Source organism: Corylus avellana, chromosome 6 (genome assembly GCF_965113065.1).
Source record: "Corylus avellana chromosome 6, dhCorAvel1.hap1.2, whole genome shotgun sequence".
In the NCBI taxonomy this organism is placed as follows: Eukaryota; Viridiplantae; Streptophyta; class Magnoliopsida; order Fagales; family Betulaceae; genus Corylus; species Corylus avellana.
In genome coordinates this window covers 29,049,476-29,168,699 of record NC_142495.1, presented here as the reverse complement: position 1 = coordinate 29,168,699, position 119,224 = coordinate 29,049,476, and the positions used below count along the sequence as shown (strand labels likewise).

At 36.1% G+C, this 119,224-nt stretch overlaps 16 protein-coding genes, 1 non-coding gene and 1 pseudogene across 21 annotated transcripts; 9 read left to right on the top strand and 9 right to left on the bottom strand.

Annotated features, from left to right (window-relative positions):
* Nucleotides 1–4,544: 4,544 nt before the first annotated feature.
* Nucleotides 4,545–9,916, bottom strand: EGY2 (ethylene-dependent gravitropism-deficient and yellow-green-like 2). The gene is made up of 12 exons (XM_059602045.2): nt 9,624–9,916; nt 9,460–9,532; nt 8,784–8,927; nt 8,117–8,167; nt 7,906–8,016; nt 7,452–7,526; nt 7,256–7,361; nt 7,024–7,117; nt 6,350–6,503; nt 5,526–5,733; nt 5,119–5,279; nt 4,545–4,926 (listed from the first exon to the last, which is right to left on the bottom strand). Exons 1-12 carry the CDS (start codon nt 9,776–9,778, stop codon nt 4,678–4,680), a joined length of 1,581 nt encoding a protein of 526 aa, XP_059458028.1. The 5' UTR covers nt 9,779–9,916; the 3' UTR covers nt 4,545–4,677.
* A 1,780-nt stretch (nt 9,917–11,696) lies between these two features.
* On the bottom strand, nt 11,697–15,949 carry LOC132188486 (uncharacterized). Its single transcript, XM_059602956.2, has 5 exons — nt 15,719–15,949; nt 15,293–15,388; nt 15,119–15,199; nt 12,686–12,884; nt 11,697–12,220 (listed from the first exon to the last, which is right to left on the bottom strand). Exons 1-5 carry the CDS (start codon nt 15,743–15,745, stop codon nt 11,853–11,855), a joined length of 771 nt encoding a protein of 256 aa, XP_059458939.2. The 5' UTR covers nt 15,746–15,949; the 3' UTR covers nt 11,697–11,852.
* A 3,484-nt stretch (nt 15,950–19,433) lies between these two features.
* LOC132186984 (uncharacterized) lies at nt 19,434–20,597 on the top strand. The gene is made up of 3 exons (XM_059601117.2): nt 19,434–19,525; nt 19,601–19,750; nt 19,883–20,597. Exons 1-3 carry the CDS (start codon nt 19,450–19,452, stop codon nt 20,518–20,520), a joined length of 864 nt encoding a protein of 287 aa, XP_059457100.2. The 5' UTR covers nt 19,434–19,449; the 3' UTR covers nt 20,521–20,597.
* Nucleotides 20,598–22,992: 2,395 nt separating this feature from the next.
* LOC132186983 (auxin transporter-like protein 1) lies at nt 22,993–28,366 on the bottom strand. 2 transcript variants are annotated; one of them, XM_059601115.2, is made up of 9 exons: nt 27,650–28,366; nt 27,378–27,565; nt 27,067–27,252; nt 26,844–26,956; nt 26,512–26,695; nt 26,062–26,159; nt 25,062–25,269; nt 24,599–24,856; nt 22,993–23,349 (listed from the first exon to the last, which is right to left on the bottom strand). In XM_059601115.2, the coding sequence occupies exons 2-9, from the start codon at nt 27,543–27,545 to the stop codon at nt 23,137–23,139; spliced, it is 1,428 nt and encodes a 475-aa protein (XP_059457098.1). In that variant the 5' UTR covers nt 27,546–27,565; nt 27,650–28,366; the 3' UTR covers nt 22,993–23,136. The 2 variants fall into 2 exon arrangements, with proteins under 2 accessions (XP_059457098.1, XP_059457099.1); XM_059601116.2 differs by having other exon boundaries at nt 27,717–28,366.
* A 9,267-nt stretch (nt 28,367–37,633) lies between these two features.
* SYP31 (syntaxin of plants 31) lies at nt 37,634–41,373 on the bottom strand. The gene is made up of 6 exons (XM_059602579.2): nt 41,068–41,373; nt 40,725–40,975; nt 40,114–40,259; nt 39,049–39,087; nt 38,238–38,435; nt 37,634–38,106 (listed from the first exon to the last, which is right to left on the bottom strand). The coding sequence occupies exons 1-6, from the start codon at nt 41,285–41,287 to the stop codon at nt 37,947–37,949; spliced, it is 1,014 nt and encodes a 337-aa protein (XP_059458562.1). The 5' UTR covers nt 41,288–41,373; the 3' UTR covers nt 37,634–37,946.
* A 1,959-nt stretch (nt 41,374–43,332) lies between these two features.
* Nucleotides 43,333–46,314, top strand: LOC132187349 (Ribosomal protein L10 family protein). Its single transcript, XM_059601639.2, has 5 exons — nt 43,333–43,800; nt 43,884–43,952; nt 45,298–45,396; nt 45,473–45,865; nt 46,009–46,314. Exons 1-5 carry the CDS (start codon nt 43,546–43,548, stop codon nt 46,156–46,158), a joined length of 966 nt encoding a protein of 321 aa, XP_059457622.2. The 5' UTR covers nt 43,333–43,545; the 3' UTR covers nt 46,159–46,314.
* Nucleotides 46,315–53,077: 6,763 nt separating this feature from the next.
* Nucleotides 53,078–54,943, top strand: HSPRO2 (Hs1pro-1_N and Hs1pro-1_C domain-containing protein). Its single transcript, XM_059600762.2, has one exon. The coding sequence runs from the start codon at nt 53,250–53,252 to the stop codon at nt 54,648–54,650; it is 1,401 nt and encodes a 466-aa protein (XP_059456745.2). The 5' UTR covers nt 53,078–53,249; the 3' UTR covers nt 54,651–54,943.
* A 2,702-nt stretch (nt 54,944–57,645) lies between these two features.
* Nucleotides 57,646–61,001, top strand: LOC132188298 (uncharacterized). Of its 2 annotated transcripts, XM_059602720.2 has the most exons (4): nt 57,646–57,722; nt 58,329–59,069; nt 59,161–59,723; nt 60,211–61,001. In XM_059602720.2, exons 2-4 carry the CDS (start codon nt 58,353–58,355, stop codon nt 60,455–60,457), a joined length of 1,527 nt encoding a protein of 508 aa, XP_059458703.2. In that variant the 5' UTR covers nt 57,646–57,722; nt 58,329–58,352; the 3' UTR covers nt 60,458–61,001. The 2 variants fall into 2 exon arrangements, with proteins under 2 accessions (XP_059458703.2, XP_088373939.1); XM_088517813.1 differs by lacking the exon at nt 57,646–57,722 and having other exon boundaries at nt 58,314–59,069.
* Nucleotides 61,002–61,695: 694 nt separating this feature from the next.
* Nucleotides 61,696–66,422, bottom strand: EPC1 (Nucleotide-diphospho-sugar transferases superfamily protein). The gene is made up of 5 exons (XM_059602165.2): nt 65,796–66,422; nt 64,623–65,019; nt 63,859–64,022; nt 63,654–63,724; nt 61,696–62,111 (listed from the first exon to the last, which is right to left on the bottom strand). The coding sequence occupies exons 1-5, from the start codon at nt 65,990–65,992 to the stop codon at nt 61,951–61,953; spliced, it is 990 nt and encodes a 329-aa protein (XP_059458148.2). The 5' UTR covers nt 65,993–66,422; the 3' UTR covers nt 61,696–61,950.
* Nucleotides 66,423–74,985: 8,563 nt separating this feature from the next.
* LOC132187572 (aquaporin PIP1-2) lies at nt 74,986–76,513 on the top strand. The gene is made up of 4 exons (XM_059601922.2): nt 74,986–75,421; nt 75,618–75,913; nt 76,009–76,149; nt 76,265–76,513. Exons 1-4 carry the CDS (start codon nt 75,085–75,087, stop codon nt 76,355–76,357), a joined length of 867 nt encoding a protein of 288 aa, XP_059457905.1. The 5' UTR covers nt 74,986–75,084; the 3' UTR covers nt 76,358–76,513.
* Nucleotides 75,498–75,570, bottom strand: TRNAK-CUU (transfer RNA lysine (anticodon CUU)). Its single transcript has one exon. It is a non-coding gene; the product is annotated as a tRNA-Lys (tRNA).
* Nucleotides 76,514–81,656: 5,143 nt separating the features above from the next.
* On the top strand, nt 81,657–85,214 carry EIF2 (eukaryotic translation initiation factor 2). Its single transcript, XM_059601923.2, has 6 exons — nt 81,657–81,994; nt 82,347–82,426; nt 83,037–83,266; nt 84,234–84,355; nt 84,573–84,686; nt 84,936–85,214. Exons 1-6 carry the CDS (start codon nt 81,773–81,775, stop codon nt 85,023–85,025), a joined length of 858 nt encoding a protein of 285 aa, XP_059457906.2. The 5' UTR covers nt 81,657–81,772; the 3' UTR covers nt 85,026–85,214.
* Nucleotides 85,215–90,106: 4,892 nt separating this feature from the next.
* Nucleotides 90,107–90,711, top strand: WOX7 (WUSCHEL related homeobox 7). Its single transcript, XM_059602525.2, has 2 exons — nt 90,107–90,428; nt 90,530–90,711. Exons 1-2 carry the CDS (start codon nt 90,107–90,109, stop codon nt 90,709–90,711), a joined length of 504 nt encoding a protein of 167 aa, XP_059458508.2.
* Nucleotides 90,712–92,761: 2,050 nt separating this feature from the next.
* Nucleotides 92,762–96,682, top strand: RPN8A (RP non-ATPase subunit 8A). Its single transcript, XM_059600879.2, has 10 exons — nt 92,762–93,063; nt 93,279–93,371; nt 93,497–93,578; nt 94,004–94,100; nt 94,275–94,350; nt 94,527–94,585; nt 94,712–94,834; nt 95,976–96,033; nt 96,132–96,217; nt 96,408–96,682. Exons 1-10 carry the CDS (start codon nt 92,877–92,879, stop codon nt 96,477–96,479), a joined length of 933 nt encoding a protein of 310 aa, XP_059456862.1. The 5' UTR covers nt 92,762–92,876; the 3' UTR covers nt 96,480–96,682.
* A 1,945-nt stretch (nt 96,683–98,627) lies between these two features.
* On the bottom strand, nt 98,628–100,087 carry LOC132188121 (putative acetyltransferase At3g50280; annotated as a pseudogene).
* Nucleotides 100,015–105,405, top strand: LOC132187426 (SWIM zinc finger family protein). Of its 3 annotated transcripts, none has more exons than XM_088517929.1 (6): nt 100,015–100,307; nt 101,291–101,576; nt 102,646–103,303; nt 103,390–103,589; nt 103,683–103,927; nt 104,053–105,405. In XM_088517929.1, the coding sequence occupies exons 2-6, from the start codon at nt 101,308–101,310 to the stop codon at nt 104,844–104,846; spliced, it is 2,166 nt and encodes a 721-aa protein (XP_088374055.1). In that variant the 5' UTR covers nt 100,015–100,307; nt 101,291–101,307; the 3' UTR covers nt 104,847–105,405. The 3 variants fall into 3 exon arrangements, with proteins under 3 accessions (XP_088374055.1, XP_059457715.1, XP_059457716.1); XM_059601732.2 differs by having other exon boundaries at nt 101,249–101,576; XM_059601733.2 differs by having other exon boundaries at nt 100,015–100,319; nt 101,249–101,576.
* Nucleotides 105,406–106,280: 875 nt separating this feature from the next.
* LOC132187630 (Fasciclin-like arabinogalactan family protein) lies at nt 106,281–107,714 on the bottom strand. Its single transcript, XM_088517844.1, has one exon. The coding sequence runs from the start codon at nt 107,033–107,035 to the stop codon at nt 106,460–106,462; it is 576 nt and encodes a 191-aa protein (XP_088373970.1). The 5' UTR covers nt 107,036–107,714; the 3' UTR covers nt 106,281–106,459.
* Nucleotides 107,715–108,631: 917 nt separating this feature from the next.
* On the bottom strand, nt 108,632–110,504 carry LOC132186665 (HXXXD-type acyl-transferase family protein). Its single transcript, XM_059600658.2, has one exon. It carries the CDS (start codon nt 110,288–110,290, stop codon nt 108,812–108,814), a length of 1,479 nt encoding a protein of 492 aa, XP_059456641.2. The 5' UTR covers nt 110,291–110,504; the 3' UTR covers nt 108,632–108,811.
* Between the last annotated feature and the right edge of the window lie 8,720 nt (nt 110,505–119,224).

Here is a 119,224-nt window from a genome sequence, read left to right as displayed (position 1 = left end):
TTACTTCACGCAATGGTCATAACCTTGAATCTAGACGATATATCATGATGGATTGATGGATTTAGAATTTAAGGTATATGAAATTATTTTTTATATTTTGGTAATGTGTGATATGACGAAAAATAATGGTAAAATTAAAAAATATTTTCGATTTAATTAAAAAAAATAATCATTTTTTAAAAACAGTGAATCATTTTATGAATTTAAGCTTTTTTTCCTTTTAAAGCGTTGGAGTTTGCAGGATTTCCACCGGACCACCGATGGAGGTTGTCGGGCCACCATCGAACTTCCGTCAAACCTCTATTATAGGTTGCAAAAGTCATCTATCGTTCTGTTTTCCTGTGCATCATTTTGTCTTCGCGAGTGCATCAGAGAAAAAATTGTAAGACTTTGAGAATAAGGCATATTTTAAGGGGAATTGAGTGTTACGGTCTACAAGTCTATAATTTGCTAATACTATAATTGCACGTTAGCTACTAAAAAAACTAAATACGTTCTACTAACATATACTATCACGTGTCAATAAGTTATAAAGGAGGTAGACGAAGCAATTTTCTCTTAGAATTGCGGTCCAATTCGAAGTGGATAGAGTTGTTAAGGCTTGATAATTTAGGGTCCAATAGGTGATAGATAAGTTTTTGACTTTTACAAAAAAAAATATCCTTAGGCTTAGATGCAAGAAAGACAAACATTTCAAACTTTGGGAGGGACCATTTCCCCCAACCAACAACGTAGTAAAACGCTAAAACAGAACAAAAAAAAAGTCGTTATTGTCGGTAACTTGCTAATTTCAACATACTAAAAAAAAACGCATTTTTCATGTTTCACATTTTTTTTGGACTCTAAACTAACGACTAGTTTCTTCTTCTTTTTTTTTTTCTGTGTAATGGAAGGGCATTTTCGATGAGTTTTTAAAGTTTTAAAAACTACTTGTATTTATTGATCAATAATATGAAAAGTGGGCAAATTGAAACTTCTTAAAAGCATCATGATATATAATGGATCGAAATCCCATGTAATTGGAGATTTTTATTTGTCTCCAATAATTAGACAAACAATTATGATAGGTTTTAAAGAGATCTATCAATTTGAGCAGATGCTCAAATTTGTGAGCCTTATTGAAAGCCTATCATAATTATAATCGATTAGGCTTTAATTTATTCGAGTAAGTGAGTCTTATCAAAAGTCTCTCATAATTATAGTTCGATATATTGCAATTCAAACAGAATATTACGGCCAATTTCAACCATTTCATAACACCCCATGTATTGGAAGTCAAAACAAGATTACTAAGTTATGGGTTGTAAACGACAAACCGGGGCGGTGTCCATGGGTTTTTGCAAAATCTATTCTAACCAATACTCATTTTTTGGCTGGTTTACCATAAAATAGTATTTTTTTTTTAAGTTTTAAATCTTTTCTCATCTCATTCTTTAAGTTTTGTCTATAGGATCCTTTTCTTTTTTGTAATTTACAATAGATTAAACAATGATTTTTATTTTTTTTAATTTTTTTAATTTTTTTTATTCATACAAAACAATTATTTGTCCGTAGCACGTTTTCCAAGGAAGTTGCGACCCCCCCCCCCCCCCCCGGCAACAATCAAATTACTTTTTAGCTCCTGACAAGCATCTTTATCTATCTATGTAAAGTTTACAAATATGTAAGTATTTAACACTGTCCAAACACATGGTGAAAATGACAAAAAATTGTTTGTCTAGGCAAGAATGTAAAGCTCAACTCTACCTTGAAGGATTATATATATTTAATAAATTAGGTTTTTCAGTTGAAAAAAATTGGAAAAGGAACTAATTAGTTAATATAATAGGGTAAAATGGTCCAAATAAAAAATAAAATTATCATTTTACTCTCATATATTAACTAATTGATTTCTCTCCAATTTTTTTTGAACCGGCTAGGATCCTGGTCGGTGCAATTTTTTATTTTTTTCTTTTGTGTAATGTCTACCGTCAATTGACATTGACATGTCTGTTGGATATTTTACACACAAAAAAGACAAAAAGAAAAATTGTCAGTTATTTGGCGGTTTTGGTCGCCTTGAAAAATTAATATATGAATTCATAGCATCTCCAGGGTACACATCAGTCTCTGGTGCATAGTACTTTGATGCATCCCAAACACATCTACCATCTTTAATTCATGGGATTCTGCCTTCTCTACACTTCCTCCCCACACAATTCATATCTCATCAGACATCATCAGCAGCAACATAACAAAAATAATAATAATAATAATAAGAAGAAGAGAAAGAGAAAGAGAAAGAGAAAGAGAAGACGGCATTTATGTTGCATTCCTATTTGGGCTTGGGTCCACCCTAACAAGGATAGGCCTGAATAAGATAGATTAGTGGACTTTTACCTTGTATCCGTTTTTAGGTTTCTCAACATCAAGGACCAAAATGGAGGGATACATACAAATCAAATCGCCGCAATGCTGCATGTACTTTTTACATGTTTTTTAATATTATTAATAAAAAAAACATGTGCATTATTGCACGAAATTTATTAAAAAAACATGTTTTTTAATATTATACTCATGGTCGAAATGGGTGGTGAAGCCATGAAGGGAAAGGATTAAAGGAATGAAAGCCAAGCCTACCCTAACAAGGATAGGCCTGAATAAGATAGATTAGTGGACTTTTACCTTGTATCCGTTTTTAGGTTTCTCAACATCAAGGACCAAAATGGAGGGATACATACAAATCAAATCGCCGCAATGCTGCATGTACTTTTTACATGTTTTTTAATATTATTAATAAAAAAAACATGTGCATTATTGCACGAAATTTATTAAAAAAACATGTTTTTTAATATTATACTCATGGTCGAAATGGGTGGTGAAGCCATGAAGGGAAAGGATTAAAGGAATGAAAGCCAAGCCTACCCTAACAAGGATAGGCCTGAATAAGATAGATTAGTGGACTTTTACCTTGTATCCGTTTTTAGGTTTCTCAACATCAAGGACCAAAATGGAGGGATACATACAAATCAAATCGCCGCAATGCCGCATGTACTTTTTACATGTTTTTTAATATTATTAATAAAAAAAACATGTGCATTATTGCACGAAATTTATTAAAAAAACATGTTTTTTAATATTATACTCATGGTCGAAATGGGTGGTGAAGCCGTGAAGGGAAAGGAATGAAAGCCATTACATCAAATTGATGTTAGAAAACCTCATCAAAGCCTCTACGTTTCTTTAAGTGTAATGTTATAAATTTTTATTTCGTAATTATTATATAATTCTCGTTAGAAAAGCTTGAGCAATTGATTGTCCTCCAAGCCTAGATAACCTGTTTCGATTGAGACGGTCCCCCAAACACTACCATTTCCACTTGCGTGGTAATCTCAAACAATTTTTAGACTTTAGTTTTTTAAACAATGACCGATTCAAGAGTTAGAACTATCACATCAATATTATGAATATAGTTTATAACATTAGTCCATTAACAAGTGAAATAATAGTAATGCTATCTATACTACACATTTATCCCACTTTTATTTCACAATGCAAACTTGGCAAATTCTAGTAGACATTGTTTTTTTTTAAAAAAAAATAAAAACTTATCTTAAAACCCTTGAACTACCACGCATTTTGAAAAGACCCTTCCAAATTTCAAAAACTCTCAATTTCACCAATTAAACTTTCAATTTGATACAATTTCCCCATTCGTCAAATTTTAAATATTAAATGTGATAAAATAACATTTTATACCCCAAACTTTTTTTATAAAATTCCAAATTTAAAATTTAAAATAAAAAAATTGAAGGATAATTTGGTCTTTTAAATAATTTCCGTTAGGGGTTAACATTTGAATTTGACAGGGGAGGAGGGGGGGTCAATTGAATCAAATTGAAAGTTCAAAAAGTTAAATTGAGAGTTTTTAAAATTTGAAAGGTTTTCTCAAAAAGCGTGATATTTCAGGGATCTAAAGTGGAGTTTCCACTTCTTTTTTTTACACCACATTTTTATCTCACTTTGTTGATGTAGCATAAGCATTTAACCCTTTGATATAATAATAATAATAATAATAATTGATCTAAGGACGGATGGGCAACATCACATCAGCCAAGTGTAATAAAAATGTGGAATATTGCATCTCTCTCTTAACGATGGTTAATCCAATGGCTATTAGAACTTGTCACATTAGAATAATAGGATAAAAGTAAGATAAATGTGTTGTATATAGCATTTATAGTGAAATAATCACTTCACCGTCCATCTTATCGCCCGTGTTCGGTCGAAAAAATGTATACAATAATCCAAAGTAATGTATGTTATACACCACACTTTTATCCTACCTTTGGTAATGAATTTTTGTTCAAGAATGAAATCTTAACATTCATCTCTCTCTCTCTCTCTCTCTCTCTCTATATATATATATATATATATATTAAACAAACATTAACAAACAACCTAATACATAATAAAACACAAGATACTTAAAACTATTTTTACCTTTTTGTTACATCAAAACACTTTTTGAAAAAAAAAAAAAAAAAAACACCCTCTAAAAAGCATTAAGAAAAACGGATACTTTTCCGAAATATTATTCGTGTGAAACAATACATTTGAGTAATTTTCTAAGACAGATCCTACCAAAATGGCTTTTCAATTCTATCAGATGGTTTAGAGCGTATGCGGAAAGTGTTTCTAGAAACTTGTAATTGCTTCATCTGTAAAGGGGAATGGGTATGGTAAGCATACTAGCAAACCTAAAGCCAAAACTAGTACTCCAAGGGCAACGTACTTTTCATCAGGATCAGTTATTTCCTCAGAAAGTGGAGCAATTGGCCCCCTTTGTAAGAAGAATATCAGAACTACCCAATAAAATGCCACATCACTAAATAGTGATGATAATCCAAGCAGCACGATAGAGGCACCTGTGACGCGAGCTGAAGCCTGTCGCATGAAAACATTTAATCAGTATGGCAATTATTTACCTCTATACCTGAATTTCCATAGCAGATTAGATGTTTCAAGGGTTTTTGACGGGCTTATCAGCCATCTGTAAGTTGACTTGCGGCAGTAGCACAACCAGGCTCAACGTTCGAGGTTCCGCTATAAAATTATATTTAACTTCAGATGGCATACCTTTCTTCCCCATATGGAAAAACAGATTCTCCCTCCATCAAGCTCTCCAGCAGGGATGCTGTTGATGGCATTAATAAGGAGTCCGGCCCATGCCCATAGTACAAGAGGATTAAGAGATATGGAAGTGCCTTCCTTGAGCACGTTGCCGAGAAGTAGCTTTGCTATAACAGAACCAGGAGTCACTAAGCATTGAATCTCTAAATTAATGCAACAAAAGCCAAGAATAACATGATCACTGAAAGATAGATTGCACATGGAAGTCTTGAAAAATGAATGTGATTGCTGGCATATTCACGAATAAACAAACAAAAATTGAGATACTATAGTCTATAACCCACAATTAACATGTGCATACATTCACATACAAAGTCTCTGCATGCAGCATATGTACAGAATGAAGTGCTTACCAATACCCCCGGCAAGAAATGACTCATGAAATACAGAAGCATCGACAACAACACCAATACCATCTGTAGGTGGTAGGAGGAACCCTAAAAGCAAAAGAACAAGACCAAATGAAAACCCGGCTAAAGGTCCTGCTGTTGCAACCTTCAGAAGATCTTCACGTTTAGGTACGATATTTATAATCCTTGTAATAGCACCAAAAGAGCCTATCTGCCACCAAAACAACTCATTAGATTTTCAATATGCATTTTACAAAAGCAGAAATCAATATAGTGCACACTATACATGTATTTTGGAGAAAGCGCGACCTAACAGCCAATGTACCTGGTGCTAATGAGACCAATTTTCTGTATAAAATAACTAATAATAATCAAAGCAGGTAGCAGAAAAATTTAAAATAACCAATACATTCACTCTGCATACACCTTAAGTTAAATCACATCATTTATCTATTGTCTAAACTTTCGCATTTCTTGCAACTTGTGACAAGATTTAATCATCAGAAGTAAACATCGGATGCTGCAGTCAAATTTTGCTAGGAATAGACAAATAGCAGTTCCAGAAAATCTAATTAGTTCATTTAAAGTCAATCTAGCAGCAGCTAGAAGTCATTGTCCAATAAAGTAGCTTCTGGATGCAGCTTGGAAGGACTGGCTTCTAGTAATATGCATGTCACAAGAAATAGGATAAAGGCACTGCATCGTACAGACTTGGAAGACTTCACTTAAGAGATGGAAACAAAGATCCACCAACTTAAATGGAGGGCCAAAAAACAAAAGATTCATCTTCAGAAAAAGAATTAGTACAGGATAAGCACATGTATCACCTGCCAACTAGGAACGAAGTATGGGACACCAAGCTTAATTCCAATGCTATTTGCAACGAAAATGTGGCTGAGTTCATGTACCCCCAGGATAAGTGCAGTTACTAATGCTCCAGGTAGGCCATCTTTTAACAAGTCGAGATTGTCAAAAGTTGATCTGAGACATTAATATTATAACCTTTGTTGTCAAAAAATTAATTTACAACTATTGTTGACATAAGTTCAAGTATACACAACAACAGATCCGAATCCACCATTAAAATTTTCAAAAGTAGATAATCAAATGAAACTTCTCCAATTAAAACAAAGAAAAAAAAAATGCTTATCAACAAGAACAATAATGGCAAAGAGGAGGAAATGTCCTTGCAAAAAATGATAAAATATAAGCAAAGAAGTATCGAAGTCATTGTCCTCTCACATGAAAACTATGCTCAGCCTAATCGCATAGCAGTCATATCGGAAACACCATTCCTGAATAAATTAATTTACTTCAAAAAAAAAAAAAAACTAATACTCTAAATTATGATGGGTGTGCAATAAAAAATAAAATAAAATAAAAAAACTACCTAAAATGGAAAAAGGAACAAGAATGAGACATTGATTTCAGGGTTAAAAACAAACCATACTTTATATTTACTTAAAATACGATATAAAACATAGAAATATGGACTGCATACAGTAAGTTGGACTGCAAAGCAGGCACATTCCGAAGTAGTAAGGTAAACACTGTGACCAATCCAAAGGCCCCAGCAGCAAACCACTCTGGGACAGCTGTAAAACATAATATCAAAGCAATTTTAGTACATATATCTTAAGCTTGATTGTTACTGGTTCAGTTCCATAGTGTCTAATGGAAAATCTTATGACAAAATAGAACAAGCAGTTTAAGTGGATGATCTGAATAACTACCAGTTGTCTCTGGTTGCAAGGTCTTTCGTGGAACTACAACTGCCACTGGTTTATCATCCTCAGGATTGACCAGAAGAAAAAGCTTATATAGATCCCCAAAATTATCCTAAATATAGATGGTGCGGAAATTGAGTTGAACAGAGAATCAATCAGAACCTTCATAAATGTAAAATGACACAAGAACAGGTAGACATACCTGCAATCTCTTTGCTATCTTTTCATAACTTTTAGCAGCCTGCCCTCGCAGGTTCCCTTTGAACAACACTCCACCCTATCAAAAGTAACACAGTATGATGGGGAGACTTATTTCAAGGTAATGGGTTAAGCTAGGGATAATAAGAAAAAGATATGTAGAATTACAGGAAATAGAAAGAGCATAACATGACTGCTTATCGTTATCATCTATTTTGTTACAATCAATATCAACCTTTGGTTCCTCCCCAATGTATTTTAAATAGGAAAATAACTCCAAAAAATAATTCCTAACCTCAAACAAAACATTGATATGAACTTCAATGAGCGAAGTTCCTAATCTGTACTGCAACTCCCTTCCATTCTTTCTTTTTGGTTTTTTTTTTTAGGCAGAACTTGCCAACTTGCCATTACGGGAAGGAAGGGGGGTGGAATTCAAAGCTATGTAATTAACTCACCTCATACGGATCCTGGCTTGTCACGAAAAAAGTATCAAAGCCAAACACTTGATTCCTAAAAATTTCAATTGTTTCCTTTGGAATCCTGATCAATTCATCCAGTTGCTGCGGCTGTTCATAAAATTTTTACCAAAAAAATGTCAAAAGGGAGAGACAAATAACAAAAGCCTTTTCTAATGCAGGAAACGTTACAGCACTTAATCATAATCACCTTCACACCTGGCAGAGGTGATCCACTTGCAACTTCTACACTATCAACATCCTGCTTCATACAAAATCTTAATACAATTAGGCTCAGAGTGCCACGCTCGCCTAAACAACTCTCTAAAAGTAAAGGAAAACTTACAACAATGAGAGCAAATCCTGAATGCACAAGCTTTTCTATTTGGAAATGAGAAATGCTACACAAACTCCCAAGTTTACACTCCTAAATACTTACTACCTAACGTGGCAATGAAATTTCACTACCATGTTAGGGAATAAGCATTTGAGTGTAAACTTGAGAGTTAGTGTAGCATTTCTCTTTGGAAATTAATGGGAAGATTACAGTGTTTGCTTAAAGAGTTACTTTTATGCCAGAGAACATAAGTCATCAACGCAGGCTAAGTACAAATTTGCATATAGGAGTCAACTTTTCGATGAATACACAGTGAACAGGTGCCATTCTTGCTAAAAACCTCTCTGCCCTTTCCCCTTCAAAGAAGCGTTATTCGAAACAGAAAATAAGCTTTTTTTTTTTCCACACCGGTCAATGGGAAAGGTTATGAATGTGACATCTAACTGCTTGTAGGATGCAACATATACCAATCGGGAAGCAAACATAGCAATTTGACTATTCCGTGAGTGAAGTAATTATACTATATATTAGAGAAACGTACCTGGACTCCACCTTGAGCCTGAGTTTCCTCATCACTGTTGTTTACTTGTTCGGGAACAAAAGGCCGAGAATCAGGCTGGGGGTCATTTTGCACAGAGGAAGAAGTGGAATGTGGCATTTCCCCATCATTATCCACTTCTTTTTCCTAAATCAGATAAAGCCCAAAATCAATTACCACTGTTGAAACTGTTGTGCAGAAGCGTCCAAATCTCACACATACAAACAATTCAAGCGGAACAAACGAGATATAGTGTTTAAAGGCAAATAAACAAAATGAACGAGATATTTTTATGGCTTGTGACTTTGCTTGTCTTCTTTTCTCACCAAATCATCCCACTTGCAAAATGCTCCACCTAACCGGATGATTTGAACAAAACAAAGCGTACAAATTGAGAGAGAACAAAACACATAATCAACATGATTTGGGGCCATATTTGATTTGTGAAATACAAGGCAATATTTAACAGAAACAACACTTTTGTTTTACTGAACCAAGAACAGAAAAATACGTAAATTACCATGTCCATTTTTTTTAGACAAACCCATAATCAAATCCTTATATAATGCATCAAATTTCTCAATTTAGAAGATTATATAAACCAGCCACAACCAAAAATAAGAACAATAAAAAAAAAATAATAATAATAATAATAATAATAATAAAAAAAAAGAGGTACCTTATCGTCATTGCTATCTGGTTCAGTCGGTGTCTCAGTCGCTCTACAAGCAATCTCTCGCTTCCCACAAAGTCTTAATTTAACAATATACAACCAAATTCAAAAAAACAACAAAATGTGAATTTGATAGCCTTTCTGACAAGTATATGATACAAAATAGTTACCTTGAAACCTGGTCCAACTTCAAGGAGCTCCAACGACACCGCTTTCTCCGAGACCCTGTCGAGGAAGCAAAGTACGGCTGAAAACGAAGATCGCAACAAGAGCTGCACTGCGATATGGGGACAAAATTCCCGCGAAAAGTTACCGAAACATTCATTTTCGGAGTGCAAGAAAGGCTTTAGTCCAATCGAAACCCTAACGCCATAGAAAGCTATAAATTATTAGGGTTTTTCGCAAAATTGAAGAAGATTCAGAGTCTCTGAGGCTTATCTTGTGAAAGTGAGAGAGCGAGAGAGGCAAATGAATTATCTGCAATTTTTGTTCGTTGGTTAAATACCCGCGAAAAGATATTTCATTTTTTCGCAAATCGGAAAGAGAAACTTCAATGACGAATTGGAAACGAACACGTGTACCCTGCGTGGATATGAGCGGGGCTCGGTGAGAAATTTTTTTTAGTCCACGTGGCTGTTTGATAGGTACAGCATAATTCAGAAACAACGGCCGTCTCTTTTGAACCTTTTTTTTTTTTTTTTCAAGCAAATACAAGGAAAACAGGGAGGGAGAAATGCATCAAAATAAGGACAATAAATATGAGTTGGGCAGCTAAACAATAATCTAAATACACAGTAAGATTTATTGGAGATGGACCAAATGAATTGCCTGACTCGTCAAATTATTGGCTCACCGACTAAAAAGGGGCTACCTTAAACAACAATTTGTAAGGATAGTTTAGAGGCGAATCTACTTATAATACCAATAATAAACCAACTTGAAAATCACAACACGGAAGAGAGCATTAGTAGTGGTTGGACCAGAATTACTGAAGCAGAGCACCACCATAGTGTTTAGCAAGGGAGGTATCTGGCGATAAAAAGTATTTACAAACAAAAGAATTTCCAATAAGATCTTGAAGTCTCTACAAACAAACAAAAAGATACAAATTATGGAGATCAAGCAAGGGGGAGCAAGGAAGCTAGATATTTACCATGTGTGCCAAAATAGAGGGGTGCCGCATGAGGTGCACATGCAACAGAGGGAGTAGGGCAATAAGTGAATTTAGGGTCGATGAAAGTAAGGAGAAGATACGTTCGAGGTAAAGGGAGAGTATGCACAATAGATTTGGCTTCCAAGTTGCATGAATATATATATATATATATATAGAGAGAGAGAGAGAGAGAGAGAGAGAGAGAGAGAAGGAAAGGAAAAAAGAAAGGAGGAAGGAGGAGAAAAGGGACTGAGCTCTTTCCTCCTCTCCGGTTGACACTCACTAGGACACTAGGAGATGTCATGCACTCACTTAGGAAAGTCACTAAAGAGAGAAAAATGTGAGAGCTCTTGAAGTTTTGTGTCCTATTTACTTTATTAAAGGGGAAAAATAAGTTCAAGGGTTTAAACTTTTAAGGTTCAAATGTAATGAAATCGATCATTAAATTTTATTATGTCATTTATAAATTTTAACAAAATATCACATCATACTCAAATATAGTATTACTACATTATATGAATTGTGTAATCAACTTCGCCACGTTAGTGGCATGTTATGGGAGATCACCGCTTATTAAAAATGCCACATCATAATCATTAAAAAAAGCTCAATCTACAATGTTAAAAAAAAAAAAAAAAAAAAAAAAAAAAAAAAGTGGCCGTGGTGGTTACACTTCTTATGAATGTTCCACATTCCAATTTAAATTACGTACTTATCGGCATAAATAATTTTTGAGACAATGCACAAACTCAACACGAAATTAAAGAATTGTTATTGTGAAGTTTAACCCACTTAATTATATCGGTTGGGTTTAAATTGACCTATATAAGTCTTATACCTATATCTTAACACGACCCAAACTCAACACGCAAATACGAATTGTCGGCCTAATGGAGGTATCATTTTCTTTGCAAGAGGAGAGTATTCTGAGAGTGATTCTAGAATAATTCTGCTGGTCTTGTGGGCTGCAGGACTGTTGTTAGTCTTACTTTATCCCCTTGGTGCTGATATCGGGGATTAAAACATCTACTTCATAGGTCCAATTTGGATCAAACTGAGTAGCAAAGCATACATTTTTCTTCACCTTGGAGAGCTACTAGAGGAAGCATCAAGAATTGAATTTATATGTACGTGGTACAGAATATACTCATAATGCATCAAGCATAAATTGTTAGTCATGATCCACAAGTATCTCCTAGTTTTGTGGTCATACATAAACACAATTTAAAGAGAAAACAACAGAGACTCAGCTATCTTCAGGCCTAACATCCCACCTTATCTTGCGCTTTCTTTGCACGTTCACCCGAATGAAAAACTTGGCTATTTCCTGGAACGGCGCTGGTGTTAGGCGCACAAGATCTTGCTCATTGTCGCTGCTGATCCATCCATAGCAAGGTCTACGCCTTTGGGTTGGGAGACTATCTGCCGGCTGTGGGGAGTGAATATCAGGAAGAGGGCAGATAAGAGTGTTCCCAAGAAGTTCACTACCGCCAGAATCTTTGTCATTGTTTCTATTTACATTATCCACATGCTCTTCTCCAGAATTCTGCTCCAAGTTACTGTCTTTCCGGCCCCTTTCTTCTATTTCAGCTAGTGGGGGTCGTTCCCTACCATCTGCATAACAAGAGCATACAATATATACAATGGCAATGAAAATGGAAATTATTGGGATGTTTGAATGCAAATCTTTTTTCATTCTATTGCCCAAAAGGGTGTTGAATTTAAAATACTTTATATGTTAAATCACAACTTATCCCAAAAGATTAAGTTGATAAAAGTGATGAATTTAATCATTTATAATTCTAACACTTCTTTTTACGTGTAGGTTTAAACTTTCCTTCACCAAGTAAGGTTCAACAAGTGAAATTTTATCTGAAATGGAGATGAATGATGGAAACAAGGTTCGAACTCAGAACCTTTGTTCTGCTATCATGTTAAATTACTACTTATCTTAAAAATTTAAGCTGGTAAGAATAAGTGAATTTAATCATTTAATTTATATATTGCTTGGTTGAATGGAAGGAAAGTCACACTAAGTTGTTAACAGATTTAACTGAGAATAGTTTGGAAGTTGATTACCAAGATCATTGGTCAGTGATAGAGTGTCCAGAACTTCACTAGTCTGTGACATAGAGTCCAAAGCCTCATTGGTTTGCATCGAGGTGCATGTAGCCAATGGATTTGAACAGGATTCAAGAATGACTTCCCTTGAGGTTGAGGGCCCAGCAGTTGGTATCTTCATATTATCTCCACATCTTGAATCATCTCGTAAAGAATCCTTGTAAAGAGAATATACATATTTATGCATGCACGAGTAGGCAATTCCATCATTTATATTCATAATGTTGAAATTCAATGTTTGGATTCACATCATGATTATATTTGTTGAATTAATTACTTTACGCCAAAGTTCAAGCCAAATTTTAATATCAAGAGTGGCAAAAAGCACAAAATCAGTAGCACAAGAGAAAAACAACTACCACAATAAATAGGATAATACGAGAATAACAGCACATGGGGAAGGACCATTACTTATGATCGCAAAGCACCTCAGCACTAATGTAACAGCAGAATATTTCAGTTCAAGAGCATAATTAACATCAGTTGGTAACATAGACTCTACAGTTCAGTACATGAGCATAATAAACTACATATTTGTTAGTGGACCCTAAAGTTCAGGACAAAAGAATACAAGACCAAGTTGCCATACACTTATGGTTGTAATTGAACAAAAGCCGCTCGTAAACAGCTCGGGCTCGGCTCGATATTGGTTCATTTATTAAACGAACAAAACTTAAACAAAAATTTAAACTTATTTATTAAACAAGCCAAACTCGAATAAACTCAACTCGAACTCGTATAAGCTCATAGAACTTCATTTTTTTTTTTAATAATATTATTTTTAACTTTGTAATGAGAACATTTTAAAAAATAAAAAGAAATCTTCTTAATATAATAGATATAACTTAAATTATTGTAATTGTGAGTTTTAATATAGATATATGTGTATTTATGTAACCCCAAGAGATTGGTTCAAGTAGTAAGGGCATTGGTCTTGGTGGCATTCTCATCAGGTTTAAAGTTCAAATCATCTTGGGTGCAAACAATTCCTTGGAGCCAGCCCGCCGATAAAGCCGGAGTATTAACCAATCCGTGTGGAAAAGGCACTTTACACGAATATGAGGTTTACCCTTGGAGTCAATTTTGTCCTTTGTGCATGGCTCAGCTACTCTATTGCCTTCCTTAGAAGATGATGGGTCCGGGGAGGAGGGAAAGATAAGGCTATCTGGTAGATCGTCGATTGAAGAGCCATGTCCGTAAATTTCTATTGGACTTCTATTGATTATTGATTCAACTAGAGGGACTCCTAACAACAAACTTGTATGAAGGGGCCTCCATTGAGAGGGGTGGGTACAAAAAGTGACCCTACCTTGGAAAGATTCTTCGTCATCAAAAAAGTAATTTGTTTGTACATGTGTGTGAGTAATTTGTTTGTATATGTGTGTGTGTGCGCGTGTGTAATGAATGTATATACATACTATTAGACAAATTAAATAACTACTAATTAGCATGGATCTAAGAAAAAAATTAAACAATGGTAGCTCACATTCGAAAAAAAACTAAACAAACCGAACTTGAATATTCAATACTCGGCTCGATTATAGCCCTACATATACTTAACCCGAAAATTCATTATAAATTAAAGGCTGCTAGTAACTCTTATAACTCAACAGTTAGAAAGCAATATAATACAGGTTCATGATAGCAATCCAAGGCCTCAAAGTCCCACCCTCAAACTGCGAAAAAAGTTTCAACTTAAAAATGTAGGAAATTAATAATAAAAAATGTTTTCACAAATAATCGATATCTTACATTTTTTGGCAAAACAGGGGAAGATCCAAACGATTCAATCATATACTTTTTAACTGTTTCATTTTTCTTGGCAATCAAACCAGGGGTAAGAGTTTCATAGCTGGAATGATGGAGAGACAGGAATGGACATGGATATTAAATGGAGCAATAGGCAATTTGCCTATGACCTCATTAAAATGAATTTCTTCATCATTACCTATGGGGCATTAGGACTTGGAAACTCGAGACCTGATTGGATTAGTATCGAGTTTTCTGTTCTGGAAACATGTTTTCGAAGATGAGAGCAGGAAACATATTTCCTGCTGTTCTTAGTACAAAACGTGTTTGCCAAATCTTAGCTTCTTTAAATTTTTTTGAAGTTTTATTCTCAGTTTAGCCACATACGTATCAGAGGCTAATTTAAGCAAAAGTCTTCAATAACCCAACCATTGAACTACTAAAATACAAAGTTCAGATTGCCGAGTCTTCAATAATACAGCCATTGAACTACTAAAACACAAAGTTCAGATTTGCCAACTTCTTTTCTTTTTCCTACTTTTATCAGAAACCAAAATCCATCCTGTATATCTACTTCCCAACAGAAAGCCAAGCATATAAGAAATCTCAGACAAACTCAGCACAGAACATTAGATAATTTACCTCCTCTTTCTGAAAGATGTGATCAAGTAGAACCTTGTAAGAATCATTCTCAATGAAGAACCATCCGTCTTTGCCATAAAGCTGAATCAACCCATCTTATAAATGTCAAACACAACCAAAACCCCAGAAATGCCCATGCTTTAACAAACGAAAAAAGACACAGAGACAATTTACCTCCTCTTTCAGGAGCTCTTTGACCATTTCCCGAACAAATTTATCAGAGTACCCCAACGGACGCATAGCATCAAGGGCTGCATCCATTCGTGAATCCTGCAAAATAGATCCAAAGAAAGAAAAACAAAATAAAAAGAAACAACGTAAGTGAGAAAGAATGGGGAAGTGTGAGAAAATAGCTAATCAACATCAACGCGTGACTTTCTGTAACGAAAAATGCCAATCAGAAAATAGTTCGAGAAGCGAAAGCTTGCTAAGAAAACGTGAAAGTGCGAGAAAACAATTTAGAGAAAAGCTTAGAACTTGGGATGAAAGAAGAAAATGCTGTGGGTAGCAGATAACCCATTTGAAAGAAAACAGAGAGAATAAAAAAAAAAAAAAAAGTTAGCAAAGCGTGAGTAGGAAAGCTCGGAAAAGAGTACGAACTTTCCTTGCTCTTCTTCGTGGAGCCATTGCTAGACAGTAGTCACTCTCTATCTCTCTCTGTGCCTTGAAAAAACGAAGCCTTTCCTACTATTTTGCAATTGCTAAACCCTAAACACCCATACACATGCACAATCTCTCTCTCTCTCTCTCCCTCTCTGCGACTCCGAAGCCCGAAACCAATTCTTCCTTTTTTTTGTCGTTTAAGAACCGCTCTCTCTCTCTCTCTCTCTGCCTCTATGATCAGCAGAAACACGGAAAATACATTCTCTTCGTCACGCAACCAGCTCGTCAATCCATATTCTATACGTGTCGGTGTTAGAGAGCAGGAAATTTCGAATTCGCAATACCCATCTAGCTTAGTTTAGAATTACCAACTCAATCATTTCTCATAGCTAATATTTATCGTGTCGCCATTATACTTGATACAGAGAAAGGCTAGAAGTTAATTAATTTTTCGTATTTAGTTTATATTCTCTCGTAAATTCAATAAATTAACAATTTGATTTGTGGATTCGGATTCTCTCCTGTCCATAATGGACCGAAGGATATCAAGTTCTTAGCTAAAATTTTTTTAAAGAAATCTTAGCGTCACAAATATGCTATGTACCCTCCCAATAAAAAAATTAAGAATATATATATATATATAAAAGAATGGGTGGCCGGCCACCCCCATTAAGCCTGGGTTGGCTTTGCCCTTGGGGGTGGTCCGGCCACCCCTGGCCGGCCATTTGGGGTAGCTCTCAAGCCACCTTAGCTAAAATGGGGTGGTTCAGCCCTCCTCTATGGCTAAGATGGGTGGCTAGCCACCTTTTTTTTTTTATTAATTTATTTTTTAATCTTAAATAATATTTTATTATTATTTTTTGTTGGTGGGACAGGTATCCCATTTGTGGCTCTAAGATTTTTTAGAACAAATCTTAGCCATGAACAAAATATTTTCTAGTCTATCTAGGACAAGAGAGAATCGTATTCATTGATTTGTGGGATTCACTATTGACTTATATATGGTCCACATAAGTCTACAAATCTTGTAAGGGAATATATAACAAATATGAAGAATTTATTGATCTTTAACATATTTCCTACTTGTAAATAAAAACAAAGCATTCCTGTCCTCACATAGCATAGCCGACTATGGGTGCGTTTGGGAGTGCATTTTAAAAAATAATAATCTGCGATTTTAAACCAAATCGCAATTTTAGGGTGTTTGGGATTGTGATTTTAAAAACGCAAATTTTAAAATCGCAAAAAAATATGCGATTTCCATAAGCTGATTAGATGGTGTTTATTTGAAAAAGTGTGAATTTAAAACAAAATCATGATTTCTATTAAAAATATATTTGGCGCAATAGTTACCTTTTTTTGAGCGGTAATTACAAAAATACCAAGAATACCCACCTAAAATATATTAAAACCCTTATTTTCTCTTTTTTTTTTCTTCATCCTCTCTATCTCGTTCATCCTTTCTCCGCCCTGTAGCAGTGTACGTTGCTGTTGTCCATCCTTCCACCCCTCTACCAGGTAATAATCTCACCTTAATATTTTATTTCTCTCCATATAACTCTTTTATTTTTGCAAAACTTTCCACTGTTTGGTGTTCGGTGTTATTTTATGTGGTTTGTATGATTATTGTGCCTTTTTATATATGCGTTTTATGTTCTTCGACCATTTCTACTGAGTAAAGTTGTGATTTTTTTTTTTTTTTTCAAAATTTTATTTAACCGTGCATGCATAGTGATCTGCAATCCATCATAGTATGCAGTGATAGATTACTGTACACTCACACTAATGTGATAGTGCGTGTACAGTAACCGTGTGAGGCTTTTTCTTAAAAAAAAAAAAAACTGTACAGTGACCCAGATGATGATTTTTCTCAAGTCATTGTGCACTGATAGTGATATGCCCAGTGACGATTTTTTATGGCTTTTTTTTTGTTAAAGGTACTGTACAGCAACAATTTGTGATGGATTTTTATTTTTATTTTTTAATGGGTATTGCAATGTAACAGTTTGTGATATTTTATATATATATATATATATATATATATATTAGTGGGTAATAAACATTGATAATTTGTGATTTTTTTATTTTAATTTTTTTATCGTGCAGTGCACAAAGACTAGAGTATTTTTCTGGATCACTGTGCACTGAGCACTAATCCATTACTGTGCATTGCACAGTAACAATTTAAAATAATGACTTTTTAATATTTTTTTAGTGTTGTTTTGTTTCAATGTTGGTATCAACTCCACATGTCCATATATGAAATATATTGAAGGATAAATTCAAACATTATTTATATATTAAAGAAACATGTCGTAACTTATAAGCTAAAAAATGACGAAAGTAAAGACTAAAATAAAGCTTTGATGGTTTATATATAGACAATGTTAGTTATTTTACTGTTATAAAGAAATGTCCTTATTGGTAATTTGGTCATGAAACTGCAATTATATGTTAATATTATCCTAACACTCAATTGATAAAAAAAAAAACGTTTTCGCATGTTTTACCAAACGCCTGTGCGATTTTAAAAAGTAGAGATTTTAAAAACGTAATTTTTAAAATCGCACTCCCAAGTCCCAAACAGGCCCTTAATAATGGCTATTGGACAAAAAAAATAAAATTAGATATTGATTTGTATAAAATTTGTATTTATCCATTATTAAATCATTAAAAAGTATATGAAAAACACGTGATTTTGATATGGTAAAAGACACATGGAATTCAATAAAAAAAAAAATTATGTCCATATTAAGCTGTTAGGCCGTTGCAAATGGCTCTAAAAGAAGAGGAAAAAAAAAAAAAAACTCTAAGTATTAGTAAATAAAATTGTAAATGTATTTTGTCTTTTTAGAGGAGTTTCGATACTTTTATAGTTTCTCTTTGCGACAATTTTGTATTTTGGCAGTTTGATTTTACATGTGTGAGAGATGTAGAGTCTATAATAATAGAATCAAACAAAAATTTAATTAGGAACTTTGCATCCCATATCACGAGAAGAATTTATTTTAAAGGAAAAGATTTTACTAAAATTTATTTAGTTAATTTTTAAATATAAAAAATAATATAATATATCACATTTTTATCTCATAATAGTAACGTTTAATCTTTTTATTATTCTTTTTTTAATATGTTCGGAACTAAAAATTAATTGGGATTGCTTGATTCATTTATGAGATAAAAAAGTGAATCGTCGCATTAGTTATTGCCACCAAGCAAATGTTGCAGTTGGAGTTTTTTATTTTAATGCTCACTTTCGGTCCTACAAAAGTTAAAAAAACAATGGCTTAAAAAGTAAATACGTATTACAAGAAAGCTTGGATTTGGTCCTTAATTTTTAAGTTCCTTTAATCAATATTTGTTTGAGAAATGCTATATTTTTCAAAAAAATTATCTTTCAATATTATTTTTTGAAAAAAAAAAAAAAAAAAAAATTCCTTAGAATAACAGATCACCTTACATAATTTAAAAAAGAAAATTTGAAAAGGATATCATTTCTCTTCTTTCGGTATTGATTTGAAACGACTTGGGAAACACAGGCACTGTTTTGTTACTTCGTTGGAAAGCTAAAGCCTTGGGAAGTTGAACCGTTCCGTACATTAATATGTGTCTTGCCACGTGTCAAACATTAACTGTGACGTACTGATTCTTTATTGTCGGACTTTACTTAAGGACGCAGACGAGCGTAGTCTACTTGGTCTTGGGACTCTTGGTAGCCAGTCTCAGGCATGGCAGACTCAAGCTCCTTCGTCTTCAGAGCATTCACAGCTTCTTCTTCTTCTTCTTCTTCTTCTTTTTCACATGGTAATCATCTCTCTCTCTCTCTCTCTCTCACACATTTGCAAGTGAAGTAATCGTAAGAACATTTACTATGATTAGGAACCGTTGATGTCAAAGCCAAAAGCTGTCGTCGTACAGTCAAAGTGAAAGGTCGTAGCGGTTGCTCTTGCGCGGCTAACACCAATATTTCCTCTGCAACGACCCCGTTTTCCAACCCCTTCCCGTCATCGATTCCTTCATATACTCCAGGTACTTTTTTTGGTAACGGAGAGACGAGGACCTGCCCTGCCCTGTCCTGTTTTCTTCCGGCTGATATATGAGTTTAATTTTATTACATTTTCCGTTGTTTTTTTTTTTTTTTTTTAAATCATTGCGCCGCAGAAAAAATGGTTGAATCGGAAAGCTCAGAGCGGGCAGAGAATTCAGGCAAAGATACTGAACCCAATCAGCAACCAACCCAGAAAGAGAACGAGAAGGTTTCGCTAATGGAAGAAAATTCTGAACCGGCTTCATGTCCAGATTTACCACTGATACCCATTTCGCGAATTCTGAAAGGCATCCCTCAGTGTCCTCATTTTCTTCAGCTTCGGAGCTACTCTGAAGTGGCGAAGAAGAATTTGATGGCTGGGTGGGATCGAGCATTCGAAGAAACAGTCGAAGAAATCCTTTCTCTGACGGCAAAGGATTTCTGGGCTGAAGCCAGCAATCTGTGGAAGAGTATGGAGGACCTTCAGGGTTTGGGGTACAATGTGTTTCGGCTGAGGAGAAGATTGGTGGAGTTAACGGAGGTGATGGAGGAGCAGAAGCTGTCGAAATTGAAGATTGGGCGATTGAGGAGCAAGGCCGAATTTCATAGAATGGAGAAGTGCAGGCTGGAGAGTGTGATTTTGGGCCTGCAGCAACGGACCCAGAGAGAGCAGGCTGCAATGGTGGAAATGCTGAAAGGGGTGGCAAGGATGGAAAATTGCTTGCCCAAATTTCATGGTGCGTTTGCTTTGTTAGCTATGGAACCCATGTAAATGGGTTTTCGAGAGTCTCTCTTTTTGCAAGAGGCTTGGGGGCTAGTACTTTTTTGGAGGCTAAATAATATATTGTAACTGGGCTTTTGAGGGTTTTGTCCTTCTGCAGAGACTTGGAGTTCTGGTTTGTTTGAATATTTAAACAGAGAAAAGCCCATGTCCTTAGGCATGTGCAGAGATCTGGTGGTTTTAATTGTTATGGACTATCAAAACAAAATTTTCTATTAATGTGCTATTTCTTATTCATTTGAGGAAGTTAAGTTAAAACATAGTTTTCACAACCCATTAAATCGTCCTAAACTAATTCTTGTCAAATCTCGTTACTTAATTTCGGTCGGAGATCCTTACAAATTTAGTAGACCCATGAAGATGGGGTTACAAGACCCATCTGCCTGAAGTGTATGTAATTCGAACAGTTAATTACAAAAAATTCTTATTCACTTAATTGGTGTTAGACGAAGATCTGCTTCAATTCCCTAAAATTCAAAAAGAGAAAAGGGTGTAAGGTTTGGCACAATAGACATGGGCTATGCACCCTTGGCTGCCTCACAACAATGGACCCAAAAAATAAAGAGTTAAAATTGCTGTTTTCGCACTTTAGCATGTGTAAAGAAATATGCTTTTGTAAGGGGAAAAAAAAAGAAAGAAAAAGAACAGAATGGGGACGTGTGACTTAACGAGGCAATGCCATCTTTAATTTGATAAAGCACGTTTCCTTAAAAACTTTAGGGTCTAAAGTTGTTGGTTTCTGTCATCATCTTGTAGGTGCAAAAGCATAGAGCTGAGATAAGATTGATATCTAACACAAGGACTTTTACTTTTTATCTAAGGGTAAGTTGTTCATTAATTAGTAGAGCATATTCAATTATTTAGTTTGCTTCTTTTTTTTTTTTTTGTTTATTTTCAAAATTTAAAATTTTAATGCAATGTTATTGACAATTGGATGATTGGGTCTTTCCTTAATTTTTAATTCAAGCAGCTCACAAAGAAGAGACTGTGATGCAGGTAGATAGATTTCGTAACCTCTGTCGCTATGAATTGTCTGAATTACAGCATAATTCAAACTCCATTTAGGAGATCCTAATCTCTCCTCAATTTAAGATTTTTAGTGCAATTTAGACAGTTTACAAACAAGAGGTTACAAGTCAAGTAGACTTTGCAATCTCTCTCTTTGTGGACGATCCGAATTACAGTCGAACTCCCAAATTTTAGGGGATTTTAATCCTCCATCCCAATTTAAAAAGCAAACTTATCATCTCTTACTTGTCTTTGGGTAATCCCTCGCCAATGCTTGTCATAATAATCCTCAAGTATGAAAAATTGAAGCACGAGTAGAAGCAATTCAGAGTGTGGTGGTAGAGATGAAAGCTACAAACACCTAACACATGTATAGGGCAGACCCATGGTGGTAGGTTTGGGGCTTCAATCTCGCCAAAATTATTGAAAATCCCTTTAAAAATTAAAACCATCATTCTTTTTTTGTGGACCCTCAAAAATTAATTATTGATTTTATTTTCCCCTTGCTATAAAAAGTCTTTTTATAATTTTGCTGGCATGTCAAAATTCCTTATTCGGCCATTGAACGCATGTAAACAACCTTTTCAGGCCGTCCACGTCAACGAGGGTTCAAAGTTAATCCATCGCAATTTGACTAGTCAACCCTAAAGACAACATAATTACGCAGAAAAACGACATATAACGTTGTGGTTTCATGTGAATGAGAAAAAATTAAACAAAAGCCAGTCAAAGGGGGGCTTAAAATTAGATTATTAATCATAACAATACAGTTTTTATATTCATGTGAAATCACATGCAAGGGGAGCAAGATGCTGGACAGAAGTCTGCTATTGTGCAGGCTAGGCCATGTGAAGCAGATACTAACTACCCTACAATGCCCTAATCCTAAGGGCCGGAGTTGGACTTTTATTGGTTTGAGGGACAAAAAAGAAAAAAAGAAAAAACACACTTCTTTAATTAGGAGGTAAAAAGTTAATTTTGAAAGAATTTGTATAAATGCTTTTAAAAATTTTTATGGGATCAATTCAACATAGTTCCGACCCCGCATAATAGTTCTCTTGTAATCAAAGTGATCTTTTGAAAATTGGATGCACAATCGTCATTAGAATCATACCGCGGCTTATAAAAATCAATATCGGAGTTTTTTTTATAAGATTTATTTAATTATGTTGTTTGGCTTTCCTTCGGTGAAAAAATCACTAAAAGTTTTCCGGTGTAAAAATTAACATAAAAGATTGCCTTTGGAGAAAAAAGAGTTTGTTGCAATCTTCAACTTCAATTTTTGTCAAAAAAATTCCAAATAAGGTAGCTCAATCGGCTGTAACTATGCTTAATGAAGCAGAGGTCACTAGTTCGAATCCCCTCCCCCCTCTTGTACGAACATGTCAAAAATTATAATAATAATACTAATAATAATGACTAATTCTAGCTTTGTTTGAATATATTTGTACTATATATATAAAAAATATATCAAAATATTATACTGCTTTGAAACTAAAGAAGGAAACATCACCTTTCACAGTACGGTAGACTAAACAAAAAGAGGGGGAAAATAGAGGGGGAATGCTGATGCTCCTTATGTATAATACAGGAGAGAAGTTAGTGATTTTTTGTGCCTACAGGGGCTTTGGGTGGGCACTGGTAGCACTTGGCAAAGAGGCCGAAGGTGTCAACTTGCTTGATGAAGTTGGTCATGCTAGCCCACCCTCCAAATCCAAATCCAACCACCAGCACCCACACCACTGTGAATGTGTTCACTACATACATGGCCGTCCAGCTGGGAAGGAAGGATGGAAGCTTCTCCGCCGCATTCTGCATACAACCACAGTTAACACGGCTAATTGTCAGTAACTAAAAATAGTGATTTCAAAACGCAATTAAACGTTTAGTAAAATCGCAGATCGGCCTTCAAACAAGACAGTTTTCATGACATCGTGAAGCAAAAAACGCTCTTTCATTGTTTTCGAAACCATAGTACTTCGGGGTTTTGCTTATACAAGGGAAGGAAAATGGGAATTGTTAATCATATTTGTGTTGGAATTAGTATAAATGAAGAAGAGTCATCTCAATGTGGTAGCTGGCCGAGTCCCTGGAAGCTGCAAGCAAGGACTAAGACTAAGACTGGTTAACTAAGTAGGGTCAGCTCAATGTGACAGTATCAAATAACTGAATGAAAAGGAGATGCCACCAACCTCATCTTTGTCTCATAAATTTCCAAAAGAATCAGTGGGGCTAAATTTGCTAATGGCATTGGAAGTGACTTCGAAGCCTAATCTTAAAGCTGGATCCATATCCCTTCTATTTTCTCATATGAGGCAATCATAGCTGTAACACTCTCAGATTTGTACACATATAAATATGGACCCGTCCTAGTGTTCCCAAGTCAAACACTCACTAGTCTCTACAGCTCACAACAGTGACTGTAAAAGAAAGAAAGCCATGGGGGAGTACTGTGTGCAGAAAGGGAAAATTCATCCCAAAGCAAAAAAGTTGTGTATTGAAGTTCTGCAGATTCTAACGTTGACAGAATGACAAAATGACAGGCTACCAGAAAATCTGTAGCCATGACATTTAATAGATTACAATTAGGTAGGCTGACAAACAGCTCAAAGGCCCAGCATGGAACCCACCAAATTCCTTGGAGGCCATGATTAGACCACTCCTTAATTAATCAGTTGCTAAGATCACCTAATCAGAAATTAGAACCAGCTTCACCCTGTGTAAATGGCCAACATACCCTCTTATTAACATAGGAAACATTTGGCCACAGTACAAGATTATATATATCAACTCTAACTCGTCCTATTTAAATAAAAGGACTAGATCCCTTAATCTTAACCCGCTAATTTCGTGTTAGGTTCATGTCAAATTCCCAGGTTGTGTCAATAATTGCTAGCCGTGTCAATAATTATTAGCCCTACATGTGTGTCCATCATATTTGTCATGGTCAAACTTATGGCTGAAAGAGAGGCAGATGGTAGTCCAGTAGGAACTTCATGGTGCACAAGACAATGCCAGTTGGAGAAATGAAGATAAGAGGTGGAGAGATTAAATCGTTTACCTGTCGGGCGGAGGCGGACCTGAAAGTGAGCATATGTGCTAAAGAGGGGATGATGTAGACTGTGAAGCTGACCAGAAGAGCCCCCACAGCCGAGTTAATGGGGCCAAAGAAAGGAAATATAATGGCCAAGAACCATATTGGCACCACTACAGGCAACCGCACCAGAGCCCTCAAGAATATGCTCTTTGTGTCATGCATTCCAATAACTTTCTCCCACACAAAATACAATGGAGTACAAGCGAATCCAAATGTTATGAACTGCCAATGATCATGTGAAACATATCAGCTAAAAGGTGTGAATTTTTTTCAAGGAAAATGTTGGTTCTTAAAACTTCTGATTAGTTTGTTTTTCTAGCAATAACAGCTCCCTGAAATTTCATTAGTACATTATGCTAAATTGGTAATACTAATTTAACAGCTCTCACAATAACATGTAACAACTTAGAAGAGAAAGTGTATGGACCTGGTGAATGAGCATTAAAACGACGGCGGCGTCACGCCATCCGTTCCGGGGAAGGAGCGCGAAGGCATTGGAATGCGTGAGGAGTTGGTCGCCAAAGGCCCAGTACATAGCAGTAGCAGATGGAAGAGTAAGGGTGAATACATAGAGGGTGGCAAGCAGATATATATACTTGAATTTCTGAGGCTTCCACATTGCATGCATGATTTCCCTGTAAACAACATGATCCTAGAAACTTTAGCTTCACCCATCTCACATCAATGATTAATAACCCATCATCATATATATATATATATCTTCTTAAACATTGGGGCAAACCAAAAAAAAAAAAAAACTCAAAAGGATACCACTTTTCACTTAAAAAAAGTCTATATAACTTCTGAGGCACAGAGGGGACAGAACATCAGTTAAAGTGGGTTTCAATTGAACCATATTCATTGAACGAAGCATACAAATTCCCAACTTAGAAATAATCAACCCATAATTCTTGTTATACCTCTTAAATAATCTTTATCATACAAATTCCCAACTTAGAAATAATCAACCCATAATTCTTGTTATACCTCTTAAATAATCTTTATTATACTGACAATGCATTTTTTAATGGAACCCTACTGGAACCATGTTAGATCAGTAGAAGACCAAGTGCATAAAGTTAGCAAATGGAAGGTGAGGGGATCGTAAACATCCTCCGACCACTCAAAAAAAAAATTAAAAAAAAAACACAGCATATTTTGGAAATCAATCAAAAGTCAAATTCTTTTATTTTCAATCATTTCTTTTTGGCATAATTATATAGGTTAACTTAGCCTCCAAATGTGTAATTAATCACATATAGGACTCTAGTTGATCTTATAAATAGTTTGTTTCATGGATTTGTCCTTTTCTTTAAATTCGAACAGAAGATCACCGTGCAATAAATTTTTATCCCCTTTTTCCCCCTGAATCTCAGTAAAGAAATCAGCATTGCAGATTATTTTGAAGAAAATTTAATGAAACTTACACGGTGACGGCATGCCCGCCGAAAGTGTACAGTATATTGGTGGCGCCTGTGAAATACAAAACCAATTTTTTTGGGCCAGAGTGTTTTACACCCTCAACCTGTAAACAGTAAAAAAATAAAATAAAATTATATACTAACCAAAAAGGAGAGCTTTCGATCAAATGAAGGGGAACGTAAGGGCGGATTTGGGTGCTTAAAGAAAAGTAACAAGATATATATATATATATATATATATATATATATATATATATATAGTTTCTTAACTGTATAGATTTAGTTTTAAGTTTCTTATAAAAAAGAAAGTGAAATTAAATATGGATCCTCGAAAAAATTGTAAGAATTTACATAATTAATTTTGAACAAAGTTTTCAATTGGAATTTTTTTTTTTTTAATTCAGTTTATTAAATTAATATAAGTTGTTCTAATTTTCCAAGCATTTTTTTATTTACCTGGCCATTAACAATGGCTCCAATGGTCAAGTACCAAGCAGTGTAGGTGGTCATTCCCAGCCCAAGGAAGGACCAAATTCTGTAGTTGTGGAAGGAAGGTATGAACACAGTGGTGGCACAGCAAGCTCCAAAGATATAAGTCCATGTCCTCTTGTCTAAATGGTCATCTATGTAGTATATATTACTGCATCATCACCCATAAAAGAAAAAGAAAAATAATAATAATTAAAACCCAGTTTTTATAATTTTATTATTCTCTCGAAATTATTAAAAAAAAAAAATCAGTAAGGAAAATTGAAAAGAAAAGTTTCTGGAAAAGAAGTAAAGAAGACCTTGCACAAGCTATAAGCTGGATAACAGATCCGAAGAGGAGGAAGGTACAGTTGAAGGCCAACCCAGCAGCTTTCCAGTACGGACCCAGTAAACCATCTAGCACTTCAAACCACTGTCCATAGATTCAGAAAATGAAAAGAAAAAAAAAAAAGATTTCAGTTTCTGTACTGAAATTGAGAAATTTCAGTTGCATGAAATTGTGTGCTTCTTGCAAGGCTTTACCTGGATGACATGGTTCTTGAAGTCGACTTTCTCTTTCTCCTTTCGGCTTCGGTACTCGACGTAGAGAACACTGATGAGATAAGCAGTCCAGCTTCCAAGCAGGCCATAAAAGACCTGCAGAATAATCCCTGAAAGCATGCCCATTTGAGAGAAAGAGTATGGCAGCGTTAACAGAACTTGAGCAACCTGTAAAGCCAAAAAAAAAAAAAAAAAAACCAAACATGAGACAATCTTTCTGAGATAAAACTAGAAGAAAATAGTGTAATGAATCAAGTTATGAGTTGGGTTTTCGGGTGTTTTTGTTTTAGTACCTGATTGGATGCACAGCTGAACCATGCATCATATACAGAACCGCCATGCCAGAGAATGCTTTTGAGCCCAAAACGTGGCTCCTCTGCCTTCTCTTCCTCCCTGTCATCACGCTCAGTCAAGTTGAAGCTCGAGACCATGGCCTCCTCTGCTTGTTTCTGAGGTAACATTGCTTACAGAACAAATAGATCTGCAACATGTAGAATAAAAACAAGTCAGAAACATCTCAAGAACTATACCCAAGAATATTTTTCAGAAAAGAAGATACCCAAACCTGAGTCTGTCTGAGTGAGAGTTTAGCGGGGGGATTTATAATGGGAAAAGCAGAGTGAGGAAGGTACTCTTTTTGTGACAAATGTGAGACAGGCCGCAATCGGTTGCTTCCTTTAACTCCTTTGAAATGAAAGATAGTAGTAGCGCTTGTCTCGTTTTCTCTTTTGAAGAAAGAACAAGTAGAGTGCCACTCGTAGAGAGGCTTGGCCGTCTGTTACAATCTTGAAGTGTATTAAACTCTTAAAAGACTGCCAATTCCAACACTGGCAGTGCCTTATGTGTCACACAATCTGTCTCTCTCACTCACCCAAATATGCTATTAAATTGGCTTTATCTGAACGAATTTAAGGCTGTTGAAAAGAAATGGAGAAAAACAGAGTAAACAGATGAGTAGCTAGTGTCACTCTCTTAATATGGAAACTTTGAGTTGGAGACAACGAAGAAGTGCAAAGACCCCCAGTGTAGTTGCTTGTTGGAGCTTGATTCCTGGGCTTTGAGAATCGAGATCTGACAAAAAGAAGCACCTGAAAGAGCGAATTAAGGAGGCACTTTTGCAGGACAAAGAGCACTCCTTGGTAGTCTTTAAAGAAACAGAGAAAACAAAATGAACACCACACCACCAAATATTTATAATCTTTCTCTCTTTTTTCCTCTGTCTGTGTGTCTTCTGTTAACGGTTGCAGAGATCTTAGCTTCTATCAATGTACTTTTCTTTTGGGCTCTCTCTCTCTCTCTCTCTCACTGAGTGTGCTGCCTGTTGTTGAGGCTTTTTAAAATAATTGGATGAGTCTATTCACTGGTGCAGATCCAAATCTCAGTAAATGTAATTCTGAGAATTCAATTTCCCAACTAATTCCAAATTCTACTCATAGTAATTCGTGTGCATTTACTCTATGAGTGTGATGTTGAATAACAACCACAAGTCTACAAAAATGAATTTGCTTGGACAAAAAAAAAAAAAGAACTACAAAAATGAAGTAGGTTTCATGGGAGGCCTTTCACAATTATTTGTCCGATTGTGGGTAAATAATTATAAAAAATTTTCATTATAGGAAAAGTGTAATTTACCTTTTAAGTTTGAGACGATTTTTAATTCGATCTCCAATATTTCAATTTTTGCAATGCACCTTCAAACTTGCAAATTTTTTTCAATTCGACCAATATTATCCCAAAATTCTCATGTTGTCCCTAATTTTTTTTTTTATATATAAAAAAATAAAGGGCCACCCCTTTGGCCATCTGACCATTTTTGTACCACCAAATTTTCTTTTTTAAAAAATAAAATAAATAGAGGCAATATGAGAATTTTTGGATAACATCGGTCGAATTGAAACAAATTTACAAGTTTTGAGATGAATTGTAAAAATTGAAATATTAAAAGTCGAATTGAAAATTAACCCAAACTTTGAGGGGGTAAAGTGTACTTTTGCCTCCATTATAAGATATCTCAATCTAGAAAACATAAATTCAAAACTAGAAAATGTCAAATAGTATATATGGTAAATGATGCGATTATTGTGTACTTATAAGATAATTTTTTTAAAAAAAAATAAAGAAAATTTATAAATTAGTTATGAGATAAAAAAAGGAATTTTTAACATTACTCATTTTTAGAAAATTGATAATATGGGAATAGAGAGATTTAAGGGATTGATTGACGTGTTGATCTAATAAATCAATCTCTTAATTATATTATATTTAATAGAACAATCTAAAAACCAATCTTCAAATTTTCTATTAATTTGGTAAATATATCAATTAATTCATTGTATCTGTCTACTCCATATTTGACAAGATGTTTTGCTTTTACAGATATTTTTTGTTTTGTAGTCGCATTGCCGTATTGCCGGTGAAATTTTGTTTTCCCTTTGCTTGTGAGTTGGGACACCCACCCATATGGGTTCGAGATGTGCTAGAAAGATGGTTCTGATGACATCCGCCACACAAATTATGCTTGAGACTGGGTTGTCTTTGTTGGGAATTAGAGCCACTTTCTTTTGGGTTTAATTTCCTTAAAGGATCATACATTGAACCTTGATTGTATTCATCAAACGGTACAAATTAATATTACCATAGTAGTCCCAATCTTTTGGTATTTTTCCTCTACTAGTCGTGAGTCTCGATAAGAAGTACTATAATTTTTATTATAATTATCTTATAAACTGAGGCGATATTCCGTAATATTTTGCGAAAACAAGTCTCATGTGGATTGTCACGTGGCAAGCCGTCTTTTAGTAGCTGACTTGGTAACTGTCACATGGATTACTGCATCAATCTGTAAACATAGTGTTATGTAGGCTGTCACATTAATTTATAAAAAGTTTATATAGCATCATTCATATGAAAAAAAAAAAAAAAAAAGTTTGTTAGATGCTCTTATTACCAATAATGGTTGATAATTACTGCATACCCGAATATCCTCAGCCTAATAAATTGTTGATAATTTTCCCATTAAACTTAAAATCCCAAAAGAGCATAAGAACATTTGCGTGAGGTAACCACCAATGTTCCAATCCCCAAAACTATTACAGGTAGAAAATGAGGTTCAAACACCTTTGATCAACAAATAATAGTTTAAAAGTAGACTCAAATCAAATTTGAAACTTAAATTCTAGAAACTCACACTATATATTATGAATGTTTCGGGCGTTTATAATTTTTACCAAATGTAAAACAAAAAATGGTTATGAAGAAATTTGTAATCTTAAGAAATTGCAAATCACGAGGAGTAGTGATATAATGGAGGGCCAACTTACAAAAAGAATATATACTTGTTGAGAAAAAAAATGAGAGGGCTGTTGGATTGAAGTTTGACTAAAACGTCTAGTTCTAAGAGAATTTGGTGAACCACTCTTTGAAGTACCAAAGTCTCTACAGTCTAAAGTTTTGCCGCATGCATAATGCAAAACTTTAGGTGACTTTCATCTTTATCATAATCGCCATTAACGTCTCTCTCTCTCTCTCTCTCTCTATATATATATATATATATATATATATATATATATATATATATTTTCCCTTATAATGAAGTAGAATAATAAACATGTTTAGTGGGTGGAGGGACCGACCCTTTTTCTCTCTGTTCCTCATTATCTTTATCGACTTTTCCCTAATATGCTCCCTGTCTCCCTTTTTCTCTCACTCTTTGACTAATTATAATCCATGGTAATTTGCATGGCTCCCCCCATTTTGGTGATTTTACAGGGCCATTATCCTCATCTAATTGCACCTTTCAAATCCAAGTCATGCCCTAACACGCTTCTCAATGCAATTTAAAACGCCTAAAGTGAATACAATAATCCATCATAGAGTTCCTAATTAAGCCTGTTTCTATTTAACATAACGCTATCAGATGAAAAGACAAATATAAATATCTTTCGATGAAACAAAAATTGGATTCAAGTAATAAGAAAGAGAAAAGTTTTCCATTTCTTGGCTGGAAAGTTATGGGCCATTAAATAGGGATTAAGCGAAATATGCTCGTCTAACGATTGTGACAAGACGGTGAAAAATACGACGCAAATATATGTATTTATTTCAAAATAATATCACTATTTTCTAACTTTTTGTTAGAATGTTCACATTCCGCTCAATAATATTCGTCTTTATCAATATCAACTAAAAAATCTTTTTTTTTTTTTTTTTGAGTTGTAGCTACTTGGAAGGATGCAGCTATATTTTCATTCAAATTTACATCCCGACTAACCAAATTAACTTTTGAGAAGCCGAATTTGAATGCTTTTAAACTTTGGTAAGAAAAGAGGGTCTACAAATAATTAATTGATTCCTTGATTAAGTAAAACCTGCATAGATTCAAATCAAGTGGAAACAGACTTATGGGATTAGAGCCGACCAAATCTACAATCTCTACACAAATTGCAACAACCACTACAAACCCTAATCATATCAGCATGACAATATGGATGGTGGGGTGGAATTGTTTCCATTTTCATACGTAAGAAAAAGGGTCCAAACGTATATCATGATTAGAAGGAATTTTTTTTTTGTACCCACAAGAGAGAGGGAGAATATTGCTCCAAAATACCATTGGAAAAAAGGAAAAGATTGGATTTATTGCACTTTTCATACTCTTCAAAAAGCTTATGTTATAATTTATCATAATAATAATAATAAAAATTGTGAGCCTCAAGCCTCCCACGGTATTTTCTGCCAGTTTTTCCCACTGAGAATCCGTCTTGATTAGGCCTCACTGAGCAAGCATCCTAGGACTTGCTTTAGCTCCAAGTCCCCACAAGTTTGATTTATTAAAGGCTTAATTATATATGTTGATGAGAAAAATATTAATCATGTAGTGTCATAATTGTATTCAAATTTGGTTTATAAATACAATTGCAGTGGGACAATTATGAACATAGTGCCAACATTTATTATGGCCAGACGTGGAACTTTTATTGTGTCCATCACTAATCTAGAAGGACATAATTTTTTTTTTCCAACTATCTATGTAAAATTATTGTGTTCCTTAAACATTTGAAAAACACGCGATTCATCAATTTTATCAATTTTTTAATATTTCATTGATCAACATTAGGGTGGTGAGTCTTGTGACCCCGATACGGCTGGCACGTTGTGATTGGAAGATCTCCATACCGATAACCGACATCTATGTTCTTGTCGACCTAGTTTGCCTTAGTTTTAAAAATTTTGGAAAGAATATGTCGGAATGAAATTTTGAGTCTTATTAGCTAAAATGTAGAGAATATAATATTTTCAGCCAGACAATCAGTTCGAAATGTTCTAAAGATGAATTTATTGACAATGAAAAAGATTCTCCTTTATCATTTTCCTTTTCTCTCTAGTTTTTATGTATTTGCTTGTTTTCTCTGTACTATTTCATCTATTTAAAATTAAATTAAATTAAAAAGAAAAAAAGAAAAAAAAGAGTGACATCTCTTCCATGGCTACCACAGGAAAGGAAGCTAAACTTTAGAAAAAGCAGCCTTATTTACACTGCATTTCTAGTTAGAAAGCAGTGACAAACTTTGGATTTACATCAATGACTGTTCATACTGATGTGGCATTGGGCTATGATTGGTCTATTTCTTTTTTACTTTTATTCTTATTTTATTTTTGGTCATAGGTTATCATTAATTTCTACCAGCATGACTATCTGGTAATCACTGATATGGGGCCTAGCATATCGCTTATCCCAATTTTAGAAGTGGGGTATCACCCAGACTCTAAATAAAAAAATAAATAAAAATAAAAATAGAAGAGAGAGAAAAGGGTCTCTTATTATTAACATAAAAATGGCATATAATATAGGACACATTTTTTATTATTTTTAATTTAGTCTATTAAATTGATATTTACCTTTAAAGTATGTGATTTTTACATTCTTTTTTAATTAGATTATTAAAGCATTTGATTCTCATATGCATTTTTCTCGAATTCATTTATTAATTTTTCATATGTTCTTAAAGTATGTAATTTTTATATAAATTTTTAATTATTTTTTTTTAAAGAGATATGTCAATATATATATATATGAAAAAGCTAATGGAAGAGAACCCCTAAAATAAGAGGGTAGTTGGGGAGGATCTTATGTTGGAGAAGCTTGGGGATGTGTCCCAAAGGGAATGCTTAAAAAGGACAAACTGGCTTCATATAGAAATTTTGTTGGCATTATCAAAGGGCTTTCCCTCTAATAGAGATTTTGTTTGGGTGAGGGTCAAAATTGAGGAAAAAAATTTATCTCAACTTTAATGAAGGCACACTCATATGATTTTAAATTGATAAATGTTATATACCATTTTTTTTCCTATTCAATACAGCGAAGGGAAGAGGAGATTATACGTCATACTTAAATTACATTTTGTTGATATCATCCTGTCAATCGATCATATTTAAAAAAAAAAAAAATCGAAAACTGATTGACAGTAAGTAAAGTAAAATAAAAGTGAGATAAACCGTCTCTTATAGCTCAATTTTCTTAATGTTCATACACGCACTAGCATTACACATCAATTCTTGCACGCTGCAAGTCTATGATTCGATTTCTTTCATAAACTTAATCGATGTTGATGCATTACCTTTGGTTACTGTTAATGTTATTGAAAAGGATTGTTATAAACCTTAGAATATGGTAATTACTTAAGAAACAAAATAAATTAATTCTCAGTGACACCCTATTAGGCGTAAATTCATGAAACCGGTCACGTCAGTTTATAAGAAAACTCGTAGTAAAAACCAATGGTAGCATCCTTGTTACGTAACGGGGACAAATTTGATATCGATGGGCATGACATTCAAGAGGGGCATCATTATAGCACCAAAATCAAGGATATGTTACATCAAGTTTGATATGCATGGAGAAAAGAAGGCAGGCAAGGTCCATCAAATGGTACAAAGTCGCAACAAATCTCATCCCACTACTCACATGCCAACCACAAAGAGCCCAAACAGCTATTTTTCTGCAGTGCAGCTGGCGGCAGCAACACGCTTTCTTGCGCCACCATGCTGAGTGAAGGGCATGTCTCCGATATGTCTGCCTTGTAGTGGGGATCTAATGCATCACTATCACCCACAGCAGAAGCCCATATGGGGGTGGGGGGGTTTCCGTTAGGCATAGTGGGGGAAAATTCCGTGGAATCTGTAAGTCTTTTCAATGGGGGCACCTTCTTCCATGCACCCATCTACCAAATCTATCATGGATATCAAGACTTGAATTTTGGACTTATGTCTCAGTCCTCTGCCATTTGCTTATGCTTTAACAGTATCTGAATCTGACCTCAATGATTTTCAAAGATTGGTGGAGTGATTGTTAAGGTTTTTTTTTTCTACACTACTGCCATTTCAGCTAATCTGTGATTAATTAAGGGGTCCTTACCTACCCCCACAATAAGGAGAAATTGGAGAATGATGAAATGGAAAGAGTCTATTTAGTTCATTTAAGAGGGTAACGTTGTACAACTTTTTTTGAGGCAAAATTTTTGGGTAAGTTTGCCCTTGTAAATGTACATTTAAGTTTCCCCAAAAATACAAAACAATGCATTCACGTAATTGTAGTTGGAAGTAGACAGTTAGGATTAGAACATGTATTTCTTGTGCCATGTTACGTGTTTCAATCTTAAAAGTTTTAGTTCCAAATATTTGTTAGTGTTATTGATTAATGGGGAATTCTTTTTTGAAAAAAACCAATCTTTTTTTTTTCCCAACAAGATTGGTGGAGTGAGCAAATGTGTTATTAACTAGGGGCCCTTATCTACCCCCACATGACAAAAGAATGTTACCGCAAAATTGTAATTGAAATTGGACCCTAAGACATGTATTTCTTGTGACATGTTAAATAGTATATGTCTTTCGTTTCCTAATTATTCGGTTCCAATTAAAATTAAATAGAAGTCAAATCTTTGTTACCGTAACCTCTCTCTCATCCTAATTATTTATGCTCATGAAATTTCATCAATGAAAGTTCATATTTTTCAAAAAATGAACTGATTAATGAGAAACACCTTTTCTTTTTTAAAAATAAAAATAAAAAACCAATCTTTTGGGCCAAGATTGAAGAAATTAAATTAGTCAATCATCCTAACAAGATTTAACTCAAAAGAATTTAAGAGAGAACTATTTACACTATGTGGGCCTAATGAGTTAAAATGGAATAAAGATTGGCTGCAATCATTTGCCTGAATTGCACTTTATTGTCCAACCACAATTGTGAGAACTTCTAATGGAGCTTACCGGTCCGAATAGGTGTTTGAACAGTCCGAATACTTTGCTCGAAAAATGTAGGCCTATAAAAAACCTCTTACAATTGTCTATCTGATTGCGAAGAGCTGAAACACTTGAAGCTATATTCTAGTATTTTTTACAAGCATGCTTTTGTTGGACACTTCTAACTAATTACCAAAGAAAAGGACGTATTCAGAGCTTCACTCTTTTTGTGTAGGGGGCTGGATAGGCTCACCAAGGGCATGGAAAATGGGATCATGGAGATCGATGGAGTAAAGTCAGAGCAATTTGACATGGGATTGTCAGCAGGCATTGGAACTGCTTTATGAGACAACAAAATTTGAGGACCACTTAACTTTTAACTCTTTTAGAAATTTCGTTTAAATAAAGATGCTTAATAACACAGAAAAGTGTTTATCTTATATATGTTGCAAAGGATAAAAGAGTTGGGTCTTCTTTACTTTTTCCTTTTTCTGCTCTTTACGTATAAAATCATCTTTCACCTTTATATCCCGCTTTTCAGTTTATGTCTATGCAGTTACCAGTAACTGTAAGCTAAGGTTATCTTCTTCTTCTTTTGAATGAGCAAATGAAGATTATCCTTCCTTAAGTTGGCTCTCCATTTTTCACGTGAACGTATGCATGACAACAAAATATTTTCAAAACTGATTAATCAACTGGTGTACCTGACCCTGGAACATTGAAATCAATTGCTGCAGATGAAGATCAGTTGGTGACGATAATTAACTTCCTTATTAGTCCAAAACTCTTTGGCAATCTATATTTAATCTAACACATCTCACATTTTTCAGTAGTATTCTATTCATCATTCTAGCAACTATATTCTGTTATGGAGTCTTTTTAACTGTGCGGTGACGAGTAATGCATTATATTTTACAGAACTCCAAAAATTCAGTAATATGTGCTCCAATCATTATCCAATCTTAAATACTTCAATTTTTTTTTTTTGGGTCTGAGTTTTTACCTGTGCTTTTCACTGCTTGAAGATGGTGAAAACCTGTTACTTATGCTTCAGAAAATAAACCCAAAAACAAACATGGCTTAGGGTTCTATCCAATCTCTAGCAGAGGCTACTTATGAATTAATAATCCCCCCTTCAGCACAACATATATTATTTTCACGTAGCCTATGGCATCAAAGAGGCAGTCAAAGTCATGCATGCTGGCTTGTCTACCACGTTTTTCTTTCCCCTTCCTTTCTCCACTAGTACTTGTGGGGAACAATAGAAGATAAGCACAAGGTATTCTATGAAAAAGATTATTCTTTTCGAAAAGTCTGCAGCAAATATGTTAGTGGATTCCTCCATTATCAGTTAGATACTTGGAATAGTATGCTTAAATGATACAGCATGCCAATGTGGGTTGATTTCTACTTCATATCCTCAATTCTATTTATAGTAATTTTGCATTTAATATTCTAGTTTCTATAAAAAGACTCGGATATGGTCTGCATAAATATAGCAACAACACCAAAAGATCAATAATATTCAATTTCATTTGATTTTTAAGGTTAAAAATAAAAGAGATTAGAAATATAAGCTCACTAAAGCATATATCAACTGCAACTTGAGTCTAGATAAAGTTCGGACAGTGGATTATAGTAAGCCATAATTGGGATTAATCTTGTAGGCGAGAAACTAATAAGAGATCATCAAATCAAACTGTTAGAAAATTTGAAGGAAGATTGAAGGATTGGGATCCCCTGTCCGAATTGCACACAATAGGTAGGCGGATCTCACAGCCGTAGATTGCAAAAATTGAAACTTCGGTGTTCGAATTAAAAAATGCTGTCAACTTTGGGAGGGTAAACTGTAATTTTCCCAAACTTTAAATTCTAGTTTTGCCCCTGCCAGGCTACAAGACTCAAGTGAAGTAAGTCACTAAAGATCGCTATGTGGGAACTACCAGAGGATTGGAAGAGTTTTTCCTGCTATGCTTCCTTTTCTTTCATAAAGTTGAGATGCTAAAGTTTCACCTAATGGTGCCAAGTCATTGCCCACCGCCACCCTGGACATCTTAAGGGCTGACCTCATAGAGGATCCAAACTTGCAGATTATTCATTAAGCAAGTTTAAGGGTTTAACATCTAAATTTCCCTACACATACTATTATTAAAATCATTTGTATCAGGATACATCTGCATGTAAATTGACACAATTCTCAGAATGGAAAGAAGACAGTTAGATTCTTATGCACTCGTTTTTATGAAGAGAACATCACAGACACTTGACCCTTAAGAAAGAAACAACGAAAAAGTGGTGCTCACGTATCAAGATGATATTACAAAACTTGGTATCAATATAACATCAGTCACATATACAATTTCAAGCTCAATCATCTGATTCATACACAACACAAACAAATATTCCTATATATATGTTTCTCTAGAGATCACTACAAGCTTCAACAAGATATGGGTAAAAATTGTAAAATGGGAATGCCCAATAAATTTACACAAAAGTGAGTCCTACTTATTCCCACATAAGGTAACGTATTCCCTCAGAAGTTATCTGATGGACAGACAGGGAGAAGCCTGAATACCCCATGCAGCAAGAACTAGATTGGTGGATCTCAGTAATGACATTTAGGCCACAAAGAAAATGAAGAACACAAGGAAAAATATCAAAATGGCAAATATCTTTATCATAAGCCACCTATTTGATGATATTTGGTTAAGATACCTCAATAGAGCATTGCGAGCACCTTCAACGTTTGCCAATGACTCATCCATGTTATCATCAATCCTGCTCATATCAATCAAGGAGATCAAATACTACAGGACTTCTGAAATCCAACCGAATAATGTATAATTGAAAACTTTACAACAATAAGATGAAAATTGCAGACATCACACATTGAAGCTAAAGAGTAAAACCTGATTGCCAATTCCCCTTGCTGTGCAACCATTGTAGCCAAATTCGTAAAGATCCCACTGAGTTCCGAAATAGTGGATTCTACATTGTGAAGAGCAACTGCCCGACTTTGTGTATAATTTTCTTGCTGTGGAACCACTTGCTGTAACATGGACATTTCCATCTGTTGGGATGGAGTGCTCTCAACAGCTGACCGCCGCCTGACTTGGCATGGTTAAATAGAAGTTGTTATTCTCCATCAGAACACAATCTCAAAAGTCATGAGCACAAATTACCAAAGGAAATTTAAGTAATTGCTAAGATAGGGAAACAGATGAATCTTAAGACCAAATATGCACAACTTTTGAATATGATTTTGATGATTGCATTCCGGATAGGTCACACCAACTGCAGTGTGGAAGTTATGTGAAATGATGAAGACCATACATGGCCTTTTCAATAGTACCAGTAAACAAGGCAGAAGAGTCAGCACTAGGATGATTAAAAGCAGGTGGCAGTCTCAGAGAGATAGAGAGAGAGTAGAGTTCAACTGCTCAATTATTGTCAGACACAGGCAAAAACACATAGTTCAGAAACAGGTCATTCAGAATCAGCTTAAATGGCTCCAGAAACTGATTCCTACATGTTTAAAAGACTAATGAAACACAGTAATAATGTGTCCGTTTATGCGTGCTTGAGTGAGTGTGTGGGCAGGTGCATATGCTTGTGCTCATCAAATTAAGCATATTATGGTCAAACACAAAAACACATGCTCTACAGAAAATGTAACAAAGTCAAACTTGATCTTTAGTAGTGGAGTCACATGAAATGCACCTCAGCTGGTTGCCAACTTGAACTCCATTTGCTGACAATCTGTTGGAGAGAGAGGGAGAAACACAAGAATCATAAATCAGCAAGTTAACCATTGGACCCTGTTATTTTAGAATTGAAAGATTTTGTTTGACATCAATTAATATACCATAAATGACTAGAATACCACATGATATGAAAAGAAAAATATCCGTGAAGACTTCTGCACAGGTAGATTTGTTTGTGAAAGCCAGAACATCTGTAAATAAGCCTAATCTGAAAGTTTCAACCCAAAAACAGAGTACAATGATCGAAAAGTATTCTATAGATGGTTCTGTTGTGACTCCTTCCTAACTTCAAACTGGTGCTGTCTCAGCTATATAACTGATTTTTAAATTTTCTTACTGATCATGCATATATTATAAGATGTGTAAAATACTAAAAAATTTGGAGACAATCTTAATGATAGATCACTAGTATGTGATTGAATTATTTTTCAACCAGGCCTAGAGCAAATCTACTGAAGCAGCACTCTTTAAATATTAACAAGGACAGCTTCAAAAGGTCCATGAAGATGAGGTTCAGCAAAATGACCAACTGCGTTATCATAATTTCAAGCATCACCCAACAAATACTTGTCTTTGAAGCCATCAATACCAATTCAAAAAATAAGTGAATTTTCTAAGACAGCTATATACCGCCCTATGCATTCACCGAGGTCGTAAAGGGGCAGACTGGGGTGACGTTGGGAAAGTCTTAGGTCCGAATCTAGCTTAACAAAAAGAATCTTAGTATATGCTCATTGATACATGACATTTTTCCTTAAAAACAACCATATTTTGTTTGCTATAATAACTCATGTATATCATTAAGTACCCTACTGGAGGTCAGAAAATTAATCTTGCAAACCTGTCACCAATACAAGTAGACAACTACGATTGTACTCATTTAGAATGTTAGCCCATTAAAGATCATCATCGCCATGTCAAGTTGACCAATGATGTCACTACACTACCAAAAAGAATGTGACATAGTAGATTAGAAACCATTATTACTTGTGTACCTAAACCTTAAACTGAATATACTCACGCCGATGGCTGTGGATTTGCAGCTCCATTCGATGAACTGGACCAAGGGGGTGGTTCGGTCACAGTTTTTGCATTTTGCTGAAAAGGGTTCTCTCTTAATGCATTCTTGGAGAACATTTGTCTCCTATTCTCATGTGCCTTGATATGCTGTGACAAAATAATAATAATAATAACAAAGAGTTGCACATGTATAATGTTAGAACAATCCCTTTTAAGTTATAGGGATAAGTGATTTATCATGATATTAGAGCCGTGGTCCTTGACTTCAAATCTAATTAAATAATTAAATTCACCTTTTCTACATATGACTTATAATTTATCATAAGCATTCTGACTTCGAAGATAATTAAATGAGTGCTGTTAGGGATTCTACAACCTTAACAAGTCCCATACAAACTGATACAAACTGACAGACGACTCCCGTCACTAAATAATTAAATCTTTTATCAAATTTTATTGCTTAATTTTTTTAACTAATGTGGTGCCATGGCAAAGACTGTCAGGTGAGTTTGTAACGAAGCTACAGTCCCATTTTCTTAATTAAATAATTAAATTCACCATTTCTAGTAATTTATTGTAAAAAAATAAAACTATAATCATATCGAAATAAACCTCAGTTCTTGTTGTCAAAACATCTTGAAGCTGTTTGGTAGTGCCCATGAGTTTGCCCTTCAAGTCATCACAGACAGCTGTGGAGTGAACCACTCTATCCTCGGAGTACTTCCCGTCGGCTATTTCAATGTTTTGAATAGTCTGTAGGTCCGAGAGAGCAACGTTCAGCGCCGTAATGTCGTTTTTTATCAGACCCGTTAATTCCTGTATTTGCACAATCGGATCGTCGAACATTGATGACCTTTTCGCCACTGCATTTCAGCGTAATTAGAAGGCAATTGTCATTTACACACAAATTAACATTACAGAAATGAAGAGTGAGAGTGGTAGAGATCGGGCGCACGTTGGGCGAGTCTGGCGATCTTCAGGGACGTCTCGTGGATCCCCAATCCGATTCGCGAGGCCTTCTTGTTGAATTCGGATCTAGACGAGGCTGGAGCCAGTGGTTTCGATGGAGCCGGGTCGTTTTCTGCTTGATTGACGGCTCTGATTCCTCCGACCTTCTTCAGAGTCTCCGTAAGCGCTCGGAACTCGGACGTCCGATCTCTGTACGTGGACGCCATTCGAAATCGCGTCGGAATCGAGGGCTCAGATCGGTGGCTGATAGGACCGCAGGCTACCCCGAGCTAAGCGAAAATTTCGCTCTTTGAGGTCCCGGACGTGGGCTCAATAACGAACCCACCAACATTTTCCATGAGAACCTGAGCTCAAAGGGCCTACGGGCCCATCAAATTTTTCTCGGTAAGCCTTCAGTTTTTAACAACTTTTTTTTTTTTAATAATCTTAATTGAGCTTTCCGGGCTATTTTGGCTTCCAAGAAAAGAAAAAAAAAAAATGGTGCGAGACAAATATATATATAAGGGTTCCAGAACTGAGGTTTATTAACTAAAAAAAATAAAAAATAGAGGTAAGGCCCTTTGGTTTTTTAGGGGATGACTGGGAGGTGAATGCATATGACCCTAATAGATCATTACATAAGTTGGACTTGGGAGGTGGTGTATACGAGTCCTTTCTGGGTCGTTTGGGTTCCCATCCTAAAGACCTTGTAATCCTTCGGCCCAATAGGCCATCGGTTTGTTGGAATGTTGACCTTTTTCAGGTGATTTTGACTAATGGCCTCTTTGAAGAGGGTTACCGGTTGTTGGGCACTCGGTAGATCCCCTCGATTCCCTAGTTGAATAGTAATTTAAATTTGTTTTGTCTGACCCTAATTATGGGTTGTTGCCTTCACATGTCTTGTTTGATGTGCCACCAGCTCCTTGGATTATCCGGTTCATATTGGAGAGAATATTCAGTTAATGGTTAGATATTTTTAGGACATAAATAAAATATTTGTTTAATTAATAAAAATATATTATATATATTTAAAAAAATAATAATTATAAAATAAATTTATAAAAAATTGAATGGTGGTTGAGGTGGTTGAACGGCACCGAACCACCCCAGACCGGCCGTTCAACCACCTCATGCCCAATATTTCTTCGATCCATTGGTTGATTTGTGTACTGGTATAAAATGGAAATCTAAATTTGCTTCGTGGGCCTCCCAATCTTGGTCGTGGGCTGCTGCCTTCACAAGTCCTCATCGTAGGGGTTGCTGACTTCCTAGGTGGTTTATGACAAGCGCCTTAATTAAAAGAAAATGGATCCTCCCCATTTAACTTGAAATTGAAAGTATTCATTTAGTATAGTTTGGAGGGCATACTTGTCCAAAACATTTTGCCCAAAAAACAAATGAACAATATTACCTGTTAAATGCACTAAATGGATCCTCTCCATTTCACTTATGATCATTTTTCTCCTTAAAATGAGTGTTTGTAGTTTGAAACAGGATCATCTTCGATTTAAATGAAATTGAAATAATCCTAATTCTTGTAGTTTGGTCCTCCATTTATAAAAGGTTTTGCCATATGTCTGGTTTGGCTACCAAATGTAGATTTCCATGAGTCATAAGCTCATGAAGGAATAGGATCATCTCCAATCCAAAATGGACCGGAGATAATCCAGTTGATGGTGAGGATGGCTCTAGAGAAATCTTAGGGCCATAAAAACACCAATTGTTCCATTCATTTAAAAATAATAAAATATTATTCAATATTTTAAAAATAAATAAAATATAATGTAATATAATAATATATGTTTTTTTGTTATTTTGATATGGCCCATGGGGGTGGCTTCGGCCACCTCAGACCAGCGGTCTGGGGTGACCAAAGCCACCCTCAGGCCAAACCACTCTCAATGGCCCAAAAAAAAAAAGTATTATTTTTTTTTGACTATTTTAGTTTTTATTTATTTTACAAACATTAAATAATATTTTAATAATTTTTTTTAAATGAGACACATGGCATTATTGTGGTCATTAGATCTCTTTAAAAATGGACTGGAGGGGACCCGGATCCGGCCCATGGAGCCCAAGTAGAACGCCTTATTAGAGCACCGGATCGCAAGCCCATTTGATAATATCCAGACCACTTCCTACAGAAGCACCATTTCTCTCCGCCTGATCCGCAACAAAGAATGAATCGCAGCCCTCAGATCAAGGTCTGTCTTGAAAAACCCTAATTCATTCACTCACTACCCTCTAGCCTCTACTATATAAATCTAGTCTCCGCCAGTTTTCTCCTTTTACTAGTCTCCTTCCACCTCAAAGCCTCCCAAACCCTAGCACAGTCGACTAAGAGGTTAAAGAGACGGCGCGGTATCGCTGTCCGCCTTGATTGAGTCATCAGTCTCGTCTTGGCCCTCGATTTTGCTTAGGTAGCCTTCTGTATATCCATTTATTAGGTTTTCTCCGAAAGGACCCATTACATCGTAGGAAAATTATGGGAAAACTCTCGAAGGCCGACAAGAAGATCGCGTACGATGGCAAGCTATGCCAGCTGTTGGACGAGTACACCCAAATCCTGGTGGTGGCGGCCGACAACGTCGGATCCACCCAGCTCCAGAACATTCGCAAGGGTCTGCGTGGCGACTCCGTGGTGCTTATGGGCAAGAACACCATGATGAAGCGTTCCGTCAGGATCCATTCTGAGAAGACCGGCAACACCGCCTTCCTCAGCCTCATTCCCCTTCTTGTGGTACGCAAATCTCTGTGTTCTTTTTCATTTTTCTTGTTGGAAAAACGCAATGTTTTTACTTTAAACGTGTGTTTTTGGATTAGGGCAACGTGGGGTTGATTTTCACCAAGGGTGATTTGAAGGAGGTCAGCGAAGAGGTCGCCAAGTACAAGGTCTGTTTTATGAAATCATTTGAATTAATCCTTATAGAAATTTATGCACATGTTTTATTTTAGTATCTGTTTGATTTAAATGGGGTTCATTGGCGTAGGATTCAATGCTGCAGTAGTTAAATTGATTTGCATATTTACAATTAAAATTTGGTCTTTTGATGATTTAACTGGATGAGTGCACAATGGAATACAACTATGTGGGATTCCTATCTTTTGATGGTTATTATAAAGTTGGTAATGAGTGCTAGGAAATTAGGGGAACTATTTTTACTTTTGTTGGTTAATTTTTGGATGGTGAGGAATAAATATATTCTTAAGTTTTTGCTTGTATAATTTTTTGAGGGTGCATTACACTGTTTTCCAGAACCATTATTTGTTGACGAAGTTCTTGGAAATTGTTTCGGAACATTCTCAAAAAAAGCCAAACAGACATGCATTGTTGTATTCTTTTTTTTTTTTCTTCTTGAAGTTGCAACAACTGTCGAGGGAGCTGATGGTGCTTGTTTATTTGCTTAAAGGATGCTTGCTCTGATAATAGGCTCTGTGCTTGTTGTCTGTCTGGGTTTGGTCAGGGCCGGCTCAATGTATTTGGGGGCCTTAGGCGAAATTTTGAAGTTGGACCTTATTTTTTTTAATATTTAAATATTAATTAAATAATATTTATTTTAATAATATTATTATATTTTTATAATATTATTATTATTTTCATTCTCATTGCTGTTTCATGACTTTTAAGTTTAACTTTTAACTAGTTATCCAAAAAAATTGATGTGGCATATTTGTTTTTTTTGGATTAATTGGTCTTATTTTACAATGAGCTTATTATATTGGGGCATTATTTTCGAGGCCTTAAATTTTTATGGGAAAAATTGTGGGCCTTATTTAAAAAAAAAAAAAAATTAGGCCTCAAGTTAAAATAAAATGAAAAATCTTTTTAGGCCTTATTAAAAATTTTTTTGGGCCTTATTAAAAAAAATTTTGGGCCTTACTAACTGGGGGCCCTAGGCGACCGCCTCAATGGCCTAGCCATTGAGCCGGCCCTGGGTTTGGTATTAATTTGTTGAGGAAGAGATAGAAAATATTGAAGTTTTATTAGTTGTATTGGAAGAATGCTGTTTTGGTTATTTTTGAAAGTGAACATAATCATCATTCATTATTGAGAATTGCGAATGTCATATATCATGTTCTAAAACTTAGGAAGCATTAATTCTGTCAGATTTTGCCAAAAAATTTTTTTTGCAAATGCCTGGCATGATTGAAAGTTGGTACTGAATTGAGCCTTTAGAATGTGCTTTCTTGTTATGTATCTCCATTGGTGTTAACATAACTTTCATACTTAAAATAGGTTGGAGCACCTGCTCGTGTTGGTTTGGTTGCTCCAATTGATGTTGTTGTCCCTCCTGGCAACACCGGACTCGACCCTTCTCAGACCTCTTTCTTCCAGGTTTGCTATCTCAATTGGAATTCATTCCATTTTTCATTTAATTGGAACTTCAGATTCTTATACCATTGTCTCTCAGGTTCTTAACATTCCTACCAAGATTAACAAAGGTACTGTGGAAATTATCACCCCTGTGGAGCTTATTAAGAAGGGTGACAAGGTTGGTTCCTCTGAGGCTGCCCTTCTTGCAAAGCTTGGCATCAGGCCATTCTCTTATGGTCTTGTTGTCCTATCTGTTTATGACAATGGGTCCGTCTTCAGCCCAGAGGTACTTGATCTGACTGAGGATGACCTTATTGAGAAGTTTGCCACTGGTGTTGCCTTGGCTACTGCGTTGTCACTGGCCATCTCTTACCCAACCCTAGCAGCTGCACCACATGTGTTCATCAATGCCTACAAGAATGTTCTAGCAGTTGCCGTTGCCACGGAGTATTCCTTCCCCCAGGCAGAGAAAACCAAGGAGTTCCTAAAGGTACTTTTTTCTCTTTTAAGTGTTTTTTTTCCTACTCTTGTTATCCAATTCTTCAGTATAGACTTTGGCACTTTCACTGTTTATCGTGTATTTGAATCCCATCGTCTGTTCATTCAGTTAATTATTTTGGATGTAAAATGCAGGATCCTAGCAAGTTTGCTGTTGCTTTTGCCGCTGTTGCAGCACCAGATTCTGGTGCGGCCCCTGCAGCTGCTGCCGCCAAGGAGGAAGAGAAGAAGGACGAGCCGGCTGAGGAGTCCGATGATGACATGGGTTTTAGTTTGTTCGATTAGATTCATTTTGGTTATGCCTTTTTGTTGGGACATGTTCGCTTTCAATTACTTTCTCTTGGTTTCGAGTGCCGGAGTTTATTATTAATGTATTTTTGTTGACAATGTTTTGTTGGAGGAATTCTCGAGTTTATTATGGCATACTACAACTTTTCATTATATTTTATTGCTGGTTAGTCTTTTCTACAATTTTACATCTTAATTCAGATTACATTTTCCAGTTTGATGATTCATGGATGTGGATCGGGGATCTAGACTTTCAAACTAAAAAATTTAGACCGAAAAATGTTATTTATTAAAAATGTATTGAATGTTTTTAATTATGTTTTTGTTTTTTTTATGTTGTAAAAGAAGTTTAGAAAAAATTTAATTTTTGATTTTTGAAGAATTATTTTTGCAAAAATGAGTCTTTTCAAGGAAAATTATCTTTAGCTGTATAGATAAGATGCTACAATTTTAGCTGTATCGATTCTTGAAGTCCTTACAGGTAAAGAAACTTAATTGGAAACACACCCTTATCGGCTACAATTTGGTTTTCGAACATTATCGTCATCCTCAACATTGTTTTAGTCTGGTGGCCACTGGCCACTGCATTTGTCGCCAGGTTTCGAGTTGACCAGATCTGGTGGCCACTGGTCCCTGCATTGGTCTCCAGGTTGCGAGTTGACTAGGAAGCCAAATTTGACTGTCGACTTTTGTCGGGCTGGAAATCCAAAAGTCTGCGTTTCCGACCCATTTTGTCGGTGCCCAATACTATTCAACTGGGCTTGTTATGTTCAAGTCCAGTCGGTGGCCATCCTCATCTCCTCTGAAGCACCTTTTTCTATCCCACGCTCTTTGACCCTAATTTTATATCTTTGTAATCAACGGTGATTAAATCTAACATTCGTGTCTGCAACTCAGTCTTCATTCTAGATTACTTGACCATTCCCCCGTATTATTTTCTAAATCGCCGTAGACTCGTGCAAATTCGAACCATAAATTTCTTAATTGTAATTAAAATACAAAAATAATTTTCACTTTAATATGTCACGTCTTGTCAAAATACTTTTTTTTTTTCAAATCAAAAACAAAAATCACTGTACAAAATAGTTTAATAATCATATCGGATCATAACAACCTAGATAAAAAGGAAAGATGCTTATTTGTCTAAAGAGCCGGCCGATCTAAAGCCTGTAAATGTTCGAGTGTTTTTAAAATATTTGACTTAAAAAAGGGAGGCAAAATGTTGTTATCACTCGCACGTAATGTCTATCCACTACAACATCATCACGCAGGCTGTGGCTGGTCCTTGAGATTTCTACTTTATTAATTCCCCAAACCCAATTATTTATAATAATTATTGCTATTATCAACACCGACAAATGCCGTTGATCGTATATATAACTTTTGACTTTGGTTGCCGGAGTGATGATTTGAACTTATCTTCAATAAAAGAACTGACATTAACACCACCCGAGGTTGCAAAATGATGACGTAACACCACCCCACGCAATGCTGAGCTGAGGCTAAAAGGTTGTACCAAATCAGAGCTTAGTTAGTTGAACGTATTAATTATCAATTATTTTGTTTATTTAATTACTTTGGTTTAATTGTTCCTCAGACAATCAAAGAATACTAGAAGATGAAGAACTCCAGTGGGACAAGGTATACATATGATTTTGTTCTTTGCGTGAGAATCTTTGTGTTATCATCTCTTAATGCTTTTTATTGGGATTTTTTTTTTTTTAAAAAAAAAATGTTTTTTATTTTGGATTTTAAATTCTTTGTTAATATTTTTGTTTTAAAAATGAAAAAATAAAAATAAAAAGTGAAAAAGTGTTATTAAACAAAACGAGCATCGTCACGCAGGAGATTCTGAGACGTCAGCCATTGGCCAATCATAAGAAGACAAGCTTTCTTATTCATAGATTAATGAATTCAAGTGCTATGTAAACACTATTATTTGAACACATAGTTTTTATGTATGGGAAACGTAATGTATACTTTATATTGTGCCCAAAGTAAAAAGCTATTGAGTAGACTAAGTGTACAAGAAAAGGCAAAAGATCATAATATGATTCATTTGTTATTCATGGACAAAGCTTTTCTCTAATTCCTTGAATCACATAGAACAATACATTTTTCTTTTCTATATTTCTCTCATTCTTTCTAGTTTCTACACTGATGTTTCTATTAGATCCTTGTATTTTTTTTTTCTTACTTGCAACAATATTATCTCCGTTTTTGAAAATTATTTAAATTTATTTTTATGCCTAAATTCATTAAACATATCACGAGGAAACTAAATTCAAGTAATAAACTAATGTCTTAACCACCTTATCTACCAAGGTGGTTGAACAACTCCTTTTTACTACAAAGGTGATTTGGCTTAGTCGAACGGTCATTTATGGTATCCCTTGGCTATAAGAATAGTTCAACCATCATTAATATGCGCGTTAGAGGTTGGTCGAACCACCCAAGTGATTAATGGAAGTGATTTGACCGTCCTTACCTTAATGGCCAAAAGTAACAGGACTGATCCTATGACATTCATGGTATTCTTCCATGTGATGTTATTTTAAACTGTTCATTTAAAATAAACTGTCAAAATATTAAATATTTTGTCGGTATCACAGTCCCCTCAACTATCTTGACGAAGAATTTAAAACTAATTTGAAGCATGAGTATGATAATCTCACGAGGAAGAAAAACCTCACTAAAAACAATTTGGAACTTAATTTTCAACTGGCTGCAATCCAACCATCAAATGAACTTGCCCCATATTTGTCTAAAGATAACGTGAAAAGCTACATAAATCATGACTAAAGTTGTCAAACTCAAAGCAGTGTAAAAGTCATAGTCACTGTATGTAGAACAATCTAGCATGTTGATAAGGATAGAAAATTCTTCGAGCTTAGCACAAGGTTGTCTCTCAAAGCATCTACCAAAAATTCCGATTCCTTCTCATCTACAAGACATTGTTTTTTGGTAAGTTCTGGACAGATTTTTTTAATAGATAAAGGAGCTAAATTTTTACCAGGAAAATACTAAGTGTTCTTTTTGTATTTTTCATGTGTTTTTTTAGTCTTTTGTATATATTATTTTATAAAATTAAAAAAATAGTTCATTATTTCTCTTACCCAATTTTTAGGAAATAATATTCATTTAAGACATGAAAAACATTAGAAATAACACCTAATATTCTTCATTTGTCAATTAGATTGGACATTAAATATGAGAAAGTCTATATAAAGTTCACATATCTATATTTGTTTGAAATCATATTTAATTTTCAAATTGTTAGAAAAATGTGAGTAACAAAATTGTAGATCATGATTTCCTACAAACAGTCGATTTGCCTTCAAGAGGTAGCTCAATCGGTTGGAACTATACCTCATAAAGTGAAAGTCACTAATTCAAATCTCTCTCACTCTTCTTGTACATACATGTAAAAAAAAAAAAAAAAAAAAAAAAAAAAAAGTCAATTCAATTAATTTTAGCATTTAAAAATTTTAAAAATGATAGGGGATCGGAAATGGATTAATCTCTATCCAATTGATAAAGTCATGAAAAGATGAATGAAAAGGACGCGGCAAATGCAATGGGCCAATTCCACATTCTTTTAAGTGCCAAATGATCGGTAATGCCCCCGTAAACCCGCCTCAAAACATGCTTCCTTGCTAGGAAACCGGTGCAAGAGGCAACTGCAAGAGGTCACAAGTCACAATTGACTCCCTTCAAAGTCAAAAAAATCAAAATATATTTGTTTTTATTATTATTACTATAATTGTTTTCAGGGTTTGGCGGCCCATCCCCAACATACTTATGTCCCCCATCTAGACGTGTAAGCCACATAACCGTTAAGGGACCAACTGTATTTACCACGTGTCATGATCCTGAGCGGCTGGGTTGGCACCGCCAATGAAACTTGATCCGGCCACCTAGACCAGACAGGCAGAGTGGGTAAATGGATAATAGTGGCCTAGTGGGTGTGAGGCACGTGATGGCCACGCCACGTGTCGCGGAGAGGGGGCAGGTCACATGCTTTCCCCGCGTGGTTAGTTGGCGCCAAACGTTTGCCGAGTTGGAGGCCACTACCTCTGTGGGGTGTGGAGGCGGGAGGGAGTCTTTTTTTTTTTTCTTTTTTGTTTTTTGCTTTTGGAGGAGCGCAATTGTGAGCGACACGTGTACCAATCAGCGGCGGTGGGATCGGCGATTTTCTGGAGCGCTAAACGCGGGGAGATTGAGTCCAACTAAGTGAAGCTTCTTTCGCCCACCTTTGAACCGAGGGCAGAGCAGTCATGTGGGAATGGGACAAAGGGAATGGGGCGCTAGCTAAGCTTATCCAAAACCCATTTGGAACCAGTCCCAATAATCTGAACGGGAATAACAAGAGAAATTGCTCTTTTGGATGAAAAGATCGATTGTTAATATCCTCTACTTTAATTCTTTTCGCCTGTTTTTCTCTTTTGGGAAGAAAATATATTTTTTTGGGTTGTTGAGCTACTGTATTAAGAAAAGTAAAAGTCATAATAGGTACACCCCAGCAAAATTGTTAAAAGGAATTTGAAGGCATAAACCAGGTTGGGTGCAATTAATTGGTCATGTTTAGGTTTTAACAGGTCAAACGAATCGTGTCGGGTTATTAGTAGGTCATATTCAGGTTAACCCTTAATGAGTTGGCAGGTCAAGTGGGTAGACCCGAACCCAACTTGCCAACCCTAGGTGTGTCCTTTATCTAACTAGGTACAAGCGCGGATTATTCTGTTTCTGTTAAAACTGTTTAGCCACTTGCTCAGACTATGTCGACGGGGCAGCAATCAATCTTTCTCATATTAACTACTTGTATTTGTCACCTATCCATATATCGTTAAAGGAAAAGTAGAAAAAGGAGAATGAAAAGAAGTTAGGTAATTTTATTTTTTTTGGGGGGTGGGGGGGAAGAAGTTAGGTAAATATAGATGTGGTCTAATTACTACCCTAGCTATATTGTGGTTAGCATAGGGCATTCCAACTTGGTAACTTGATAGGGTAACCAGATTATCTAATCCATTTCTATGGTAAAATAACTCTTCATCATAGTTTGGTGAAGCTGCACTTTTTGATGTTGACAAACACTACGGAATTAGGGAGGTGGAGAAGCAATATTGGTAATTGTCACATACGCAACAACTTGAATGGGACTCTTTTCTTTATTGATAGGTAAAAAGGAGAAAGAAAAGGCAAACAAAAACAATGCCAAGAGTTTGTTGCTTAAATGGGTTTGTTCTAGCAAAGTCGTCTTTTGATGGAGGAATATGTTGCAAAAGATTCTGTGTCCATGTCCAAATTGGCATTTTATTAATGTTTTTACTCCTCTGATTTCATAAGTTGGACCAATTTAGTGGTGACCCTGAATCCTTAGCTTCATGCTAACAAGATGGATAAATGAATCAAAAACAAATAAATATTTTTGGCGTGCCTTTTGGGCTCAACATTTGGTAGTCCAATGAATAAAAGTAAACTAATCAAACCTAATCTAATTGCTCAACCTTATCCTAAACAAAGCCAAGTTGCTCTATTATTTTTCTCATTCTTTTTGTCCATTACAGTTTAACGAAGTTGCTTGGCTTGAATATAACCTGAGAAGGCAAAATCTAATCCAATTGGTTTGTTTTAGTCCACTCATTATCAATGTTAATCCGATGAAATCAATCGGTTTTGAGTTTTCTCCTCTTTGTGGGCGCATGAGATCTTAAAAAAAATCTACACTTATATAATTCTTTATACCTTAATATGTGTCGGCACATAATTAGAGTCAAGTAATTTATTATTAAAAAAAATAAAACGAACCATTTAAAATACATTTATGAAAATTATCATGATTCTTTAATAAAGGAGAAATGTTTTGTTTCGTTCTTCTACATAATTTTTGCTCATCTCCGTACAAGACATTTTCAAATTTACCATTGAATTATGGGTACCACAATGGTGATTTTTTCTTTTTTTTACTAAAAACACCAAGGATTAAGATCTCTTACAATTTTGAAAAAATTATAGATTCTCAATCTACAAAATTTAGACCCTTTTTAGGTACGTATCAAAATACTTGAAAAATGTTACATAATATAATTGAGAATTGAGTATATTTTTATAATTTCCTAAGTGACTTAGAAAGATATCGTCTATTAAAAACGTGACATATTATAGTTGGGAATTGAGGTTTGTTGTAAAAAAACATTAAGTCAAAAACTGTCCTTTTGTTTTATCTTTTTGGTTGTCTTATAACACGTAATCTTTTTAATACGCACTTTTTTTTTTTATTGCCTAAACAATGATCTAAATTTTATGATTTGAGAAATTTATAATTTCTGTAAAATTGTGCATTTTTCCGAAAAGCACGGACAAAGTTCTGAGTTCTGCTTTCCTAGTAAAACGACAATCAAAGCGCTCGTGATTGCGGGCGCAGAACTTTGTGTCAAACCAGTAAGCATATCAACAACTGGAATCGGTAAGGATCACTGAGGAAGCATCCTAGGAAAACACCGGAGTAACGCTCCTTTGCACCACGCCTATAACATCAAACTATGCGGACCCAATCACAGCGTTGCTTATTCCAATCATGAAACGTGGCGAAATAAGATTTGAGTTTGAGACCAGGAACACAGAAAGAAGAGGTCCAGGAGATCAACCCCTCCTACGCGGCCTTAATTGAACTGTACAGGACCCAGGTCCAACTTCAACGATTCTATTCTTAGGTTCCAACGAGGGCAGCTTCCTCCTTGTACGTGCAAAGACACCTCGACTCCTTCTACGTTAGGTTTAATGGATAAGCTTGGAGTGCCCATTTCTACTTTTCTTTTTTGGATATTTTTATACTAAAAATTAAAAAAATCATTATTATTATTTATTTTTTTAATTTTAATTATCCAGACCAACGTGACTTTGAAAAGCCTCGTTCTTCGTGCTCAAACCCTCGTTCCACAGTCCACACGCCTTTTAGCTGTTCAATATTTTCCATGTGGCCTATAAATACCTCTCTGTGAAGCTTGGTTCCTCAAAATTCAAAGAAACCCAGAAATAAATATTGCGATTATCGTTTCCCTTTCGCTTCAATTTCTCACAGTTTAAGAATGGTTGATATGGATTGGAAAGCAAAGATCGTCTCGACCGACATGCAAAGCAAATCCCCGAAACTCTCCAATAAGCTCCAAGTTTCCTTACCGTTTTCTTTCCGTGCCGCCGAGATTTCCGCTGCTTCCGCCACGGCTTCCACCGCTTACGAAAACTATCTTCGACTGCCGGAGCTCCGGAAGCTTTGGAGCTCCGAAGAGTTTCCCAGTTGGAGAAACGAGCCTGTTTTGAAACCAGCCTTGCAAGCTTTGGAGATTTCGTTCCGGTTTGTCTCGACGGTGTTGTCGGACCCGAGGCCGTACGCGAACCGCCGCGAGTGGAAGCGGAGGCTCGAGTCGCTCGCGACGGCTCAGATAGAGCTTATCGCTAACATATGCGAGGATGAAGGTACATGTGGAAGGACGGCTCCGATCGTTGATCTCAGGTCATCCAACGGAGTACTGGCTCGCAACGGGAGCTACGCCGAGGTGTGGAAGCCTCCAGGTGAGACCGCCGTCGTGAGCCGCATCAGCGAGGCCAGCCTCCTCCCTCGGCTCGCCACCTGGCACAAAGCCGAGGACGTAGCGCAGAAGATCCTCTACTCCATTGAGTGCGAGATGCTGAGATGTCCGTACACCCTCGGCTTAGGCGAACCGAACCTCGCCGGCAAGCCGAACCTCGAGTACGACTTGGTGTGCAAGCCGAGCGAGCTCCACGCCCTGAAGAGGAGTCCGAGCGATCACATCGACAATCAGGAGAACCGGGCGGTGTACACCACGCACCAAATCCTGGAATCGTGGATCCATGTGTCGCAACAGCTCTTGAAGCGAGTCGCAGAGCGAGTGGCCAGCAAAGATTTTGAAAAGGCCGCGAGTGATTGTTATCTGATTGAACGGATCTGGAAGCTTCTAGCCGAGATCGACGATCTTCACCTCCTGATGGATCCGGACGATTTTCTGAGGCTCAAGAACCAGTTGTGCATCAAGTCGTTGAGCGAGACGGCGCCGTTTTGCTTCAGATCGAGGGGTCTCGTGGAGATCACGAAGCAGTGCAAAGAGCTGAAGCAGAAGGTGCCGGCCATTCTCGGCGTGGAGGTGGACCCCATGGGTGGGCCCAGGATCCAGGAGGCGGCGATGAAGCTCTACGGCGAGAAGAAAGAGTTCGACAAGATTCACCTGCTTCAGGCTCTGCAGGCGATTGAGTCGGCGATGAAGAGGTTCTTCTTCGCGTACAAGCAAGTGCTCGTGGTGATGATGGGCAGCTTGGAGGCCAACGCCAACCGAGTTGTGGTTAGTTCCGACTCGGTCGACTCGCTGACTCAAATCTTCATGGAGCCCACTTATTTCCCGAGTTTGGACGCGGCAAAGACGTTTCTGGGGGATTTTTGGAGCCACGAACACGGTGGGGTGCGGCTCGGATAGGAGGTGGACTCGGAGAACACAGCGAGTCTGACTCGGTTTGACCTGGGGTCAACTCGTCTGACTCCAACTACTAGCGCTAGGTTTACACACTTGAAAGATGAAAAAGTTAAATTAATTCTTTGTATTGTTGTACTTATTTTTTTTGGTGAATTTTGTGTCACTTGTACCATTAGTTCATGAATTAGCTCTTCATGTAAAATTTTTATAGCTTTTTTTTATGAACTTGTTTATCAATTGCTCTTCCAACTCTTCATGAACCAATCAACCAATTATGGTCTAAACTTCGAAGAGTATCCTTCAATTACAGCAAAAAAAAAAAAAACATATAACACAAACTCTAACAAAAGGCACATAAGAATGCTATACGATCAAAAAATGAGGACCGTAGTTTTCCTCCAAAGTCAAGATGATGAAGTTTTTTAGGAGTTTCTTTTTTTTTTAAAACTGGGTTCGAAGAATTCTTCTAATTGAGTCTATAAAAATAACATGTGTTCTATGAAAACACGTAAAAAACACATGCTTGAGAAACGAAGTAAGATAAAGTTTTTTAGGTTGCCTTAATAATGCCTAAATTCGAATTTTTTAGTTATTCCGGTAACTTAATGTCTGAAAATCTTATATATGTAACATGTATCAAAATTGCATGTTAAATTTTTCAATCTTAATTTTGAAAAATGAAAAAGAATAAAAAAGAGTGATAACGAATTTGCTAGGGTTGGTCGTTATCGTATAAGGGTAGGGCAAAGTAGACGTGAAATTAGGATTAAGACGAAGCATGTAGTAGTTGGTATTTGAAACTTGTTAACAAGGCAGGAAGATATGCGAAATTATCTGAGACAAGGAAGCAGTGGGTGATTTGCTTATTTGGAAGTGGGTATCTAATTTATGTGGGCATATATACTTCAAAATAAATAAATAAATAAATAATAATTTATGTGGGCATAGTATATATAGAGGCTTGGCAAATTGCCAACTTGGGGATTGACAAGAAATATGAAAAAATAATTACTGAATTGACGATGTATACTGTGGGGAAGGATTTATGCATGTCCACGTCTGGCCCGAGGACGCATGGGATAGAGAGAAAATGGCTATTATGATTTATCTTATTCGTAAAACGATAAATCGATATAATAATTAATAATTATGGGATATGGAAGAATTTTTTTTAACTTAATCTATAAAATTGATACGTGTTCCTTTTTTTAATAACATGTGAGATGCATATGAGTTTTTAATAAAATTTATTCCAACTTTATTCCTACTATTAAAAAAATATGTGCATTTCACATACTTAAGGAACACATATCACATTTATAGACTAGGTTGAAAGAAATTCTTCCAACCCAATTTAAAGAAAAACTTTGTCGATAACTACGCTTGGATGATGCAAATTTTCACTTGTGCTTGGAGTATTTCCCCTGGCTGTGTTTGTGGGACTAGACACAATATAGTATACATCAAATCAATATTAGCCCAACAATTTTAATTTTTTTTTCGTTGTGGAGAATTTGGTAGAGACTAAAATCAAAGATAAATGATCTTATTGATAAAGAAACTATGATAGTTGAGATAATGTCCTTGCGGTTTTGCCCATTCTACGAACCCGGTTCTAAGTCAAAGCCTAAAGTGAACCCAACGACGATGATTATAATGCGTGTCCTTGAGGTTTGAAATAAGATTATCGTCGAGACTTTTAAGGCGGCCATCCGAAATGGCATTCATATGTTAGAGACGGATACGGTCGGTCTCTGCTCCCATAAACGAACAGGCAGTTCTTGAAACGACCCCCCCCCCCACTGGGAACGTAGACATGATCGAGGTAGGGTTGAAATCTGGTCCTCAGCACTATTTCTAAGAAGACCAGTTTTGCCTCATATAGGCTCATGCTTATGGGTGGTTAGTGATGGATTGGGCTTGCCTAAGACCATAGCCAACTCTGGCAATAAATCAGGCCTTGAATTGTGGTTTCAATGTTTATAAATTGCATTACTTTGACTGAGAAGTTTCAGGTGTCGAGAGCGTCGTCCATGATGTTTGGTTTGTGAAAAGAGAATGACTTCTATAAGGTTGTGTCACAAACTAAGCCCTTTGTGCTATTCAATGAGAGATTGATACATTTGTCTCGAACAACAAAAGTAAATACACTCAGAAAAACTGAAACAGAAGATAGTAATTAAGACTAGTTTGATTCAAGTTCTTTGTGTTATTAGTTCGACCGAAAATATTCAATTTGTTTGATTCCCTTGCATCTGACTCTATGCATGGTAAAATTGAAAAAACAAATGCAGCCATCCGCAGGCTACCCCCTTCCACCCAACTTCACCCTTAAGAAGAACAAAGCAAATCAAAATCATTGAGGTGGGGCAAATCCTCGTCCAGAAACAGATTATTAATACCATACTTTGGGGAGAGTAGAAAGCAAACATAATAAGAAGCAGAAAAGAAAGAATGGAAAAGAGCTTAACTTTGAAGAGGTTTTTTGGTAAACATAAAAACACGAAGAACTTGAATCAAACCAATCTTTATCACCATCTCAATCTGTTGCAGTTTTTCCTTCGAGGTAGGAGATATGGTTTTTCTATGAAATTGTAGTAGACGAGGGATTTTAGAGGTTAGATCCTATGTTTTGGGTGCATTTGCTTTTCTTGTTCTAAACTGATGTGTTAACCTCTCATTAGAGGGCACAAAAAATTTAGTTTGTGCACAATTTTAAAGAAGTTATTCTCCTGTGAAAAAGGCCGTTCACATGACTCGGAAAACTAAAAGCATTAACGGCCACGTGTAGATCATAATACCTCTCACTCACATGTTTAACTTTGTCAGCCAATGTACTGGTCAAGAAATAACCTTAAAAACGTTTTTCCTTTTATGTCACCAGGCCCCCTACGTGTGATACCATATAGCCAGAGAATACAGGCTCAACCTCCTGGGGGCTGGGATTTATTTGATTTTCCCCTGTAAAACATTTTCTTCCTATAAAGGAAAATTTCCCATAGCCAGAGCTAAAAGACCATTTTCATCTTCTCCGAGCTTCGAATCTGTCCTACTCGAAGATCCCATGATATCTATGTGAGTTTCTGATGCAGAAACTATATACATATATAAGTATGTATGCAATTTTCTTTTAGGTTAGTTTTGAATTTGTGCAACAAAGGCATCAATGGTTGTCTTTGTTAAAATTTTTGTTTTCTGTATTCAAAATAAAAACATTAACATGAACAACCCACAAAATCAATTACAAAATCCAAAACCATTAATAAAGATATCATATGCTGGATTGTGACCCTTTGACTACATGGGTTCGTTTGGATTTAAAACCTAATCAACCTTTAAAATTTTCGAATCTGATTTTAATAACACAATTTAAAATGAGATGTTTTTTCTGGGATTCTGTTTAAAAATACACTTTTGGCCAACAAAATCGCAGGTGAAATGCTTTTTCTGTGAATCTGTACTTTTGACCAACAAAATCGCAGGTGAAAGAGATTTATTTAGATTTAGATGTAACACGAAAAGCTATTTTTAACTCGTGTTTATAGGTAATGAGAGACCTTTCTACACGGGATTGCATGAACTCTGATAGTCAACAGCTATGCCTGCCTTTTCTGCATTAATCGCTAACCAGTTTTGTCTCTGTGCTCTGCTTTGCTTATGGGTGCTCTGTTTTTTCTTCAGCAGATTGAGGGTTGACAGCTGGTTATGGCATTGAAGGTACTCTGTCCAAGGCTGAAGAGTTGGCAGACTTTTCAGCTTACGGTTCCTTCTTTACTCTGCCCTGCTCCAAAACCAGCCGACAAATCTTCTTCTTCATGGTTGAAAGTATATTGTGAACGCAATAAATCCCTTGCATGTGGATTAGCGTATCAGCCCGCTCATTTCCCGTCATGTCATTCCAGAAGAAACGGTATGAAGCGAGCTTGTAGTGCAAATTTTGATGAATTCCCAGATGAGGAATTGTCGAAAAAGAGGTTCAATCCGCCTGATAATGGTGACGAAGTTGATAAGGAAAGTGCTTCCACCGTATGGGAGATCTCTGGAAAAACGAGACGCACTGGAACTTTGAAGCTGGAATCTTTGGGGCCTTCTTTGCTTGGAATTCAGCCTGAGCCACCGCCTTGGCCGGAGAGAGATGAGATTATTCGCATGAGCATTGAACAGAGAGCGAACAGGGTGGAAATTCCCCTGTCGCTCCGCATAATCAAGAGGAAGCAACAATGGGAAGAGAGTTTGAAAGAAGCAGGGGACCTCAACAACTGTTCTGTGAACAGAGCATTCTCTTCAATGGTATTTATGATTCGAGAGATTCAGAGCTACGCGCTGCATATAAGGGAAACTCTCTACTGTGAAGATTTACAGGGGATCATTGATAACATGCAGAGAGAATTGAATGCATCATTCGTGTGGCTCTTTCAACAGGTTTGCTTAAATATTTGTTTTTTTCAAAAGTTTAAAATGGTAAAAAAAAAAAAAAATGATGAAATTAATCTTTTAATTTATATTGTAACAGGTTTTTCCGCGGACGCCGACTCTTATGATTTACGTGATGATTCTTTTGGCTAATTTCACGGTATCTTCTATGGCCGACAACATTGTTATTGCCACCACTGCTGCTGCTACACTGGAAATATCTTGTGCAGCCATTACAGAGACAAAAAACAAGAATCGACCCCAGTTTAAGTACGATTTCAGGTCGTTTTCCGATTCATCTTCTGGCATAGGAAATCGTGATGGTGGTGGTGGTGGGAAAGTAAGCCATGTTGGTGATGAGGTATCTGAGGCTTGTTTGTTTGGGAAAAAGGAGTTGAGCGCAGAGGAGGAGATGAACTTGTGGAAATCAATGGTGGAGGAAGCTTCGAGGATGCAGGCAGAGATGAGAGGGGTGGCTCTTGATCATGAAACAATGCAACGGTTTGTTTCGCCGGTGACTGTGAAGCCGGAATCAGATGATTATGAGGATTTCTTTAAGACTGATCTCTCGTATCAGATGGGTTTATACCAGGACCCAAATAATCCTCTCCTGCTCGCTAACTATGCCCAATTCCTCCACCTCGTCGCTCATGACAATGACAGGTTTGTGTCTAATTTACTCTCATCACAAATTTCCTTTGAGTTTTCTTCTTTGAGTACGTGTTTTTTTAATAATTATATCATAAAAAATTATGTCTTTTCACATGCTAACTGACAAATTTATAGATTTAGTTTCTTCTGACCCAACTTGAAGAAAATTTATGTCCATTAATTCACCGATGTCGTTATTTTGCTTGCATATTAAAAATAGAATATTTTATTGAAATGGACCGTAAACTCTGAAGTCAGAGTTTGAACTCAAAACCTTTACTCTGCTATTAATTAAATCATCACTTATTTCAAGAGCTTAAATGAATTGAAAATACTAAATTTGATGGTTTAATTAATATTTTAACGTTAATTAAAATTTTATGGAATTCATGTTTTACAATTAGGATAGTGAAAAGTGAACATATTTTCATTGGGTTATGATTTGTTGGAGTAAAGATGTTGCTAATGACTAATGAGGTTGTCTCTTGATGTTTTGCAGGGCAGAAGAGTGCTTTAAGCGTGCTGTGCTTCTGGAACCACTCGATGCCGAGGGACTGAGTCGATATGCAGAATTCTTGTGGATGGCACGAAATGACCTGTGGGCAGCAGAAGAGAGGTTCCAGCAAGCAATGGCCGCTGAGCCAGGCAACCCTTTCCATGCATCCAAGTACGCCAATTTCCTTTGGAGTACTGGTGGTGAAGAGACTTGCTTCCCACTCAATGCATCATTTGACGACTACAATTAAGTTTTTAATAATGCTAAAAACTACACTTTTATTCCACCATTTTCTCATCTTGCAAGCATGGCAATACCAATCAGTCATCGACTTTTTTTAAAAAAAAACAATAATTACTTCAAAAGTTGATTGACACTGAAACATCAAGAAGATAGAATAATGATGAGATAAAAAGTATTGTTTCTAGCATTATTGTTAAATTTTCTAATCAAGGAGGGGGTCATGTCATGGTGGCATAACACTATAATATCGTTATGTTATTCATATTGTATAGTTTATTACCCCTTCTCTACATTACAACATAATTTGGTTTATATGTGCATACAAGAATATTTAGGTTTTTTATTTATTTATAGGTATTTACCTTAGTTGTCTATCGGTAATCAAATCTATCCTTTTTACGGCCTACCCCAATTACCACATTTTCCCTGTAAATAGACCATGTGACAACAATCATATAATCAAGTCATTCAATAAAGAAGCAGCCCTATAGGGCACTTTCGGGCGGTGAATATAGGCCTCTAAGGCCGAATCACCCCAAAATTTGTGTTTTTCATTCTCTATCTTGCGTCCATGTTTTCTTACATTTTATATTTTATTATAAAATTTCATACAACTGATTACAGAAACCCTTCTCAAATAAGTTATTCAAGAACAGACGGATTGCTATTATGCTAATTCCATGCTAAGAATGCCATCACCAAGTTAAATAAATTAGACGCTACAGGTTTTAATAAGGTCTCTACCTCAATGCATCCAATATATTTGTATACCAACATCCTTAATTTCTACAATATAGCATAGGCGATACCAAGGCAGATAATTCAGCATGACAAGTAGGCTAGCTACTATGATAAATTATAGTTGAATTCTAAGCAAATTGATAGACTATTAAGAGGAGAGATTATTAGGCTCAGCTTGTTAACATTCTTGTTTTCTGTCTTTTATTTTCTCTTTCCAACAAACAATATTATGGGCATAAAAGTTTGCACTCCTAACCTAAAGACATGAATTGCCAACCATTAAGGAAACTTTGCCAGAAGCACAAGGATATCTTGAATAATGGGGGGGAAATTCTGGATAACCTTTTCTACTCATTTCATATCATATTGGTGCTGCAATACCCTCAAAATTCTTCATTTTTGACATAATTAAGGGAAGTTTCATCTGGCTTTCAGAATGAAGAAAAGATGTGCCTATATACATTCCTGCTAAATCACAAAAGGGGCACTTAACCAAAAAAAAAAAAAAAAAAAGTAACTTCAATCTATTCAGAAGACTAGTATAAGTCTGAAATGGGAACTTCCATATTGTTTTACAAGATCAGAATACAAGGAATCAATCTAAAGGATGTGATGATTTCTATCGACAAACACTAACTGATGCAGAAAGTTCAATATTTTACAACTCGGGAACCAAAAAGAACGGGACAACTCTTACTCAACGTGCTAAACCAAAAAGAGTGGGCATCCAGCAATAGAAAGGAAGTATGAATTACTGCATTACCAGAACCAAATGTTGCGGCTATCGACGGCCTTTACAGACGTAGATACCAAAGGCATTCGCCCGTACTCTGCAACAAATCTATTAACGCATTGCGTTCTTCTTTCACTATGACCTCCCAAGCTACTGATTCCAGTTGAACCAATCTCAAATATACTACCTGCAATGACGGCACCAACAACATATTTGGAAAGATATAAACAAAGTGTAAATATGAAAACAAAGGTAATGATATACCGTGAATAAGCAGAAATGACAATCTTTCCAACTATTAGGTGCAGTTCATTCTTAGGAAATAATTGACTTATATTCTTCAGTTGCCACTACCACCACAATCAGGAAACAGTTCATGCAGATGCTGCTACCTATATCAAATATAATTATCTTTCCTTCCATTTTTACAAATGGGAAGTCAATTGGATACCATTGCAGACATGCATATACTATAATATGTGCTCTCAAAATGCATCTAAAGGTTATAGGAGCTTTGATAGGGAAACACTAGGCTGCACAAAAAAATTTGTTGTTGCAGCAAATCAAAGCACTAAAAAGTTTCAGTAAGATGAAGACAGTCTATTGAGGACCACATTACAGATCCCAATGCTAGCTCAGGATCAACTTCCGGTACATAATCCTTCAACAGCTCTAGCACTCAGCAAAACAAGCCACCTAAAGTCAATGACTGTTGGCACCGGCAGGAGAAAATTCCATGCTTGTGCATACTGCAATGCTATCAAGACAGTGGGCATGCAAGTAATTACATCTCCATATAAGCCCCCACTACAAACCGCTGCTAATAAGAATCCAACAGGAAAGAAGGTACTGGTGCTACCTATCACGGGTCTTGAACATCCACAACCTTATCCTTCAGCCCATTCTTTTGGAGGGAGAAGTGCCATTTAAGCCAGAGGTCTAATAAAAGTTTCATCGGTACATCTATGGAGCACAGATCAAATGGTATTTGATATTCAAAGGCTGATTACTAAGAGTACAAGCAGAAATGTGGATGTTTTGGTTGACCACGTTAAGCATTCAATGCCAATAATATTTTAACTTGCACCGTGAATTTACCAATCCTCACTGGGGAGGCTTGGTAGTTGCAGATGCTCATGTAAGCAATTCTAATTTGAAAAATTTAAAGGCTGTAAAAGTGAGGGATAAGAACAAGATTAAGAATTTTCCACCACAGGCTTCCTCAGTAGTGCCTTTAACTAGCATGTTTGAAATTTGCAACAATCATTATGTAATTAAAAAACAAAATTCCATGGTTCCCCACATGTTGCTCAGGGCACATCTCTCCTTTTGAGATTCCAAGTTAAGACAGCTTTTTGAATTCTGCTGGGTATGTTTTCTATAAAACTACTAAACAGTCCCAACTTGAAAAGATTCCAATTATCATAATTAGCATTTTTTTTTTTTTTTTGATAAGTAATCAGCAGACTTTATTAAAATTAGCATCATCTCCCATAACTTGTATGACACTGAATAAGACTTTTTTTTTTTTGTAATTAAAAAAAAGATCAAGAAGTAAAACTCATGGACAATAACATAGTTTGTATTAGATTCCAATTATCATAATTATCATATCTCCCATAACTTGTATGACACTGCATACGACTTGCAAAAAAAACAAAAAAAAAAGGAGAGATCAAGAAGTAAAATTCATGGACAATAACATAGTTTCTATTAGGTAAGTCATTACCTTTCACCCATATTGGGGGAGCACCAGTGGCATTTGCAACAAGAAAAGACATTGCAATATCCTCACAGTTCCTGGAATATCCATTCCATGATAGAGTGAATAAACTTGTAGATGACACATGTCAAATGACGAAAACATTATCAACAAAAGCGGGGGGGGGGGGGGGGGGGGGAATTGTAAGCTACATAATCAAATGAAGAAGAACCTGTTTTTGGTTATAAATTCTCTAATTGATGCTGGCATTTCATTCATGAACAGACCGAGATACTTTTTGTGGAAGAAGGCAGCCTTTGAGAGTACCATACTGTAAGTTCCCGTCCACCAAACTGACCACCAACCACCATATACATAGTAATCATTGCCGCCTTTCTGCACAGAGATGGACTTATAAAATTTTTTTGACAGATTTCAGATATTCAAAATGCAGGTGGCTTCCAGATTCCTTTTAGGTAAGGCCAACAGTGAATAAATGGCAGAAGGTATAAAATGAAATCCGTAATGGGGTCCAAATAACAGGTTTAGCTCAGGACTTAATACTCATGCTATATACAATACATTACCATATTAACAGGTTCCTAATAAGGTTGCTTCTTCAGATTGATCTATAAGTTTAGATCTATGACAACTTGTCAACTTTCTTTTCTGTGTAATTCTGTGTGCTATCCCTTTTGTCACATTTGGTAGGACAGAAAACTCGAGCAGTGAATGACAAGGCAATTGTTCCATCTATAGTCTTCAATACCATGAATGAAAATGGCTTGGCCTAGCGCAGAAGCCATTGAAAGGTTTCCAAGCAACGAGAAGTCATATCTCTGTTAATGGACACAGTTCTTATGCAAATGTTTTTACCCTCAAAACCAGAGAAACATATGCGCGTGCAAGAATTTAGATTAACTAGCTTGAGGGTAAGAAATTATCTGAAATAACAGTTCAACCAAAACAGGAAATAAATATAAGATGAAGGCATACCGATTGATCAACCCAATGGACACGCGGCACAAATCCCACCATTGTATCAGGTGCACTTTGCCAAACATTAAATGCAAAATCGACTGCGGAGCAAGGAAATATAACATCATCATCAATGGAAAAAATGGCATCTGCATTCAAATCCTTAATCTCTTTGAATCTATTGTTCAAACTGTCTTCCTTGTTGATATCAAACTTCAGTTCAACTCGTCGCCCACCTCCAGAGTTGGACTCTACAATGTGGTTCAAAAATTTCTTAAGAGAATCCGATGGTGGATTAGGCTCGCTCCACACTATATGAATAGATTCAAGCCAACGACACAACGAATAGTGAGAAATGGACTCCTTCAAAAGATCATATCTTTTCCATGTATTCATTACAATAGCATATCCTTTCCTGTGCACAAAATATATATCCAACATGAATGCGTATGATAAAATGGTAAAAAAGAATGAACAAGGCTGTTGAATCCACCTATTATTGTACTCCTACAAATTCTTACTATTTGTGACTACGCATTATGCTCAAACCATGCTATCCTTTTACATAAATAAATTCATCTCTAATCTGGAAAGCTTGGTAAATCAATTAATTCACAACATTTTTGACACCATAACATGTGACCATATCAAAATTGCCTTCAGGTAACATGTGAAGTGTGAGAACTGTGAACCCTATGAGCCTTTGAGGAGTAATATATATTAAAGGAACCATCTAAAAGAGGTCAAAAAATTTAAAAAATAAAATAGAAAACACGCAGAGTTTAATTAAGTGTATATTCCATTTTGGATATAATATTTTCCTCTTCAACCACTTTCCAGAACCAATATCTACGAAGTACTACCATTCCAAACTTAAATATATATATAGTCGTTTAAATATTTGTTACCAAAACCAAATAGAATCAACTAGAATAATCAAAATGGAGCACAAATCCAGGACCCGGTCAAACTGAACTATATTTCTTTTTTAATATTCACTAAACATGGAAAACACCAAAAAAAAAAAACACACACACACACAAAATAAAAAAGCCTATAATAATTACCTATTGCAGAAAATATATAATTATATTAATGATATTAGTAAGTATAATTAAGATGCTAATCAGCAAGTTTTTTCTTCTCTTTTTTTTTTTTTTTTTTTTTTTTTGTGCATCTAACTGTACGCACCGTGGAACGGATAATTGGTCCAGAGCAGCGCTGTGATTGTTCCATCCCATAAAACCTGAGCCGCCGCTCAGGAGCGCGAACACCGTGAATGCGATGATGCAGGAAAGGAGGAGCTTGATCTTGACCGATCCGAGGGTGTAGATCGCGAGTTGCCGGAGCCGCTGCGCCGCGCGACGGCTCAACAAGCTCCCTCTCATCACCGCGATCCTTCTAGACCAACAACGATTCGTCCATACGGTTCCCACCGGCTCTCGTTCCCGCCGGCGCCGTCCGTTTCTCGGAGAGAGAAAGGGGAATATTATGGTGTAGCGTAGGCCTGATCGTGTTCGAATTGAAAGGAGTTAAGAATTGACGGCCGTGATGATTCTTTTGGCGGTGATGGTTCGCTGATGTCACTGATTTCATAAGCCCATGTCTCGCTCGCGTCTAATCCACGGCCTGATCTCACATTTTCTTCTCAGATGCAAGTGTTGAACCGTTGAGCTTGCTTCGATTAGGGACACACGATTCTCTAGAGGGTGAGCAGCGACGTAATGGTATGTATCATCAAGAAGATTTTTTTTAGTAATTAAAATAATCTTTAATTAAAAAGAAAATCTTTTAAAAAAAAAAAAACCGTGGATCACGAATCGTGATATGTAAAGTTTGACTATCACTGTTTAGCTGGTTGGCATGCCGTGTGGATAACAATTAATACCCATCGAGTTTGAATTCTTTTTTTTTTTTTTTTTTTGGAATCTTTCCTTTATTGCGTACTGTGCGTTGAATTCTTGCTTGATCTTGAAATTTCCTTATATAGACATAAATTGGGCTAGCGGCTGTGGTTATTAAATTTTAATAACTTATTTTATAACCGACTATTAGTGGTTACTAAAATTAATAATCGACGGTTTTATAATAGCTTTTTTATATGTAAAATAATTGTAACAATCTGTGGGTTTTTTCCTTACTTTCTCAACAACTACAAGCATGTAGCCCATAAACTAAAAAAATAAATAGACAAAAATTCACCGGGGTGTGGTCATCAGCTATTCAACTTGTGAGACAGAGAGAGGAGAGACAGAGGCGACGAGAGAGAGGAGATACAGAGAGTCCGAGAGAGAGAGAGGGACAGCACCGCGTGAGACTTGAGTCGTGAGAGAGAGTCTGAGATTGAGAGAATAAGATAAAACCCTAATCTGTATAAATCAGGCTGAGTGAGTGAGTGGTTGTTTTCCTTCAAAACGATGTCATTTTGATGTTATATTTTAAATATAAAATATATATTTATATTATTATATACTTTTTCTTCTCCCTAAAACCATTAACCGCCTGCCCTAAGCGATAAAACCATTAACCGCCCGTCCTAAGCGGTTATCGGTTTTTAATAACCGCCTTGCGGTTAGCGGAGTAGTTATAACCGCCCCGCTTGAACACCCCTAGACATAATGTTTCATTTTATATGTATATTAAGTGATTTTTATATAAATCATTTAAAAAATAAAAAAATAATAATTTTAAACATGCTATGTTAATAATTATAAAAGAGTAAACCTCCTATGCGGTCCATCTGCAAAAGGGATCTTTTGCAGCAACTAATAGCACAAAGACACATCACCTAAAGCACAAAAAATGCACACAAATAATCTACAACCTAATGCACTAGATTTTGAACTCAAAAGCAAGAAAAATTGAACTACAGAGGCAGAAACAAAGAGACCCCCATGGGTCTCTGCTGAAACGATGGCCGTGGGTCTCGTCAGACCCACGGCCAGTCAGACCCAACCACCCGGCCAGACCCACGGCGTGGGTCTGGTCGTGGGTCTTGCCGTGGGTCTGGCTCCGGCGCCGTGAGTGACATTCTCCGGCACCGTGAGTCATTTATTCCGGCTTTAGGATGAAAAAATTCCTAAGGGTTAATCTTCCCCTCTAGATTTTAGTTTTGAATCCAAAAATGAGTTTTGAGGCACTAGAAACGAGTTTTAAGGCATTAGAAGCTGATTTTGAAGCTGGATTTGTCAGAAAAGAGGCCGGAGAGGATGACCGGAGGTAGTGACCCAGCAGCTGGGTCTGGGCGGAAGTGCGGCTGGGTCAAGCCAGACCCAGCCGTGGGTCTGGCCAGACCCACGACGTGGGTCTGGCCGGCGCAGAGGGATGGACGGCGCCGTGGGATGCTTGCCGGCGCCGGTGGTTTGGTTGTGGGTTCCCTGGCGCCGTGGGTTCCTTGTAGTTTGGGCGTGAGTTTATCTAGTGTTTTTGATCTTATTTTGTTAAAATGCACTGGATTATGTGTCCACACATGAATGGTTGCTGCAAAAGACCACTTTTAAGGTCCGACCGCATAGTAGGGGCACCCATTATAAAATATATGTAATAAATAAGTGTAAATAGTAATATTATTATTATTTTTAAAAATTAAAAAAAAAAATAGTTTGAAGATGATTGCAATTAAGTTATAAGTTTGAATGTAGTTTTCCCAAACATATCTTTAACTAATATTATCTATTTTATAACTATTTGGGTCATTTTCACAGAAACTCGATGCAATTAATTTTAAATGCGTGTACTAGATTTTTTATTTTGTTAGATACGCAAAGGGTGATTTCACCCCTCCAACTTCTTATATTTTATAAATTAAATTAGCTTACACCGACAATAATGTGGCTGCTTTTCCTTCCGTCAACAATGGGAATCTTTTTCTTGGCGTTTTCGACTTTTCGTGTACTGAATTAACTGTTTTTTTAGGTGTTTGTTAGGGTCTTCACTCCCTCATTTTGTAATTTTAGTTTACTGTATCGTAATGGTTAATTACCCAGAAAAAAAGAAAAAGAAAAAGAAAAAAGGAACTTTCCAAGTTGACCGACAGATGCAGACCAAATATGAGCTGCCACGTATCAATTCCATTTGCAACAACTAGTTTAATTTTCAGGAGTCCTTTTTATTTTAGCTCAAAAAAAGTATTTTTCTTCTATTTTAATTATTCATTTTTTTATTTTATTTATTAAATTTTACTATTTTATTTAAATATTGTTTCTCAATGATTTATTTATTCTCTCTCAAATAATCATATTTTAAAAAATTTATCTTTTCCTAACGGTTATATTTTTCAAAATTTGTCTCCTTTTAACAACCACATTTAAAAAAATTCGAGTAGAGAGGGAGAGTATGAGAGAAAGAAAGACAGCGAAAAAGAGAAGAGAAACAAGAGCAACAAAAAAAGATCAACTTTGATATTGCTATTAGAAATACTTTTTTGGTTCAAGCAATGATTTGCCGGGATTCGAATGGCTCTATTATTCGGATGATCTCTGAAATTAGTCCGTCATGTTTCATATTGGTAAATTTATTACGGAAGGTGATTCTTAAGTTATCATTCTAGCACTTTAGCAACCCAATCTTTCTCTTGATTGGCGGATTTCTTTCATTATCTTAGATACTATTGACTCTATCACAGCATTTTCCTTTTAGGAAGCTAGGAAAGTCACAAAAAGTGCAAACTTCTGCATCCATTATGCGGCACGTTGGGCCACGGCCATAAACTTTTCTAGCTGCATTCTCTATCACCTTTCCCCTTTTCTTTTGGTTCCTATTGCCAGTGGAAAAGACCCTCCAGACTTTTTATTGCTTTCTTAGTTAGTTGTTTTTTTTTTTTTTCCTTTCTTTCTCTTGCTTTATTATGTACTTATGTACTCAAACAAAAAAAAAACGATTTTTCACTCAAATTTGCTATAATTATAGTTAAAATAACCTTTAGCTAACTTGACATAATTTATCAAAAAAAAAAAAAAAAAAAAACTTGACATAAATACGCTTTAAAAAATAAAAAAAATAATAATAATAAAAAAAAAAGGCATGAATGCTCTAAGGGATTGAACTCGAGAGGCACATCAATCCTTAAATTAATATTTATTAAATAAAAAATAAAAAATTAATAAATTAATAAATACGGCCACATCAATCGAATAATATAAAAGTAAAATGGATGATGAGTGTTTAGAATTCTGGCGTGGCAAGAGCGGGGCAAGAAGATTAGGCCCGCCTCTTGTCGGTTTGCGAAAAGGACATTGAATATAGTCATATAGTGGGTATTCAGAAGTTGGGTTATAGATGACTGGGGTTTTTATTTTAAGGAGCTATTCCTTCGTTTCTATAAATGAAGCCCAATTTTGAGACCCAGCCAGCTTTGCCATTCCAATTGAGATGAGATGCCCAACAAATCCCAATCCCTCGTCATTGATTGAGCCCTCTCAATTGGTCTCAACTCTAGCCTCAATGGACCTCATCGGAAGCTTGGGATAGGGAATTATAAGAAATCCCGATCCAATAACTTCTTTGTCCTTTTTTTTTTTTTTTTTTTTTTTCAATCATATAAAAAATTACACACACATATATAAGTTTAGATAGATAATTTTATCACTTAATAATAAATTTAAAAACAATTAATATAAAATTAAGGGAGATTTAGGCTTTGTTTTGGTATATTTTGAGTTTTCACGGCTATGAAAATTAAGGGAGATTTAGGCTTTGTTTTGTGTAAAATTACTTATGAAAAATGTTTTTAGTATTTTCGAGTATTTGGTGCATTCGAAAATAGTAGTTAACGAAAAATATTTTCGATTTAATAAAAAAAACCCTCTTTAATTTTTCAGAAAATTGTTTAAATTTTTGAAAATCATAAACTATTTTTCGAGTTTGAGCATCTTATTCTCAAATCGATATACCCAATCAAGACGTCACCGAAACCCGCCGGAACTTTATTATGAAATTTTAAGAGTGGAATAAAAAAAATAAAAAAACAAAAACCAGAGATAATCCATCGTCTATTTCCGCTCCAAAAGCTGAATTGTGTTTCGCTTTGCAATATCTGCAACATGCCATGTGACCGTCCCTTGGTGAAATTGGGTGTAATTGAATTGAATTATGGACACATAGCGTGGGTATATAGTAGAAAAAACGTCCAGATCACTTTGATGCATCACAAATTGGCTTAATTAGAACATTTTCAAAAGAATAGCGTGGGGTATATAGTAGAAAAAACGTTCAGATCACTTTGGTGCATCACAAATTGGCCCTTAATTATAACATTTTCAAAAGAATAGCCAAATTCTTAATAATAGTCAAATTTGATTATTATAGGTGCTTTTACATCTTTAGCACAATAGACAAGTGTGAACAGTAAATAGACTTATTAGCCTATTTATTTTTTATTTTTTTTGACATGTCTATACAAGGGAAGAAGAAGGAGGGATTCAAATTAATTACCTTCGCTTCATAAAGCGTAGTCCACAGTCGATTAAGCTACCCTTGAAAACGCTTATTTACTATTTACACTATAAACTTTGTTTATTATTTTCTCTATGTCACTTTCTTTCTTTTACTCACTCCTCATCTTTCTTTCACACTATTTTTCATACAAAATGATATTTAAAAAAAGTAAATAGTAGAATAAAAAATCTGTTAAATTGTATATAAAAAAATAAATAGTTAAAATAAAATTTTTATGCTTTTTCAATAGCTATCTTACCTACTAAAAAAAAAAGCTCTAAGATGTAAAAGGCAACACAATACACATCACTTTAAAAGTTGGCTTGCCTGAAAGTTTGCTTATGTGAAGAGGAGAAAATATGTATAATAATCACTATGTAGGATGGGCAATAGGCAATAAAGTAACTTTTATACATGGGTTACATAAACTTTTAAGAGAGTAGGCTTAGCCATTGGCTATAGTAGGTGAGGATATCTTATTAATAGGCTATCCAATTTTTTATTTTTTTATTTTTTTATTTACAATCTCTTTTTTTTTTTTGTTAGTAAAATTCGAACAATCTTAAAAAATTAGAATTACAAGACCTGCTTGCTTAGAATAATATAAAATACCAGACTCACCTACCCAAAAATAAATAAAGGGGGAAATTTTAGAAAGCCCCCCTGAACTTCCAGCCAATTTGAAAAACTTTTCCTGAATTTCTAAAACTCTCATTTAGGTCCCCTGAACTTTAGTTTTCTCTCACTTTGGACCCTTTTAACATTAAACTACGTCGTTTTGTATCCTAAAATTAAACACCTACCCAGCCCAAAAACGACGTAGTTTAATGTTAAAAGGGTCCAAAGTGAGAGAAAATCAAAGTTCAGGTGGCCTAAATGAGAGTTTTGAAAATTTAGGGAGAATTTTTCAAATTGGCTGAAAGTTCAAGAGGGCTTTCTGAAGTTTCTCCTAAATAAAGAAATCTCATTACCCTTCTATTTAGACGGCCTGAATTTTGCAAAACCCTAGAATTCCAACTATATAGCTTGCAATAGCTGGTGACAGTGCAACCGACCTTCTACGAGGAAACGATCCAATAGGTGCTATCGCTGTCATGTTGTGATGTGTGGTTGGAATTTCACGCTGTGCTTCAATTATATTGTCTGCCATTTCGATCGAGATGATTCTTTTAGTTTCGGTTTGCTTCTAACCCAAGGTTTGGTAGTGACGAGTACTTTCCAAAATCTTCCTTATCATTAAATTGTAATAGATTATTTTTAAAATTTTAAATTTAAAAAATAAATAAAAATGTAAAAATAGTTTTTCCAATCTGGAGGAGGGGATGGAGAAGAGAACCAATTTTGTCTTGCAATGTATCTCTGTCGTGAAGATTATTAATTTATAGACAAAGTGAAGTTATCCATTTTCCTTGGGATGCAAACATAAAAATGCCAAACTGCAATGAATTGTTGCCATCAAATAATTCTCCGCTTTTCTCTTTTTATTTATTTATTTATTTTTAATGCTTGTCAGCCATCTTTGTAAGGGATAGTGATGTGCATGCACAGTCACATCTTGATGCCATTTAATTCAGCCTTACTATTCCATCTTAGAAATTTCCTATTAAACTGACATCATGCATGGGAGATTAATCATATTTGCTAAGAATAAATATTAATTTAATAAATAAAATTTAAAGAATTTTCTTTAACTTAATTCAAAAAAAGCTTGGTAAACCATCCAAAATTAGCACTAAAAACTACCTATGGCTGTACGTATGGCATAGGATATATTAGGTGCACTCATAGGGTAGCCAGTTTTGTCTTGCTATCTCTGTCATGAAGATGATTAATATATGAACAAATTAAAGCAAACATAAGAATGCCCAAATACAGCCATCAAATAACACTGTTTTTTTTTCTTTTTTTTTTAGGGGGGGGGGGGGTGGTGCTGTTGTCAGGCAACTTGTTTAGGGATGGTGATATATACAGCCATATCAGCAAAAGCTATGGCCCAAATTCAACGGGCGGTAGCTCATAAAAAAATATATACATATATTAAAATAAAACTATTTCGTCACCATTTTATCATGATTGAGAATTTCAACAATGTTTAGTTGGGAATACTTGTCCGTTGTGTTATTGTTTTATTCACCTACGCAATTAGGTTCTGACATTAAACCCAACAAACCTTAGAATGTGACCAAATTATATTAAATTTGCCAGTCAATTGAATAATGTAATTTTAAGTAATAGCTTTTGGATAATCTAATAGAAGTTGAATTTACAACTTGTAACAGCAATTAAGCTTAATTAGGTTAAGCTACTCCACTAGGCACTAAATAAGTCCTCTATATGAGTGATTAATTAGCTCCTTTAGCTTATACGTATTTACCGTATTTTCCGTTTGGCTTGCTTGCAGCGAAAAAATTGTAAAAAATTTTATGTATAAAATAAACGGTTTAGATTGCAAAATGGGGAGAGAACTTCATTTTCATCGTTTATTTTTGCATTGAAAGATTTATAATGATTTTTTCACCTGAGGCAAGTCAAACTTAGATATCTCTTCCCCTCCAGACTCCAGAGAATAAATGATACCCTATCTCTATAGCCAAAGCTAGGGGGAGGAAGCTTAAAGAGTTACTATCCCATACTTTTTAAAAAATAAATAAAAAACCTATACAAATTCTTCTTAAATTAACTTTTTATCCCCCTCCCCTCAAAGATTTTTCTTTTTGGTTTTAATCCCCAAGCCTAAAATTCTAGTTCCATCGCTATCCCTAGCAAAATAGTTTTGTTGAGTATATGCACAAAAAGACGGGGTCCAAAACCTGCGATACATGCAACACATGACCACTTTGGTAGTCCCCCAAAGAATCTGGCCATCGAAGTGCTCATGTGGTCCAAGTGATAACCTGGCTCTATAGTAGTTGTCCTAAATGGAAGAAGTGCATCTGGGTCTTTGAACCTCTAATTTTCCAGAACGAGATGATGAAGAAAAATCCCAAAAAGATTCGGAGACGATGGCATATGCGACATGGCCATTATTTTTTGTTATCCATGCATGTCACCTACAATTAAAGAATTCGACCAGAATATATTAATTGACGAGATTAGTATAATCAAATTCCAGGAACCCATGATTATCATCTAAACAAATTAAACTGCCACCATGCATGTCTGGTAGTGCGGTTCTTTGCCGTATGAACATCTAATCATTAGCTCCTCTGCTCGTATATAAAAACACAATTAGAAGGGAAAAATTTATTTAACAGAAAATGATGAACTAATTATTCCTGGCCATGTGAAAAAAGAAGCATGCATGATAACCTATGCTTTCTACAATGATTGTGGGACTGATAATATTTGGCCATATATATATATATATATATGAATTTTAAAAAAATTAATAAATAAATCTCGTATCATGGTATATATATACCACAGTTAATCAAAACAAAACAAAATGGTGATTTATGAAAGAGGAGCCAAAATGAAATATTGCCAATTTGCCACGGGGTGAGCGCTAAGTAATTTAGTGGTCAATGTATCGAGCAATCTTTGTTAGCCACGTATGCAGTACACAACACGAGCCGAAATTATTTGATGTAGCCAAGGAACCGACGGACCGACCCCCAGTCTGTGAGACTGACTTTGACTAAACAAAAGATGGAAAACCAAAAACCCAACATTTTTCTCGTTGTTTAAGCACATGGACGGTGGACTCATTCATAGAATTAAACTCACAGATGTATGGACGAGGTTGTGCCAAATAGGATAATCTAATGTCACTTTCAACAAACATACGGGCGGGGCATTGGAGTCATTTAACATGAAAACTCAGAAAATGATTGGTCGGCCAAGGGATAAGAAAAATAAATTCAATTAGAAATACCAACAGGTCCCACCACCTCTCCTCCTTTCCTCAACAACTGAGCCCATGATGCCTTATATAATCCCACTACTTCCACTCACACCAGTCTCATCGGAGAGATTGAACGGTCCCTGACTAATAACCTTGAGAGAGAGAGAGAAAGAGAAAGAGAGCTTTGTGATTAGAGCTAAAATGGAGGGTAAGGAAGAGGATGTTAGATTGGGAGCCAACAAGTTCCCGGAGAGGCAGCCGATTGGGACGGCGGCTCAGATCCAAGACGATGGCAAGGACTACAAGGAGCCGCCGCCAGCGCCGCTTTTCGAGCCGTCTGAGCTCACCTCTTGGTCCTTTTACAGGGCTGGGATCGCCGAATTCGTGGCCACCTTCCTGTTTCTGTACATCACGGTTTTGACGGTGATGGGCGTCGCTCAGTCAAAGACCAAGTGCACAACGGTCGGGATTCAAGGGATCGCTTGGGCCTTCGGTGGCATGATCTTCGCCCTCGTCTACTGTACCGCTGGCATCTCAGGTTTGACACGACAAAAACTGCATGTAATTTCGGCTTCAAAATAATAATAATAATAATAAAAACTAGCAATAAAATACGCCCACCGTGGGGCTCGAACCCACGACCACAAGGTTAAGAGCCTTGCGCTCTACCAACTGAGCTAGACGGGCTCACATGACTAGTGGTGGATTGATGATAATGATTTCTTTGACGACAGGGGGTCACATAAACCCGGCGGTGACGTTTGGGCTGTTTCTGGCGAGGAAGCTTTCGTTGACGAGGGCGCTGTTCTACATCGTGATGCAGTGCCTGGGTGCGATTTGCGGTGCTGGTGTTGTGAAGGGGTTCGAGAAGACCACGTACCAAAGCGTGGGCGGTGGCGCCAACTTTGTGAACCCTGGTTACACCAAGGGCGATGGCCTTGGCGCTGAGATCGTCGGTACCTTTGTTCTTGTCTACACAGTGTTCTCGGCCACTGACGCCAAGCGTAGCGCCAGGGATTCCCACGTGCCCGTAAGCAATCTCACTCTCCCTCTTCCTCTCTAAATACGTATTGATTGGTTGATAATTTTTTTTGTTGATGATGGTGTGCTACTGTATCTAATCAGATCTTGGCACCTCTACCAATTGGGTTCGCGGTTTTCTTGGTGCACTTGGCTACCATCCCCATAACCGGAACTGGAATTAACCCAGCTCGGAGTCTTGGTGCGGCAATCATCTACAACAGGGACCGCGCCTGGGATGACCATGTAAACCATCTGATTTCTCTAATCTCATGATTTTAACAACCCATCACGGCATCACCTAATCTATATATGTTCCTACTTCTTACAACTTTTTTGTTTTCATTTACTGTGGGTGCAGTGGATTTTCTGGGTGGGACCATTCATTGGGGCAGCACTTGCAGCTCTGTACCACACGGTTGTGATCAGGGCCATGCCCTTCAAATCGAAGTGATGGTTGATCTGATCAAACAGCCCGTGATGTTGCTGGCTCAAGATCACAAGATGAAAATCAAAACCAAGCCGAGCTTGTCCAGTCTCTTTGTTTTTTCTTTCCTTTTTCTTTGTGTATGTGTACGTAAGATGTGTATTACAGCTTGATTTCTCTCAATGGCCTTCTTCCCTACTGCCTTTTTGTTCAAACGGAGGTTTGTTGATGGGCCCCATTTCTAGTGGGTAGGCTTTGTATGCTTCTGTCAGCTTGTATTGTCTATCCAATAACAATGCTTCTGTTCTGATCGAACTATATAAATCGAATTAGTGCTTTTCTCTATTTAGTATTGAGGGGCTTGGTGCAATTAAAAAAGTGGAGGGTAAACTTTTTTTTTTTTTGGAGAAACATTTCAAACTTTAGGAAATTTTTTAAAATTTTGGGGCACTAGGGGTGGTTTGGCCCTTGGGGCTTTCTTATTGTAAAGTTTGTTCCTTTTTGTTTGGGCAAGTGCTCCACTTGTTCATACTATATTTACTGTACCTTTTTGTTTGGGAACTGAGTGCTATAATTCTTTTATAACTTGTTGACACATGTTAACAAGTGATTAGAGAGATGCTAATTTTTTTTAGTAATTGGTAGTGACTAAATCACATAATAATACATGTCAACAAATAAATAATTATTAGTATAATATTACTCTTTTAAATAAATTACATGCAGTGAGTTTTATATATATATATTGTACTTTTCTTTAGGCCATATTCCATTAACTTATGCTATAGTTGGTGACGGACAATTACCTACTACCACTTATTGTATTGAGATAGATATCCGATTTTGTTTTTGTCCCCCCCCACCCCAGCCATTGCCATTGTGCTTATCTATATCTTTGTATCAAATATCACGCGTATAAATTAATGAATTAGATTAAATTTTCTTTAAGGAATATATAAATTATATTAAGCCATAACAATTTTAAATGCCACAAGTTTCTTAGCCTTATTTTAGGTTAAATGATTAAATTCATATTTTTCATTAACTTTGGTTTGTATTAACTCGTAACTTAATATGTTATTAGACTAATGTGTTTGTGGGTCGACGACTATCTCCTTTTTTAAGTGATTAAAATTATATTTTCCAATTAATTTTGATTTGATTTAACTAGTAGTTCAATATGTTATTGTACTAATTGAGTTTCTCATACCCACGCGTCTGACCACAGCCTCTTTCTCAATACAATATGCATCATTCCGATAAAGACAAGAAGCTCTCATCATATAGCCATGATCTCAATAATCTAAAAAATATAAGTCATAAATTAGAACTTGTCTTCATCTATATCCTTTAATCTTGGTATAATTCGATCATTCCTTAAGTTAATAGAAGGTTTAAACTAATAATTAAGTGGATAAATGCATCATTTATCACTAGTTGATATTTAATATACAGAATATCTATCCGTTCAACTTAAGATGAGACTGAGTCATGGTTACTGGCCCAAACCACAAGCCTCGATCGGGCTGTAAGATAGTAAGACCTAACATGCCAATTGCTTAAATAACAACAAGAAAAGCTCTTCAGTTATCATTCTCCTTCTTGTCTCCAACATCCATTGAAAAGCTCTTCATGTGCTCGGCCATGAAAGATATTCGCTGTGCACTGCATCTTGGATTTCTTCTATCGTTGCGGTATCACATGGCACATGCACGTCATCAGCCAGTTCGTACGTCAAAAATAAATTAATGGGAGCTCTATTATCAAAGCAATTGATAAGAAATTGTCCCTAAGAGATAGTTCAATTGGTTAGGATCACGCCTAATGAAGCGAAGGTCACTAGTTCGAATCCCCTCTCCCCTTCTTGTGCAGACATGTCACCAAAAAAAAAAAAATTGATAAGAAATTAATTCTTCTATTTTTTTTTGTTGTTGGCTCATTTGTATGAATGATAATTTAATAGACCTCAATAATATTCAATGCTAAAGTTGAGTTAAAATCTTGTGATGTTTGGCTCAAGATCCCTACAGAGGTCACATCAGATCTCTGACATTAATATATTGTACTATTGTAGGCTAAATAAATTGAAAATATGGCCTTAGAATGAATATGTTGCGTGTGGGTAAGAAATTGGGTGATGTGTCACATTATAAACCATTCACAAAGAGGGAGACTGTCCAGTTTAATCAATGAAGCTAGTATGGCTCTATTTGGTAACATTTTTTCAAATGCTTGTGTTTTTCGTTTTTATTTAAAAAGGTGTATTTGAGTGTTTGATGTGATATAAATATAAAAATAAATTTAAATATTTTGGATAGATAATTAATGTTTTTATTTTGAAAAGAAAAAAACAAATGGAAAAACTTAAAATAATCAAATTCTATATTATTCCATCTTTAAGGACATTTTGTGCTTTTGGTAGTGGAAACATAAAACAAGAGTTTAATTAGTGGATCATTGTGTTATATGTAAAAATTGGGCCGTGATTCACAGCATGCTGACATGGTAAGCACGCCAAGCTTTTTTTTTTTTTTTTTTAATATTAATATTAAAAAAAAAAATTGCCGGCCTGGCACACCGGCGTTGTAACATCCCCAGCTCGTTAGGGTTAGGTTTGTTAATGATTTTCTTACTCGCAAATATCCATAAGGTTTATCAACTAAACAATACTAGTATAACAATGAATGCATGAAAGTCTAGAATATCATGTCTAAAAAATGATAACTAAACTGAAATATTCTTGTTTAACAGAAATATGTCTCACAACGAGATAGATATCCTTATTAAAATAAATCTATCAATTTCTGAAAGAAAACTGTGCCAACGCACTTATTAACTTGACTAATATGAAATCATAAGAAATCCTAAATACGCCCGCCCCCATTCCGGCCTCCTAGTGCAGCCTGGTCACCACCTGAAACAAGAAATAAAAACTGATGAGCCCAAAGGGGGCCCAGTAAGTGAAATCCACAACCATGAGCAGTTTTACTCCTTGTCCCGTTTTGAAAAATGGAACTCATAACTACATATATTCCCAGTATATTTTTAAAGAAAACAGAAAGCAATTAAAATATATTTTCATCAATAAAATTTATGAGTTTTTATCTCATACTAGGGCCCATGTATACTGTTACCCCCATATACTAGGGTTGCGCGGTCCTTGCGACCTGGGATGAGATACTGTGGCCGCAGCCCCGTCCCCTGGCCAGCCGATTAACTCTGGGTGCACTCAGCATGGCAAAAATAAAACTATGATGGAACCACCTTCTGGCAGAGCCTCCTTCAGCGGTTGCGCCTCCATCCTTAGCATCGGTACCGAGCTTTTCTCTTGTTTCTCTTGGGCCAAAAATACACTCCTCCCTACATGTGCTCTCATTTTATAACATTCTTTTCTCATTGCTTGTACTTTTCTAGGGCAACATGTAGGAGAGTTTATGATCATTGTCTCAAAATTCTCTTTATAAACATCACTATTTTCACAATATTTCTTTTTCTCAAACTTGTCATGCATATAGCAAAATTCCATAATATAAACAAAATAATCATTTGCAATTGAAAACAAAATTGCATAAATAGCATGACATGATAATTTTTATGGAAGGGATAATAAATTCACTTACCTCTTGACTGCAGTAAAATTTTCCTCTAACTGCTAACTAATCTCCTGAAGGAAATACAGACACATTACTACCCTCATACACGTCACAACAAAACATTCTACTACTATTATGAGTTGGCTTGCTAATAAATTGAGAATGAACTTACTTAGGTATTTAGGTATATTTTCTCATAAAATTTTCAGAATTTATTTTATTTAGTAGTACTCCTTTACGTATATATACTTTAAGTTCTTCCATACTATATATATATATATATATATATATATACTGCCCACTACCCCATCTATATATATAGGTGAATAACTTGAATACCATATATATATATACACGTCCGTTAGCATGCTATGTATATATATATATATATATATATATAACTCTACCGTGCGGTATATAATATACCTCCGTCAGAATGCTATATATATATGCAAAACCTGTAACTTTATATGTGTTGGTATATTTTAAGATACTATATATATATATATATATATATATATATTTTGAAACATTCAGATGTACATATATTTGAAATCCTTCAAATCATTATATATATATATATACTTTAAAGTACTCATGTATATATATTTATAAATCCTTCAAATCACCATATATATATATATATATATATATATATATAGTTGCACTATTTGCACGTGAGGAGTAAAACAAGAAGAAAACAAACCTCTCTTTCCCACTACAAGACCACACGGCACCCAAGGCAAGAAGACACTAAATTTGACAAAACACTAATGCTCTCCATTAAGTATATATATATATAAGAAGAAGAAAGAAACAATATGTGAGGCAAAAACCATACCTGACGCACAACAGGGCAGGGAGATTCTTCTTCTTTTTTTTTTTCTTCCTTTCTCTCTTCCTTTCTTGATGTGCGGCAAGAGTTTGTCCCATACCATTATATAGGCTTTAGAAAAGAGATAGAAAATAGGTTTTGAGGAGCTTAGGATTTTTATTTTATTTTATTTTTTTTTTTAAGTCGGTGCCTAGGCTTTCCATATATATATATATTACTCTTTTATTTTATTTACTTATTATTACTATCATTATTATTATTATTATTATTATTTTTAATTTGTCCATTCTCATTGTTAACCTAAGCCAACCCTTTTTTTAAAAAAAAAATCTACGAGTCAACTAAAAATACTCTAAAGGGACTTAGGATTGTTACAGGCGTTGTGTTTAGCTTCACCCGTAAAAAATGGTATAAATTACCTAAATTTTTTGAGATATGTTTATAATGTAATAAAAAGATCATTTTTTGTCCATAATAATTCTAGGTGGCAAGAGGCTACGGGTTCTATCAGTGGGTGGAACCACAACAACTATGAATAGAGCCTGTGACTTCTTTGCCACCTAAGACTTTTATGGGCAAAAAATAATTTTTTTATTGCACTATAGCATTTCTCAAATTTTTTTTATAGTAATACTAGACTTATATTGAATTTTTTTTACAAACTTCTTGGTTTACAATTCTAATCACATACTAACACATATTAGCAAACTATAAAAGAATTGCAGACCAATTATAAACATGACATTATTTATAATTCCGTATTAGAATTATGTAAAGTTTTTTGGGTAAATAAAGTAGTAGTCATCCCAAAACTCATCCTTTTAGAATTAGAACAGGCTGAGGCCCAAAGGAGGATGGCTAGCGGCCCAATCATATAACCAAACAAAAACAACAAGGAATCTTTCCACTCTAGCCTCCGGCTCTTCCCCAAAAACCCTAGCTCTCGCATCACGCCCTCTCGCACACACTCTCTGTGCCCAACCGAACCCAAACAGACCAACCCTAGCGCAGAGAATGGCGCCAAGCGAGCAGACAGTGTTGCAGTTCGGACCGTCCTCGGCGACCCTGTCCGCTAAGGTTCACCCTTTGGTCATCTTCAACATATGCGACTACTACGTGAGACGCCCTGACCAAGCCGAACGCGTCATCGGCACGCTGCTCGGCTCGATCTCGCCCGATGGCGTCATTGAGATCCTCAACTCTTATGCTGTGCCTCACAGCGAGTCCTCCGGCCAGGTCCTCCTCACTCCCTCTCGAATTTGCATCGAGTTTCGAGTTATAATATTTTTTCTGGATTTTAATTGTTATTTTATGCTAATTATTGATATTTACTTATGTTCTGTTTGGTTGCCGAGAAAATAAAAAAGCGTAAATGGAAAATATGCTGATAATTTTGCGATGTTTAGTTTATTATTTGGGGCCTGAGATAGGCTTATGGAATGATGTTTATCATGTTTTAGAAATCTAAATGAGATTTTTTGATAAAATTCATTGGGTTTTAGTGATCAAATTGACCAAATCCAGTTTGCCTATGCTTCTGATAGTAATTTTTATCCTTTTTGTTTATGTTTTTTTTTGGGAATTGCAGGTTGCTTTGGATATTGAATACCATCACAATATGCTATTATCCCACCTAAAAGTGAATCCGAAGGAAGTCATTGTTGGATGGTAAATCTCATGCTACTTCTCTAATGTTTTAAATATTTAGTTATAGGTATATCTCTAGGCAGAATGTTCTGATTTTACTTGCTGTACTGATAATCCTACAAGTATAGTGTTCAATTGTTATGCTTGTCCAGTGAATCAGCAGTCCATGCACCAAAACGTGTGCTGTAACTTATAGACTTCAGAAGATTAGGAACTTTTTCAAATTTATATGATCCAGTTTCTGGATCCTAACCTCTGTATTGATTGAATTTAGATAAACAGATGCAATGTAATAAATAGTTGAAAGATTTGGTATAAGGATAGTTACGCGGTATGGGACCAATATCCAAACTAACCATCAAAAGGGAAAACGAAATCCATGTCCCAACTACTTATTAGAGTGAAAAAGAAAAAGAAAAAAAGTGTGTCAACAGTCAAGCTCGGGAAACCCTCTCTTTATCAACTGAGCTGTTGCTCCTCAGTTTCATGACTTTGAACTTCAGATTCATGGTATTTTGGCATTTGTCAATAATTGAGGCTTGCTCGGCAGCTTATTGGAGTATACAGGGGTTTATTTGATTTCATAAGTTTGTTATAATGTTTGCTATGTTACCTCTATGAATGTATGCAGGTATTCAACTGGTCTTGGAGTTACTGGAGGTAGTGCGCTGATCCATGAATTTTATTCTAGAGAAGTTTCCAACCCTGTTCATTTGACTGTTGATACCGGATTTGAGAACGGAAAGGGTACAATAAAAGCTTATGTTTCTGTCAATTTGTCACTTGGTGACCGGCAACTTGCTGCACAATTTCAGGAGATTCCTCTGGATCGTCGCATGGTTGAAGCTGAACAAGTTGGATGTAAGAAATCACTTAAAGTCCCTCATTCCTTTTAAAATTTTTGATGACACACAGACTTAACATGACATGCACATTTGCTGAAAAAACCTCCTGAGATGATGAAAGTCTCTTACTTTCTTGAATTTTTTAGTTAAACGGTATTATATGGACAAAACTCTTTAAGGCTTGCTTAATGTAGATGTAAGATCGTCCTAGGTAAGATGATAGTTCTAAGTAGTCATGCTTGAAAGAATAAGAATCGAGATTTTTGGTTGAGATTACTTCACCTTTTTTTCTAAAGCAAGACAAGATTATTGACCTTCAATCTACTAGGAGTCATCACCATCCACTCCCTTGATATTTATTTCTGTTGAAAGGCATATCTCTAACAGGAGTGAAATTGTATGCATGCATGAAAATGAAAGGTGCAAGGTGAATTTCCATAGGCTTCTCTGTCATCTAAGTCAAATGGCAGATTGTTAAAGGCTTATCTGAAGCATGGCTTCAAACCGGTGGACTGCATACTTAGTGTGTGCATGTGTGTGTTCATAGTTTGCAATACATATTACTTAGTCAAAAAATAATCTGACTTTTCCTATACCTACTTGGCATATAAAATATACTGTCCTTGTTTAATATCTCATTTCAATGCATATGAAACTAGCAGTCAGTCATTGAACCTCATCATCGTGAATTGATAATTATCGGAGTATTAATGAAGAAGGTTAGTTACTCATGAAAAAAATTAATTAATGAAGAAGAAGGTTAGTTAGAAGCACTTTTTGTCTTTGAACTTTTTAAATTGGTGCTGCGTTTGTTTTGGTATTTATCGTAAAAATCTGTCTAATACCTTCACTGTCCACTTTACGGGTTACAAGCCTGGTCTCACAATGTGTTTGGTAAATCTTAAGCAAGTGAATGGTATGTGTTTTTTAGTTGGACTTGTAATCTCTATTCAAATCTTACATAATAAATTTCATGATGGCAGATGATATTCTAAAGACAACATCGGTTGACAAACTCCCAAATGATTTAGAAGGGATTGAAGCTTCAATTGAAAGGCTATTAGCTCTAATTGACGATGTCTACAAATATGTTGACAATGTTGTGGTAAAGTGACCATACCTTCTCAGTTCACGCATGCCTGCTTTTTGTTCAGTTAGAAGAATGTATTAGGGTTTGAGGATAGTTTTGTCATTGTTATGTTTCTTTAAGCTTATATAATGATATGCTTAAGGCTGGCTGTAATAAACAGAACCAGCCTCCTCTTCCCTCTGATCTTCTTGCTGCAAACCTCTAATATTATAAATATATTATTTTTTCTCAGGAAGGGCATGTTGAGCCAGATAACAGCATAGGGAGATTTATATCAGAGACCGTATCATCCCTTCCCAAACTGTCTCCATCAGCCTTTGATAAGCTTGTAAATAACAGCCTACAGGTAACTAGAGGTTTTGGGTTATTCAGTCAAAATAAAAAAAAAATGACAATTGAAGTCTATGGACTAACATAACATTATACCTGGCTTGGTCCCTTGAACTCAATGGCCTCCTTTTATTAACTTGATAGTCTTGGAACTAGTTTTCATTGATTTAAAATGAATGTTCCCATAGTTAATGTTGGTTTATTACATGTGTATTTAATTAATCACTTTTTATCCAATGTGTCCCCCTCCCCCCCCCCGGTACAGGACAATATGCTCTTGCTCTATTTGTCAAGCATCACCAGAACACAGCTCGGCTTAGCTGAAAAGTTGAACACAGCTGCTCAGATCCTGTAATTCCAATTAGTTGAAGGAATTGATGGTCGAAGATAATTCATTTTACCAAAGTGTTCTCGGTGAGTGCTATTTGGCCAACTTGGAGGAAGCTGACTTTTATTCAGACGGTTGTAATATTTTTCATAATTTTGAGTAGGAAGATCGTCCTTAATTTGACAAAGATTGCTTTACAGCGGTCCAATTGTTTTTTGGAAATGTGTTATCTTTTGAGCAATTTTTTTTTTTCATGGTCGAGGTCAGATACTGTTTCTCCAATGGTCTAAGAATGCTGCCATAAATTTTTGTGGTTAGGATGTTTCTTGCTAGGATTGCTTTGTAGTGGTTATACTTCACACAAACTCTTGAGAAACCTGCCCTTGACTTGAACATATATTTTTCCGAATCTGTCATGGTGGGTGTGTGTCCATTTCATTATTTCAACATATTTGCATTGGTACTTGGCAATCGGGATTAACTTTTAATCTTGAACTTAATTCTTGGAATTCCAGAGTATAACCTAATTAGAGAAACTGCATCGACATTGGCTGTGTTTTATTTATAAATAACTCTAGTCTACCATCCCCACCACCATTGGGGGTGGTGGTTGGCTACGATTTCTAAAATAAGTGGTTCAACCAATTTCAAAATAGCATAAAGGGTGGTCGCCCAACTTCAGTAGAGGTGGTGGTGGAAGATTGTTTGTGGCAGTGTGAGCGGTAAGGCTGGTGAGAGTGAAGACAGCTGCTGGAAAATAGAGTTATTAGATTTTAGTTTTAAATAATGTTATATAATTTGGGTTGTTCATTTAAATTGAATGGCCCAGATTGTTGCAAAGAAGGGATACTAAGAGATTGAATTCGCAATGATATTCCAGGTATTGTAACGGTGATCTCGATCCCGATAATGAGAAACACCTGTCTGGTTGTTGTTCCTAAAACAGGTTCAAAAAACCAAAAACTGTTTTTTACGGTGACTTGAAGGGGCACTGTTTTTCCTTGAACTACAAACCAAAAGCTGATTAGGTGGAGGGGCACTATCTCTTGTTGATACCAATTCATCTATAAAAGCATTTTCAGTGGATATCTCATCATTTTTTTTTTTAAATTTAAAGATTCAAACTATTTTTTACTTTTTTATGTCAATTTACTTCCCAATAACTTCCCTAAATGGTTTCTTATATCATTAAAATATTATATTTTTATTTTACTTTTTTTATATTTTATTCCTTTAATTTATACTTTCTCTCTCCCTCATATTTTCTTCTTCTTTCTTTCCGATGCAGTAGCCCATTTCTTTTTCCTGTGATTTCTTCCTTTTCTTCTCCTCCCCGCAAGAAAGCCAATGTCCTCACTCCCGTCTCTGTGATCCTCTTGTACCCAACCACCTCAAATTTCTTCAATTTCCAACACCCCCTCGTGATCGCTATCAACCCCATGTCGTCCAAGTTCGCCGAGTTCTTTATCGACAGCGACTCCAACCCTTCACACAACGCGACCCCATCCAACTGCGACCCAATCAGCATGCACATGCCTTGACGCCTTGTGTCTTCGATTTGATTTCTGGGTTTCTTTGGTTTGATTTGATTTATGGGTTTTCAATTTTCGCTATTTTTTAAGCACAACTTTATGAGATATCTGAGTTTCTTTGGTTTGATCAGTTGAAAGTTGAAACAAATCTCTTATTCGGTCTGAAATCTCTGGTTTGATCGGTTTGGGTTTCTTTGGTTTGAATGCCTTTGCTGCTCGTTTGGTGGTACGAGAGAGAGATGTGAGACGAGAGGAGAGAGGAGAGAGAATATTTTTTTCTAATTTAATAAGCATTTGTATCGCTACAGTTGAATAGCAGCTGATGGAACCATATAGGGAATCTGTTGTGGAACGTTTTTTTGCGAATTTTTAGACATATTCCCTAAACTTAGAGAATAGACTCTCTTATAAGGAATCTGCTGGAAATGCTTTAAGCAAGAATGTGTTAGGGGCAAGCAAGAACTGGAAATCTGATTGGGTTCTACATCATGTTTTTTGAATAACTAATAATTGATTTATTTTTTTTGGAAATTTGATTGGACAAACAAGAACCGTGATAATTTTGTCTCAATTTATATGCACAAAATAAAGCGGCCAAACTTGCATCTCGCACATGAAATGCATAACCAATTGTAGGTTGAGTTATACTTGAAATGAACGATGGAAATGTTTGGTGTTCTCATGGTCTTAGGTAAATATTATTTTCTAAAAAATAAATAAGAGAAATAAGAGCAATTTTCTTTTTATTTATTTATTTATTTTTTTAAAAAAAATATTCACCTATAATCAGGAAAACATTAGAACAACGCCTAACACTCTCTCTGTGTGAAAACCGGCACCGTATTGGTTCATGGCCAATGCATTAGATCATTTTTTTTTCTCTCTTTTTCGTCCCAACCCAAAAGAATGCATCTTCTCCTAACAGCAAGTGCTAATTCCTGATGCTGCTTTTCCACCGGTTATAGAGTCATGGCTTGGGAGACCGCCTATGATTGGGCCTTCAGAAATTTCCCATGATCATGCTGTCATGGGATGATCAGTGCTTTTGCCTTTTTGTCCGGATGGAGGAAGTGGAGACAAACGTGGTGGAGACAAGAAAGTTTCAAAAGACGAAGAAATGGGGGGCGGCCTAGATTTCACGCGTGCCCTATTTCTAGCTTTTCACTTCTCGAATCTCACTGAATAACATTTTCCTCGTTCGTGTCTGTCGGAACTGAACTAAACCCCTCTCTCTCTCTCTCTCATGAGAGCAATGAGACTGTAAACTTGTGGTTAGATGATCCGTGGACAACCATTAAGGACAGGAAAACACGACATATTGTTTTGCAAATTAAAACTGGTTCCTTTTGATATTCATGTGAATGTTGCCAAAGAAGAAAACAGTTTTCCCTTAAATTAGATATATTAAACTTGCATGTATTTTTAGGATATGTGAGACTTATATATATATATGCATTATGAACACATAAAGACAGATTGCAAAAAAAAATTTACAGCTTAATTTAAAATAAAACTGTCCGAACTGAAGGGATATTAGGTTGGCTGGTTTCGTTTGATAAAAAAAATTATTTTTTATTCTCAAAATAAAAACATTAACAAATAACTCGGACACAAAACACTTTAATATAATAATTCGGAACACAAATCAAATTTAAAAGTTCTTAATTAATGAGGTAGCGATACAAACAGAATAGACAAACAAATTAATGATAATATAATAAAAGCTCCACGGATAATCAGGAAGCTCGCAAACAAAAATCTGGTGTTCGATTCGGTGTGCAGCCACCTTCACATGATCATAGAGTTGGGTTTATTTTAGTGAAAGAAGTCCTAGGAGTTAGATAACGGCAAGCCGTAGTGCCAAACATAAACAGACAAATTTCACCCCGTGAGCAAGACACCTCGGGAATTGTTCATCTCTTGCGCAAAACAATTTGCCGCTTGCTAGCTGCTGCACTTTCTTTTCTTAAACTACAACTCATCAAACCAAAATCTGAAATAAATCTGGAGAAAAAGAAAAAAGTGAAAACAAGAGACCGAAGACATGCCTGAATTTGGGTGGGGGTGATATCAGGCTGCTAATTAAACATGCATGTCTTGGATCGAAATATCAATAGTTACAGAACATATTCACATCTCCACGTCTTCCCCATATTCAATTACTTAAAGCACTCAAAATTACTTCTTGATTAAGGGAAAAGGTGGAAGCTAAGTAGAATATATTTGCCCACAGTCTATCTATAGTTCTTGATTAAGAACAACTTATCTTTTTTATACATGTTTCCCAAAGTTTTCCCAAAACACTAAGAAGAAAATTAAAGTTGCAAATATAAAAAGATGGAAGCAACCAGATGGCTTAAAAAAAGATTTTGTAGTTGCCTAAGACAGGAGCCACATGACATGAGAAAAGCTACGTTGCTCCCCTTTTGGCTGGTCATGAGTTGTCGACTAGTTTATGTTCGTTCCTACATCCTTAAAAGAAGGTTTTAGCCCCAACATTTGCTGACTCGGCTGTACTTGATCTGGTCAACCAAACTGAGTATCTCTGCCAGTCTGCTGTGATCACAACCGTCCAACCCAAATCAGACAATCTGTAACTTTGACTTTCACTTACATCGATCTCTTTATGCCTAATATGAAAAAAATATTTGAACTATTCTATATGATCTGTAGCAGACGCCCACTTGTTTAAAGAAAAAAAAAATAATAATAAAAAAAAGAAGCTTGGATTACTCAGATGTCCTGGTGGGAATTGGAGTTACTAGATTAGTCTACTGATGAACAGAGATGAATTTAATATACACAATTAAGCCATGTATAATAGAAGCAAGTGCTTACTTTACTGAAAAACACAAACAACCCTATCTATCTGTGCACGTCAGTACATGAACTCAAGGAATTCACACACATTTAAATACGACCAAAAAATTAATATAATCATAACTACTGATACTTGCATCCTGTCTGCTCGCACACCGAAGCGTTCAACAGTGGCAGCTTTTACGCTTGTCTCTCTATTTCTATCTCCCCGCACAAAAAACCGGGGAAAGCAAACCACACCTATCACATCCCCACAATCCACTCTAAATTCAAAGCAAACTCAAATAAACAAAGGGCTGTTTCTCCTCTTCTATGATCTCGATCTCATTAAGTAAACGACAAAAGTTTTAGTAGTAATTTTCTTTAATTTAATTTATTAGCTACTTATCCCAAATACTTAAGTTAAACTCAATACGAAAAATATTTAATTAAATTAATTATTTTTTATATACTGAAATTGTTAGGATAAGTTATAATTTGTCATAGTCTATTAATTGTTACGTGGGCCTTAGTTAACATTTAAAAAAAACAAATATTTTTTCAAAAAAGCATGTATTTCTCGTATATATATACTCAAATAACACATGATCATTCAACAGAAGTTTGAATAAAACAAAAAAAACAAAGCTAGAAAAGAAGTTTGAAATAAATTAAATATTCAATATAGGGTATTATATATATGTGTATGCACATGAACCGGCATCTTTTGAGCTGAGAGTGAAAGTCGAGAGAGCATTAATTAGAAGGTGTAATAATATGGACGAGGGAATGTCAATGTCAGGGTTTTGCGTGAAGGCAGCAAGTGTTCGTGGCGTAGGTGGTAATGGAAGCACTGGAACAAAGTGTGGGCGTTGGACTCCGACTGCTGAGCAGGTTAAAGTTCTGACCGAACTGTTCAGGTCCGGACTTCGAACCCCGAGTACTGATCAAATTCAGAGAATCTCCACTCAGCTCAGCTTTTATGGAAAGATCGAGAGTAAGAACGTTTTTTACTGGTTCCAGAACCATAAAGCTCGGGAAAGACAGAAGCGCCGCAGAGTCACCTCTGATGACGACAAGATTTCTTCTTCTGCAAAACGTACGTGTTTTTTTTTTTTTTTTAAGGATCGATCAAATAAATAATCTTCTTTGGCTTCCTTTCACTGATTATTTTTATTAATTATTGTGTTATATATACAGATTTTGCTGAGATGAATCGGGTTGTTTCGGAGCATGAACGAGTGATCGAGACCCTCCAACTTTTCCCATTAAATTCCTTCGATCGCGAGTCGTCGGATCAGAAGCTGAGACTGCGTGCAAACGATCAGTGCAAGGAGACGGAACAACACCCGCCGTTGGATCTGCGTTTAAGCTTTCTGTAAACAAGTTTGGAATATTCTCTCTAGGAATTATTCATATTGTTGTATTTCCGATAATTTAGGTGAAAATTTACGTAGCGATAGATTCTTGGTGGTTTTAAATATTGAAAAAGCTTGGACATTCTCCTCTGCATTCTCGTAAAAACATTGTTTTAATTTATCTCTCTGGGTTTACTCTGTTGGACATATGTTTTTTTCTAGGCTTGGAAATTGGAAATCGCTTCCTTCTCATGAGATTAATTACCTTCTTGGGCTGCATAAAAATATTACATAATACCTTGGAATCTGCTTCCGTTTAATATTAATTATTGAATTTTATGTACCAACCGTAGGTCAATAAAGACCCCGATCCACGTCTCTCTCTCTCTCTCTCTCTCTCTCTCTCTAAGGTTTTTAGAATTACAATCTTATATTTTGAAGTATTCTCACTTCCCGTTCCCTCTTTTCCTCCATTCATATTGAGACTGTTAAGTGAAAGAATTTCCTTAATCAAACGCAAACAAAAATCTCGGTGTTAGATACATACATGCATTCACTACTAGGGAAGAGCTCGATAGGGCTACAAATTTTTGCTCTTTATTAACTTAATCTAATTGTATACAAGTTTCTATGTGTAGATAGAGTTTTACAAACGATTTAAATAATTTTAAACATAATCAAATCCCTTAATTTAGAATAAACTAATTCACATTTATCATAAATGATTAATATCCTTATCATATATTCTAACACTAAATATTCCCTTTTCCTATCTATTAAAAAAAAAAAAAAAAAAATCAAGAGATGAGGAGAAAACATTGAATCCTTGCAAGACGCGCGGAACATAGTAGTCCTCATTCATGCAAAGTGGGTCACCTTTAAGTATGCTACACACACTTTTAATCTTATACTCCATGACATAACTTTTAAAATGACCTAAATTTGTGATAGATCACTATTGAATTTTGATTAATTTTTAAAATTCAATTTATTTGATGGATGAATTCTCACTTTATAGTCAAATCCTTTATTTATATTGTGTTAGAATTATGATGGCTACTATAATATATGTTCTATGGCACGAGAGAAATGTTAGATTGTTTTAGAGAAAAAACAGATAATGGGTAATGGAGCAACTGTAGATAAATTATTAAATTCAAGGACGCCCCTCAAACCAGGTCCAAAGTTAGATCGGGCCAGGCCGGCATCTCTAGCGATTACAGTTTAATCTCAGCCCTCCCTTTTGGGCCCTGAAAGCTTTTCACGGGCTGAATAGGATTTTCCTGAATGTTATAGAAATTCATGTGGCCTCAAAGAGAGGGCAATGAGGCCCACTTGATTTGTTAATATGCAAGGCCCATCTATCCAGAGCAACTAAACTCATGTCTCGCCTAAATTTCTATGAAATATGGGCAGCGTAAAAACAGGGAATTCTAATCCATCATCACAACTCACATATGTTCTTCGGCAAATTTGGCTTACATGCCATTTAAAATTTAAAAAAAAAAAAAAAGGAGAATGAACTCAATTTATTTTTTCTTAAAAAACTTCAAATTAAATTTAGAATGTATATATTGTAATTTTTTTTTTAGCCAAATCCTTATTCGGCAAGATGTATAATGGGATATGTTATTCCCGGGGTTCTTCTCTCATTCTCCACTTTTCAAAATTACCATTTGATTTGTGTGGTTTATGAGTGAGATCCATATGATCTCACAGATTCAATGGTAATATTGAAGTATGTTATACAACTATATTTTTTACAAATTCAATAAATTAGCCATTAAATTTATGAACTCATATAAATTTCACATAAATTTAATAATAAATTCATTCATTATTTTTTTTTTTGAAATAGGATAAATTCATTCATTCATTATATAGAGATGGTTAAAAGATAGTTAAAATAATAAATTTTATCGTTTCTCATCTTACTATGAGAGGAAATGTCGCATACATCGATACGAAGAGAATCACATAAACAGTTCAGCCCATCAACTACGAAAGCAGTACAGGCCCACATTTAGGCCCAACATGTAACCCTGTCCGACTTCAATGAAAATTCAGAGAGAGAGAGAGAGAGAGAGAGAGAAACGGAGCAACTGAGAAAGCAAGCAAAAGCTGTATAAAAGATTACAGGGGTTTCCTGACGAAGAAGCAAAGCAGCGAAAAATCGAAACCAAACAGCAATGGATGTGATAAAGACGCAGCAAATAGCTTCGAGGCCGATAGAGAAGGTGATAGTGCACCCTCTGGTCCTGCTCAGCATCGTCGACAATTACAACAGGGTCGCCAGGGACACTAACAAACGCGTTGTCGGGGTTCTGCTCGGTTCCACCTTCAAAGGCACCGTCGACATCACCAACAGCTATGCAGGCACGCCCCTCTATTCTCTGCCTTTTATTCGATTTCTGGTTTTCCTTCGGATCTGAGATTTTTTTCGCTGCTTTGCCTAGGTTTCTTTACTGTAATCTGTGTATTTAGGTGTGTGTCAAAGCTTGTTAGTATCGAGAAAAATGATGAATATTTACTACTGTGTAGGTCGCTAATAGGTGTTGCTAATGTAAAGTTTGAATCTCTAATTTTCACAGTTCCCTTTGAAGAAGATGAAAAGGACCCACGAATCTGGTTTCTTGACCACAACTACCATGAATCAATGTTCTCCATGTTCAAGAGAATAAATGGTATTACTTGAACTGTGTCTAGTATGAAATTATGTTCCCTTTGTTTCGGATATCTTGTATTCGGATATCTTGTAGTAGAATTGAGAATTTAATATAACTTAAGTTGACAATTTGTTTTTTAACAGCCAAGGAGCATGTTGTGGGGTGGTACAGTACTGGTCCAAAGCTGCGGGAAAATGACTTGGATATTCATGGATTTTTTAACGAGTGAGATTTCTAAATTGTGATTCGCAGATTAATATGAGATTTTTGTGGCATTTCCCAATATTGTTATTTGCATTTTTGTTGTTGTTTCTCCCCTTTCCATTTTTATGCCCTAACTTTTCTTCAATGCGTGAAATTATTTGATCGTCCTAGAAGGTTGTCAAATTACTAATTATCTACTTTCCTTCCAAATTCGATGTTTCGTCTGGTTATAGTATGCTCGTTTAAGAGATAGATCATGATTAGTTTGGAGGAAGTGTTACACTTTTAAGTTGTATGGTGTAGATCACTAGATGATATTACATAGCTTGGTATTATAGCATCTGTTTCTTGGAAACTAGCTTCTGTATTCCCTTTTTTCCTCTCATACTCTTTTTATAGTTTTTCTTCGATCTTCGTCTATATTAATCAAAATTTATTTATTGCAGCTATGTTCCAAATCCTGTCCTGGTTATAATTGATGTGCAACCTAAGGAACTGGGAATACCAACAAAAGCTTACTACGCTGTTGAAGAAGTTAAAGAGGTAGGCTCAAGTTTTTTTATATATAAGCACAAATATTTGGTTGGTCTTGTCATATTGCTAATTTGTATGGCTCCTAGTATTGTTGTTTCCTTTAATGGATAGAACTCGTTTTTGTTTAAGATCTGATTCATATGGGGCTAGGAACAAACAGCTGATAGTTTTATATGTTTACAGAATGCCACACAAAAAAGCCAAAAGGTGTTTGTGCATGTTCCTTCAGAAATCGCTGCCCATGAAGTCGAGGAAATTGGTATTCTCATTGCATAGAGAGCTGAGCTTCATTTAAAGTCATTGCCTGCATTTTCTCTAGTTTAAAATGCAAAGAACTTATAAGTTTATGCACTTTTTTTTGTGCATCTATCTGTGTGAGTCGACTGGATCCTTAACTTATAGTGTTTATTTACCTTCTACATTTTTCTCTAATAGGAGTGGAACACTTGCTTAGGGATGTCAAAGATACTACCATTAGCACCCTGGCAACGGAGGTTTTGTTTTGAATCTCTCTCTCTCTCTGTATGCACCGTGCATGTGTGTTGGTTTTATTTTTAAAGTATCTTATTTTATCGGGGGAGGTGAGGGACAGAATCTTGAATTTCTTATGTCTTGTACAGGTGACTGGGAAACTGACGGCATTGAAGGGTTTGGATGCCCGGCTTAAAGAGATACATAGTTATCTTGACCTTGTTATTGATGGAAAGATCCCATTAAACCACGAGATCCTTTACCATTTACAGGTTCATTTCTAGTTTTCCTGTTTGATATATGCTAGATCAAGGAATTGCTTGATTGAAATTCATGTTTCTGCGTAGTATTTGAATTTATTAACAAAATTGATCACTACAAATAGATAAACCAAATGGTACCTCCTCCTCCTATAAGTGCAGGATGGGGGTTAAAGTCTTGAATTCAAGACCCACTACACGAGGTGCATGTGTAACTTTCCAATCTAGAGAGAGAAAAAAAACGTTGCATTTTTAATTCATGACTTGAGTGGAATCTATATTGCCTGTACTGTTCATTGGGGGCTTGAACTGCTGCCATGGTCGATGTGAAATTTGAGGCACTTCTGAGAAGTGAATTAGTTCTTCTTCTTATTTGCTGTGAGTGTCCATGTCTGTAAATCTGTTGATTGTGCTTGACATTCCACTGTTTCCTGTTTGAAAATTGGAGGTAGTCATCTCAATACTTGGTGTGTAATGACCAATAAAAAAATTACTTGGTGTGTGATGGTAGAGATCTTGACAGTTTTAAGCGGTTGTCATGAGCAAGTTTATTGGGGCAAAAAAAAGAACAGTTTTCGTTAACATGTTGCTTTTTACAAAAGGATTTATGTTTTCAAAAGTGATGCATATGTTTTCAAAAGAATAGTTTACTATTCTTTATGACTATTAACAATGGATCACCCATTCCGATATATGGAAAATGATCAGTTTCTTCTAACATATTTGTTTTCTCTACATTTCTTCTGCTGCCTGATGCTTGGATGATCAGGAAAATCGGCCCGATTTTTATTTACCAATGCACCTCACTCTGAATTTTAAGCCTTATATTGGCATTTTATTGAGTTACCATTTCACATTCACTTATAGTTTTGGTCTGCTTAATGCTATATATGGGCAACATACTTTCGTTTCACATACCATAGGATGCAACTTATCCCCAATAACTCGAGAATATTGACCCACCGCTTCTTAATGTGTGTCATTGTTTGATGATCTGACTTTCTCTCTTTCCCTATGCTCAATTCATCCCAAATTATTGTGGTTCACTACCGACGAATTTACATGTGAAATCATTTTGTTCATCCGGGTATTTATGATCTTCTGTTGCAGTGGCTCATTTATCTTATGTTTGTATCTTTTCAAAATCTTGTAGGATGTTTTCAATCTACTGCCAAATCTCAATGTGGCTGAGTTGATCAAGGCTTTTTCAGGTTAACTTACAATGCCATGTTTCCTTTTCTGGAGTGGGTGGGGTTTTCATTTCTATTGCTTTCTTTATAGATTGTTGATTCATGCCCTTGACATGCAGTAAAAACAAATGATATGATGTTGGTTATTTATCTTTCTTCCGTGATCCGGAGTGTAATTGCTCTCCACAACCTCATCAACAACAAGGTGAGATACAGTTCCTTAATCTTCACTCTGATATGTTGTTTTAATATTAAGCAATATCAACAAGTTGATCTTGTTAATAGACTTTTGGGTTCAAATCTATTTCAAAAATAAAATACAATGGCTTAAACATCTTCTGTCCCCATATCTTCATTTGTAACATGATGACTTCGAATTTGGAATATGATTACAGATCCTCAATAAAGAACATGAGAAAGCCGAAGACTCAAAGCCAGTTGCTGTACCAGCTACAGCTGGAAGCTAAATTTGAAGCCCTAATCGGTTTCAGGTTTTCTGAGGGACTTCATCCTTTATTTCTGAGTTTGACCCACTGACATGGATCTTATTTGGTAGCCGCATAGGATTTTCCTACGCTCCTGATGAGCCTCAGTTTCCGTAGTCCTTTATGTTGTGTCTAAATTCCCAGGTTGATAATACAGATGTTTATTGTTTAACATTTGAGCATTACTCCTTTTTGCAAATGCTTCTCTCTCTTTCCCTTCATTTTATTCCCCGTCATTTTATTAGAAAAGTGACTTTTGCCATCAAGACAGAAATCTTGAATATAAGCAAATGATACACAGAAATCTTGAATGAAAACAGATGGAGCTGAGCATCCTATGGAATTCATTTATTCATGATTCATATTGCAAAATAAGGTCAGCAAGTTACAACTCGGGTAAGTCTTTAGTAATGCAGACTTGATTATAATGCTTCTGCTTCACAGCAGGCTTCTTCCTCCCTATCAACAGGGTTACTTTAGTCCACCTTCCATCAATATGTAGCTTTTTCAAAAAAAGTAATGTTATTAATAGACTAATATACGACTGTCATATCCTTTCAATTGTATGATAGTTGTATAGCAGTTTACTAAATAGCATTGCCATATTATTTTATGCTTTATCCCACATTGCCCGTTGAATGCTTTTGTAGTTTAACAAGATTCCTACACAATCATTTTCAGTAGGAAGTTGGAAGGACAAGGATCCCCAGTTGTCAGGGATATGAAAGTGCACTAGGCTTGTATAGTTGTATGAAAATGACCATCCCATGAGTTATCTATAAAATAATGGATGGCCAAGATCTAAAGTCACATTTTGATCCAAGTATTGGGGTAAAACATCAAGGCTCAACCAGCCATGTGGGTTCTTTGAATCTAAAAATCCAATTATCTCATGTTATCCGAAGTCCTATAATATCTTTTATGCAATGATTCTAATTTCTATAGACTTGAATTCTAACTTGTCCTAACTAAATGAAATATCATTTAGTTTTTTTTTTTTTTTTTTTTTTTTTTTTTTTTTTTTTTTAAAAAAAAAGGAAATCAAATGACCAAAAAGCCATGGAGGGAGGTGATGGCAGGCATTGCCATGTGCTCTCCATTCTTTTGAAAATTTTATTTATTATATCATATAAATAATTAAATCTATATATTTGGGCCATAAGAACTAAGATAGGCCCTTCCCAAAAAAAAAAAAAGCGTAGACCACTTAGCCCTTGGCCTTATTATAACAAAAATCATTTTTATACCCAAACCATAAATAACCTAAATCTATTATTAAAAATAAGGAAATGCTAGGCGTTCTTTTAGTATTCTCCTAGTGTCCTTCTAACTGTGATGTGACTTTTAAAATTACCATTGAATTTGAGATTATCATTATTGATTTTTAATCTATTGGTGATTTTAAAAGTCATATCACAGTTGGGAGGACATTAGAGAACACTAGAAGAACACTAAGCATTTCCCTTAAAAATATGATGCATGAACATACGAAGAATTTAACTTATATCAGGATGAGCCTTAAAACCCCATTTTTACAGCCCCCAACCAATAATTGACACATAAACAAAAACATAAAAAGTGTACAAAAATAACTTGGATCAAAATACACTAAATTTTAAGATGATAAAATCTCAAAATGGAGATTGAGGCGGCTCATAGCTGGCGAGGTTTGAGGCGTTCACCGCCAACCAAACCTGTTGGTCTGGCCTGGGTCTCGTCGACTATGGATCTAATTTGGTGCGGTTGTTTTCACTTTCATTTTTTTACATTTTTCTTAAATTGATAATATGTTTTTTTTTTTTTTTTTTTTTTGAACAAATTTGATAATATGTTACATGCTGATTGAATGCTGTAAAATAGTTGATTTACACGAGGACCTAATAGTAGGGGCTCCCACATAAAGAGCAACAACGTTGAAGCTGAAGTGGCAAGGATAAAGCAATCATCAAGCTTCATTTTGGTAAGTGTTTGAGTTGACAATTAAAATATATTAAAAATAATAATTTTCTAGTCTTTTGTTTTTATGTTTTTTTTGTTAATATTAAATTCATACTAATTTTATTTTTAGTATATTGGTTTATTCTGACTCCGTCCATGCAATCAACCCTCTTCAGTCTTTTCCCTTTTCAATTAGACATTCGAGATTTTGGATTTGGTCACGTATTGCATGAACTCAGAATCGGTCTCAAGGCCCTCCATGGTCTTGGGCGCCAAAACCACTTCGAGATCTACGCTTCTGCCGCCTTCACTCCCCGGGAAGGCCAAGATCTTACCGTCAAATTTGTTGGCTCTTCCGCTCCTGACCGCCAAGGGTCGGCCCCAAATCATTGTCGTACATCGGGAATCTCGGAGAACTACCCATGGTCATCGATGCACCGTCGAAGTTCCCCAGCGAGAAACATTTGGGATCGCTCTCCCAATTCACTATGAAGCGGCGCACCATATCGTTGTCAACTTGTCATGGGCCATCACATTTTTGTTGAGCTGCTCTGCGCACCAGCGCAGATCACGAGACAACACGTCACCAGCTAAGGCAAGAGTCGGAATGCTTTGAATCGCGTTCCCGAAGTAATACGGATCCAGCTTCGGCACCAGCTTGTGGCGACAATTCACTGCCATTCTAAACGTCGTCTTATGTTGGACGGCAACTTCCTCGCGCGCGTAACGGACCGCCAGAGAAGCGCGGAGAGGGACTGAAACGATGAGATTTCGTCAGTTTTGTTTTTGTTTTTATTCGTCCTTTCTTTCAGCTTTGAAATCGCTTCTCTGTTGAAGCTAAAGATTCTTTCACTCAACAGCTCGTTGACGGAGAAGGTGACCTTGGGACTGCCCGCTGGTAATTTCAGCACCACCGGCGAAATCAACGGAGAGCTCCGGGAAAAGTCCGGTTGCTTCGAGATGCTCTTCACCCCGCGAGACTTCTCAGCGAAGGTGTTGAAAAAGTTCCAAAGCGACGTGCCATCGATAACCGTGTGGTTGACAGAGCAGCCGATGAAAACGCCGTCGGCGAACTCTGTGACCTGTACGGCCAAGATGGGCTTTAAATGGCCATCATAGCTCACGGTTCGGTCGAACGCAAAGAACTCCTTGATACAGTCAGGCACATGGGTCGGAGTCAAAATGTCGCGAACGAACAAATTGCTGGCAGTGGCGTGGATAAAATCCGCTCCCTTGTCGTTGCAAGTGATGTACATGTAGTCATCGGAGTCCGTCCTTAACCGAGCAGTGAGAGGTGGGAAGTGGGAAAGTGTTTGAGAGAGGCCGCTCTTGAGAGAGCGATGTGTTTATATATATATTATATATATGTATATATTATATAAACACACGCACGTATATATATATATATATATATATGTGCTTTCCCACTTTTATATATATAATCAATGGATCATATTAAACAAGCACACCAGATATAAGTAGAGACAGCCACATGGGATAAGCTTTTAGTAAAACGAATCAAACCGTTAATATTTAAAATTTAATTATTTTTCCAAATCCAACGGTTGTAAATTAGAGAACCCAAATTTAACCTAAATCTATCATCTCTGATCTCTCCATTCTCTCGACTCTCCTCTCACAGTCTCCACCATCCTCCTCGCCTCCTATCTCTGTTGCCGCTCCCACCACTCCCCCAGTGCCCCCAACAGCAACCACCACCACCACAGCAGCAACCACACACCTCGACGCCTGGCTGAAGCTGAACGGCTCGTGCCCGGTTTCCAGGAACTTGCCGCTGCCAACCCCGCTGTCCACGCCGCTCGCGGAGGTCGTTTCACTCTCGCAGTACGCCGCGGATTGGAGGCGGAGGAGGTGATAAGATTTGTGGGTTTTTCTTTTCTTTTTGGGTTTTTTTTTCTCCGTTTCTTCTTGGGTGGTGGATGGTTTGGGGTTTTGCCGTTTGATGTGTTTGTTTGGTTGCCCAGAAAAATGTGTAAATATTTTTGGATAGATAGGTATTGGGGTTTCTGTTTTTTACTGAATTATGGTTTGTGTTTGATGAAATTAGAGCAGAAAAAGTATCTTCGTCTTATTAAACAGATGGGTGTTGGTCTTTCACATAATATTGAATTATAGGATTGAATCATTTTTGCCAAATGCATGTACATATGCATCCCAAAATTAATCGAGCTTGAGCTCGAGCTCGACCAAATTTGACGAGCTCAAGCTCGAACAGGGTTCCAACCCTATCGAGCCGAGCTCGAGCAACATTTCTAGGCTCGTGTCGAGCTCGAGCCTGGCCTCAAAGTAAATGAGCCGAGCCTGGACAAGCCAAGCTCGGCTCGTTTATACCCCTAATGAGACTTGCAGGATACTTCCTTATAATAATTAGAAAAAGACAATACTTAATTTGTTGCTCATTAGCAACTCGTATTATTTCTTCATATGGTTGAGATGGGTAGAATGTGCTCTCTTAGTATCTCAACTCAAATAGGAATTTTGAGTTGCACTGTTGTGACTTTGTTATCTTTAAGAAAAGATGGTATGCCCAATCCTTCTTGAACTTCATATGATCATTACCAAAAATGAATTTTTACATGGATCAAACTTCCTCAATGGTGAACCCTCTTCTTCACTATTTGAGAATAATTTTTCTCATTATAGCAAAAATAGAAGTTTTTGTTCAAAAGGATGTATAGAATAACAAGTAGTAATGGTCTAATTAAATTTGCTGCTATGCACATTTGCCTGTTTTGAATGGTTTGCCTCTGCTCTTTGGTTGATTTTTCTTTTGTGTGCACTTTATTTTGCAGATAAGGTGGTACTAATTTTGTGCCAATGCGTTTATTTATTAGTGGGTAGCGTTTTGCCGATGGCTATAGTAGAATCCATATTTGATATCCCGGTACAAGATCCACCAGAGGAGGAGTTCTGTTCTGCTGATTTGACTTGGACCAAGTTTCGCAATTCTGAACGTGAAGATGATGTTGCCCTCATTCCTTATGAACGTGTTGATGCATTTATAATTGGTGAATGCTCTAACGTGGAATGCCCAACTCGGTTCCATATTGAAAGAGGAAGAAAACGATCTTTGGGAAGCTTGAAGGAGTACAAGAATGATGAATATTTGGAATATAGGATGTAAGATTATGTTTTGCTTTGTAAACTTCATGTCCTTTTTGCTCTTTTAATTATTTAATTTTTTGGTTAAAGGTAGATTTCCTGTCTTGCCATGTCATATACATTGTATGTAACAACCCAAGGAAAACTCTAGGCACATATGCTCTATCACTCTAAATAAATTAGTCAATTTGGAGCTTCCTAAAATCAATTATAAAGTCTAGTCTTACCTTGTAACAAATCAATATGGGACTTAGTACATATGAGTGTTTTTATATACTATCCCATGTGGGTTATTCATAATCCCAGTATAGGACTAGGGAGTTACAAGCCCAACCCCCCCCCTCCCCCCCCCCCTCCCCCCCCCTTCCTCCCCCTAAATCTTTGACATTTTGGTCACGGCCACATCATGCAGTGTTCCAGTATCACAATGTGTTACTAGGTTGCTTTGATACCATTGTAACAACCTAAAGGAAGCTCTAGTCACATCTGCGCTATCACTCTAAAATGACTAGCTAGTTTGGAGCGAATAAAGTCTAATCACTTATAAAGTCTAATCTCACCTAGTAAGGAGCTAATATGAAACTTAGGATCCATGAGTGTCTTTATAATCTACTCACTCTATGTGGGTTATTCATCTTTCAAATGTGGGACTGTGGTGCTATATTGTTTTTTTTTATTAGATATTGTGGTGTTACATTGTTTAACACAATCCTGACAAGACATTGTTTTGATGGTTTAAAGCTATCAAAAGTATGTGTGATCTCTGGATCTGGCATTTAGATGTTGATGTGATTCTAAGAAACTTTCCTTCTGTTTTGTTCTTTGCTTTTTAATTTTCAGAAGTTTGGACCTGATTAAGTGAGGTATAAAATATGTACAAGTATCAATGACAACCTTTTCTTTCTCTTTTGTGACCTTGTTATGGATACTACATACATACATACATAGATGTGTGTGTGTGTAAAATTATGAAGTTTGAGCCATAACAGGTTCTAGATGGATACAAAAATGATATAAAACCAATGTTCTTAATTGACACAAAGCTTCCTAAATTTCTTATGTTGATTTCATATTTTGATTCTTGAAGGTATTGGTGTTCATTTGGTCCTGAAAATTATGGGGAAGGTGGGGGTGTATTACCTAGTCGAAGATATCGGCTTAACACCCGCAATCGTGCTGCTAGACCTCAATCCATGCGAGGCTGCACCTGCCATTTTGTGGTGAAGCGCCTTTATGCTCGTCCATCACTTGCACTTATTATATATAATTATAGTGTCAGGCGCCATGTAAACAAGTCTGGCTTTGTGTGCCATGGGCCACTCGACAGAGATGCGATTGGCCCTGGTGCCAAGAAAATTCCTTATATCTGTAACGAGATTCAACAACAGACAATGTCTATGATCTATCTGGGCATTCCTGAAGAGAATGTGTTAGAGAAACACATAGAAGGGATTCAACGATACTGTGGTTCAAATGCAAAAGTTAATAGCCTTGCTTCCCAGTATGTCCACAAACTTGGAATGATTATAAAGCGATCTACCCACGAGTTGGATCTAGATGACCAAGCTAGCATCCGGATGTGGGTTGAACGCAATAAAAAGACTATATTCTTTTATCAGGATACTTCAGAAGCAGCTCCTTTCATTTTGGGTATTCAAACAGAATGGCAATTGCAACAAATGATCCGTTTTGGCCATCGCAGTCTTATTGCTGTTGATTCGACGTTTGGCATAAAGAGACTTAAGGTATTTAATTCATTGATTGTCATTTATACTAGCTTTAAAAATTGTTAGTGGAGAGAATATTTTTGTCATTATTTGTTGAATTGCAGTACCCCTTGTGCACGCTTCTTGTATTTGATTCAAGGAAGCATGCCCTCCCTGTTGCATGGGTTATCACACGCAGCTTTGCAAAGCCAGACATGTCTAAATGGATGAAAGCTCTACATGATAGAGCCCGTAGCGTCGAGCCTGGATGGAAGGTCAGTGGGTTTTTGATTGATGATGCAGCGGCTGAAACTGATCCCATAAGGCAGGAATCACTTGCTCTAACTTTGTGTTTTGAAACAAAAATAACAAACTTTGGAATGGAGTTATTTATAGATAGTATTGACCTCTTTTTCAGGGACATATTTTGCTGTCCTGTACTTTTTTCCCTCTGGCGTGTTCGTAGATCATGGCTAAGGAATATTGTTAAGAAATGCAATAACATTGAAGTTCAGCGCGAAATATTTAAACGTCTGGGGAAGATAGTGTATAGCATTTGGGATGGAGTTGATAGTTTCGCTGCCTTGGAAGAACTAGCCCAGGATTTTGTTGATCAAACTACTTTTATGGAATATTTCAAGGCATCTTGGGTGCCTAAGATTGGTTCGATTTCTCTCTGTAGCTCTCATAAATGCCCATGCAAAGACATGCACACACTCATACAAGACTCTGTGTGAAGTTGCCTTGAAATTTTTGCATCTAACATTTGCTTGCTCTTTATCTAACAGAAATGTGGCTTTCCACAATTGGAACTCTTCCACTTGCTAGCCAGGAGGCATCTGGTGCCATAGAAGCCTATCATGTGAAGCTTAAAGCCAAACTGTTTGACGATTCGCATCTTGGTGCACTTCAGAGAGTTGACTGGCTAGTGCACAAGCTTACTACTGAACTGCATTCGAGCTACTGGCTTGACCGCTATGCAGATGAAAGTGGTTCTTTTCAAAATGTAAAGGAAGAATATATTGCTTCTACATCATGGTACAGGGCACTACAGATTCCTGATTCTGCAGTTACCTTGGATGATCAGGACCACCTCTTTGCCAAGGTTTTAAGCCAAAGGGACGGCAACCTTGCACGTCTAGTGTGGAATCCTGGATCTGAATTTGCATTCTGTGATTGTGCATGGTCAATGCAAGGAAACCTGTGCAAGCATGTAATCAAGGTCAATATGATATGCGAAAACCATAAAAGTTATCAACCTTCAATGTCTTATCAATCATATAAAGAGATACTGATGAACCTATGGAAAAAACCAATGGATGATTCAGTTTCACTAGATCTGTCGATGGCCTGGACTCACCACATGCTTGATCAAATTCAGAAACTTGTTGAACTGACAAGTTCTAGTGATATTGGCACTGTGGTAAATAATCTGCCTTTGAAATGGGTTTCGAAGAAAGGCAGAACCTATGTTGGCAAGCCATCGTCCACGTTGCCTCTTCCATCTAGTTCCAAGGGTATGAAGATTGCTGCTGTACGGAAGAAGAATCGGAAGCGGAAAAGATTGTCACGGTTAAGGTAATCACAAGAGTGGATGGAGATACAGTTTCTGCTGGGATACTTCTATCGAAGCAAACTAGATTAACTTCACAATTTTCTTCGTTTTCAAATTGTTTTGGGTACTGACTCCATTGCTGGTGGGGTTGAACTCTTCAATGCATCATAACCAAGGATGATAAACACTCTGCCATCATCAAAGACTCTTATTCACTGGCTTCATGAAAGATAATATGGAGAAAAGTCAAGGAGTTATTTAATTTTACAAGAGTTGCACATCCATAATTGAGAAAAATTTAAGGACACCTTTCTAAAGAAGACAAAGATTTGCTTTGGACTTGGTAGGTTGGTATTCTTCATCGCACATGAACGTCTCTTTTCTGGAGTCACATTCATCAAGCTCTGTGCATTGTAACTACAGTTTTGTTCTTTTCTTCCTTGGGTGCCTTTAAGCGCATGTATGCTCCCGTGAGAGTATGCTGAAAATCCATATTAACACAGATGAATTTTAATGATCTTTGTTTTGTGTAGATTTACGTAAGAGAGACGTGTATATTGATTAACTACTAACACAATTATTTGAATTGCATAGAATGTCTTGCATGCAGATTAGTACTGAGTGAACTCTAGTGACGTGAGATGTGATTTGAGATGGGATTTGAGAACTCATTTCGGGTTCGGGTAGGAGAGATCACAATTCTTCACTTAGGGTACAAGAACACTAGAATACCACAAATATATACGATTAATTCATTCTCTGATTTCTTCATTAATAAAATGGTCTATTAATAAACTACAGTTGATAACTAGATTACATATTAAATATTCAAATAAACCTAATCTTAAATAATTGAATTCCTATTTTAACTCAACTATTAATCTAATCAAATCTGAACAATTTAATCCTAATGAATTGGAATTCCAATTCAACTATTATCATTTTTATTGCTTTGTTTATAGATTGTTGATTCATGCCCTTAATATGCAGAAAAAGCAAAACGAGTTTGGATGAACCTCAGTTTCCTTGGCTCTTGATGGAGCCGAATAGGAGGCCCACCCGAGCAATAGGTCCCACTTACGGCCCCTTGTTATCTTATCTCATAGACTTTTCCTGGGACAGAAAATAGCATGGGGATCCCAATCCAAAATAAAATGGTACTACAAGACCATAATTTGACTAGGGAGATTTTCCATATATAGGATGGTGGGTTGCTATAATCAAAAGCTTGCATCGAGGATGGGCTTTGTTGGACTAGAGCACAGGACAAAAAATACAATATGTATTTGACAGAAAATAGCAGCCGATTTTCATTTTGAAGGTTTACAGCATTTCAGCATACACTCGTAACAAAATGAACCACATCAATGAGAGGTGCTTTGTCGAGAGAAACAAAATAGCAAAAGCTTCTACTTCAATTGAAATTATAATCAATTGGCAGGATAATGAGGACCAAAGATGTGCAAAATATGTCTCTGATTAAATCTTAACTTGATTAAATTACTATTTGTCTCAAAAATCTAATCTCAAAATACATGTTTTGGTATCATAATAATGATGTCTTGTTCTAAATGATGTCAATTTAAATAGAGCTTTGATGGATGGTTTTCACTCGTTCTTTCTTCTTCACTGTAATCAGCTCAAATTGATTGCTCGAACTCAGTATCCATGATGACTCCATCCATAATATGCACAACAATCTCTCTCTTTCTAAGATCCACCCTTTCTGATCGGACTCTGTTAACGACCAGCACCCCATCTACATCCTTCGAAATGTACAACGTAAACCCAGAGATGGAATCATATGAGATTTCCCTACCAAACGGCACCGTAACTGATGACAACGTCCGAGGAACAGCCGAGAAACCCAAAATCCTAGAAACTACTGCATACGTATCATTCATCTTCTCCCCCACCAGACTATCATTCTCTCGTAGCCTCAAATCACGCTCAAAAGCTCTCTGGGAAGGAACAAAGACAGTAAAAGCAAGATCTTGAGGCAACATCTCAATCATCATCTCCCCAAATCTCCCAAAAAACTTGTCTTTCTCGGAAACTTCTCCCATCTCTGTTGATCGATACAATCCAACTGGCACTTCAGGAAGCCGAAGCATTGAAACGACAACAAAAAGGCAACAAACAGACACAACTACGCATACAAAAGCAATCCAGTTCTTCAAAAAGCCCCTTCTCCTCATCTTCTTTGGCAGTTCCATAGCTTATATATATATATTCAACTTCAACCAATAACCATTAAAATCATGCAAAAACCTCCCTACCAAGAACGTAGTCAACTCTTCCACAGTTTCAAATCGTTCATAGTTGGCTAATAAATCATTACCCAGATCATATAAAAGCAACCCAGAGAGTTTGCGATTAAATCATTGCAGCATAATCCCATGCCGAAGTTGGTATCACTCCGAACATATCGAAGATCGAAGAAAATTGGAAAAGGATGTTTCCTGAAAGAGAGCGGAGGGGGCAAAACTTTAATTTGGCATTTCCCTGTGATTAGATCTGAGTCTCCTTCGCAGCCAAATAAGATTAGAGATCTTTTGACAAATCACGAAAGAAAAAAGGGTTTTGATTATACCCAAAATTTTCATAAATCCACCCAAACTTAGAGGAACAAGAGGGAAAGAGATGTGCCGTGTGCGTACCTTTATTTTTTCTTGATTCTCCTCCTTTCTCTTATTTCACACTGATTTCTCTCTCTCTCTCTCTCCAGGTAGACCACGGCCTCCTTCGGGAACCCATTCGACGACGTGCTTGTCTCACCGTCGTCTGGGTCGGTGAAGCTGGGATTTTTTTAGCTTCGCCTGAGGAAGAAGAAGAAGGGAGCGGCAGAAGATGGGTTTTTTTTGGGTTTTGAAATCATTTTCCTTTCGTTTTAAAGTTTGAACAACGTGTTCCTCGTAAACTCAGCGGTCATGTTTTGCACCCTTAGATGTAAAGAACGGTCAAGATTTTGAAATTGGAGAAACTTATATTTCTCAAAATTGGAGGGGATCCGAATCCGGAAATGACACTCTGTCTCAACAAATCATCTTAATTCGGCTCCTTGGCCCATCGTGCCCAATAATACAGCCAATGGGCTGGAATATATAAATGTGGCCCATTTGGCCTACCTATTGTTTATCCAACAACCCATAAGGGAAGGAGTACGAAATTACTTTTATAGTCTGCCCTATCAAAAACGAAACCTTATAACAAAATTGGCCACTTGGCATTTACAAAGGTGGTACACTGGTCCTATACTATCCTATTGATGTTTGTTTATGTGTTTGACCTGTAAAATGCTCAGAATCATAAATGGGCTCAGCTCACAGTACCAGGAAAAAAATTCCTTGAATGGGATCTTCCCTTTTAAAAATATTCAAGTAAATGATTAAATAAGCCTTGTCAACCTCCTTTAGAATTTAAAAGAAAAAAACTCCTTTAGAATAAAGAGAAAGGAAAAAAAAAAAAAAACCATATTGTAGGGTCACATATCCTAATAATTATCCTACAACATTTAGAGTATCATAATCTATTAAGTAATAATGACAACAGCCACAATTTGGGTAGTTCTTATCGGTCTTGTGAGAATACTTAAATTGCAATTCCGACAATTAACTCTAGGGATCTCAAACCTTTTTTCCTGGTTTCAGTGGCTTGGATTGGAATTCTCTAAAATTGTAAAGTTTATCGGCTCCGTGTTACCTAAGAACAGGTAAACCTTACAACCCTCCCGACCAAATTTGAGAATTCTTATCATCAAAATATAATACAGCAATGTTAGTACGAGTAAAAAAATGGCAAAATAGAAGACGTAAATAAAAAGAAAAGTAATAACAGATATTAATTAGAAGCTTAATTTTATGTCACAAATCAATAAACAAAAACCTCCCAAGCCTAATCCGATCAACCAGGTGGCTTTGACGCATTTGATAACACCCCCATCCATCATGCCTCTTTTCCCTTACAATTAGACACGTCACAGATAATTGTAATTAATTAGACACGTATTGCATGAACTCGGAATCGGCCTCAAGTACCGCCATCGTCTCGGCCGCCAAAACCACCTCAAGATCTACGCTTCCGCCGCTTTCTCTCCCTGGGAAGGCCGAGATCTTACCGTCAAATTTGTTGGCCCTACCGCTCCGGACCGCCAAGGGTCGGCCCCACCCGAAATCATTGTCGTACATCGGGAATCTCGGAGAGCTACCCATGGTCATCGATGCACCGTCGAAGTTCCCCAGCGGGAAACACTTGGGATCGCTCTCCCAATTCTCAACGAAGCGGCGCACCGTAGCGTTGTCATGGGCCAGCACATTTTTATTGAGCTGCTCTGCGCACCAGCGCAGATCACGAGACAACACGTCACCAGCTGACGCAAGAGTGGGAATGCTTTGAATCGCGTTCCCGAAGTAATACGGATCCAGCTTGGGTTCCAGCCTGTGGCGACAATTCACCGCCATTCTGAACGTCGTCGTCTTGGTGGACGGCAATTTCCTCGCGCGTGTCACCGAGCGCCAGAGAAGTGCGGAAAGGGACTGAAACGATGAGATTTCCACGGTTTTGTTTTTGTTCGATTCCGTTTCGTCGTTTACCGGTTTCGAAACGGCATTCTTGAACCAGCTTTCAAGAATTGCCGTTACTTTTCCGTTGGTGTTGTTATTCAGATAACCGTCGTTGCTCTGCTTCCCCATCAACTCGACGGCGTCAACATGACCGTTACCGGTCCATTTCCGGTTGTTTGTCCTGTCTTTCAGCTTTAGAATCGCTTCTCTGCTGAAGCTAAAGATTCTTTCACTCAACGGCTCGTTTACGGAGAAGGTGACCTTGGGACCGCCCTCCGGTAATCTCAGCACCACCGGCGAAATCAACGGAGAGCTCCGGGTAAAGTCCGGTTGCTTAGAGATCCTCTTCACCCCGCGAGACTTCTCAGCGAAGGTGTTGAAGAAGTTCCAAAACGACGTGCCGTCGGTAACCGCGTGGTTCACAGCGCAGCCGATGAAAACACCGTCGGCGAGCTCTGTGACCTGCACGGTCAAGATGGGCTTGAAATGGCCGTCGTAGCTCACTGTTCGGTCGAGCGCAAAGAACTCCTTGATACAGTCAGGCACATGGGTCGGAGCCAAAATGTCGCGAATGAACAAATTGCTGGCAGTGGCGTGGATAAAATCCGCTCCCTCGTCGTTGCACGTGATGTACACGTAGCCATCGGAGTCCGTCCTTAAGCGGCCGGCGAGAGGCGGAAAGTGGGAAAGTGTTTGTGAGACACCGCTCTTGAGGAGAGCGATGAGGGAGTCAATGGGCATGGGAGGGCGAGTGAAGAGGCCGCCCTTTTGGATATAGTGGACGGAGAGCATGGGGAGGTCTGAGACGGAGAGCTTGAGGTCTCCGTTTGTGGACTTTTTGTCAGGAAACACTGTGCATTTGGATATCAGAGTACAGCAAGGCGAAGAGGAAGCTTTTGAGCCAGGCATTTTTAGTGGCGGAATTGCTCTTCTTCGCGCTGGCTGTCACTGAAAAGCGTATACCTCTCGCTCTCACGCTGCTTGTGACTGCGAGTGAGGAGTGAGTGTGGAAGGAACGGGAGTTTGGAGTGGTATTTATAGGGGAAGAGTCGGCAGACGGTGAAGCGAATGAGGGCGGGTTCATGCACTTGCTTGCTGAGGTGTGTATTTCCCCTTTGTTTAGTGTTTGTGTTTTCCTTATTTTTTGTGATTTGATGTTGGGGTTGTATATAGTTGTTTGACTCTGAACATTTTTTTTTTTTTTATTCTAGCAGGTTATGGTTGGAAGCCACGTGTCTCTGCGCTTCAATTAATTCTTAAAAATGTTTACAGTGTTACATCTTTTATTACGATTTTTAATTTGTTATATATATAAATTGAGATGACATTACAATATGACGTCATAGTCTATAATTATTAAAATAATTAGGCATAAAATTTGGCTTAATTATTTTATTAATTTTGAGTTATCAAATAAGTTTGTATTATTATTTTTTTTGTTTAAATGATTTAACAATCAACCACTAATTAATTAAATTGATAAATCAAAATTTTAGCTTATTTATTTCATCAATTATGACATATTATGTTAGTTTGTAAAAAAATTTGTAATAAAAATTATAATACCCTGACAACATTAAAAAAAAAAAACGTGCTTTTCAATTCCCCTTCTTTTCGAATAGTGAAGAAATTTCATCCTGCACCTTCGCAAGAAAAACAAGCGTGCATGTTTATTTGTAAGAATTGCATGAGAGGAGGAAACACTTTCTCATTCTCTCTTTTATTTTTTATTTTTAAAACAACAATATAAACAAATAAACTAAAACACAAAATATTCAAAAAATAATCAAGATTATTTTAACTTTTATGACACTTTAAAATATTTTTTCAACTTAAAATTTTTTTTTTTTTTTTTAAATCAAACTAATTTGTAAGAAATGATCTTATTCTTACAAGTCATGATATTTGACCCTCATGCTTGAGCCTCATGATTATTTTTCTTAGGTCTTCATTTATCTTTTTTAACAGTGAAATTAAGAAAATGACTGCCATTAGATGGCATGCAACTTCTTATAAAAAATTATCATCCCAAAGAAAATTGTCTGATAAAAAATGGTATGAGTAAGACAATTGACCATGACACACTTGTCTTACTCATATGCACGAGTAGATGGAGTGATTATATACTTTTTACTACAAAATTATTTAAAAACTCATATGAGACTTCTTATAGGAAGAGGGATATTACTTAATTACATCATTTAAAAAAGGAAAAAAAAAAAAAGCGTATAAAATATGTGTAATAAATGAGCATTAAAAAAAACATTACTCAAAAAAACAAAAAAATTAATATCACTGACAAAGAAGCTGCCTTTGGTGTTATCCATTTTCGAGGAGTAGAGGATAGAATCAGCAGATGAGGACGAATATTTATCTAACTCATAGGCCGGTTTGACTGCTCTTCCTACGATGATGACACCTGTAAAAGAAAGCCACGTGGCAGATTGTAAGACTGTCTTGACATGCAAACTGTGGGGTAGTTGTAGAGGTTGGATTTGGCTTATATGATGTTATTTTAATAACAACATGTATGCTGTAGTGTAAGTAACGGTCAAGATTAAATTTCAAAGTTGACTTACTTTGAGAAATTTTTAATAAGAGAGGAAAAATGAATAAAGATTTTGAGAGATTCAATCTTGACCGTTGCTTACAGCATATATGCTGTTATTTTAATAACAACATGTAAACCGAATCCGTGTTGTTAGAGGGAATGAGATGGCCTCCAATCACTTAAAATTAAAGATTCTCATGTTACAAAATTGTAGCCCTTCAGTTTAATTTTTTTTTTTTTTTTAAAGAACATTTTAAATTTAATAGTCTATAAAATTATTTAAACTTCAATATTCAGTTATACAAGAGCAGTTGATATTTTATACCCTATTGAATTTAAAATGAATAACTAAAATTTCGTAACATAAGATTCTTTAATTTTGAGTAATTGTACAGATATGGCAATGGTGGGGATATTGGAACTCTGTGGAGCTACAAATAACGGCCATTTATGGAAAGGGATGGGGAACTCAGATTTTATGATACAATTTGGAGATTATAAGAATCTCCTGAGATTTTTCCTTCAAATCTCAGCAGTATCCCACGAGAGTCTTCCTAGATTTACACAAATGCCTATATATTCGAGATTTGTATTGCCTCCTACGCATCTAATTCGTGGTAATAAATTATATATTTAACTCTTAATTTTCTTTTTTTCTTTTTTAACAATAGCCGACTCAAAGACACAACACACACTTTTATTTCACTTTGATCGGATTTTATTATATTTTTCTATTGTAATACGGTTGTGTCATTAAAAAAAAAAAAAAAAAAAAAAATTGTGTGATACGTGGGATTTATTTGGACAAAAAAGTAGCAAACACCAATTAAGAGAAAAAGAGTACGGATGCAATAAGAGTACTGAAATCCACTTGGCAACTTGTGTCGATAGGGCCAATATTGGATCTATATCTACTCGGAGTGCGACGCGTATCTCTAGCGATAATGCGACAATTAATCTTGTTAGAATAATTAAAATCCACTTATTAGTATCCACATGGATCTTTTACCATATCTATTAGAAGAAATATTACGTTATATAGCAATTGCATGAGATCTCACCTCGACATTAGTAGATTGATAAGTAAGGGACAGACAAACTACTTATTCAACCTTAAATCTTACACTTGTCTTTAAGTTTACAGAATTAATTTTACACCTCAAAAAAAAAAAAAAAAATACAGCTTTTAATGTTTTATTTTTTTTTTTAAAAAAAAAATTATAAATTGACATGACTAACCATATTGTAATATTATAGACTTGATGGAAGCTCAAGTAGACAAGCTTATCACGTCTCTGTTATTATTTGAGTATAGAATAAATTCAAAAGATCTAGGTTTAGTTGGATTAATAAACTTGTGGATGATCACTAAAAAAAAACAATAATAATAATCATTAAAATGAGGATGGTAAATTAAGCAGCTTTATTAATTAAATGATTAGTTTAAAAATAAATGTAATAATCATACGATTGTTAATTCTTTTAGATAAAATACGGGTAAGAATTATAGGAATTTGCTCATATTCAACTTGGTGAAAAACTTTATTATTTAATTAAAACCCATAATTAAAAAAGAAAAGTAAAAGTAGCGTGTCGTTTCTAAGAATTTGCTTAATGAAGCAGCATAGTTGTCAATTGGGACTGTAAAATAAGCTTAAGAATTTCTCGTGGAAGATTAAATAATTGAAAGAAGAAGCGCCGACTTTTAACGCTCTGTATGTTGGCTGTCAATCATTCTCCAAATCCCAAGAAAGGCCGGCTTTTAGAATCTATGAACTGTTTAGCTAATTCTGAACTGTCTTACGGAGAAATTAATTACGTCTCTTGGGTGTAATCATTATAGTAATGTATTTTTAATTTTAATTTTAGTATATATAGGCTATATGTGTGAGATTACCTGATGGGATTATGGGAATGGTCGGTGCACCAAGAATCTCCTACCACAACCGCCATTTCTGATTTGTCGGCATGTGGCAGTGATCCGACTTTAAAATGTATAATACAGGGGCACATTTGGTATAATCAAGTTAGATTAGAATTAGTTCTTTGGTTGACTTTGGAAGGTCCATTCTCCTTAAAAATACAATTAACACCGGTGTCCAAGTACGAGGACCCCAGAAAATTATTCCTAGTGCACCTTGGCATTTTCCACATGTATGACAGTTCAACCCCAACTCCGATTTCGGAATTCGGGTACCTTGCTGTTGCTGGTTCATGGGGTACTACCGAATACAGTTCATTTGAGAAAGTGTATATGAAATTTATCGGTCCTTTAAGAGTCTTATATGTATAAGCTTTTTTTCACATTAGTTGGCTCTAGTAATTTATTTGGACAATTAATGTGACCAAATATGTTCAATCTGTATTCAAGGACAACCACCCGATAGCAGGGACAAAATCCCTTTGTTTGTTAATGTTGTTTAGAGGGTTTTTTGTTTCAAAAAGTAAAATTAATTTTGATTTTTTATGAATGTTTTGTGTTTTAAATTGTTTGTTAATGTTTTTGTTATGAGAACAAAAATATAAAGAGTAGTGATTTAGTGAACACCGGTGTGCTTGAACAGTGTGCATGCTAGTATTCATATATTATAAAAATAATATTTAAACAGTAAAAATAATAATAATAATAATATATAAACACCGACATGCATACTATTCATGCACGCCGGTGTAGGAATGATAAAAAGATGTTAACAAACAAAGAAAGACTTTCTTATGTATATATATTCAAAATTGGGGGACGAGTCTGCTTTAGACAGTACAACACCACTGCATTGAAGTGAACTTTGACACTTGCCACGTGTCTTCCAGCTAAAGTCCAACCATGAAAGGTTCTCCCATGGCTGTTATTTTGGGCAAGACTAGTTTCATATCTCTCGCTGTTTTCAAGTTCTTTGATTTTGTAAAGTGTACTAAAGGTTGTGTTTGGAGTCCAACTTAAGCTACCAGAATGTTACCTAGAATAAGATTATATATATGTTCCTGGTCCTAGAGAGTTAAATTCACCCATATTGTCTCCTCCAATATGCATGATTCGTCGTGTTCCCCGATGAACATTAATTTCTCCGACTCTTATTGCAAATATATATATAATGGCAATTTCAGTTCTAGTTTAATGTACGGTCACAAAATTGGTGAGAGCATCACTAATGCATACGCAAACTATTCTGTTTCATCGATCATAAGGTAATTAATTAATCAATAAAATATCTTTCATTCTCAAACCAACCACCCCCCCCCCCCCCCCCCCCCCCAAAAAAAAAAAGAGAGTTAATCAATAAATATGTCTTCCCATGAGACGCATTGTTACTTGTTAGTCGAGAAATCCACTTTGTTTTATTAAGTTTGTAAAAATTTATAATAAAATGATCAAATTTAAAATATGGAGAGAATAGAGAAAGCAAGAACAAAGAGAAAACTTAGAAATTTGGGATGTTTGAATACATATTTATTGAAAATAAATGATAAAAATTATTTTCTATCTCATCTTTCAACCCTACCAATATAATGAATACGTGAATTCACCACTGAATTTGTAAGACTCACATGTATATCTTAAAAATTAAATGATGAATTTGCAAAAGAGATAGTTGAAAAATGATTGAGAGAATGATGCGTAATATATATGAGTCTTTATTGAATGACTTGTTGAATACAAAATGTGATTATTTATAAGAAAATTATGGTCGATAAGAAAATTATGGTCGGTGAGGTGAGTTAGGAAATGTAATAAAAATCCTGAAAATTTGATTACAAAAACCAACAACAATGATTAATACCTAATCATGAAAAATACTAGTATCGAATATTCTATATATTCATGATTCTAATAAAGTTCAGAAAATATGATATTAATTAGTTAGTCATATTCTTTTTTTAATTGATTGAAAACAGCTTCATTGGATGCAGGCGAATAAAGATGAGAAATAAGAAATAAGGCCGTCTAAGGCATATAATTATTTTCATTCAACGTGTGAGAAGACCCAATAAAAAAAAAAAGGGTGGTAGTGGAGTGTAAAGTTAACCACCCGCTAATAGAAAAGTGGAGAATTTTGGGGTGGTTGTGGGGGGATTTTTGGAATCATATAGCTAGCTAGCTAGGGTTTCTATTCATATTAAATAAAACTGGAGATGAAAATACACTATCAAAGTACTCAAAATTATATACATATATTAAAAAGAAAAAAAAAAAAAAAAAAAAAAAAAAAAGGTACCCAGGTGTTAAAAAGTAACAAAATTAGTTATTGACATACTTTGCGAATTTATCAATTTGATTTTGTCCATATACTGTTTGAAAATGCAAGGAAATTTTTGTAACTTTTAAAAAAGAAATGAAAGTAAAAACCTATAACTAAGTTGTCATAAATTCCCTTGACTGGTAATATTGAGAGAGATGAAAGAAAGAAGAGAGCTGCTGCTATACGGTTGTGGCAAAAAACTCATGTTTTCTGCCTACCAATCACCACATGATACATTAGCATTTCAGGAAAAATGCAAAAACTTAAAATGAGAATAGAACATCAAAACAAAAAATAAAATGAAGGCAGCTACGAGGAGGACCACCAGCCCATCTAGGGTGGCCGGCGTGGCCACCCCCAGGCCACGGGGTGGCTCGCTAGCCATCCCCAGGCCACGAGGTGGCTTGCTGGCCACCCCCATGGCCATGGGGTGCCTCATTGGGTCACCATCTCTGGCACTTTTTTCTACGAAACCCAACCTCAAAATCAGATTCTAATGCCTTAAACATATTTTTGGATTCAAAACTAAAACCTAGAGGAGAAAGATCAACTCTTTAGAGATTTTATCACCTTAAAGGGATCCGCCGAAGAGAGCTGCCGCCTGGAGAAAGGAGACTCATGAGTCTGTAGACTCACGGCCGGCGTGACCCAGAGAAGAAGAGAGAAGAAGAGAAAGTGGGAGAGAAAGAGATGAAGAGGCTGCAGCAAATTTTCGGTGAAGAACGAGAGGAGAAGAAGAGAGAAGAAGAGAAAGTGGGAGAGAAGAGAAATTTAAGTGCATTAGGTTGTAGGGTGATTTTGTGTGATAAGCTGAGGTGTCAGCTTGTAAGTAGTGGGCCAAAAATAAGGGTTTTTTGCCTTGATCGAATTGAAGTTATTCCCAGAAAAGAATACGAAAGAAAGACGTCAAAATGATGAAACTATACTAAATGTACTTAACACTCAAACCAATCATTGACATAATTGGAAGGCCTAATTACCGACGAGCCTTAGAGGTCTATTTGTTAGATAGCCCATCAGACCTCTCGAAATATTAGGACTTATGAGTCACCGCAGGTCGAACGGCTCACGACCTGATTAACTGCCAAGATTTGAGTGAACCTTTACTTAAGCATAGCACCTAGCACCTGATTCTCCATCTACCAGCTCATGTTGCATGTCCACGCCATGCATGCATCTCTTCCTGATATTATAAGAATGGAATCTTCGTGTCAATAACAATTTATTGAAGAAAATGCCTCTAACCATAAAGGGAAAGGGCAAGGGCTACAACATATATAAGGGAGGTAGGGACACCCACCTAGACATGTAATTCTCACCCTAACCATATTCTGCCTAAATTTCCTCTTTTTATCTCTTGTAGATAAATTCCTTCTCTGGCGGGCGGCTTAAGACTTAATTACAACGTGAGGAAATTGTCTAGTTATGTTGATTGACGTAAATTAGATCAGTCCTAACCCTAAAAAGGGCGGACTCAAACTATATAATAAGTTAAAAACTCTATTGGATTTAGCCTAACAAAATATAAATTAAAAAAAAAAAAAAAAAAAAAAAAAGCGCAAAAATCCAAAATAGGCACTAGTGACAAAATCATAGGTGCAGAGGAGATGAATGTTAGACATTTGGCCACGTACTTGATAGATGACATGGAACAATGAACTTCTTATGAATTAGATAATATATAAGCCCATACATGGTACCTACTACCTTTGTGTCGTTCATGCCTTATAATTTATCTCGATAATGAATATCTCTTAATTTGCATGACGGCACAGGTCAAAAGCTTGACAATGATCTTAGATTTATATTTAATTCGACAGTTTTGGTTTCATAGGATAAGTATTCATGCACCAGGGAATTAATTAATGGACACCGATCCTTGCATGGCTGTTCGACCCGGTTGACGTTCTTTGAATTAAGCCTTGCCTAGGCCTTAGGCCGGCCATGCTTCTGTGCTTCCTGCTCATACCTAGCTAGCTACCTATATACCTTCACACCACTAGCTAAATTCTCTTTCTTTCTTTCGTTCTTCCTCTTTTATATATTTCATAATTAAGTCTACCAAGATTTCGTATTCTAATTATTAATAATTCCTATATATATATATATATATATATGTTTCATAATTTTTTGTTTTATGGGTTTTGTTGTGGGTATAGTGGAATGAAGAGAATTATAAGGTTGGACGACGACAGGTTGTCCAACAGCAGCAGAAGAAGTATATGAAATTCCAAGGATAAGATGCCCCACTACTCTTTTAATTAATTTGTTGTAGTTGTAGAGGTTCCAATTGTACCTGACAAATTGATCGATGCATGGGGCCTGAACGTGGTTGTTTGCTGTCACCTTCATCAACTACTATAACTGTCGTGAAGCACATATCGACTATCTTAATTAGCTGCAATGCTGCATGCGGGTGACGACCACTGTTTTGTTTTTTTATTTACTTATTTTTCATTTCATTTATTTTATTCTATCTACACCTTGTGTCCTACTACCCCAAGTCCCACAGGCAAAAATATGTCGAAAACCACATAAATGACTAGGGATGTCCATCTCTGCTAGCTTCATCATGCACAAGGATTAATTGAGATTAATTGGCTACAATTTATTGATTGAATTGTAGCCTGTCCAAGCCCCAAAAAGAGAGGTTCCAATAAAATTTACCTATTCAAACAAGCGTGTTGACAGGAAGCACAGAAGCGGGACAATTAAATCATGACCATCTCTTAATTGGCAATTATATGAGAAAACACCATCTAATGCCGGACAATAAGTGTTTATTGGGTCATGTAATATTATTTTAGCTTTATTAATTAGTTAGTAATATTAAATTTTATGTTTTATTTAATTTGTAAGAGTTTGTTATTTTGTAATTCAATAATAAGGTCGGCACAAAGTTATTCAATTTAGGGTTAGAATGTTAGATTTAGTCATTGATGAGTTTATTTAAGTGAATTATTGTATTCTAATGGAAACTGAGGTAGATGAATAAACATCTTTTGTTGTTTGAGTGGTGACTCATCTTCTTTTATCTTTCTTCTGTGTGATAAA

Coding starts and splice junctions, on each gene's coding strand:
- EIF2 (XM_059601923.2), top strand. CDS start 81,773: ATGGCGCCAAGCGAGCAGACAGTGTTGCAGTTCGGACCGTCCTCGGCG. Junction 83,267..84,233: donor TGAAGCTGAACAAGTTGGAT/GTAAGAAATCAC, acceptor TCATGATGGCAG/ATGATATTCTAAAGACAACA. Junction 84,687..84,935: donor TTGTAAATAACAGCCTACAG/GTAACTAGAGGT, acceptor CCCCCGGTACAG/GACAATATGCTCTTGCTCTA.
- WOX7 (XM_059602525.2), top strand. CDS start 90,107: ATGGACGAGGGAATGTCAATGTCAGGGTTTTGCGTGAAGGCAGCAAGT. Junction 90,429..90,529: donor GATTTCTTCTTCTGCAAAAC/GTACGTGTTTTT, acceptor TTATATATACAG/ATTTTGCTGAGATGAATCGG.
- HSPRO2 (XM_059600762.2), top strand. CDS start 53,250: ATGGTTGATATGGATTGGAAAGCAAAGATCGTCTCGACCGACATGCAA.
- LOC132187630 (XM_088517844.1), bottom strand. CDS start 107,035: ATGGAACTGCCAAAGAAGATGAGGAGAAGGGGCTTTTTGAAGAACTGG.
- EGY2 (XM_059602045.2), bottom strand. CDS start 9,778: ATGAATGTTTCGGTAACTTTTCGCGGGAATTTTGTCCCCATATCGCAG. Junction 8,168..8,783: donor AGGCTCAAGGTGGAGTCCAG/GTACGTTTCTCT, acceptor TGTATGAAGCAG/GATGTTGATAGTGTAGAAGT. Junction 5,280..5,525: donor ATTTCTTGCCGGGGGTATTG/GTAAGCACTTCA, acceptor GTTCTGTTATAG/CAAAGCTACTTCTCGGCAAC.
- EPC1 (XM_059602165.2), bottom strand. CDS start 65,992: ATGAGAGGGAGCTTGTTGAGCCGTCGCGCGGCGCAGCGGCTCCGGCAA. Junction 65,020..65,795: donor GACCAATTATCCGTTCCACG/GTGCGTACAGTT, acceptor TTTTGTGCACAG/GAAAGGATATGCTATTGTAA. Junction 62,112..63,653: donor TCCCCCAATATGGGTGAAAG/GTAATGACTTAC, acceptor CCGTCATTGCAG/GTAGTATATTTGAGATTGGT.
- LOC132187426 (XM_088517929.1), top strand. CDS start 101,308: ATGGCTATAGTAGAATCCATATTTGATATCCCGGTACAAGATCCACCA. Junction 103,304..103,389: donor TTGGCATAAAGAGACTTAAG/GTATTTAATTCA, acceptor GTTGAATTGCAG/TACCCCTTGTGCACGCTTCT. Junction 103,928..104,052: donor ATCTTGGGTGCCTAAGATTG/GTTCGATTTCTC, acceptor TTTATCTAACAG/AAATGTGGCTTTCCACAATT.
- RPN8A (XM_059600879.2), top strand. CDS start 92,877: ATGGATGTGATAAAGACGCAGCAAATAGCTTCGAGGCCGATAGAGAAG. Junction 93,372..93,496: donor CATGTTCAAGAGAATAAATG/GTATTACTTGAA, acceptor GTTTTTTAACAG/CCAAGGAGCATGTTGTGGGG. Junction 93,579..94,003: donor ATTCATGGATTTTTTAACGA/GTGAGATTTCTA, acceptor TATTTATTGCAG/CTATGTTCCAAATCCTGTCC.
- LOC132188486 (XM_059602956.2), bottom strand. CDS start 15,745: ATGGCTCCACGAAGAAGAGCAAGGAAA. Junction 15,389..15,718: donor CACGAAGAAGAGCAAGGAAA/GTTCGTACTCTT, acceptor TCTATTTTGCAG/GATTCACGAATGGATGCAGC. Junction 12,885..15,118: donor ACATCTTTCAGAAAGAGGAG/GTAAATTATCTA, acceptor TCTCTTTACAAG/GATTCTTTACGAGATGATTC.
- LOC132187572 (XM_059601922.2), top strand. CDS start 75,085: ATGGAGGGTAAGGAAGAGGATGTTAGATTGGGAGCCAACAAGTTCCCG. Junction 75,914..76,008: donor CCAGGGATTCCCACGTGCCC/GTAAGCAATCTC, acceptor GTATCTAATCAG/ATCTTGGCACCTCTACCAAT. Junction 76,150..76,264: donor ACCGCGCCTGGGATGACCAT/GTAAACCATCTG, acceptor CTGTGGGTGCAG/TGGATTTTCTGGGTGGGACC.
- SYP31 (XM_059602579.2), bottom strand. CDS start 41,287: ATGGCGTCCACGTACAGAGATCGGACGTCCGAGTTCCGAGCGCTTACG. Junction 40,976..41,067: donor GATCGCCAGACTCGCCCAAC/GTGCGCCCGATC, acceptor GCTGAAATGCAG/TGGCGAAAAGGTCATCAATG. Junction 39,088..40,113: donor GCAAATCCACAGCCATCGGC/GTGAGTATATTC, acceptor TCTCTCCAACAG/ATTGTCAGCAAATGGAGTTC.
- LOC132188298 (XM_059602720.2), top strand. CDS start 58,353: ATGGCATTGAAGGTACTCTGTCCAAGGCTGAAGAGTTGGCAGACTTTT. Junction 59,070..59,160: donor TCGTGTGGCTCTTTCAACAG/GTTTGCTTAAAT, acceptor ATATTGTAACAG/GTTTTTCCGCGGACGCCGAC. Junction 59,724..60,210: donor GTCGCTCATGACAATGACAG/GTTTGTGTCTAA, acceptor GATGTTTTGCAG/GGCAGAAGAGTGCTTTAAGC.
- LOC132186983 (XM_059601115.2), bottom strand. CDS start 27,545: ATGTTACCTCAGAAACAAGCAGAGGAGGCCATGGTCTCGAGCTTCAAC. Junction 26,160..26,511: donor GAGCCATTGTTAATGGCCAG/GTAAATAAAAAA, acceptor TACTGTTTACAG/GTTGAGGGTGTAAAACACTC. Junction 24,857..25,061: donor TTTTAATGCTCATTCACCAG/GTCCATACACTT, acceptor GATCATTGGCAG/TTCATAACATTTGGATTCGC.
- LOC132186665 (XM_059600658.2), bottom strand. CDS start 110,290: ATGCCTGGCTCAAAAGCTTCCTCTTCGCCTTGCTGTACTCTGATATCC.
- LOC132186984 (XM_059601117.2), top strand. CDS start 19,450: ATGGCAGACTCAAGCTCCTTCGTCTTCAGAGCATTCACAGCTTCTTCT. Junction 19,526..19,600: donor TTCTTCTTCTTTTTCACATG/GTAATCATCTCT, acceptor TACTATGATTAG/GAACCGTTGATGTCAAAGCC. Junction 19,751..19,882: donor GATTCCTTCATATACTCCAG/GTACTTTTTTTG, acceptor ATTGCGCCGCAG/AAAAAATGGTTGAATCGGAA.
- LOC132187349 (XM_059601639.2), top strand. CDS start 43,546: ATGGGAAAACTCTCGAAGGCCGACAAGAAGATCGCGTACGATGGCAAG. Junction 43,953..45,297: donor AAGAGGTCGCCAAGTACAAG/GTCTGTTTTATG, acceptor TACTTAAAATAG/GTTGGAGCACCTGCTCGTGT. Junction 45,397..45,472: donor CTCAGACCTCTTTCTTCCAG/GTTTGCTATCTC, acceptor ATTGTCTCTCAG/GTTCTTAACATTCCTACCAA.